The sequence below is a fragment of the Phocoena phocoena genome, chromosome 19 (genome assembly GCF_963924675.1).
Source record: "Phocoena phocoena chromosome 19, mPhoPho1.1, whole genome shotgun sequence".
In the NCBI taxonomy this organism is placed as follows: Eukaryota; Metazoa; Chordata; class Mammalia; order Artiodactyla; family Phocoenidae; genus Phocoena; species Phocoena phocoena.
In genome coordinates, this window is record NC_089237.1 from 17,158,096 (window position 1) to 17,298,882 (window position 140,787).

Sequence of the window (140,787 nt, forward strand, 5' to 3'; positions counted from 1 at the left end):
TAAAAAGCTGATTCTCCATGACCTCTACTTATCAACACCTTGTAAGTTTACTATGGGTTGCTTCATAACCTCAAGGGTACAGTGATGTCTTCTGGGAACTAAGCTTTATAGTAACTCTACTGTGTTAAATAAGCTTCAGGGAGGCTTCCCTGGTGGTGCAGTGGTTGGGAGTCCTCCTGCGAATGCAGGGAACACGGGTTCAAGCCCTGGTCCAGGAAGATCCCACATGCCGCGGAGCAACTCTGTGAGCCACAACTACTGAGCCCATGTGCCACAACTACTGAAGCCCACGTGCCTACAGCCCGTGCTCCACAAGAAGAGAAGCCACCACAATGAGAAGCCTGTGCACTGCGATGAAGAGTAGCCCCCGCTCGACGCAACTAGAGAAAGCCCATGTGCAGCAACGAAGACCCAACGCAGGCAAAAGTAAATAAATTTTTAAAATAAAATAAAAGAAGAAATAAAAATAATAAATAAATAAAAATTTCAGGAAGCAGGGCAAGCTAGAGTCCAGGGAATCTGTGTGGATGAGCAGGGTTTAGGATGGCTGGAAAGCTGGTTCTTAGGGATTGTGGAATTGGCCCTGGCTCTAGGATGATGGCTTTCAAAGGAATGTCATCTCAGAGAGGAGTTACTGAGACCCAAGTTGGGGGAAAGGGGTGACTTGTCTATATTTACATGGTGGCAAAGCTGAGGTTAAGACGTGGGTCTCCAGACACCAGACCCTCTCTCTCCTTTCCCTTCCAACTCCCAGGGCCCAGCCGCTCTGCTCTAATCCCCTTCCTGCTAAGAAAGCAGAAAAGAATCTGACAGCTGGCTGACAGCATGTGTAGGAAAGAAATTCAGCCATTTTCTCTCCTCAATTCATCCTCTGCATTTTAAGCCATTACTTTTTATTGTGCCATGAAAGTCTTTGCGCTGTGACAAATGAACTTCAGGCAGGTGGGAAGAAGGCAGTGTAGAGGTAGGAGGTCACCGAAGTCACACGTGGGGTATGGCAGCAGGTCTCACCCTTGGCTGCGTGGTAGAATCACCTGGGGCCATTGCAAAAGTCCCAGTGTCCAGGCCACGCCCCAGATCAATTACATCAGAATTCCCTGGAGCTGAGCTCAGGCATTAGGATTTTTTTTAAACTCCCCTTTGATTCCAACATATAGCCAAGTTTGGGAACCACAGCAGTAACGCCATTCGAAATCAGATGAAGCCAACGTCGGAGTGGAACAGCTGTGGTGGATGTTCACCATTGATGTAGACAAAGTCAGTGGGTCCTGGGCCCTCACCCTCACCCACCCCTGTTTCCAGAGAGAATCCCCATCATAGCAGCCTGCTCCGCTTGCATTTGTTCAGTGCGTGCTTTGCCCCAACAGGCGTTCTGCTAAGTGCTTTATGGGCGTTGCCTCACTTTCCCCACAGTTGCCCGGTGATCCAAATGCAATTATTACCCACACTTTGAAGATGACAAGCCTGAGGCTGGCTGAGACGGCACATGAACCCAAGTCTGTGTGACTCCTAAGCTTATCTTCCCATAAATAGTTGTTGAAGTCATTATTCTATGGATTAATACTATATGCTTAGACATAATAATGGCGTCAAGAAATATTTCCCGTGTGCCTCTTGAGGGCTAGGCACTGAGCTAGCGCTGGGCGTAGAGTGGCGTGCGGCACCGAACAAGTCCTGGCCCTCGGGGAGCTTACGGGCCAGCGGGGCAGATGCCCTCAATTTAAAGACTCCACGCCAACACTCATGCCCATAAACGGGTCATTCCAGATGCTGAAGGCTGTGAAGAAGGCCACCGGGAGGCTGGAACGGGGAGTAATGATGGGCCTGTGTCAACCGGAGGGACAGGAACTGAGATGTGGAGAAGGGACCAGCTGGTTCCAGCGGGCAGGGGGCATGGTCCTGCTGGGCTGGGGCAGGGTACAAGCCAGAGGGGCCCCTCAGGGTTTCAGGTAGAACAGTGGCAGGATCAGATCTGGGCCATTAAGAGACCACCCCCAGCAAATGGATTCCCCTTCCATTTCAAAACCGATTAGCTGGGTGACCTGTCCTCCCCACCCCTACCCTCTGCCTCCTCTGGCAAAGGAGGGGCAAGACCAGTGGCACCTCAGGCCACCAAGCCACGGAGTCCACGGGTAAAGGGCTGAGGAGCACACTGTCATCCGGCCCCAGCTCAGATTCTTAGGAAATACCAAAATAACGAGAGACCAACGTGGCCTAATTCAGCTAGAAGAGCTGGGAGGCTTTAATTAGAAACATCACAGAAACAAAAACCTTAATCCAAACCAGCCCCACCAGATGGAAATTCAGTCTCTCTTTCAAGGTCTTTAAAAAGAGTTTGCTTTACACTACACAGTGATCAGTTTTTATACTTAAACAATATTTATGAGCTGGGAATTCTTCTTCATCCTGGGGCTAAGACTTCTTTACTGAAATCTAACATGAATACCAGCTTTTCAATATATTTCTATTTGTGAAATTATGTATATTTGAAGATAAGAAATTATTGTCCAGTAAAAAGTTAAAAAATTAAAGATGCTTTGTTATAAAGCAGAAACTAACACACCATTGTAAAGCAATTATACCCCAATAAAGATGTTTAAAAAATAAAAATAAATAAATAAAAATTAAAGATGACTCTGGAGCTCTAACATAAAATAGTGGCCGTTCGGGCTTCCCTGGTGGCACAGTGGTTGAGAGTCCGCCTGCCGATGCAGGCGACGCGGGTTCGTGCCCCGGTTCGGGAAGATCCCACGTGCCGCGGAGCGGCTGGGCCCGTGAACCATGGCCGCTGAGCCTGCACGTCCGGAGACTGTGCTCCGCAACGGGAGAGGCCACAACAGTGAGAGGCCCGCGTACCGCAAAAAAAAAAAGTGGCCGTTCTCTTAAGCCACTTTCTCCCCTGGGTTCTGTATCCAGTAGGCGCCTAACTATGTTGCTACTAAGGACACAGTGCGTGAAGAGCAGCGGGAGCACAGAAAGGAGGGGGAGGGGTGCGTCTGCAGCAGCACAGCAAGAAGCTGACCCTGGCCCAGGCCCTGAGCAGGGCAAAGACAAAAGTCCAGATCCTCAGGGACCCCGTGGGGGACAGCAAGAGACATGGTACATCTATGAACCCCCTGTCAACACATCCCAGCAAGGTCCTGAGCCCTTCCACAGTCACTCCAATCCTTGACACCTCCTTGGTCACAAGAACCAACACACACACATACATACACTGGTTGCTGTGAACACCTTGGGGTGTCAGGTTTAACAGAGTCAACTGAGGTCAGGGTTGACAGATCTAAACTCTTGCCTGCCAGCTGTGTGACCTTAGACAAGGTACCTAACCTCTCTGTTGGTCAGTATCATCTCTGGGGAAATGGGAGGAATAAACACATAAGACATTCTTCGTGGGGTTGTTGTGAGGACTGATGGGGTTATGGGGTAAAGTGGTTTGTGAGCTGGACCCACACGATTCATTAGATTCATTGTTACCTTGGGTCTGACTCTGAAGCAGAGGTCAAAGAGGGACAGACAGGAAAGGAGGGAGAAGTTAAAGAGGTTGGAACTCTGGGACTGTCCGCAAACCCCAAGGCCAGGCACCTTGCAGCTGCTGTGGTCTCCCCCTGGGCTCTGAAATTCACAGACACTGTGAAAACAGCAGGGGGGCCCCCTCCGAGCAGGTCCTGGGCAGACACTTTTCACAAGATCAGATATTCTCATGGCCCCATTCTACAGAAGAGGAAACTGAGGCTCAGCGAGTTTCTATTTCTAGGCTGAGCCAGGCATTCCCCTCTAATGTCTAGTGCTAATCCCTGTGTCACGGGGCCATGTGTGGGGAGCACATCTTCTGCAGAACAGAAAAGCACAAGAAGCTTCCCCCACGGAGCTGCCTTATCTTTTAGGCACAGGGCCCACAGTACTTTCAGGGGCCCATGCAAATGTTTTCATTTTAATTTATTTTAAAATCAAAAGATAAATTGAATAAAGTAATGAATATATAATCATGAATCCAGCTTGGATTCTATTCATCTTTATACCAAGGCAGTTGTATCATATACTGTTTAGTATTTTTAATGAAGGAAGGGGCCCACAAAGGCAAAAGTCATAGTGGCCCTGGTGCCCCATAATTATGTCCCCACCTGGGAGAGGAAGGTCAGGAGCTCCTCCTCCTGACACCCCACCTTCCCGCATGCTCCTGGTCCCTGGGGGCGCGCCGCAAGGCCAGGCCAGAGCAAGCCCAGCCTATTAAGCCCAGCCCCTCAGCGAGGCGGCGGTGTCCAAGCCGCCCTGGCTTGGGCTGCAGAGCGCCAACCCCACACGCTGTCCCGTGTCCTGTCCCCAACACCATCACAGTGTCCTCCAGCCCAGGACTGAGGAAGGGTGTGTTCTGATTCCTGGCAGAGCCCAGCTTCCTGTTTTTCTTCAAGTAGACGAGGTCAGGCTGCTGCTGGAAAGGGACACGGGGACCAGATATGGGCCAGCAGATCCCGGCCGCGCTGATGGGCTCGGCAGCTGAGGGAGGTGGGGCCGGCAGGCAGGCACACTGGGCTCCAGGACCCAGAGGGGGCCCGCTCTTCCTGACACTCCCTCGGATCCCCCACAGACCTCTGCAAGGCCTCCTCGTCCTCTCTGACTTCCTGGGCTTCAATTTGCTCATCTGCGAAACAGACAGGGAGGTTCTGCAGTGCCTGCCCGCCTGCTAAGAGGATCCAAGTCAGGCTGAGATGGGAGCAGAAAGGGCTTTGTCAACCGTAAAGACCCCATTGGCCATCCGCACAGTAGGGCTAGTGACCAGGAGCTGCAGTGTAACAGCATCTATTTATTGCCTCTCTGCCCCTTGTGGGGTCTCTTCCTGTGCAATTTCATCTCCACAAAGACCCTATGAGGACAGACCTACTATTCCTGTTTTCTGATGGAGGAAAGTGAGCCTAAGTGCCTCAACTCTGGCCCCAGGGGCAGGAAATGACCGACGTCAAGCTGTGCCCACACCACAGCCTCCCCACTCCTCACACAGCCGGTGTGGGCTGTGGGAGCTGAGAACTGGTAAATCCAGGTCTCCTTCTGCCTGGTGGATTTCGGGGCCCTGATCAAGGTGGCTGAGGAAATACGGGGTGGGGAAGGTAAGATGCTTCACTAGCCGGTGCCGACAGACACCAGGGATTTATATCGTCAGTTCGTAGCCTTCAGCCTCAACCCGCCTGAATCCCCATCCATTCAACACTATTCATCGAGTGCCAGCTGTATGCCAGGTGCACGCCCTCCTCCTCAGGGTGCCCTGTTGGGACTTCTGCGCCCTCCCGCCTCCAGGGAGTGGAGACAGACTCTGAGTTCAAATTCCAGCACTGCCACTTACAAGCCATGAGGCTTTGGGCAAGTTTCATAACCATCTTTGCCTCCTCCCCTGTAAAATGGGGATATAATCATACTGACCTCACAGGGCTGTTATGTGGATTAAAGCATCAATGTGTTAAATTCATGTCACGTGTTGTCATCAGCATCCTCCCTCCTTCCTTCCGTTTCAACCTCCTTTCCTCGCTTGGCCTCACTTCTTTCTTCCACTTGCTCTGCCCACTGCTCTCTCTGGTTTACCCCTCCGTCATCTCTTCCAGGGCCTTTCCTGACATCAGGAGAGACATCCAGGAAAAGAAAACACAGGCCAAGAGTACACAAGGCCAAGGACAAGGTAGGATGCGGTCACGTGAAACAGCAGGGCTCCATGCTGCAAAGGGCCTTCCCTCCCACTGAGCCCTCTGGGGTCCAAAAGGAAGGATCCATGGGGTCGTTCGTGATGCTCTCAGCCAGCAGCTGAAGGTCTAGACGGGAGGACAAGAGGTAGCTTGGTCACATGGAGACCGGCTTTACATCTGGGTGACCCTGAGCATGTACAAGAAATGGGGGTGGGGGGGACAGGGCCTCCCATCTCCAGCAAAAGCAACCCCAAGGCAGGACTTGTGGGATGCTCAAGGATTTGTGAGATGCTGAAAACTAAAACAAGAGTTTAGTGGCCAGTACCATGGGTAGGCACTCAAGAAATATTTGTTGAATGGATAAATGACTCCATGTGGGAGTGGGGTAGGGTGTGTTGGAAACAGGAACAGAAGGAAGATGGGGACCAATAAGGGTACCAACAGCCACATCTGCCATGCAGAATGTGGACCAAGATGGCAGCTCACAGGGTATAACCAGTAGCTGACCCTGGAGAAGCACTTCCTGTGTGCCCCAAGCACTGTTCTAAAAGTCTTACCCATAGTTCTGTTATCATCACCTCTGTCTTACAGACAAGGTAACAGAGGCACAGAGAAATCAAGAAGCTGGCTTGAGGTTACACGAACCCAGGCACTCTGACCTCAGTGGCCGTGTCGCTAACCACTGTACTCTCCTGCCTCTCAATTTACTCTGGAGAGGGAATAGCCTCAAGTTTCAGGTAATGTGCTGATTTTCCAGATCAAGCATCGTGTTTGTGGCTTTCCTAAAGTTTGTTTAGTTCATATGCTCTACTTGAGGCTCCTTCAGTTGTCTTATTTTTTTTTGTTGTTCACATTGTTACCTGTCTTTTCAGCAGCTCCATACTGTTGGCTATCTTGGCTCAAAATCAGAACAATGTCAGCAGTTAGGAAAGAGGTGGAGATGGAGAGAGGGAATAGTCTGGAGCTCTGTTCTGGAGGTCACAGTCGAAGGACTTCCTGATAGTTTGGATGCAGGGGTGAGAATAAAAATGATACCCTTCTCGCTGCAAGTCAGGTGATACAATGCATGTGAAGTGAACGATATAGTGCATGCAAAAGCCACGAATGATCCCCTAAAGCAAAGGAAACGGATGAAGGAAAGGAGGAGAGCTAGCAATGAAGAGGTTGCAGACTGAACCAGCTCTGCTGCTGTTCCTGTTGCCTGGAGCTTCATGCCATCCTGCACTGATACAGGGTTCCAGCTGAAACATCCAGCAGGTGCTCCTGGGTTACACCTATTGCCTGGACATGGTCATCACCATGCCCCTGTGGCAGATGCTGTGAGGCACCATCCAAATCCCCAGCTGTTGGGCTGGCTACCCAAGCTGCCTTCAGCTGTCAGCCCTCTTTGGGCGTTGCCTCGGCTAACGAAAACAAACAGCCTCCCCCGAGGTCACACCTCCTTCCAGAGGCCACAAGTATCCAGTGACTGCTCGTTGTTATACATGATGTTATACAAGCCAGGCCCCCCGCCCCCGGCCACAGCTGGAGATGATACTGAAGGGCCATCTTAGCTCTGGGCTCCCTGTGGGGTTAGCTGAGACCTTCACTCAGACTGCGTCACATCTCGATTTCTCCCTCTGCCCCGTCTGGCTTCTGTCCCTTCCTTTCCACATGGATTGACCCCAAAAGCACTCCTAATAATCTTTCTGCACGCAAATCCCACTCCCACCTCCCACCGTCGTCTTAAAATCTGCTTCCTGGGGAACTTAACCTGCAACGATCACTTTTACTCTCAATAGTGTCCTAGTTAGAATACTAAACGGCACGGTCGCCCTAGCTCCATGAGACCTACCAGGTCACAGCACTTGTCACAGCTCATTGCAATGACTAATTTAGTGACACCAGACTGGGAGCCCCCTGAGGCAGGCAACGTGGAGGTCTCATTCCCAATCATGCAGAACCCAGTGCTTGTCACAGCAGTGCTGAATAAATATTTGTTGAATGGATGGATTAAGCACCTTATCTGAGAGTTTAGAGCCCAGGCGAGCTGGAGGGCAGGGGGGGAGGAGGAGGACGAGGAAGCTGCTCTGAGCCCCTAAAACACAAAGTAGCAGCAAGACACACGCATCTACCACCATCCTCCCCAGTCTGCCTTTGCTTGTAGCTCCTCCTGGCTTTATTGCCTCCTCCCAACAACATCCCATCCCTGACTATAGTTCTTCTTGTTTATGGCTTCATTCATTTGTTCATTCATTCATTCATTCATGGAGGACCTGCGGAGCCCTCCCTGTGTGCCAGGCCTAGGGCAGGACACTGGGATACAGAGGTGAATACAGCCAGCCCTCTGTCTTCCAGGAGCTCACAGGTCAGAGGAAGAGACAGATGTGGGAAGGGCTCTTGTGATATAGTATGAGAAGGCGATAGTACACCAAGGCTACCCTTGATTTTTTTTTTTTTTAAACATCTTTATTGGGGTATAATTGCTTTACAATGGTGTGTTAGTTTCTGCTTTATAACAAAGTGAATCAGTTATACATATACATATGTTCCCATATGTCTTCCCTCTTGCGTCTCCCTCCCTCCCACTCTCCCTATCCCACCCCTCCAGGCTGTCACAAAGCCCCGAGCTAATATCCCTGTGCCTTGCCGCTGTTTCCCCCTAGCTATCTACCTTACTACTTTTGTTAGTGTGTATATGTCCATGACTCTCTCTCACCCTGTCAAAGTTCACCCTTCCCCCTCCCCATATCCTCAAGTCCGTTCTCCAGTAGGTCTGCGTCTTTATTCCTGTCTTACCCCTAGGTTCTTCTTGACATTTTTTTCCCCTTAAATTCCATATATATGTGTTAGCATACAGTATTTGTCTTTTTCTTTCTGACTTACTTCACTCTGAATGACAGGCTCTAGGTCTATCCATCTCATTACAAATAGCTCAATTTCATTTCTTTTTAAGGCTGAGTAATATTCCATTGTATATATGTGCCACATCTTCTTTATGCATTCATCCGATGATGGGCGCTTAGGTTGTTTTCATCTCCGGGCTATTGTAAATAGAGCTTTTGGGAGGTCTGAGGTCTTCTGCCAGCCTTCAGTAGGTGTTCTGTAGGAGTTGTTCCACGTGTAGATGTATTTCTGGTGTATCCGTGGGGAGGAAGTTGATCTCCGCGTCTTACTCTTCCGCCATCTTCAAGGTCCCTCTACCCTTGATTTTTATTTTAGCAAGATTTCACTTGCACTAATGTTGGGCGGAGGGAGGAAAAAGGATCCTTGGGTTTGTCTGCAACCCCAGGAATGGCTCTGATCCCAGTTGTTACCCATATCCCTAAGAACTGCCCCCGACCCCGACACCACTTCTGTTCCACCCCCTCCCCCTCCCGCCTCCTCCTGAAATCCATCAGTCCTGTGGCCCAAGGCCAGGTTAGGTGCCTTCCAAGATGACAAGTACCGAATCCTAAAAATGGCCCTGGGGTCATATCTCCCTTCCTGGGTAGAGGTCATGTTGTAAAGCTGGTCTTCTAGAGACAGTGGCCTCAGATTGGTGGCCTGCTCCAGACCAGGTGGGCACAGAGCTGGATCCTGGGTGGGAAGAGAACCTGACTTGTAGACTTACCCCACACCTTACACAGCAGGCAGCCACCCACCCTCATGGGTGAGGTTCTTGAGAGACCCAGGTCAGCACCTGGAGGAAACCTGGTCTGCAGAGCGGGCAGTGCCCAGGAGAGCCGCCAGGCCAAGCTACCTCTCCACCCGCCCTCTCGCTTCCCATTCTCATATCTTGTTAGTCAGAGGAGCCTTGGCAGCTGAGGGAAACACACACAAAGCAGAATTCCAGAAACTCCAGGCTGAACAGACTCCTGGCTGTTTTCTCAGTTCCTTTTTGCTTTTCTTAAAGGTCTCTGGTGCCGGAGCTCAGCCCCATGACCTTCCAGGCAGAATCCTGGTTGATGGTCTCCGTGCTGCCTCCCTCCTTCCCCCACAATTACACTTCTCTTCAGAGGCTTCTGAGAATCCTAGAAGGTCACACTGCTGGAAAGGACCGTATATAGATAGCGAAAGAGGAAGTTGAGAGGCTCCAGCCTGATGAGGCGGCCTCCATCTAGCTGGTTCCCACCTGCCAGGCTGCAACTCCCCAGGGTCCCCAGCCTCCAGAAATACAGCCAGTAATTAGGTACCAAGAGGTATGGAGCACTGGAACAATAGCACCTTCACACTTGTATGCCTGGCCCTTTCTACAGGTGATGAAATAAAAAGGTGGAACAGAAAAGGGTACGGGGGTTGCTGATAACATACAAAGCCTGCGATGTGAAAGGAAAAGGCAGAGAGCTCCCCATCCCACCAAGCAGAACAGGGGGAGATGCAGATTTTTTCCAGAAGGATGAAGACTAGCTGGAAGGACTGCTAAATGGAATGTCTGAGAGCCAAGTGATGGGAAGATTGAGTAGAGGTAACTCCAGGCAAAACAGAGGATGATCTGAATTGCTTTGGAGTTTTTAGGAAGAGACGTTTCTAGCCTGTGATTCATCCTGCGATTCTGATGATGCAACAGTTTTGGATAAGTGTATATAAGTGCATTAGAACCCCCTTCCCCTCCCCTATCCTCACTCCTCCCTCTTTGGGGCCACAGAGGGGAATTCTGGGTAGGAGGGACTCATCCTTCCTTCACATGAAATGTCTATGCGTTTATTTATTCATTTCTTTCTTCAGCAAAGATTTTCAAGCACCTGGTCCAGACCCTGATAAAACCATTGTAATCAAGGTAGATGCAATGTCGGCTCTCATGGAGTGTACAGTCCAAAGGGACAATTAAATGATTCCACAATAGTGTGGGTAACATGCTATGTGGGCAGAAAAAAGTGAGAAAGCTAAGGAAGAACAGATGAGGGACCCCTCAGTGAAGCCTGTGTGCGGGAGGAAGTCGTCTCCTCCCTCATGACAACGGGTTAATCAAATGCCAACGCCTCAGACTCAGAGACTAATTGTCTCCAAGATCACACATCTAGTGACAGTCACCAACTGAATCTCATCTCTATAAACTGACTTTGAATCGTAACTCTGCCACTTTCTAGCGAAGTCCTTGGGTAAGTTACTCAACTTCTCTGTGCCTCAGTTTCCCCATCTGTTAAATCGGGATAATAAGAAACCCGCCTCATTGGGCTGTTTGGAAAAAGTAAATGTATTAGTACAGCAATTCTTGTTTTTTGAGGGTTTTTTTTGCGGTATGCGGGCCTCTCACTGTTGTGGCCTCTCCCGCTGCGGAGCACAGGCTCCGGACGCGCAGGCTCAGCGGCCATGGCTCACGGGCCCAGCCGCTCCGCGGCATGTGGGACCCTCCCAGACCGGGGCACGAACCCGTGTCCCCTGCATCGGCAGGCAGACTCTCAACCACTGCGCCACCTGGGAAGCCCATTTCTTGTTTTTTTTAAATTTATTTTTTATTGAAGTATAGTTGAATTACAATGTGGTGTTAATTATTGCTGTACTGCAGGTGACTCGGTTTTATATATATATATATATTATATATAATATATATATATAATATATATATATTATATATAATATATATATATTCTTTTTCATATTCTTTTCCGTTATGGCTTATCACAGGATATTGAATATAGTTCCCTGTGCTATACAGTAGGACCTTGTTGTTGTTTTTTAATTAATTTATTTTATTTTTGGCTGCATTGGGTCTTCGTTGCTGCGTGCGGGCTTTCTCCAGTTGCAGCGAGCAGGGGCTACTCTTCATTGCGGTGCGCGGGCTTCTCAACGCAGTGGCTTCTCTTCTTGCGGAGCACGGGCTCTAGGTGCGCGAGCTTCAGTAGCTGTGGCGCATGGGCTTAGTTGTTCCGTGGCATGTGGGATCTTTTCGGACCAGGGCTTGAACCCGTGTCCCCTGCATTGGCAGGCGGATTCTTAACCACTGCTCCACCAGGGAAGCCTGACCTTGTTGTTTATCCATTCTACATATACCAGTTTGCATCTGCTAACCCCAAACTCCCCCTCCAACACTCTCCCACACCCCTCCCCCTTGGCAACCACCAGTCTAATCACTATGTCCCTGATTCAGTACAGCAGCTTTTAAAGTGTGGTCCAGGGACCCTTGGATGTCCTCAGGATTTTGTCTGGGGGTCCAAAAGGTCAAAACTATTTTCATAGTAATAGTAAAATATTATTTACCTTCATTGCTCTCCAGTGTTTTCCAGAGACCATATGATGTGTGACATCACAACAGATTGAATGCAGAAGATGTGTGAATCAAACTGTCTTTGATTGAACTAGACGTTACAGGGAATTGCAAAAATATTTTTTAAAAAAATGTCACCCTCTTCACTAAATATTTTTTATTTTGGAAAATAAGTTATTTTTGCAAAGAATGTTATTTATACTGACATGCAATGGGCTTGTTATTAGTATTTCTAATGGATGCATAGTTTAACTTGTTCTCAATTTTAATTTCTAATACCTTAGATATTGATAGACATCCCAGCAGGGTGCTGGAGTCAGCTTGCCCTGGCTTGGGAGAGTTGATTGTGCACATCTCTCCCCATTTCACATTTGGTTATGTCAGGGGGAATCTTAAAATGGGTCACAGTATTTACACCATGGGAATTGGCAACTGCTACACATCAGAATTTTTCTCCCAGAGAACCAGTTATTAAGCATCACACCACCAGATATAATCCACAGAAATAAAAGCTCTTTGGGGGTTTTCAAGAATTTTTGAGGCAGCCAAAACAGTTTGAGAACCACTGAGTTAAGTACTCACAAAATACTTAAATCAATGCCTAGTATGAGGTAGTTCCTCAGTAATTAATTATCAATGATTAATCTCCACCAGATTTCAAAGTTCAAGGATTTAGTCATTAATGGAGGGCCTTATTTTTTGTTTTTCATTTTCCAAGTCCCCAGATGCTCCTTGCTCTCACCCGCAACCTCACCCCTCCATTCGACTGCGGCCCCTCTTAGCTCCCACCAGAAAGTTTCTCTGCTCCAGGGCCTTGAGGCACCATCCACCCTCTGACCATAGCCAGCAACCTCTGCCAGAGGCTTTCTACCACCTACTGGGCGTAAACAGCCCATTTGTGAAAGGTACTCTTGTTTACATTGGCAACCACCCCGCTAATTGTGTCTTTAGCTAACAAGCTGTGGGTGATTACGGGCCCACTGGTGGCTGTGGGGATTGTTCAGAAGGTTCTGGCTTTGAGATGTCCTCAAAGGCCTGCTTGGGTTTGGTTGTTTCATCATCTTATATTTTAAGAGAATTATTGAGCAAGCCTCAACCAGATTAAGAAAATCTGACTAAGGGTGCTGCATGAACGCCCCCGGCAGAGGCGTTTCCAAATATCTCCAGGGGCGGCAACAGAGGCTAGGGCGTCTGGGGAACCCAAGTGGAAGAGATTTTGTGAGAGAATGCAAATTGGAACAGTTCAACCAAAAAACAAAACAAAACAAAACCAAAAAACCCTTTCATGACCAGAAGCTCAGTGCAGTTTAAGCATAAGAATTACCAAGCAAACAGTAAATGATAAACAAATAAGCTGCCTAGGAAGAAATACGGATGCAAGTCCATTTCAACACCAGAGATGAGTGAGGATACAAAAATAAACACCAAATACAGTAGAAAGAGCCTCACCTTTTCTCCTTGCTTCGTTTCCGTCAGTGATTTCCCAACCTCAGTCATTTGAATAACACCTTCGCAGGTTTTGCGGTTTTTTTCCACCTCTGAATTCCCACCTATGTTATTATTTACTTAGCATTCTTCTCTAAATTGACTCACCTTTTTTTTTAACTTAAATTTTTTTGGAAGGAACCTTCATATTTTGATTGTAGATGGAAAATCTATGTAAAGCTATATCCAATAAAAACCAAACATTGTTATGAAACTCTAGCTAGGCTCTGGCCAAAGACTCCAATCGGAGACCAACACTCTGTCTTGAAGAGATTAGCAAGTATTAGAGAAAGATAATATTAAAGACATTTTGGCACTAGTGAGACTTTCTTACCCAAGTGAGATTCTTCTTGACATCATTAGAAGGATTGAAAGAAAGTGTGACCCACTTCTAGGAATTTATCCTGTAGCTTTCTCCACTATAGATTGTCAGCTCCATGATGCAAGGACTGGGCCTGTTGTGCTCACTACTCTGCACACACACACACATACGTACGCACACACACACACACCGTGCCTAGAGCTGGCCTGGTGCATAGCAAGTGCTCAATAACATTTGTGGAATGCATGGGTGAATTAATATGCAAAATGAAATAGGTACAAAGATATTTACTGCAACAATTCTTATAGTAGGAAATGGGTTGGAAACAGGTAACTCCATCAATGGGGGACCAGGTAAATTACATACCAGACATACAATGGGGTAGAATGAAGCATGTACGATGTGGAACTCACTGATATGTAAAGGGAAATAAAGTACAGAGCTGTTGTGTATAGCATGCTTCCGTTACTTTTTTATATATATATATATAAATTTATTTATTTTTGGCTGTGTTGGGTCTTTGTTGATGCATACGGGTTTTCTCTAGTTGCAGCGAGCGGGGGCCACTCTTTGTTGCGGCGGGCAGGCTTCTCATTGCGGTGGCTTCTCTTGTTGCGGAGCACGGGCTCTAGCCACGTGGGCTTCAGTAGTTCTGGCACACAGGCTCAGTAGTTGTGGCTCGCGGGCTCTAAAGCACAGGCTCAGTAGTTGTGATGCACAGGCTTAGCTGCATTTTACCTGGATCTTCCCGGACAAGGGCTCAAACCCGTGTCCCCTGCATTGGCAGGTGGATTCTTAACCACTGCACCACCAGGGAAGTCCACTTGCGTTACTTTTTAAAAAAGAGGCTACCTGAATTTATGTGTTTGTAGATGCACGAAACACATCTGGAAAAGTACACAAGAAACTATATTTTTGAATGGTTGCTTCAAAAGAGGGAAACCTGGGGCCAGAGGTGGGAGAAGCACACTCTTTTGAAATTTGTACAAAGCTCACACATCCACTATTCAAGGAACAGACAAACCTGGAGGACTGGAGGTTTGAAAAACTAACTGGAGGACTTCCCCAGTGGCACAGTGGTTAAGAATCTGCCTGCCAATGCAGTGGACACGGGTTCAAGCCCTGGTCCAGGAAAATCCCACATGGCCAGGAGCAACTAAGCCCATGAGCCACAACTACTGAGCCTGCGCTCTAGAGCCCTCTAGCCGCAGCTACTGAGTCCACGTGCCGCAACTACTGAAGGAACTGTCAGGGACTCAAAGCCCATCTAGCTTTCTGCTCTGCCATCAGAGGATGAAGTTTCCATGCTTATCCTCAAACACTGGCTGCTATACCTCCTGGCAGTGGGCCTACATTCTAGACTAAAGAAGGATAATAAGACAAAGGACAAAAGACAAAGGGTATGTGCCAGCTCGGTTGGTCCTCTTTAGCAAGTTTTCCCAGAAGCCCCACCCAGAGACTTCCACGTACATCTCACTGGCCAGAATTTTGTCACATGGCCATCAAGGGAGTCCAGGAAGCATTTAAAAAGGAGCAGGTCACCAATATGAACAAAATTAGAGTTTCAATCTTAAAGAAGGAGAGGCAGGATAACTCATGAGTGAAAGATACTATTTTAAACTGACAGTAGTTATTAGTAGGCATAGTTTATCCACCCTGGTAGATACGGGAAGGGAAGGCAGGGAAGGTGTATTTTATTCATTTTTCTATCTTTCACACTTCTAGCATAGAGTTGAAATTGAACAAGGGACATATTTGGGGGAACAGTGGGGGAATAAGGTTAGATACCTAAGATGGAGCCTGGGAAGCCACTAGGAACAGGTTTGAAGTGGTGGACAATATGAGGAACCACAACAGGTTCTTGATCTGAGGAATGTTTTTTGAGCCAATTCAGTTCAACACACATTTAGTGAATACCAACTCCTCATACGGTGATGAAAAGCTGCCCTTAAGGTGCTGTCTGTTAAGAGAGATGAGGCAGACAATTACCTGGGAAATGTGGTGCGTGGAGAGGAAGCATTTCATCGGGGCCTTGAGGGATGGGTGTGATTTGACAGGCAGGAGAAGATGCATTGCAGTCTGCAGGACAGCCTGTGGTCTGGACGCACAAGACGTGGCGTGGTTTGGGGCGATGGTAAGGGTGTCTGCCAGGAAGTTGTGAAAATTAAGAGCCAAAAAGGTAAGTGGGGGCTGGACTGTGAGGACCTTGAGAGCCAGAGAACAAGCGTGTACTTTATCAGTAGGCAATGGGCAGGCACTGAAAGTTTTGAGCAAGGGAGTGTCAGACAGACAGTAGGAAGGATCGGAATGGAAATGACAGAAGCAAGAGGAAACGGTGGGACATCACAGGGTCACAGGCAGAAAGAGGAGCCAAAGGGAGGCCACAGACTCAAAGGGCGTCATGCAGGCAGAATCCGTGTGGCTCGGGGTGAGTCGGCGAGAGAAGGCGACGACACTCCCGGGGTCGGTGGTGACGTCACTAACAGAAGGAGATGGGCGAGGCACAGGTTTGGGGGACTACGTAGAGGTAGAGATGACAGGCGACTCGCTAGAAGGTGGAAATGCTCTACGGGCCCCTGGAAATTCCGGTTTGGAGCTCAGGATCGAGGTCAGAGCTGAAGGTGTTAATTTGGAAGTGAACAGTCAAGAAGGACAATTGATGGGACCAGATGTACCTCAGCTACAATACGTCCAAAGCCGACACTCCTCTTCTTCCCAGAACCTGTCTCCTCCTATGGGTCCTGACCTCAGCAGTATCAGCCCAGACTCACCGCTCCCACCCTCGGTCCACGCCCTACCAGCTGACTTCTTTTCTCAATTCTGAATCTCTCCGTATTCTGCTAGACTGTCCTGGCTCCCCATCCCCTTGCACTGCCTGAGTCCAGCCCCCACTGTCTCTCACCTGGTTTACTACAAAGCCCCCCGACTAGCCTCCTAGTTTGTAACCTGCTCCACCACCACCCCGACCCTTTCACACTGCAGACAGAGAAGCGACTCTAAAAATGTGCTCTACGGACTTGAGGACACGGAGGTGGGGGGGCGGGGGAGGGAAGGGAAGCTAGGACGAAGTGAGAGAGTAGCAACAACATATTTACACTACCAAGTGTAAAATGGATGGCTAGTGGGAAGCTGCTGCATTGTACAGGGAGATCAGCTCGGTGCTCTGTGACCACCTAGAGGGGTGGGATAGGGAGGGTGGGAGGGAGGCTCAAGAGGAAGGGGATATGGGGATATATGTATACATATAGCTGATTCACTTTGTTGTACAGCAGAAACTAACACACCATTGTAAAGCAATTATACTCCAATAAAGATGAAAAAAGAAAAAAAAATTTTTAATGAAATTGTGTTCTAGAAATGTTGTCTTTTCCCCAGCCCAGCCTACTAAGTATATAAGGCCCTCTGCAATCCAGATCAAAGCCTGCGGGGCCAGCCTGAGGCTCTCTCTCTCCCCGCATCCCTTGCATTCCATACCCAAGTCCACAATGTGCCTTGACAGGCCCCTTGTCTGCCTGTGCACATGTTATTCCTTCCACCTGAATGTTCTTCCCGCCTCACTGCTAGCGTACCTGGCAGCAATCGGCTCAAGGGTCACCTCCTCCAGGAAGCCTTCTTTGATCTCTTCTATGTGTTCTTACCTCACCCAGGACTTCCTACTACCGTCCACATTGTATTGCAACATTGTCCATCTCCTCTTGGAGGGCGGGCCTCATGACTCATTCATCTCTCACTGTCACCAGGGGCCTACTCAAGTGTCTGGCACACACCAGGTGCTCAATTAATGTTTGTGGAATGATTAAGTGAAGTTAGGAATGGATGAGAACTCCAAAGGAGAAAGTGCAGAGAAGTGGGGGGCTTGGGACTGAAACTTGGGGTGTGCCTCAGTCTTTAAGAATGGGAGAAAGAGGGAATGCCAGGGAACTAAGATCCCACAAGCCGCGCAGCACGGCCGAAAAAACAAAAAAAAGAACTGGAGAAAGAAACAGAGACAGAAGGTACAGTATCCGTGAAGCCTCAGGAAGAGAATGGGCAAAAAAATACCACTGATCTTCTTACTGTCTCCATACTTTTGCCTTTTCCAGAATGTCATATGGTTGGAATCATACAGTATGGAATCTTTTCATATTGTCCTCTTTCCCTTAGTAATATGCATAGAAGTCTTTTAAGTAATATGCATTTAAGTCATTCCATGTCGGATAGCTCATTCCGTTTTAGCGCTGAATAGTATTTCATTGGTTGGATGTATCACAATTTATTTATTTATTACTATGGAGATAGTAAAAATATCAGTGGCTGCCAGGGTTTGGGGTGGTGGGGTGGGAGGAGGGAGGAATGAACCTGCAGAGCACAGAGGATTTTTAGGGCAGTGAAAATACTCTGTATGATATTATAATAATGAATACATGTCATCATACACTTGTCCAAACCCATAGACTGTGTTATAGACCGTACAACAGCAAAGGTGAACCCTAATGTAAACTGTGGACTTTGGGTGATTACAACGTGTCAATGTAGGTTCATCGACTGTAACAAAGGTACCACTCTGGTGTGTGATGCTGATAGAGGGGAGGCTGTGCGTGTGCGGGGGCAGGGGGTAGATAGCAAATCTCTGCACCTTCTGCTCAATTTTGCTGGGAACCTCATGCTCTAAAAAAATTAGTCTTTAAAATGTCAGTGATTGCTCGGAATGTTCTCTCCTCCAATTCCCCTTCACCTTGCAGGTCTCAGCTTAGTTCCTCAGGGAAGCCTTCTCTGAGCCCCCTCCACTAAGTCAGTCCCCCCCTCATCCTCTCCCATCCCATCCTGGTGGTGGTCCTGGGCTGTTGCCCTCCCATCTGGTCCTCACCTCTGCTCTGCACTGCAGGTGACTGACCCCTGCAGGCTCCGGACCAGTGAGAGGCTCTGGCAGGAGACCAGAGGGTGGAACGTGGAAGGAGAGGAGAATCTTCGTCCGGCTCAGTCCTGAGTGATATCTATGGAAGTGGATTGTATCTCCTCTGTGGTTCCAACTTCTTCCAAGTGACCCTGGCCCCCCCGCCACTGATTACACTGTTTTCCCCCCAACCCAGGACTAATAGTGGATTCCTGGTTACCTTGCCATCTCCTCCTGGGCTTCTCAGCTCTTCCAACCTCTGTGTAACCAATTCCTTGTGTGAAATTCCATGTTTAAAAACCCGGAATGAGTTCTGTTTCCCTGGTTTGGCCCTGCGTGATACAGTACACTCTGTCCATCCTCTCAACATCCTCATCACCTGGAATGATTTCGGTCCTCATCTGTAGTCACTTTTCAAGGTCTGCCCACCCTTGGGAAGGGTGTTCCCTAAGGGCAGGGCAGGGACTGGTCTGGAGGTCCCGCACTCCCTCCCCAGGGCCTGACACAGTAGGTGCCCGGAGCATCACATCTGTAGCTGGCTGCATATGAGAGCTAAGACAAGGTCATCTGACTCAGAGGCGGTTAGTGGGGTATCCATGGAGAGAAGGGATAGTGGGCAAAAAACAGACCGCCGGGGTTACACACAAGTGGGAGATGAAGCAGACACCAGGAGTACCAAGAAGTTTGGGAGTTGAGAGGGGAAAGTCAAGACAGGGGAAGGGTTTGTTTTTTCTTTACCGGTCTGTTTTTTGGCTGGGGAGACTCGATAACATTTGGAGGTTGAGAAGAAAAAGCTAAAGGTGAGGAATTGAAAGGCAAGAGATGTGGAGACACTGGGGCTAGAACACATGACCTAAGTGGTCTCTTAGGAGGATTAAATCCACCAGAAGGGTTGAGAATGACGTTGAGAGGAGACTGGAGGCAGGGAGGTGAGGTAGGAGGGGATAACCCATCAGGAAGTGAGAAGAATTTGAGTCAAGCCTTAACCCAGGGCTCCCTAAGAAGCCTAAGAAGGCTCCAAGGTCAGGAGGGGTCGCAGATACGCCCAGGAGATGACCTCTTGGTAAGGTCAATTTTGCCCAGTGTTCCAGAGACCCCCACACAGGCAGCTCCGTCCTTTGTGGAGATGAACACCTCTCTCCTCAGCCACGTCACCAGGGCTCCTCCTCTTGTCCCATAGCTCTGTGGCTCGCCATGCCCCCTTCCATCTCCCCTTGTTAAGCAGAATTAGTGAGAGTCAATCAGGATCCAGAATCTGCATGCAGTGGTGTGCTGGTAAATGCTGAACAACCAGCTTGCGGGTAGGTAGGTCTGGCTTATATTGTTTGCTAATTTCTATGGTGTAAATACTCCCATCATGTCTGATTTCAAGCAACACGAGTTCCTGGCGGCAGGATAGGAAGAGAGCCCCAGCACACCACTGCCTGAACCCATTCCCTCTCCTGCCTCCCTAGTCCCACCAATACCTCTGGACTGGGTGGCAGCAATGGGGCAGGACCAAGCCCGGGAGGGCAGCAACAGCACTACAGTTGCAGCCTCGGCCAGGTCCCTGATGGAGAAAGAAAGCTGCTTCTCCTTCAGGAACATCCATTCCCACCCCCCAGTCCTCTCTGATCTCAGTCTCACATCTGAGTTCTTTTCAAGCACAACTTCAGGATCTCCCAGGAAAGTGGGGCCTAAGACCCACGGACACAGAGATGATTCACTAGCTACTTTCCCACTAGACATCGCTGGACACCATGAACTGCGCTGACCAAGGCAATAAAAACCAGAATATAATTGCCTTTCTTCCAAAGCAAACAGAAAAGGAGAAATGATCCAGGAATGGCATTCTCTCACTGCTGCACAGAATTTACTCACGCTTCATCACTCTTCTGCAGAAGTGATTGGGCAATTTGCTCCTTGAAGCCCACAGTTTCTTTGCAGAGTCCTGCATGCAGGAGAGCAGGGGCTCTGGGTCACACCTGGTTTAAATCCCAGATCTTCTATTACAGTGAAGTGACCTTGGGCAAGTTACTTTTCTCTGAGCCTCAGTTTCCTCATCTGTGAAGTGGGGAGGATAATAATAGTTATTATTCTATGAGGTTAGACTGCAAAGGTTCTCAACTGGGGGCACTTTTGCTCCCTTTGGGACACCTGTCAACGTCTGAAGACATTTTTTTTCTTGTCACAACTGGGTGTAGGAGGGTGGTGTTACTGGCATCAAGTGGGCAGAGGGCAGGAATGCTCTTAAACATCGTATAATATATATGATAGCCTCCCCACAACAAAGAATTATCCAATCCAAAATGTCAGTGGTGCCAGGTTGGGAAACCCTAGACAGGAGTGAATATTTAGCGAGGTTATTATGCATACAAAGCACTTAGAAACATCTGGTTTATTTTTTATAAGCTCTCAAAACACAGAAGCTACTATTCCTTGTGGAAAAGCATAGTCTTGCCCTTCCATTGCCGGACTTGAACCATGGGAGTAGGATGCGGAAATCCTTGAGTGCCGAGAACCCAGCTCACTGCTCCAGGTGTGAGTCATCCCATAAATACCAACTTATTTTATTTAAAGCGGAGCTGAGGCTGCACAACTGACTCAGGGCTAGAAGCCTTCCCAGGTTGTCGTGACTCAACTAGCTGGGCTGGAAGGAAGCAATTTTACCCTGAAGCTCTCCTTCCAGAAGATGCCAGCAGTTCAAGGCTCAGAAGTGCTCAGTGCTCACTTGCAGCGGGTGTCATGTTGTTTCTTACCTCACCTCACACACAGTTGGGCTTGGAAAGGCCTGGGGAAAGTAGCTGAAACCAGGAGTCCCAAATCTTGTCCTCACTAGTCTGTAGAGGTTTGTTCCTCTCCTGCAACCTGATGTGAAATTCCTTCTTGGGAGTTGCAACTTTGGGTCAACAGGTTCACTCTCTCCCAGTAATACACATTAGTGTTAGTGGATAGACTTAAAGACAGATAATATTGATAGGGTGGGTGGGTCGTCGCGGGGACCGAGAGAAGTGTCGAGGGAAGCTGGGTAAAGTACATGGGCACTGGGTGTCGTAAAGAAGGAATGGTGAAAGAGGGAGAAGGCAAAGGCAGGCCAGGGAATGTCTGCAGACTCTGGCCCTGTGCCCACATCTTTCCTGAGAAGCGGTGTGCCCAGAGGCAAACAGGTGGTGGAAGAGGCAAGCCCTGCATCCAGGCTTGCTGATACTGACCTGTAACCCACCATCTGGCCAAGCTCTACCTCTCCCTGAGTCACGGAAATGAAAACCCTGTGGTTGGAAGCAGCTTTAAGGGCCCCCAGCTTCTTTCTTACCCATCATTTCCCACGCCAGTCAGTAGCAGAGCCAGTTTATGCAACAGAGACTGTCCAGCTCCAAAGTATGGGCTCTATCTGGACCATGACCGCAAACACTTTAGTGGCCAGGCAAATGACATAGGTTAAGTGGTTGGGTGTAAGACAACAGGGGCTGGGGCTGTGAGGAGCTGCAGGCTCTGCTCGAAGGCGTTCAAATTCAATTGAAAAAAAACATTGGGCCAGCCAAACAAAACTTATCTATAGCCTGAGTGAGTGGGTGAGGCCTCTAGATGGTTAAGTTTGCTGCCTAAATGGTCTTCTGTATCCCCTGACAACCAAGATGTCTGTTGGATGCAGATCTCCAGAAAGACTTCAAGCTATGAACCACTGTCTGCAAAGTGGTCCTGAGCAGGTCTTTGCTCCAACACTTCCAGAGATTGGGTGATCCTTACTTCCCCAGACAGCCTTGAATGGGGCCTGCTTACCCATACCATTAGAGCCACTTACCACACCTGCCTGTTGTAGACCACTTATTGGGGTGGGGTGCCCAGGTAGGGGCATATCTTTTATTTTGCAAACTTTTTTTAAGCGTGGAAATATTTACTTTATTATAAATAAAATACAAGCTCACTGTGGAAACACTGGAAAATATGGAAAAGCAAAAGTTAGAAAAGAAAAACTATCCATACCTCCCTTAAGCACCTCCCCTACCCCTTCCCCAACGCCCACCCCCACCCACCATTCAGAGAAAAGCATTGTTGACACCTTGGTGCATATCCAGACTCCAAGTCCTTTTTTTAAATAAGTAAAGCTCTAATCTTCTTTCTGGCTCCATAACCTGTAAACCCAGCGAGGAGATGCTTCACGCACCGCTCACACCACGTTGCTTCTCTGGCTGTAGAAAGGGATTGCACCACGCCAGCCGCACGCTCTCACCAGACCTGGGTTTCAACACACAGGTCTGACCTGTGTAGGCCTTTAGCCCCCCAACCTCCTCGAGGGCAGGCACTAGAACCTATCTTATCCTCAGAGACTCTACAGCACCAGGCTCACAGCAAGTGCTCAATATAAGTGTTTCTAAATACACACCCCTGCCCCGCCCCGCTCCCTCCACAACCAACACATCTGCCTCAGCCGCTACGGCCCGGAGCAAAGAGGAAACACAACCAAAGCCTGGAGAGAAAACACGCCTCGCCGTCTCCTAGGTAACCAGGTCCTAGGTTGGGGAGGGGGGCCCACGCATGCGCACGCTCACCCTTCCTTCCCTTAACCTCCAGAAGAAAGCAACCCTGAAGACTGCCAGAAGCCGAGCGCGCATGTGTAGTTACACCAACACCCCTACCGCCTCCGCCTTCTGTCGATCCGTCAGCCCAGCAATCTCTTCTCTATAAACACTGTCCGGAAATAGTGCCCATTCCTGGAAACGAGGCCTCGTTAACCAATCGTTGCTTGGGGCAGTAGGACAGAACTGGCTGGGACTCGCTGTCTCATTGGTTAGATTGGAGGAGTGGGCGGGGCCAAGGGTCTAGGTGAGGCCAAAGCAAGGAGGCGCGAAGCGAGGCAAATTTGCTGCCGCCGGCGGAGGCGTGGCCCCGGGGATGGCCGGGAAGGCGGTGAGGGGGCGGGGCCCGAGGCGGGGCGGGGCGACCGTGGGCCCTGAGAGCAGCGGTCGGCGACCGGCGGCGGGAGATCGAGGACGAGGGGAGCGTGACACTCGCTGGTGGGGGAGATCGGCGCTCGGCCGGTAGGTGACTGGAGCGAGTCCCGGGGCGAGGGGCAGAGGGGATGGGTCGCTTCTCAACCCGGGGCCGGGCTGCGGCCCGGCTCGCCGCCCCGGAATGGTGGGGGTCAGCGACGCGGCCGGGGGACCCACTCGCGCGCGGGCCCTCGGCCCTGGCGGCCGGCCGCCGGCGCTCCCTCACGCACGCTGCCGGCGCCACGGTCTCACGCCGTGCTCAACCAGCACACCCGCAGGCCACACGCTCGCCCGAAGCGCGCGCAGGGACGCCTTGCTTCCCCTTCTCCAACATCCTTGTTCCTCCGCGCCAAGCTGCCCCACCACCCGGCCTGCCCCTCCTGCTGTGTTCCCTGGATGCCCCCCAGGATGAGGGCTCACCTCGGCACCGGGCGGAAGGTGCCTTAACGCCGGCACCTTGGTGCGCCGGGTCCGTGAGCCCTCCCACCTGTCCGGGCAGTGAAAACCTCAGGCCTTTCCTGGGAAGTTCTGGGGTCACACCCCGAGCCTGGGAGAAGAGGCAGAACCTGCCCTTGCCACCCAGCGGGGCAGTGCAGGCTACTCGCAGCATATCCTCTTTCTCTCCCTGACCCCTCTGTAATTCTTCTGTCCACTCCACTCAGGACTTTATCTGTCGGCTCAGATAAAATATCCCACCTTGGAAGCCCATCGTGGCCCTGGCATCCTGCAGCCACCGGGCACCAGGCAGAAGGAGGCCACTTGTAAAAGCACAGAGAGTCCCACCTGCCCGGGAACCTCCTCGGTGCTGGGTAACTTCAGAAAAAGCCGATTTTTACTAATTGAAGTTAAAATATTGCTCTCAGTCCTAAGGGTGGACTAGGGGATGAATGGAGAAAAGAGACAGAAATCAGTGGTGTAAATGGTAAAATTATTATTTTTTAACTGGGGGGCAGTGAGTACCTGTCCCTTGATTAAGAACTTGAAAAGCAGATGAAGCTAAATGATGAGAGGTGGGGCCTAATACAAAATAGAAGTCTGAAGTTTATTCCAGGAAAAATGTTGAAAACCCCTTGACTAGAAACATGGTCTTTCTGAAAGATGAGAGGGAGATAGTATCTTAACATTAGTGATGTGTTTTTTACTTAGTATCTTCATACCTGTAACCTCCTTTTTCCTTCAGATGTCTGTGTGATAAAGATAGTATTGTCCTGCTTTAGAGGTGAGGCACCTGAGGCAGGTGTGTGTTTGTCGGGGGCGGGGGTTAAATAGATCTTGCCTAATGCCTCATAGCTAGGACTCAGGGTGAAGACTTGAACCTGGGCCACTGGAGTCTTTCCCAGGCTCCTTGCCCTGGACCAGGACCACATTATGGGACTTAAGATGCAGGACAGAGGGAGAAGTGTTTGCTGGGGTATTTATGCTTTTAACATGAGAGAACAGGTGCTTGTCTTACAAAGTGTTTGGATTTACTCTTGCTGTTTTTTAAGTGATGTCAAAGTCAGTTCCTTTGGTGCAGCAATGCCAGACATGTGAGATTTTGAGACACCTTGAGGACATCCTCGTTTATTTTGAAGGGTGTGGTGAACTTCTCAGAAGGCCTCAAAGTAAAAGTACTAGTCTCTGACTTTAATTTTAGAAATATATACCCAGGTATATGTTCCAGCACTTTTGTGAAATCAGACAGCGGTAAGCCGCCAAGCTTTAGGTCGCCTTCTGACTGTTTTCAGAGTATAAGGAGCAGTTAGCTCTGAAGGGGGTTTTTTGCCCCTGGTATTGTCAGTTAGAGTTTGTGGGAGCGGCACCACAGAGACCCTGCCAAATGAGCCTTCATCTATTAAACAAAAATGTCTGGTTGGCCATTTCGCCTCAACAGACGGAGGTTTGGTTCCTCATTTTGGTTCTCCTGTTGAACACTGACTCCATTGTGATCTGCTTGGAGTGTTTGTATATCACTTAATGTTGAGAAGCAGGCCTGCCCTGATTGATTGTCCAACTCCAGGCAGCTGTTGTGATTTTGTTTGGTGCGTGGTAACAGTTCATCCTGACCATGGTCTGGTGAGAGACCTGTAGATATGTGAAAGAGGTAAAGCCCGATCCAGGGTTGTTTTCCTCATTGTTGGCACCCTCTTAAGAGTGTCCTATCACTTTGGCCTGCAAAGTCACTTTTAATTTCCTATTTTTTTCCTGTCTCTATGGGCAGCACATGAGCTTTCCTAACAGGCCTGGCTGCCTTGATGAAGAGCTGAGAGATTCATGTTGGTTGACCTGACACATGTTTTTTTCTGGGAGAGTAATTAAGAAATCTTAAAACCAAATTCAGTCCTAAATCAAAAGTGTAAGTCAGCTTGATACACACATAGGCAGCATCTTTTGTACCAATGGCTTCCATCATCTCAGAGGTGTTTTTTTTTTTTTCCTGGCAAAAGGTTAAAATGCAACTAAAATTCTGCTTTCATGATTAATAAGTCACTACCGCAGTTGTGTCTGATGCTTCCTGTTTGCCCCATTTTAGTATTTCAGTTAAACTGGAAACATCTGAGCCTTATGGGCACTTTTGATGGCACCAACGTGAAATTGGCGGGAAGGGGGACAGTTCCCTGTCAGTGGATTTAGGGAGCTTTAAGGATAAGCCAGCCTCTCTGGCCGCCGCATGCCTGAGATCCTTCAGCAGGGAAAGGAATGGGGGTTGAGCACCTTCAAGGACTAGGTGAGCGTTTAGAGTGATGCACGTGTGAAGGCTTTGCATTTGCCTGGTGATGCTGACTGAAATGTTGAAAGCAGTAGATTAGAAATGGAAGGCCAAACATAGGGCAGATTGTGTGGTAGAGCATTTCAGTTGAGCTGAGCGAGACACTGAAGTATGTTGGATTTGAGGTCTTCAGTTCTGGCCTTGTCTTACTGCCTGAGTGACAATGCAGAGAAAAGTCACTTTTTCTCAGAAGCCTGTGCACCCTTCTTTGTACTCTATCAGTAGTTTAAAAGATCCCCTTCCTGTGGTTGCCAAGGTGGGGGGGCGGGATTGGATTGGGAGTTTGGGGTGAGCAGATGCAAGCTATTACATATAGAATGGATAAACAACAAGGTCCCATTGTATGGCACAGGGGACTATATTCAATATCCTGTGATAAACCATAATGGAAAAGAATATGAAAAAGAATATATATATGTATAACTGAATCACTTTTCTATACACCAGAAATTAACACATTGTAAATCAACTATACTTGAATTAAAAAAAAAAACAAAGATCCCCTTTCCCTTGCTATTTTATACCCTTTAATCTCTTATCCTCCTGACATAAATCCCTTGAAATTGTATGGCATCCAGAGTAATGGTACTTAGTGGCTATTTTCTGTATTTTCTCACAATACTCCCGTAAAGAAAGGCAGAGACAAAGATCAGGAATGTGAGGCCTAGTAAGGAAATAAAGGGGATGAGGTTACTCAGGAAATCAGTGTCATGCCTAGAAGCTAAACCCACGTTTCTTGATATCTAGTTCACTGCCTCTTCTACTAACTTACTCATGAAAGGGTAAGTTGTTTTCTTTTTTTTTTTCCAAAACAGGTCAGTTTTGAATATAACTAAACCAGGGTAGCTGCTTTATTTATCTATTTATGTTAACAAGTATTAATTAATAAGTGTTAACAATTAATTATTAGTTGATATTGATTGTCCATAATAATTATTATTAACAAAAGTCTAAAAGATGAATAGAGCATCCTCTGGGCGAGTCTGCTTATCCCCATTTTACAGATGCAGAAATTAAAGCAGAGTGGTCAAGTGATTTGCCAGGAGCGGTAGAGCAAGTCCACGGCATCTTCGTATCCAACTTGGGGGTTTAGGCTGTCGGGTCAGGTCCAGGTCTGCCACTGTCTGCCTGTGTGACCTCAGGCAAATCACTTCTCTTCTCCAAGCATTGGGTGCCTCGTCTGTACATACTTCGTGGTGTTGTTTTCAGTAGAAAAGGAGAGAATGTATGTAAAGTGCTGAGCTTGGTGCCTGGCACAGAATAAGTCATAGGACACAATGGCTATAACTGCTGATGGTGGTTGTAGTAGTAATCGCAGTACTAGTAGTTGCCGATTACCACTTTGACTAGACCTGTTTTCTGTAAGATGACGTCAGGAAGGGTCACACTGCCTGATAAGGGCAGTCATTTTCTCAGCAGGACCTCCTGGGGGACATTTCTTCTGTCTAGAGGGTTTAGCTCTCAGGTTTTCCCTGTCTTACACTAAATACTGCCCTTACCACCCTCCAAACGAGTCTAAAAAAGCTCCGGCTCTGCCTGCTCAGAGCTGGCGAACCTAACCCTTGGCCACCCTCGGCCCTCCCAGGACTCTGAGCAAGGGGCAGAACTGAGCCTTTCTAGGGCCGTCCTGTGTCCCCCGTGCAGTGAAGTGGGTCTCAGCCTTAACTCTGGAGGGGAACAAAAGGAAAACACTGTGTAGAATATAAGTCAGCAAGGACCCATTCTTCTCTGTTTGGGAGACCAGGAGGGAAACCTGGGTTCTGTGGGGCAAGGTTCCCACCACCATGTGGCAGCCTCGGCTCACTACGCTTTGTCGACTTATTGCCAGTCTGGGGGCCCTGGATCCGCAGTCAGGGACTTGCAGATTTCCCTTTAAATCACCCAAGAAAAAAAACCAGTTTCACATTATATTTTAAATTCTTTTTTTTCCCCTTCTTAATACAAAACAAAAATACAGGCTCCCACCAGGCTGACCTTGCCTTTAAATAACATTTTGTTTTCTCTTGGGGAAGCTGCCTTCATGGCCAAAGAGTCATTTCTAAAGTGAACTTAGTTTTTAGAAAAAATAGATTACCGGATGTCAAGCCTCGTGTGGAGCTCAGTTCAGATGAAAATGAAACCAGCAGATCTGGAGTGGCAGCTCCACACTTCACTTCAGGCTGGAGGTGAGAGGCAGAGTGTGTCTGGGCCCAGCTCGGTAACTGGTCGGCCCCACAGGGTGGATTTGATAGGCGCCTTAGTCATTTTCCAGGCAGCTTTGCTTAGGTGAGCAGAGCACTTTCTCTGGAAGGTGAGTCACCCTTGCAGGGGTGTAGGTGACAGGCCATTTATTCCCCAACTCAGTCGCAGAGGAAGTCTTGAACAGACCTTGTTGAGAAGCCCTCTGCCAAAGATCATGTTCATTTCGGTCCAAGGGCTTTGGAGGCAGGGGTAAGGAAGCAAACCGAAGGCTCCCGGAGCTTGTGGACTGACAGAGAGATGGATCCCCCGGCAGGGGGTTCCTGTGGACCCGGCACAGAGCCCAGATCAGCAGTGTCACTGCACTCTTGAGTCCAGCCACCTTGAGGGTGGAAAATAGCCCACTTGCAGTGAGAGTCAAAAAAGAAGCAGGAGGGGAGCTTTGGCTCTAGGGAGCTGGGAAACCCCTTGGCAAAAAGCAGAGAGATACATACCATACTTTGGTGTAAAAGACCTTTTGGGGAACCCTTTTCTACCTGCTTTCCTTTTCGCCACCTGAGTTGGAGGCTCTGAAGAGTTCCAGTGATTAGGAAGGCTAGATTCAACCCTGGATTTCAGGAGACTTTGGAATTCTGAGCCTGCCATACTTCTGGAGCCAGTGTTTGGACTCAGAAAGAAGGCGCAGGGCTTCCCTGGTGGCACAGCGGTTTAGAATCCACCTGCCAATGCAGGGAACACGGGTTCGAGCCCTGGTCTGGGAAGATCCCACATGCCACGGAGCAACTAGGCCCATGAGCCACAACTACTGAGCCTGTGCTCTAGGGTCTGCGAGCCACAACTACTGAGCCCACGTGCCACAACTACTGAAGCCCACACGCCTAGAGCCCGTGCTCCGCAACAAGAGAAGCCACTGCAATGAGAAGCCCCGCACACCACAACGAAGAGTAGCCCCCGCACACCACAACGAAGAGTAGCCCCCACTCACCACAACTAGAGAAAAGCCTACGCGCAGCAATGAAGACCCAACACAGCCAAAAATAAAATAAATATATTTATTTAAAAAGAAAAGAAAGAGGGCTTCCCTGGTGGCGCAGTGGTTGAGAGTCCGCCTGTCGATGCAGGGAACACGGGTTCGTGCCCCGGTCCGGGAAGATCCCACATGCCGCGGAGCGGCTGGGCCCGTGATCCATGGCCGCTGAGCCTGCGCGTCCGGAGCCTGTGCTCCGCAATGGGAGAGGCCACAACAGTGAGAGGCCCACGTACCGCAAAAAAAAAAAAAAGAAAGAAAAGAAAAGAAAGAGGCGTCAGAGGGAACTCCTGAGCCATCTCTTCCACCTGGTTTCTGGGTGCTGTGCCTTCTGACCCTCTTACCACTAAAGCCGTGACCAAGTATCCTTCAAGGCAAAGAGTTTGTTCGGACTCTGTGTTCTAGACCAGTGCAGTTGGTGTTGAACTTGACTGCTGAGGGTCAAGGACCTCTCTAAGCAATGTCCAGATCACCCCACCAGGTGGGCTTGACTTCATTGAAGCCACAGGGGAAGAGCTAGTATTACCTTGTTTCCTTTATCTGTTGCAGGCTCCCCTCCAGGCCCCCCTACCCACACCTCATCCATCTGGACTAGCCAGCAGTCACTTTGGGTGGGCGTGGCTAAGTGACCTTAGGCCTGAACCACTCTGTCAAGAAAGAGCTCTTTGAGTTATAGCCTGGAAATGATCATAACCGTTTGTGTGCTCTGTTTTACAAACGAGAAAATGGTGACCCCAAGAAGCTGAGTTGCCCAAGGCCACGCGGCTAGTTAATTGCAGAATCTGAACTAAAGTCCAGGCTCTTTGCACTGTGCTGTGCTGCTCCTTGAACAAAAGAACTCCTGCAGTAGGAATTGTACTTTTAACTAGCTCCTCCTTCATATCCACACCCAATCCCACCACTCCCGGCCTTCCTTCAAGCTTTGCCAGACCTGGGGAGGCTGGAGCCGAAGCGGCAGCTGCTCTGAGTCTAAGAAAAAGTAAACGGAAATCTATTTACTTGACACTCTCTTGTACCATGAGGTTCGTGTAACCAAAAGGAGGTGAAGGTTGTTAAGAAAATACAATTCTGGGCAGGGTTACCCGGAAGTCTCAAAGGTTGCCTACACCGGTAGGTCACTGTCTTACCTCACCAGGCAGTATCGTACCCAAAGTGGGTCTTTAGTAGCTATGAATGATTGATTGTGAGGCTGCAAACCCACTGGGCACCAAGAAGCTCCTCTGCATCTTTCTCCTGTTGTGTTACCTGTGGTGTGCAGGTAGCCAGAAGACCCAGAATAGTTGGGCATCATTCCCTCGGGATCCATCCAGCTCCTCTCAGTGAAGAGGCTCTTTCTTGTGGGCAAAGCTTGATGTCACATCTAGATGGTGGCCCCCATAAGTGCAAAGAGCTGTTGTATCTGAGATCCACCACCCACCTTCTGCTGACTGCGACATTTCCTTTTATCAGAACGGAATTAGTCCTGGTCAATACTAGGGATAGGTGGGAGGCTTGGGAGGAAGGGGGCTTTGCCAGCCTCAAATGAGGATGCTATTGCCAATTAAGATTAGAAATGGAGGTACTTCCCTGGTGGCACAGTGGTTAAGAATCCTCCTGCCAATGCAGGAGACACGGGTTCAAGCCCTAGTCCGGGAAGATCCCACATGCCGCGGAGCAACTAAGCCCATGCACCACAACTACTGAGCCTGCGCTCTAGAGCCCACGAGCCACAACTACTGAGCCTGCGTGCCACAACTACTGAAGCCCGCACACCTAGAGCCCGTGCTCCGCAACGAGAAGCCACCGCAATGAGAAGCCCGCCCACCACAACGAAGAGTAGCCCCCGCTCACCACGACTAGAGAAAGCCCGCACGCAGCAATGAAGACCCAGCGCAGCCAAAAATAAAAATTTTTTTAAATAATAATAAAAATATAAATAAAGAGTCTGCCTTCCAGAGATCCTCTGCAAACATTCCCTGTCATACCACAGGTCCCAAACCCTTTCCTCCCTTCCTGGGAGAGGACAAGAATGTGACCCTGTGTTGAAAGGGACATGTCCTCAAGCTGCTCACTCAGGCCAGTCTGTCAAAGGACGTATAGGGCAGCATCTGAAACGAGGCCATGATCAGGGTGCCACTGCTAAAGGGCGGAGCTGGACTGTGTACTTCCTTCCATTTACCCCTATATGTTGGAAGCCTTCTGTGGAAAGCCAAGTTGTTTGGGTTTCTTGTTTATTCTGAAGTTCCTCAAACTAGTTCCTCAAATTCAGGACCAGTCACCAATAACTACAATGAACTTGAAGCCTCTTCCCTTCCAAAGAGGCCAAGCCCGTCTTTCTCCATCTCCGAAAACAGGTAGACCCTGCTTGAAGCCAGTCCCACCTGTGAAAAGCAGAGTTACCAACCAACAGAGGAGGGAAATGGTTGTGTTGCAGCAGGATTGACCATAGCCCAGGGAACTGCTCCTTGCTCAGAATCCAATCCGAAAAGTTAAATAAGGAAAAGTTTTTCACAAGCAGACCTTGCTTGCAATGATGACCTCAAGGCTTGGCAAGATCCAGAAGTACATTTTGACTCATCAAAGAAAGCTGGTTGTGTTTGGCACGGTTTTAGTGTTGAGGGCAGTTAATTGCACTATAATCTCAGGAAGCTGATGGTTATTGAGTGGTACGTGCTGCAGCCCCCACTTAATCAGAATATTCAGTTACACAAAATACCCCAACCTACAGATTTCAGTGAGCCTATGAAACTTTTGTATATAACAGACATTAAACATTCCTTGCTGTGTATTGTAGAAAATGAAGTGGTTGAGGTTTTCCTCAATACTACCCCGCCCCCCATTCTCCTGCGTAACTGCCTCTGTGGATCAGTGATGCCCCAGTGGCATCTTTTCTATGTACTGTTGGCTCTCCTGATGCAAAGGATTTGAAAGTTGAATTGAAAATGTCGTTGTAATACTTTTCTTTTAAAGTTTATACAATACCCTATATCAGGGCCTGGAGACAAAGTAATAACCATGTTTATGAATTTAGTAACTGATGCTCGAGGCTTTGCTATTAAAACCAAAAACAAAAAAACAGTAAAATAGGCTCAAGAAGCCTGGAGCCAGGCTTTATACAATGAATGGTGAATTTGAACTTCTTCATGCTGTTGGTCCCTGGGATGGGTCCAGCTGTGCTGGGCATGGGTGGGCTAAGGAACTGTACAGGCCTGCCACATGCTTGGAGTCTCTGATCCCCATTGCCATTTTAAAGTTGCTTTTTCCAAAACAGAGGCTGGCTGTGTTTATGCTTCCTAACTGAGATGCTTCCTCCTGGGTCGGTCCCTGGGTTTCTCATTAACAAACCTTTGGCTTGTGGCAGCTTCTGCATTTGGGTCCCAATTTTTAAAGCTTGAATCGTTTGAAAATGGATTCAGTGTCACGGTTAAGAGTATGGACTTTGACATAAAAGAGTCCCACGTGCAAATCCTGCTTCTGCCACTTCCTTGCAGTGTGACCATGGGAAAATTACTTGACCTACTGAGCCTCAATTTATTCCTCCATATAAGGGGAACGATACTAGAGTTATTGTGAGGATTCAAGAAGTAATACACATGTAATACATAGCAAGCATTGCCTAATGTACCTAATACATAGCAAACAATAATAGCTGTCATCATTATTTTTATTATTATTGACAACCAGCATGTAATTCTGTGTATGCATATAGCAGCAGGTTGTTGAAAACACCCAAAGATGTCCACAGGACAACTGATTTCGGCTCTAGGTGCCGAGGAGTTCTGGGTCCTTGTTCATTGTGCACTGGTGGGTCACTCTTGAGTCCATTCAGAGCTGAGGCACTGCCGGGAGGGAGAGGCTGGATGGCGTGTGCAGAATGCTCTTCAAAGAACAACCCCCGGGCTTCCCTGGTGGTGCGGTGGTAAGGAGTCCGCCTGCCAATGCAGGGGACATGGGTTCAAGCCCTGGTCTGGGAAGATCCCACATGCCGCGGATCATCTAAGTCCGTGTGCCACAACTACTGAGCCTGTGCTCTAGAGCCCCCGAGCCACAACTACTGAGCTTGCATGCCACAACTACTGAAGCCCGTGCGCCTAGAGCCCGTGCTCTGCAACAAGAGAAACCACTGCAATGAGAGGCCCCTGCACTGCAACGAAGAGTAGCCCCCGCTCACCACAACTAGAGAGAACCGGCGTGCAGCGGCAAAGACCCAATGCAGTCAAAAATAAATAAATTAAAAAAAAAAAAAAAAAAGAACAACCCCCTCAGGAATTCCCTGGCGGTCCAGTGGTTAGGGCTCTGCGCTTCCACTGCAGGGGACACAGGTTCAAGCCCTGGTCAGGGAACTAAGATCCCACATGCAAGGCGAAGCCAAAAAAAACCCAAACAAACAAACAACACCCCTGTCATGGGTGGTCCTTTTCCTGCTGGCCGCTCCTGCCTCCCTGCTCTTGGGATGCTCCCCTCCTCCTTTGACTGTGCCCGTTCCAGACTTTCCTTCCAACACTAGGGCTGCTGGCTGGTGGTTTCAGCTCTGCCCAGGCGAGGACTGTCAAACAACTGGCACTTCCAGTCCCGGAAAGGACTGCGCATCTTGTAACAGCTTCCCTCTCACTGGAGGTTCTGCTAATGTTTCTAGAGCATCCACTGTGTACCAGGCACCCTGCTGGGCATTTAAACATTGTTTCTTGTGTTTAATTGTCCTGTAAGATCCTGTTATGTACGTTTGAGGATCCTTATTTAACAGATGAGATACCTGAGTCTCAGATTAAGTTATCTGCCCATGGTTACACACCAGATTCAAACTCAGATCTTATTTTTTCTTTTTTTGCAGTACGCGGGCCTCTCACTGTTGTGGCCTCTCCCGTTGCGGAGCACAGGCTCCGGACGCGCAGGCTCAGCGGCCATGGCTCACGGGCCTAGCCGCTCTGCGGCATGTGGGATCCTCCCGGACCGGGGCACGAACCCGCGTCCCCTGCATCAGCAGGCAGACTCTCAACCACTGCGCCACCGGGGAAGCCCCCAAACTCAGATCTTTTGATGGCAAGACCATCCTGTTAAGTAGCTGGATGGCCATCCCTCAGGATCATTGAGTGCTATGTTGGAATAAATGATGTCCAGGGCCCTTCTGATCTCAAGGTCATTTTGAGATTCCTTGATCATCTATTTATCCATCCACCCATTTGCACCGACTAGATAAGCACCTTGAGGGCAAGGATAGTCTTTCTAGCAAATAACTAGTGTAGTGTTTGGTAACCACCTGTGCTTAACTGATGGCTGCTGCCTACTTCCCTGACATATAGAAACAGGAGAGAAGAAAGGGCCACTAACCCACTAAGAAAAGGGTTACCCAGGAATTCTGATCCCAGCAATTTACCACCTAGAGTTACTTGTAAGAGTGCACAAAGAGGGAATTCCCTGGTGGTCCAGTGGTTAGGACTCTGCATTTTCACTGCCGAGGGCATGGGTTCAGTCCCTGGTCAGGGAACTAAGATCCCACAAGCCGCAAGCCGTGCAGCACGGCTGAAAAAAAAAAAGAAAGAAAAGTGCACAAAGAAGTGAATAAAGGTGTTGTTTTGCAATATTACTTACAAGAATAAAAAATGGAGACAATTTGAAAATCCATCCATAGAAGAAAAAGTGCGAAAATGATAGTACATCTGTACCATAAAATCTTATGGAACCATTAAAAAGAATGAGATAGATCTACATACACTGAATTGGAACAGTATTCATAATTCATTGTTAAGTGAAAGAAGCAACATATAGAATATTATGTATGTATAATCCTATGTTTATTTTAAAAATGGTCCCAGGGCTTCCCTGGTGGCACCGTGGTTGAGAGTCTGCCTGCCGATGCAGGGGACGCGGGTTCGTGCCCCGGTCCGGGAAGATCCCACATGCTGCCGAGCGGCTGGGCCCGTGAGCCATAGCCGCTGAGCCTGCGCATCCAGAGCCTGTGCTCCACAACTGGAGAGGCCACAACAGTGAGTGGCCCACGTACCTCAAAAAAAAAAAAAAAAAAAAGTCCCAAACTCTATGTTCGTATATGTACAGTAATGGAACTAGAGGGGTTTACACCAAACCTGTTTCTAACGTTGCAGGGAGAAGGGAATGGTGCAGGGATTTTTTTTTTTTAATATATACACTTTTTGTATTGTTTAATTTTTTTATAATGAACAAGTATTATATTTGTATTTGAAAACAAAATAATGTTTTTTCTTTTTTTTTTAAAAAAAAGAGCAGTGTCAGATATACAAGGAAGCAGTGTCAGATATACTAGCCTGAAACCCTTGCCTCTTTCAGGTTCCCCGGGTTGGGACCAGCCCTCAGATCCTACCCCTTGACATCAGCAGCCACGGAGGGGCCAGTGGTTTTCTCTCAGGTCCAGTTCTGCTGTTTCCCACTCTTTATGGGGCCACTTGTGCCCACGAGCATGTCTTACCCAGCATCTTCACCGCTGCATACACTTGTCATTGGATGGGTATAAAGTAAAAGCAGGGAAGCACTGGCCATCAGAGTTGAGGACGGCTGGCACAGCGATCGCTGAGCACCTTCCTGCTTCTTGAGTCCCAACGGATGAAACTCACAGTCCCCCAGGGAAAACTAGAAAGAGAGTGAAATGAAAACCAAAACCAGGAGGGACAAGCTTACCCATCTGCAGCTTCTGTTTTAGCGGCCCTGCTGCCAGAACTCACTGAACAGCCCCCAAGTTTCTGGCAAGGTTTCCTGTGTGTGTGGTGTGTGTGTGTGTGCGGGGTGAGGAAGCAGTCGTCACGTATTTATGAAGCCCCAGTCACAGATGTGGACCAGACGCCTCCTAAGTTCTCATCCCATACCAAGAGACCTTATTTTAGTTACAGCTTGTTTTCACTGTAAAAGTAATACCTCGCAGAGAACATCTCTAGAGGGATATGTAAGAAACTGGTAATGGGGATCCCCTCAGAAGAATGGGGGAGTGGTGGGAGGGACTTATATTTCTCATTGTTTATCCTTTCTGTATTTTATTTTTACCATTTGGAAACATCTGTTGAAAAATGAAGACTGGGAAAAGTAGTACTTCCTCACTGCAAAAAATGTGAAAAAATTAGAAAAGTATAAAGAATATTACCACCACCAAGGGAGAACCATTGCTGCATGTCTGTGCTAGGTGTCTGCATTTTTATAAATGTTGATAAAATATACAGACACATGCTAGGTGGGATCATACCTTAGATATAATTCTGTATCCTTTTTCTGTTAACGTCGTATCCCATAAGCATTTTCCCATATAGTTAAATATTATTTGTAAGCATTTTTAATGGATGTACTATGACTTATTTAATAATTATCCTCCCCGTGTAATTAGACATTTTTGTTTCAGTGTTTTACTATTATAAAAATACACTGAACATCTTTGTACATCTTTTCCCATATTTCTATCTGCTCCATACTTCCTAGATTGCAATTATGGAGTTGTGCGCACAAGAAATGGCTATCTTCCCTTGGTGTATGATGATTTATCACATTTAGAGTTCTTTCACCTACGTTATTTTATTTAACGAGTAAAGGGAGTGAGGGTGAGGAGAGTAAGGGGACCAGGTGCTATCAGCGGGGACTTCCTGGAGGTGGAAGGCCTGAGCTTCGCCTGGGAAGGACAAGCAGGATGTGCAGCACGGTCCACACAAGGATGAAGCACACACGGAGACGTGTAGATCTGAGTAGCCAGTGGGGTGTGGAGAGATCAGACTGGCCAGAGCCAAACCCTGTGTTTAGAGAAACAGTGGTAAGACAGATTATGGACCACAGAGTTGGGACCAGACCCATAAGCAGTGCACAGCCAACAGATGTCTTTGAGCTTGAGGTTATCTTAAGGACATCATGATTTAAGATTAGCTTGGCCTCATTGTGAGATGGGAGGGGTCAGGGAGAAGCTGGAAGTGGGTAAGGCCTGTGCTAATAGAATAGTGAGGTGACTTCGTGTCTTAAACATTTGAAAGGGCCTGTAGACAGCGGTGTTCCTGCACATGTGGGGCTGGTTAACCTTTTTTTTTTTAACATCTTTATTGGAGTATAATTGCTTTACAATGTTGTGTTAGTTTCTGCTGTATAACAAAGTGAATCAGCTATACATATACATGTATCCCCATATCTCCTCCCTCTTGCGTCTCCCTCCCACCCTCCCTATCCCACCCCTCTAGGTGGTCACAGAGCATCGAGCTGATCTCCCTGTGCTATGCGGCTCTTTCCCACTAGCTATGTATTTTACATTTGGTAGTGTATATATGTCCATGCCACTCTCACTTCGTCCCAGCTTACCCTTCCCCCTCCCCGTGTCCTCAAGTCCATTCTCTACATCTGTGTCTTTATTCCTGTCCTGCCCCTAAGTTCATCAGAACCTTTTTTTTTTTGTGGTACGCGGGCCTCTCACTGTTGTGGCCTCTCCCCTTGAGGAGCATAGGCTCCAGAAGCGCAGGCTCAGCGGCCATGGCTCACGGGCCCAGCCGCTCTGCAGCATGTGGGATCTTCCCGGACCGGGACACAAACCCATGTCCCCTGCATCGGCAGGCGGACTCTCAACCACTGTGTCACCAGGGAAGCCCCATTTTTTTTGATTCCATATATATGTGTTAACATATGGTATTTGTTTTTCTCTTTCTGACTTACTTCACTCTGTATGACAGACAGAGCTGGTTACCCTTGATGTGTGGTGGGAATTAGGGATGGTCAAAAATTTTATTCCATACATTTCTTCTACCTGGCAGTTTGACCTATGGAACTGGCAGTGAGATTGAGTTTTGTGGGTGTGACAGGTTTCTTTTTTATAACTGACCTGTAAGATTTTAATGATTAATGTATTACATTCACATTTCATATCCTCTTTAATGGGAAGTGCTTATGCAGAACTTGCTCTCCTGGGAAGCAGGCCTCAAGCTGGCGAGGAGGCAGGTGTTGAGATTCCTCCAGCTGCGTTTCACTCAGGGTGCTTCTTCTTCCGATGTCTGTTTCTAGGTCCCAGTGCCCACTCCCTTTCTCTGCCGAAGGGGAAATTAGCAAGCCTTCCAGAGGCCTGTAACTTGTGATTTTATCAGCCCAGGCTGGGCAGGTGGTGGAGAGTTCTGTCCCAATGGCAGGATTTTCATTTAATGCCCAGCATCCACCATCTGCCCTTACGCTGTAGGTTCCTCCATCTGGAACTCTGCCCCTGAATTAGACGCCTCTCGCTCTTCTGAGAATTTCACTCCTGGGGGTGTATCAGGACCAAGCACAATTCCATGATCTGGTACCTGAACTCCACAGGCAACCTCATCTCCTGTAGCTCTCGACAAGCTTTGCTCACCAACAACTTCAAGCTGTTTGTGATTCCTACATAGATGCACCCCTGTTCCTTAACTTTTGCCATCCCCTCTACTTGGAATACCCTCTCCTTTTTTCTTGGGAACTTCTCACTCACCCCTTGAGACTCAGCCCAGGTGTCACCTGCTTTAAGAAGCCTTTCCTGATCCCCACCAGGCTGGGCTAGCTGTCCCTCCGTGTGTTCCCACTGCATCTGCTATGTGTCTGTGCTGCCATTGCATCTCTGTGTGGTAAGAGACTACTTGTCTCTTTCCCCAGTAGACTGTAAGCTCCTCATTGGGCTGCTGCATCTTCTTCCTCAGTGTACACCCAGTGCTCAGCAAAGCCCCTCTACCCAGCAGACCAATACATGTTCAAAGAATTCTGTGTTATAAGATCCTGCAGTTCGCTGCAGTGTGACAGGACCCTCCAAAGGCAAGACCTTACTCATCCAGAAAGCCTCAACCTGCCACAAGTCTCTGGATTTAGAGGCTCCTTATTGCATGCATATAAGTGATTGTTATATCTTTTTGTCTTAAGTATTTGGTCTGATATTAATATTAAATGTTTTTGGTTAGTATTGGCCTGGCATATCGCTTTGCATCCTTTGTTCTCAATCTTTCTGTATAATTTTGTTTGGTCTCTTTTAGTTAGCATCTAGAGGGATCTTTTAAAATCCTGATTGTCTGACTTGAAAACTTAATGTTTTAAAGTGCTTTAAACTAATTTTTTTTTTTTTTTTTTTTTTGCGGTACGCGGGCCTCGCACTGTTGTGGCCTCTCCCGTTGCGGAGCACAGGCTCCGGATGCACAGGCTCAGCGGCCATGGCTCACGGGCCCAGCTGCTCCACGGCATGTGGGATCTTCCTGGACCGGGGCACGAACCCGTGTCCCCTGCATCGGCAGGCGGACTCTCAACCACTGCGCCACCAGGGAAGCCCTAAACTAATTTTTTTTTGAGATTTTTAAATTTCTTTATTTTTGCTATTTTCCCAAAGGCTTGTATAATGTAGAAACCATCCTATATATTTGATAGAGAAACATGAAACTACTGGATTGTTTACTATTTCTGACTTATAAAAATGATGACTTCATATTGTTCAATCTAAAAGTTTCCTCATTTAATCACATATAATTTTAGTCTGTTTGAGAAATACTTTCCATTGATTTGTTTGTTTCATCTATCTGTTCTTGGACATTTTCTGTTTGGCGAAATGTTCATGGCTATCAAATGTAGTTTTTGTTTTTAGTGGTAAAATGAGCAAGTTATTTCTGTTTCTCTTTTACATTATAAAATAATTTTTTTAAATGTAGACCATATGTGCTTAGGTAGATTAAATTCTTTTTTTTTAATAGATCTTTATTGGAGTATAATTGCTTCACAATACTGTGTTAGTTTCTGTTTTACACCAAAGTGGATCAGCCACATGCATACATATGTCCCCATATCCCCTCCCTCTTGAGCCTCCCTCCCATCCTCCCTATCCCACCCCTCTAGGTCATTGCAAAGCACCAAACTTATCTCCCTGTGCTGTGCTGCTGCTTCCCACTAGCTAACTATTTTACACTCGGCAGTGTATATATGTTGATGCTATTCTCACTTCGCCCCAGCTTCCCCCTCCCACGCCCTGTCCTCAGGTCCATTCTCTATGTCTACATCTTTATTCCTGTCCTGCAACTAGGTTCATCAGTACCATTTTTCTTTTTTTTTTTAGACTCCATATATATGCGTTAGCATATGGTATTTGTTTTTCTCTTTCTGACTGACTTCACTCTGTGTGACAGACTCTAGGTCCATCCACCTCACTACAAATAACTCAATTTCGTTCCTTTTTATGGCTGAGTAATATTCCATTGTATATATGTGCCACATCTTCTTTATGCATTCCTCTGTCGATGGACATTTAGGTTGGTTCCATGTCTAGGCTATTGTAAATAGTGCTGCAGTGAACATTGTTGTACATGTCTCTTTTTGAATTATGGTTTTCTCAGGGTGAAACTAATTTTTTTTACATTCAATTGTTAATTAAATTGACCAACATATCGTATCGATTCCTATGCCTACCATTGTTTCTTGCATCCCATTTCTTCTCTGGTTTACTTTTCTGCTTGCCAGAGCACAGCCTTCAGTGCTTCTTTCCCTGAAGATAGTACCATCTTTCCTGGAGCTCTTGTTGCTGTGTTTGTGTATTGTGTGGATTTTTTTTTTAATTGTATTAAGAAAATGAAATGACTTGTTAAAACTAATCAAGTGAAAACTGGTAACATCCCAGGAACATGAACTTGAGTAACTCCACTAGAAGTCTGACCAATTTGTTGGTGACCCAGCCCTTACTGATAAGACCCCTCATTTTTAGTTCTTGTCCTTCCTGCCTACTCAGGCTAAGAAATTATTACCAACAGTGGGCAGATCCTGCGGGTAAAATAGGGGTAGTAATATGCACATGGGTAGTAATATTGCTCAGTTCCTGAAGTTCCAGGTACCTTTGCCAACAACTTTTATCCTAGAAAGGAACTAAGGATCCTTGGGTCCCAGGGGAAAGGGCCAGGAGTGTCCTGCCTTTAGCCCTAACCCCATGTTAGATGCTCTAGTTGTATAAATTGGGCCTTATTAGTTTCTGCAGGCAGTTTACCTCTCAGAGCCTTAGTTTCTTCATCTGTAAAAATATTACCAACCTTGCAGCATTGCTGTGAGGTTCATCAATAACATGGATAAAGCCCCTAGCACATGCCCAACACACAGAAGATGTTTAATGAATGGTAGTGACTATGACAGTCCCTGGCACTTATGAGACTGTCATTTAATACCTGTTGAGTGAATGCAGGAGCCTACCGGAAAAGGTTTCATTGAGGAGATAGGTTATAAAGGATAGGTGAGATCTGGACAGATAGTAATAAAGGAAGAAGACACTCTTTACAGGGAACAGGATGAGCAGAGGAAAAGAATCAGGCTCACCCGTTGCTGCCCTGCTCAGGGAAGTGAAAGGAGCAGTGTGGCTGGAACAGAGGCTGAGGGTGGGGGCTTGGGAGGGTAGGCAGGGCAGAAAAGGGAGCTGGGACTGAGAACACATGGGGATCTCTGGGTCCGCCTGGCCAGATAGCCGTTTTGCCTGGCCAGGTCACTCTGCCAGGCACTTGCCCTTGGTTCCCCTTCCTGCACACCCCTTGTTCTTGATAGGCAGAGGCTAGCCCAGTGTGGCCTAGTAGCCAGGCAAGCTGAAGGCTTAAAAGAGGAAGCATCAGAATGAGATTGGTTTTCAACTAGTATCTTATTAAGGAAGTTGAGTTCCTCTACTTCTGTTATTTGTCCCCTCTGGGCATTCAGAGAAGGACAAGTTTTTATTTCCAGATGAAATATCATGAGAGGGATTTGCCCTGTTCTGCCCTGGCCCCTCAGTGGACATTTTCAAGATGGCCCTACATTTCTCTTTGATATACAGAGAATCAAGGCTGAAGGTGTTGAGTGCCTTAGGTAAGGCTTGACACCTTGGCTGTATGATGCTGAAACAAAGAAGTCCCATTGTCTCAATGAGGGCGTTTATGAGCTTCTATTGGCCAGGCAAGGTGATTGGCATTTCATGTACTCTACCTCCTTCAGCCCTCAATACAGCTCTGAAGAAGCTATGAGAAGAAACTCAGTGGCCTGCTCAAGGTTTAGCATGAAGGCTGGGGAGGCAGCAGTGCACGTTCAGCCCCACTTCTGCAACTTGTCCCTGTTTCACTGTTCTGGCAGGCTACTGAACTTCTCTAAAGCCTCAGTTTTCACATCTGAAATTGACATTAATAGTGGCCGTGCTTAGTAAATATTGACAATTATCATTCTGAATTGGAGTCATCCAGCCCTCAAATAATCCTGACAAATCAGTAAATCAGTGGCATTTGGGAAACTAGAAGGAACCTCAAAAGGTTTCCTAGGCCACTAGTTTTAAGACTCTTTTTCTTGGAGACCTAGGATTCTGGGGAGGTCTGTGGTGGATGAAGGGAAGCTGAGTATGTGTGGCCCTTGCCCACCTTCTTCAGCAGAGCAGCTGTTTCTAATGTGAATTACGTAGCAGTTGCACGTTTCTTGCTCTTTTATATTGTGGGGGTTGAGGTGGACTTCATTTAATAAAAATGGTCCTGCTGCTTTTTAAAAAAAGCTTCCAAGGCTTGACCTCATATCTTGTGGTTCCTAATCTAGTGTTTTTACTGACCTTACTAAAACAGGGAACTGAAATATGATACATTTTAGAAAGGTTGTCATCAAAATTTTAAACATTATTCTCGTACCTTCCAGTTAATCAAGCACTCATTTAGTCTAAACCCCATTCCTCTCCCAGAATCCTAGGAACAGAAATTTTGCTGTCAGAGAAAGCATTGCTATCATAGCCTCAGACGAGAACTGTCTAATAGAACTTTCTGCAGTGATGGAAATGTTCTCTGTGTGCACTGTCATATACGGTAGCTAGTGTAACTGAGGAACTGATTTTTAAATTTTATTTTAAATGAATTGATTTAAATGTAAATAGCCATGTGGCTAGTGGCTGCCATATTGGACAGTGCAGCCTTACAGTATACAGCAGGGGTCAGATGGCAGTCCCTGGCCTCTGGGCATGGGAATCATCCAGAGAACTTGTCAAAAGCACAGATCCTGGGCCTAATGCCCAGTGGCTGATTCAGTAGACCTGGGGCGAGTGCATCTGAGGTGGTTATTCTAACTTGCACTCAGGTAGGAAGGCACTACATTAGTGAGCTTTACCTCGGCATAAAAATGTGGCGCCAGAGCAAGCATTTTGCCCTGGCCTTGATCTTCTGGGGAGGCTAGAGCAACTTTCTGAGGAATGTCAGACCCTTGGAGGATGTGATGAAAGCTATGGACCTCTTCCCTGGAAAAAGACAAAAATAGTTTCTAGGGCTCCCAGACCTCCTTGAACCCACATTAAGAACACCTCAACTTGGACTGAAGATCTTTACTAGCTGGTGAGGGAGTTGAGCTTGAGCCCAGGAGCCTTGTGACATGCAGGTGTGTCACACAGATATGCCCAAGGGTTAATCTGGTACCATCCCGCTCATTCCTACCCCTGGATCCCTCCAGGGGGTCACGGAGGCACCACAGAAGAAAGAATAGGCAGTGTATGTGGATCAGGCCCTGAAAGAATACTGAATGAGTTCTGCCCCTTTCCTTTCCCCTTATGTTTTCATAGCCTTGTGGGTGAGCTGAGAGGGTGTGGCTATTGTCACTGCTCATGTCCTCAGCTCCGATACAGAGAGCAGAGGGAAGAATGCATCTGGGGCCTGAGTGGAGCTGTGGAGAGAGTTCAGCTGAGTAATGGATCAGGATTTTGACTTGCCTTCAAAGGCAGAGACACAACGGGCTCCCACTTAGTCCTCACTTCCCACAAGCTGCAGGAGTGAGAGAGAAGGGGCAAAGCTGCGGGGCTCTGGGCTGGGGCAACGAGCCAGGGACCGAAGCCCAGAGCTGGGCAGGCCACCCAATCAGCAGCCCCAGGCTTAGTGCAGAACCCCATTTTTTGTAGATCAGAACCCACGTAGAAGTAGGGAAGAGTGAGGAAGCAAGCGTGTGTATGTGTCGGAGAGCTGCTGTCAGGCCAAAGTGTCCTGAAAATAGCCTCTTGAACTTGGAGACTGTCGGTGAGGGTCTGAGTCATGGTCATGTGGCACAGGAAAGCCAGACACAGGAGAAGCTGTACAGCTCCCGGGCCGAGATTTCGTGCCCCTGGGAGGTGAGGGTCAGCCTGTTTTCCCCGTGCCCTTCACAGATTCAGCTGCCAGCTGCTGGGTTAGCTTCTCAGGCCGCCTTGTTCCTCTCTCTGCCTGCTAGGCTGCCGGATGAGTCATCAGGGAACTACAGAGGAGGAGGCCCCAAGCTCAGCTGCCTCAGCCTCGGCTTCTCTGGGACAAGGGAGCCTGGAGTGCTCCTGGAAGGAGGATCAGGAGCCTACCTAGCCACCAAGGTGAAAGGGCAGCTTCTGGGGGAGGGGGTGCCCCACAGCCTGTCTGGAGGAGCTCCAGCGCAGGATGAGCCGTGTCAGGCAGGACAGGCCACTTGAGCCTGAGTGCAGCTCTATAGACCTCTAAACATCTGGGTTTAAGATGTTGGGTTTAAGATCTTGCCCTCGGAGCAAGATTGACTGCTGGCCTCATTTCTCTCACCGTCAGATGAAACTCTCTCTTCATCCCCGATGCTCAGCATCACCCTTTGATTCCGTCATGCAGCCAGCACCGGCTGTTTCATCTATGCCCCACTCTGCTCTACACCGGCAACACCACCTCTGACCCTCAGAAGCCTTCTGCCCAGGGAGGACCACGACTTTCCTCCTTGTGTTTGCCTGCAGCCCAGGGGACTGGGGAGTGGGCAGCACAGCCCACTAGGTCTGGCCCCTCACTGCCCCACACAGGCTGGGTGATCTGGGGCAAGTCTCTGCCTAATTAAGCCTGCGATTCTTCAAGTAAAAGTGAGGAGAGGGACTTCCCTGGTGGTCCAGCGGTTAAGTCTCCATGCTCTCAATGCAGGGTCAGGGAACTAGATCCCACATGCATGCCACAAATAAGGAGCCCGCGTGCTGCAACTAAGACCCAGTGCAGCCAAATAAACAAAAAAAAATTTTTTTTAATGAGATTAAAGCAATGTCCCTATAGGCACGCTTCTAATACTATTAGGTTTGAAGGTCTTGGGGTCTGTTTTTAAGATCTCATTTCCCTTATAAAGAGGCTGAGAGAGGTGGGCCCTACTCTAGGCCCTGGATCAAGTCCTTTTTGGAGATGGAAGGGGCTGTGGAGGTGTGGGGTGGGATGACAGTATGGTTACAAGTAAAACAGCCTGCCTTGGAGGGCTTTCACCTAATTGAAGTCAGAACACCCCTTAGACTTCTTAAAGTCATCAAGAAACAATGAGGCCACCCATTCAGCCTCCTGAGCATCCGGCCTGCAGGACCACACCCAGGCATCCAGGCTGAAAGCTGGAGCTGCTGAGTTCAAAGCTAGAAGGCCCTTGAAGGCACCCCCCACACCCACACCCCAGTCAAGCTGACTCAGCCTTTCGTAGCCACTGTGGTGAGGCAGATGCAGTAGGAAGGAGGTTTCAGCCTAGTGTTTCCCAGCATCCCACTGTCTCTTGTAAGCTTCCAGCCTGATCCGGCAGAAGGTCAGAGGTGTTGGAGGGTCGGCTTCCCACGGTCTGCCTTTCTCACGTAAGAGCAGATGGAGGAGTGATCCGGGATGAATGGAGCTACTGCAGGGAAGACCGCATCTGTTAGTAACAGCCTTAGGACCAGGCTGCCATCAGAGAGCACTTATTAAAGGCCTGTCTGCAGTTGATGCCTTCTTAGGCTTTGTCTCAAGCAAGTCATGACCCAGAAGGGCCCTGCCCTTGGGAGTCCACAGCTCCAGTCTTTAAAAAGGCTTCCAAATAGTAACAACCTCAGGGCGGTGCCATTCTCTTTCATGACAACTCTAGCCCACGTGCTGCTTGCACAGATTGTCACAACAGTGGGCTCTCTCTCCCTTCTGGCTTTATGGGAACGCAGAGCTGGTAGAGATGGAGCCCAGAGAGAGGTGACGTCTTGCGCTTTGTCCTCATATTTCTAGAGGTGTCGGTTGGTGTCCAGGGCTCTAATATAAATTCCACTACTAATGTTGCCTGAAAGAAAACTGATACTTAGGAGAGGTTTTCAGCAAATGAGTTTGGACATTACAGAAGGAAGCATGTCAGTTCCTTCTGGAGAGCCACAAACAGATGCATCTCGTGAAAGGAGCCAAGTGCTGGTATTGCCATTTGCATGCTGGTTTTTCAATTTACAAGATTTCATTTATGTGTATGTATGTAATGTTTATATAAATATACACACAAATCTATCTATATATATATACACACACACACACACATCTGGATGCCTATGTACACACACATGTGCACACACACATATACATACATGTATCTACCTCTAGCTAGGGAACAAAACAAAACCTTGGTTCTCTCCACTTGGAGAAAAGCCATCATGGATGGTGCAGGCATGTCCTCTACGAAGCAAGGCTTCTGCAGAATCAGTGATGTGACTGATGGTTTTGGAGTATAGGATCCACCACCCTGTTCTGGGGAAGCAAAGTTCACCACAAAACAAACAACAGAAAAAGATTCAGCCATTATTTATAAAGGCAAGAAAGAACCAACCCAGATGCTGGTCCACGCCTCTCCTGGAGGAGGCGGGCTGGAGTTCCCCTTGTGGGGTAGAGAGAGGGGCCATTTATGGTGGAGGGGCCAGTAGGGCTGGGGGGCTCACCCCACGTGGAACAATGGTGAGGTTGCCATTTGGAACATTTGGAGGATAGCTATGTGTGGCATGAGGAAGTAGAGACCCTTTACCCCCTGCTTTTCTCCTCCCACCCAAGCCTGACACCTGGGCGCCTCGGGGTCTGGGGGTGACCTGCTCTGTGTGTGGTCTCTCACAGGGTGAGCGTGAGCCTGGGAGATGGCAGTGATGGAAATGGCCTGCCCAGGTGCCCCCGGCTCCGCGGTCGGGCAGCAGAAGGAGTTCGCCAAAGCCAAGGAGAAGACACAGGCAACGGAGATGAAGCAGAGCTCCGTCCACAAGCTCGAGGCCGTGGAGAAGAGCCCCATGTTCTGCGGGAAGTGGGAGATCCTGAACGACGTGATTACCAAAGGCACAGCCAAGGAAGGCTCCGAGGGCGGGCCGGCTGCCATCTCCATCATCGCCCAGGCCGAATGTAAGGAGGCCCTGGGCTGGGAGTGTTGGCAGAGAGGGCAGGTGGGGAGCCTGCAGGTGGGTGCAGCGCTTGTGCAAGGGTGGTTGGGCACCGATGGGGCTGGACTTAGGGTCCCCCTGTGGAAGAGGGAAGTCAAGGTGACCACCATAGAAGACTTGCAAGACACACCTGGGAATTAAGCCAAGGATCAGTGTGAAGTGGGAGCTCGAACAGTGCAGGGGAGTGAAGCACAAGAAGGGAGAAGTGGCAGACAGAGGCCTTGCTCATGACCAGAGCAGGGGAAGGGAGCTGGGAGACAGGAATGCTTGGGCTCCAAGGTCCTGGGCCCTCTCTGCAGGGCCATCAGGCAGGCCTTCTGCTGGGACCTTGGGCAGCCTGAGCATCTCTGGAGAGGCCCAGGCAGGAAAGGCCAGGTGTCTTGGAAAGCCTCTCTGGGCCCTGGGCCCTTCACCTCCTTCCACGCCGGTGCTTGCCACCCCCCACCCCCCACTGCAAAGAATGAACGCCTGCCCTCGGGCCTGCAAGGCCGATGCAGGGTCTGCGGGGCATCCCGGGCTGATCCTTTCTGCTTCTACTCACAATACCTCAAGATGGCTTGGAGCAGTGGCTGCCACCGGAGCCTGAGAAACTCCCAGGGGCGTGGGGAGGGCCAGGAATCCCCTCTCTACCCGACACCTACCCTCCACCCCAGGAGGTTTCCTGGGGTGGAGCCTGGCGAGACCTACAGCTCATAATGGTATTTTCTCACATACACACATCCTTCCCCTCATCTTCCGCTTCCTTCTGGCTGGCCTTTGACGAGAGATGAGAGAATAAAAATTAAAGTGGGGTGAGTGACATAGTAATGGTGATACTGCACACGCGCTATATGTAATAGTGTATATTTGTTGAGCTGTTACCGTGTGCCAGGCACTGAGTTGAGTGTTTTATATAGATCATCTCACACCTCACAGTGCGTGAAGTGAGGTGGGCACCCTGTGATCCCATATTGTAGGCACGCCCTGTGCCTTGACCCTCAGGCTGGGAGGGAGGGGTGAGGCTGCCAGTGAGAGGAGGTGAGCCGCCAGGCAGAAGGGGTCTGGGAAGGAGGAGTGGCCGGGAGGGTATCTGCAAAGTGCCTCTCCCCTAAGTGCCTCTCCCCTGTTCTTTCTCTCTCCTTTCTGCTCATCCAACCCCTTTGCCTTTACTTAAAAGGTGAGAATAGCCAAGAGTTCAGCCCCACCTTCTCAGAACGGATCTTCATCGCTGGCTCGAAACAGTACAGGTAAGGTCAGCTTGAGTGGGGTGGCAGGGAGCTGCCGCGGGGGCGTCCCCACCCCAGCTGCTTGCTCAGGCCGCTCGCAAGTGACCCCTGGCTCCTTCCTTCAGCACCTGTGGTTCGGCTCTTGAAACCCACCCAGGCTTCCTCACTGAGCTGCTCTTGCAGCCAAATAAGCTTTTCAAAAGCTTTTCCCAGCGTGGGGGTGGCTGCCTCTGGGTCACATCAGGGTCACATCAGCTTGACGTTTTATTTTTATTCTCCTCGGAGTCCTTGCTGCTCCCTTTCGGTTCCCATCAGTAGGGAGGATGCTGGGAACAGGAGGCACTTTGCCGCTGGTGCATGACCACGAGTGCAGGCCCAGAGAAGCCGCTCTAACTCGGGGAGAAACCTGCTGTGTCTTTCCTTCTGTGAGACACACCCAAGGAGGGATGAGGGCTTGGAAACAGGCAGGGACAGACTTGCAGCTCGGTGGCCCTGTAGAAAGGAGGCCAAGTGAGGCTCGGCCTGTTCCCAGCCTCCCCAGCCCCAAAGAAGATTTTTGGCAGCTGGAGGTTGAACCTGGAAACAGTTCTTCCCCTACCACCAGGTGGACTTCTTTATCGTTGGAATTTGGGAACTGCTAGCGGGAAAGTGACCAACCTCAGCTGTCCCTGCTTTGGAGGCAACAGAAGCCAACTCAGAGCCGAGAATGCCTGCCATGGGCTGTGGCCCTCTGAGCCACATGCCCCGCTTCCGGGACCTCTCAAGGGCAAGCGCCCCTTGGAGAGCAAGGAGAGAACCGTGTCTCCCCCTCCACCCGGAAGAGCGGTGCGCACCCTCACTCTAGTAACAACCACTGTTGGTCGGAAGCTTGCCGTGGGGCCCGGCACCGAGGCAGGCTTTTTAAATGAGCTATTTCATTCAAACCCCATCTTCGCCCTGCCCGGCAGGAAACGCCACCTCCATTTTATGAATGAGGAGCCTAAAGGTCTTTGGGGCTTAGGAACTTTCCCACGTTCACACAAGTCCTGACCAAGCCGGGATTTGACCTCGGGTCTGTATGACTCCAGCCGCAGCTACCTGAGCCGTTCTGTCTCCCTGCCCCCTCACACTCAGAATGCGTGTCTGTGTCCCCTTGCTGACAGCCAGTCCGAGAGTCTTGATCAAATCCCCAACAATGTGGCCCACTCAACCGAGGGCAAAATGGCCCGCGTGTGTTGGAAGGGGAAGCGTCGCAGCAAAGCCCGGAGGAAACGCAAGAAGAAGAGCTCCAAGTCCCTGGCTCAGGCAGGAGTGGCCCTGGCCAGACCCCTCCCCAGAACCCCTGAGCAGGAGAGCTGCACGGTCCCGGTGCAGGTGAGACCCACCCCTACGCCCAGACCCCTGTGCCGGGCACCCCCTGGGCTCATGGGCCTTCGGAACAGCACCTGTGCCTTGGCCCCAGCCCCATGTCCTAACAGCTGTGTTTCCCCCGCAGGAGGATGAGTCTCCGCTAGGCACCCCGTATGTTAGAAACACCCCCCAGTTCTCCAAGCCTCTGAAGGAGCCAGGCCTTGGCCACCTCTGGTTTAAGAAACTCGGGGAGGGCCTGCGGCCAGCACTGCCTCGACCGGAACTCCACAAACTGATCAGCCCCCTGCAGTGCCTAAACCATGTGTGGAAACTCCACCACCCCCAGGACGTAGGCCCCCTGCCCCAGCCCGCTCACCCCTTCCCCTACAGCAGACGGCCCCACCCCTTCCCGTTCCACCCTCTCCAGCCCTGGAAACCTCACCCCTTAGAGTCCTTCTTCCTAGGCAAACTGGCAAACTGTGTAGACAGCCAGCAGCCCCTGCCCGGCCCTCCCCTGGGCAGACTGGCCTGTGTAGACGGCCAGCAGCCCCTGCCTGGCCCACACGTGAAGCCCAGCTGCCCGTCTCATGGCTCGAGTGACAAGCTGTCCATGGAGGAGTACCTCGTGCACGCTCTGCAAGGCAGCGTGAGCTCCGGCCAGGCCCGCAGCCTGGCCAGCCTGGCCAAGACCTGGTTGGTGGGGGGCTCCAAGCCTCGGGAGCCCAGCCCTGAAACCGAGGACAGTGAGGGGGTCCTGCTTATTGAGGCGAGTAGTCCCCAAACACACGTACACCTACCACCGCCTCCACCTCCAGGGCCGTCCACCTTCCCTACCCCCCTTCCCTTCCCCTTTTCCTCTAGTTCTCTTCCTGGGTCACCGTGTAATGTTATGTGATTTTCCCAAACTTAGATTTCTGGGTGTTATCCCGTCCATCTCTGACACACTGTCCCTTGTCCCCTGCCCCTCTTCACTGTCCTTCCCTTTCCTCTACCACTTAGCTCCTGAGGCACTTTTTCTTATGGTCAAGGCGGTTGACAATTCCGTTTCTGTCCCACAATCACAAGTCTGGGGAGGAGGTTTCTTCTTCGCAAGGGTCGGCTTGCCTCAGCCCGTGAAGCTCTCCCTTGCCTTCGCCTGACTCCTGCAACGCCCTCTCTGGGTCCGTCCCCACACCCCGACCCCGAGCCCTGCCTCAGACCTGCTGGTGTTCTTCGATGTGAGGGCTCAGCCCAGCAGCCTGGCAAGGGCCACCAGTTGGAGAGCCTTCCTCACTGTAACCCTTCGTCCCTCCACTGCCCTGGCCACTAAAACCGGCCTCTGTCTCCCGCCAACCCCAGAAACTCAAGCCGGTGGATTATGAGTACCGAGAGGACATCCATTGGGCCACGCGCCAGCCCTGCCTGGGCAGAGGCTCCTTCGGAGAGGTCCACAGGATGGAGGACAAGCAAACTGGCTTCCAGTGTGCCGTCAAAAAGGTATGCCGGGCTCCGGGGCTGAGGAGGGAAGGCGGACAGGGGGCCTGTCGCGTTCCCTCTGCTTCCTTTCAGGGTTAGCACAGGGAGGCCATGGGTCTGACTCGTTAACGGCGTCTGGCTATCCTGGCTGCCCTGGGTCCACTGGAGCTGGAAGGGGACAGTCCAGGTCACGTGTCCCCGCCTGGGTGGCACACTTGGTGCGCCTGTATGTGAGGGAGCATGAATGTGCACGCAGCCTGGGCCACTCCTGGTGCCAGGCCCCTAGAGCACATCAAAACCTGGAAGATGGTTGGATTGTCATGAGATTCATGTTGAGCTGGAACCCCTAAACTATATAGTGGACCAGAGGGCAATAGCAAGAGCGTAGCCTCCACCTAACAGGTGCTTCCCGACGGAGGCCGTGCACCTTGGGAGTCACATCTGACTTGAGTTTGGGCTCTGCCTCCTGTCGGCTGGAGGTACTAGGTCCTGCGAGATGGACATGAGGAAACGAGACTTAGCAAGAAGCCCCAGGCTTGTCTGACTGTAGAGTTTGGCTTTGAACCTCTCTTCGGGAAGGGACAGGGGAGGAAGACTCATGCTTCTAGGATTTTGATTAGAGGCAGAGGCCTGAATCACCTCTCCCACTCCCTCGTCTCACTGATGTTAGAACTGGAGACCAGAGAGGGTCTGCACCTTGCCCACAGCTGCACAGCTGGGCCTGGAACTGAGGCCTCCTTCTGTCAGATCACACTGCCCAGGCCTAGCAGTCCTTGAGGGTGTCAGTCGTGCTCTCCTTCAGATACCATTTCTCCTCCTCTCCTCTCACCTTGACTAGAAGCCACCTTGTCCTTGACCCCCAACTCTGCCTGAGGGCTAGCACCAAGGACTTCCTAAGGTGGAAATCAGAAACATTTCCATGGGCCATTTCCTTGGCCCTTGGGCAGCGTGAAATAAGCTAATTCAAAGATGGACCTTGCTTTCAAATGGCTTTTGTCAAGGACACTCTGATCCCCAAAAGGAAAGGGACCAAACAGCCAGCCCAGGCAGGGTCCATCCCACTCAGGCCCCACGCAGAGTAGACACTGCTGCCGCCACTGTCTTGGGTGCCTGTGACTTTAAGGGGCGATGGTACAGATTGTGTTGTGAGTAAACCTGGCTTCCCTGGCTTGTGTGTGACCAGGTGTTAGAGTTCTAAAGTTTGGGCCTCGGGGTGATGGGATGAGAGAGGGGACTATCCGTAGGTATTACCCCAAGCTTCAGACCTACTGTGTCAAATAAGCCAGCTCCACCCCTGCCCACCCCCACCGGCCAAAACACGTGCTTAGTTCTTGCCAGCACGGGTCATCATCTTTCGCTGGGATGCCAAGGCCACGTGCCTGACCTCCTCAGCTGCAGTCCCCTCCCCAGGCCACTGGAGAAGGCTCAGCTGTTCCTCCTGAGAGGTGGGTGGGAGGAGGGCAAGAGAGTGTGAAGTGTCCTGGAGATGAGCGCCCATGCTGGGGAGCTTAGTCACCAGGCTCCTCAGCTGTTCCCCTGCTGAGGTTCTCAGAGTCCCAGGCAACAAGGTAAACAAGCCTAATATAGTAGAAGAGGACAGAGACTCCATTTCTCACCTCCCCAAGGCAGTCGGACAAGCTCCAAGCACAAGGCACGGACTTGCCAGCCCCAGAGCTGCTGCCCCAGCCCACCAGAGCCAGCCCTTCTCAGAACTCCGCCTCCCCGATCCAGGATCTTAGCGGGGCTGGCTTTTGGCAGCTCACACAGCTGCCTTTGGTCGAGCAGACCACCCCTCCTTTCTCTCCAGGGCAGCGGGGTAGGGGAGGCAGTAGTGTCCTTTAGCGATTTCAGCTGGAAGATCTCAGAAACTGTTCCCTGCTAGGGGGTAGGGGTGGAGGGTGGGGACCAAGGATCAGAGGTCAAGCCGCACAGGGGGTCAGAGCAAGTCTGCACACCCTCTGACGCTCCCTAGGGGGGATCCAGGATGTGGAGTATCATGTGGTGACATCAGCACCCCATTGGCCCTCCTTCTAGAACATTCATGGCCCCAGGTCAGATGTTGATTGGTCACAAGTACAGGGCTTAATGTAGGGTTTGGGGGTGGGGGTGGGGTTAGGGTTTTGTTTGAGCTTACTTTTAATTTCAAATTAATTGAGCCTCATTGTAAAAGAATGATACCCAAAAAGCAAAAGTCCCTCTGTTGCCCAGTCCCCTTCTGAGGTAACCAGCCTTTGACATAAATCTTTTTTAGACTTGTTACGCATATATAAACATGTAGTTGTTTCTTTTATTGAAATGAGATTGCACTCATTTGTTGTTCTGTACCATGTTTTTTCGTGTAATAGTGTATCATGGATAGATTTCCTTATTGGTACATATACATCTGTCCAGTGCTTTGTTGTGTGTGTTTTTTTTTTTTTTTTTTTTTTTTTGTGGTACACGGGCCTCTCACCGTTGTGGCCTCTCCCGTTGCGGAGCACAGGCTCCGGACGCGCAGGCTCAGCGACCATGGCTCACGGGCCCAGCCGCTTCGCAGCATGTGGGATCCTCCGGGACCGGGGCACGAACCCATGTCCCCTGCATCGGCAGGCAGACTCTCAACCACTGCGCCACCAGGGAAGCCCTGTCCAGTGCTTTTTAACAGCCAGTGTGTATGTTCTTAACCTAGTCAGTGGATGAAGTCATAAGATCCATGAATTCCTGGAACTTTATTCTAAAGTGTGTATGTGTGTGGCAAGTGTGGACACACACACATTTTTTATTTATTAGATTTTCAAAGGGGTCTATGGCTCAAAGAGGGTTAAGAACTGTGCGTTTGAGAACATCTGGCTCAAGCATGGAGTTCTGGGAGCCTCCTTTTGCCTCTGCCCTGATCTGGGGTAGTGTGGCCTTGGCCAAGTCCAGCCAGCTGTTGTTACCAAGCACCTGTTCTGTGCCAGACGCTGTGCCAGGGAGACAGAGGTGTGGAATCCACACGCCTGACCTGAAGGAGCTCAGATTGTAATGGGGGGTGGACACTTACATGGTGTAAAGGTGGTAGAAGCAGCCATCAGCCGGGGACATGGTGAAGTCAGCCGGGACAAGTGTTGAGAAGGAAATCAGAACAAGGACCGAGGGGAGAATATCTCGATGGTGATGACGAAATAAGGGGGAAAGCTATGTGCCCAATACTGTGTGAGTCACCTTCACATATTTATGTTCCTGGGACCTTTAAAAGAACTTATTAGAGTTGCCGTTACTCCCTTTTTTACCGGTGAAATAAAATGGATACGAATAGTAAAGAAAACAAGAGGGAAAGTTTCAAGAAGGAAAAAGCGATCTGCAGTGTAAAGCATGCAGGCAGTTAAGCAGAGGGAAGGGGCTTGTGGATTTGGCAGTTAGGTGATTGCTGACCATGTTTCCACCCGGGCAGGCGCGTGCCTGAACGTAGGTAAAAACGTCCCAGATGTAAAAGCTAATATAGCTGGAAGGGCCTTCAGCGAGGTGGGGTAGCTGGGAGCTCTGGAGTCAGGCTTCCCCCACCAAAATCCCAGCTTTGCTACTTTATATCCAGTGACCTTGAGCAGATTACTGGTCCAGTCTTCAGCTTCCTTGTCCGTAAAAGGAGAAGATATCACCTCCTAGGCTATCGTAAGATGTGAACGACTAATGCTTATGAAGTGCTGAGCACAGTACCTGGCACGTGTTAAGTGGGCATTAAATATTAGTCCTCATTAATTAACATCCTCATCAGAGTCCAGCCCTCACTTGACAGATGCAGACACTGAAGTCCAGGGAGGAGAGGTGGCCGGACGGGCAGCTGGCCTGGACCAGGAGGCCGTCCTTTCTCCCTTGGGACTGCCCTTTCAGCCTGCTCTCTCTGGGGCTGGCCCAGACTTCTAACGTGCCTTGTGTTTTGAAGTGTCCCTTCCAACCCCCTCTGATCTGGGTGGTTGGGCAGGGTTTTAATATTCCTGCGACACTCCAGAGGACTTATGGATTTCTTCAAAGTTAAAGCCGAGGCTCCCAGACTTTCTTGGTTCACAACCCTTAATGTCTCAGTCATTTTTTCAAGGTGCTCCAGGCCAAAACAAGTACTGACCAGTTCCGTTTATTAAATAATTGGGTCAAATAATAAGTCTTTATCCTAATAACCTAGTAGCCATTTGAATAACAACACACATAAACTGAGAGATAAATTTTGCTCTTAAACAAGCGTTATTTACTAACGGGATGCATGCCTTGTTGGGCAGGCACAACTTCTCCAACTCAGAAATCACTGGACACCGTCACTTTCATTTCCTGCTCCACGTTATCCCCCTGAAGTACCTTTCTGTCACAACAACCTCCAAAAACCTAGCTTCATAAAGGTATATCATCAAAAGAATGCAGTTCGATCATTGAAACTGAACTGTCTCACGCTAGTAGTTTGTGTGGTGTCCCCAGGTGTCAATCGTTGCTGTTTCCCTCAAATGCAAAATACCCTGTAGCCCCCTTCCAAGTTCTCTGCGGTGCCCCAGGGCGCTTCACCCCACAGTTTGGGAACAGTAGGGTTAAAGACGTTTGTTAATACAAGTCCGGTTGGCGAATTAGTTCCAACTCAGGTTCAGAGCTGGAAACACTGACAGGGAGTCAAAGTTCATGAGAGTTGATTAACCAAACCAGATATTCTGCAAGTAACCAGAAGAGGGACATTTTCCACTGATAGGCTAAAGTCCAAAAGCTGCACAAGTCCGCAGGCCTCGGAAGAAAACTGCCAGGCCCTGACTGACGGCTTCCAGGCTGGTTTTGTTACCACTCGTGCCCCCTGGTGGCGCTTCTCAGGGCTAACATGAGAACCAGCTGCAGCCGGAAAGGACAAGTCTCTGTTAGCAAGTGTAAGCATTTAGTAAGCTGCTCTTATTTGAGCTGGAGGGAGGAGGCTGGGAACTGGCATTTCCTGAGCACCCACTAGTTGCCAGGCCTGGTGCTGGTTATCACCCCTCCAGACCCCCACTCGACCCTGGAGCAGATGCCACCGTCCCCACCGTTCACATGTGGAGGCACATAGCTTGGGGGAAGTGATCTACCTTTGGAAATGGCCAAGCCAGGGTCTCAGCCCAGGATGTTTGTATCCAAGGCCTATTTCTTCCCTCCATGTCATGCTGGTCCCTGCAGAAAGGAGTGGGTGGTCCCTGGCCTGCCAGTCCCCTGTAAGAGGGGCCTTGGCCAAACCCCTCCCCATAGGAGAATCCTCTCCTATGCCCAGATCCTGGGGAAACAGCTGCAAACAGAGTAAACAAGCACTGCCCCATCTACATGGACATTTTAGCCCTCAGGGGAAAAGGCAAATAATTGTGAGCAAATAATAAGTGCTCAGAAGGATGCTGAGGATCCAGGGGCACTGACAGAGGCAGAATCTTGGCCGCATCAACTCTGGCTACAGAAGCCCAGCATCTTAAGAGTAGAAGTGGATGTTGATACAGAAAATGTCCCATGACCTAGAAACTGTCCAGACATTTGGGCTGGGGAAAAGAAAGTTCTGTGTTTGGCAGATCTCTGAGGGTGGGCAGCATGCCAGGGGACTGGATAAGGATTGTAGTTTTTGTGACTATATTTCCATAGGCATCAGCACTGAAGACCTTTAATCAAGTGCTAGACATTGACCCCGACCCCCAGGGGGCACAGTTTAGTCTCTAAGGGTCCAGTAGGCCCACTAGGGCCCCTGCCTGGCCTCAGAATCGGCACCGGGAACATCAGCGGCCTCTGTGCAGGGAGCTTCAAGGGTACTGACAGGATGCCAGGGAAACAGCCCTGGTCCGTCACCCTGATTCACACCCACCTCTGGGCCCTTCCAGGTGCGAGTTGAAGTGTTTCGGGCTGAGGAATTGATGGCATGTGCGGGATTGACCTCACCCAGAATCGTCCCTTTGTATGGAGCTGTGAAGGAAGGTCCTTGGGTCAACATCTTCATGGAGCTTCTAGAAGGTAAGGAGCCAGCCGCCGCTCCTTCTCCCTCCACATTCAGAGCCAAGGGTTCCCCCGAGTCTTGCCCACGTTGACCCTCGTCCCCAGTCAATCCGGTTTTTTTTTTTTTGTTTTTTTTTGCGGTACGTGAGCCTCTCACTATTGTGGCCTCTCCCGTTGCGGAGCACAGGCTCCGGATGCGCAGGCTCAGTGGCCATGGCTCATGGGCCCAGCCACACGCGGCATGTGGGATCCTCCCGGACCAGGGCACGAACCCGTGTCCCCTGCATCGGCAGGCAGACTCTCAACAACTGCGCCACCAGGGAAGCCCAGTCAATCCGTTTTTACTCTCTTGACCCTGTGACATGAGCAAGAAAGGCCTGCTTTCTACCACCTGCCCTTCGAAGGCACTTGCCCTTGGCTGTCCTGCAGGCCTGGAAAAGACCCATGTAAAGACTGGCCATTGGTCTCCTAGGTGGCTCGCTGGGCCAGCTCATAAAGCAGAGGGGCTGCCTGCCGGAGGACCGGGCCCTTTATTACCTGGGCCAGGCTCTGGAAGGGCTGGAATACCTCCATACCCGAAGGATTCTACATGGAGATGTGAAAGGTAAGGCTCAGGGCGCCTGTGGCCCTGGTCCCCGTGGGGCTCCTTCCTCACCCCACCCTGCCTGGTTTCCTCCCAGGTCTTCTGGACCTGCTCCAGTAGGAAGGGGAAGTATGTTCTCCCAGCCCTCAGCCTGGCACTGTAGTTTCCAGTGGGCGATGCCCACAGAGAACAGCAGATCAAGCTCCTACCGCACTGGTGACCACTGGGGGAGGGTGGGGACAGCAGAGCTGAGTGGCACTGTCCCCTCACCCTCAGAGATCCTGCCTGCTGCCTGCCTCCAGGCTGAACTGATTCCATCCTCCCTCCCTCCATGACTAATGAAACTAATCAGAAGCAGCAGCTGCCATGCAGGGTCGGCCAGAAAATCGCCTCCCGGAGGCGCAGATCGGGCCAGGGCCCTTGGTGACTCACCTGTTCCTCTTCTTCCCGGGGGCGGCCTGCCAGCCGACAATGTGCTCCTGTCCAGCGATGGGAGCCACGCAGCCCTCTGCGACTTTGGCCATGCAGTGTGCCTTCAACCCGATGGCCTGGGGAAGTCTTTGCTCACAGGTACGCCCCTCCCCGCCACCGCTCCCCACAATCATAATAGCCAGTAGCCTTTACTATGCACTAGCCACGTGCCTTCTGTTCTTTCCTTAATGGCAATCAGAGATGTGAGCACTTTAGGTCCACCAGGATGCTTCAGCCCCACAGCAGCCCTAGGATATGAGGCTTTTGTTGTTAGGCTTAAATGCAGTGATGCACATCAGGTGCTTGTTTCTGCTGTTCTGTCATACAGGGTGGGGAACAGAAAGGCTGGGTGCCTCGCCCGAGGTCCCCAGGTCTCCTACCTCAGAGCCCCCAGAGCTCCACCCCTCTCGTCCAGCCTTTCCTGGGGAGCTGTGCTCCCAGCCTGCGACCTCAGCCCTCCTGTGTCTCTGAGAGCACAGTTTCTGAAAGCAAAATGGGAAGGCTGACCAAGGGGCTGGGGCTCCGTAGCTGAAGAAATCCCTGTTTTTAACTTACATTCTTCTGGTTATCAAAATAATCCATACCCACTGTAAAATATTTGGTGACTACAGTGTTAAGTGGTATGGAAGGGGAGGAAAAAAGAATTCTCACCATTCCTCTTGCCCAGAGAGATAATCGTGAACATTTTAGAGAATTCCCTCCAGGTCTTTTTTTTTTCTGTACATAGTTAAGGCCATTATAACACGATTTTGTGCCCTGCTTTTTTGTTTATAGCATTAGCGTAAAATTATTTCATTTTGACCAAAGGAAAAACAGTCTTTTAGAAGTGATTCTTTGTTGTTAAAGGACTGTTGGTAATTCTGAAGATGTACATTGCACCTGGACACCTGCCCTCACTTTGAAATAACTGTAGTGTCGTCTTCTTATTACAAAAATGTCTTTTCTAATATCTTTTGCAGAAAGTCAAGCTAAGCAAAACTACAAACCGCTGGAAAAAAATACTGTTCACATCTGGCATCAATCTTTCTAGTCTTTTATGCATATAAGTTTTCTTTCTCCTTTTTGTTTTTTTTAACCTACATTTTAGGAACATGGTACCGCTAATCAGTCTTCTACAACCGAATTTCCAGTGTCTAGGCCCCTCCCCGCTTTTGGGAACACACTTGAAGGGTTTGGTCCACAGGGCAGAGCCCGTGTTTTGGGTGATACAGTCTTGGTCCTAGTCCCCAGGACAACCCCCGACTTGGCCCAGCCCCAGCAAGGTTGATTTGGAGGCTCCATCTCTATTTAAAGTCCTCTGAGACAGTCAGGGTGTTTCAGGAATTGACTCGGGTGGTCATTGCCGAGGCTTCTGCCCGTCAGAGTTCACGGTTGCCCCTTCTGTCTCTCCTCACCTTCTCAGGGGACTACATCCCCGGCACAGAGACCCACATGGCGCCAGAGGTGGTGATGGGCAAGCCCTGTGACGCCAAGGTGGACGTCTGGAGCAGCTGCTGCATGATCCTGCACATGCTCAATGGCTGCCACCCTTGGACCCAGTACTTCCGAGGGCCGCTGTGCCTCAAGGTCCGTGACAGCGCCGGGGGCCGCCAGCAGGGCCCGGGGCCCGGGCTGCAGGCTTCATGCGGCCTCCCATTTGGGCCGCTCTTCAGTGGCAGATGGGAGCAAGCAGAGGCCTCATCATAAATGTGGGATCCTGACTAAAATACTTGGCTACTGGAATCTGAGGGTCCAAGGGCAGATCCTAGGTGAGGGGTCTTCTCGGGTCCATGGTTCAGGGCTCTCTTGCGTCCACACCCCGGGCCATCTCTGCCTGCCTCCTGACAGGCTGGGCCTGGGGGTCGTGGGTACCTGACCCCCTGGCTCTGTGCTGTCCTACCTTTTCTTGGAACAGTCCCAGCCCTCACTCTAGACCAGGCCACTCTGGTCCTTGTGACCGACCCCAGCACAGCAGGGCGGGGGAGAGTGGGGAGGAGCAAGAACAGGAAGCCGGGGGCCAGGAAGTGACGGGGAGGCGGGCCTCATATGTTGCCTTTTGACCCCCAGATTGCCAGCGAGCCTCCGCCTGTGAGGGAGATCCCGCCCTCCTGTGCCCCCCTCACAGCCCAGGCCATCCAGGAAGGGCTCAGGAAAGAGCCTGTCCACCGAGCGTCTGCAGCAGAGCTGGGGGGGAAGGTCAGCCTGGCGCTGCAGCATGGTAAGAGCCCCATGCTGGCTGCAGGGGGCGAGAGAGGCGGCGGGGTCGTGTAGTGGCCAAGAACAAGGTACTCAGCCTCTCAGAGCCTTGGTTTCCCCGTCTAGAGCATGGGCATGACACCAGCCTCAGGCTTGTTAGGAAGACTGAGGTCACGTGAGTCCAAGTGCTTAGTACTGTGTCTTGATGCAGAGGCTGTGCTCAGAGATGGGGCAAGGGGTTACAACGTATAAAGGGAGGCTTGAACTCAGTATCAGAGAATGTGAAATAAAGCCAGGTATCACTTTCTAGCCATTTGTGTGGGGAAAATCAGGAAGTTGGTGTCACGCCAAGTGTTGGTGGGGATGAGGGACAGTGGCCTTTGCGCTCTGCTGGAGAGCACCTGGCAGCACTCTGGCAGACGTCTGCAGACCCGGGACCCAGCACCCCACTCCAGGGCACACCGCCAAAGAAACTCTGCCCAGATCCATAATGGGACACGCATGCGGATACACGCTGCAGTGTCGTTTGTGGGAGGGGAGTCGGGTGTCCCTCCCTGGGAGCTTGGAGAGGCCAAAGGTGGGGGTGGGGGGTGGAGGATGCTCCACGCAGCGCTCACAGCAATTAAAGCAACTCTGCTCACGGGGCAACCTGGCTGGATCTTCAAGCCGCAGTGCTGGCTGCAAAGAGGACCAACAGAGCAAGGCCTAGAACACAGTGCCTTTTCTGGAAATTAAAAATTGATAAATAGGGCTTCCCTGGTGGCGCAGTGGTTAAGAATCCGCCTGCCAATGCGGGGGACGTGGGTTTGAGCCCTGGTCCGGGAAGATCCCACATGCCGCGGAGCATCTAAGCCCGTGCGCCACAACTACTGAGCCCGCACTCTAGAGCCCGCGAGCCACAACTACTGAGCCTGCGCTCTAGAGCCTGCGAGCCACAACGGCTGAGCCCACGTGCCACACCTACTGAAGCCCATGCACCTAGAGCCCGTGCTCCACAACAAGAGAAGCCACCGCAATGAGAAGCCCGCACACCGCAACGGAGCGTAGCCCCCGCTCGCCACAACTAGAGAAAAGGCCCACGCGCAGCAACAAAGACCCAATGCAGCCAAAAATAAAATAAATGTATTTTAAAAATTGATAAATAAAAATAACACATGCATTGCAAGAATTCGATCAAACCGAAAATGACATGTTGAACATAAGAGAACATCAGCCGGGGGCGGGGTAGGGGGTGGCAAGGGAGAGACAGTGGTTATGGGAACGAAAGGGAATAAAACAGAAGAGAGACCTTGCAGAGCCCCCTGACGCCAAACCTAGATGGTAGTTGTAATGGCCCCAGGGCTGAATTGCCCCCCACTCCAGAGGAATGGTGTCTTCAGGAAGCACTGACTATCGGGAGGGGAGGGGTAAGAGAGACGGAGGGTCAGCGAGGCCCATTCGCCTGGGAACTGTGAGTTGGCATTACCCCAGAGCTATTTTTAAATCTTCTCTTTACTATTAATATTAACAAAGTCCTTCTCTGGAGCCAATTCTGTAACTTTTAAATTTGCAGTTGTTACCTAGGAGGAAAATGGAATAGAAGAAATACTGTCCTAGTCCCATCATCAGGGCCATCTTATGGAAGAGGCCTCCTCTGGAGACCACACACTGCCCTCCGAAGTCATGTCCTGGCCGGGCGAAAGGCCACCCTCACTGCCCGCTTCTGGCCCTCTTCTGCTCAGGAAAGGCCACCTGGCCTGGCCCATTTCCACCTCACCACGTGTGCTCTCTGTTTTGTAGTGGGAGGTCTGAGGAGCCCTTGGAGGGGAGAGTACAAAGAACCAAGACATCCGCCGCCACTCCAAGCCCACCCACCGCCAAGCCAAGGGCACCCTCACCAGACCCTACGTGCCCCACCAGTGGAGCTGTTGCCAGGGGAGCTCTCACCAGAGGACCCGGGGCCCCAGCCAGCTGAGGACGCAACAGGCGGGGCCCCTAAGCTCCAGCCTCCTCCACCCCCAGAGCCCCCAGAGCAGAACAAGTCTCCCAGCCTGCACTGGGGCAAAGAAGAGTCCGGGACGTGGGAACCACTGGCTCTGTCCTCCCTGGATCCGACCCCAGCCAAGAACTCCAGCTCACCAGAGCGGAAGGCAACCTTCCCCGAGCAAGAGCTGCAACAGCTGGAAATAGGTACGGGCAACCACGGCATCCAGGTCCCTGAGCACAGGCCTGGGCCCTGCACCAAGGCCTGGGCTTCGTCCTCTTCCCAGGGTCAGCAGTCTGTGCAGAAGAATGCCGACGGCACAGCCGGACCCTCCCAGTCTTTCACAAAGTCTTCTGCCTTTCTCTGCAGAATTATTTCTGAACAGCCTGTCGCAGCCATTTTCTTTGGAGGAACAGGAGCAAATCCTGTCATGCCTCAGCGTCGACAGCCTCTCCCTGTCAGATGACAGTGAGAAGGTGAGTCGGCCGTGGGCCAGGAGCCAGGGCACAGGGCAGGTGGCTCTGTGTCCGGCCAGTGAAGGGGCTGTGTGCAAGTAGTGGGTAAAGGGCAGGTGACAGGGGTGCCCGTTCCTTCTGGGAGGGGTCCTCACTGGGGCAGGGGTCCTGGTTTCTCAGAATGAGACGGTCCATCTCCAACACACCCGAGAATTAGGGACTGGTTTGGCTACTAGGATAGTGAGGGGAAAGGCTTGGCTTTGGTCCCCATAGAATTACTGTTCACCCTCCTCCAGCCCAAGGGCCCCTCAGGAGCTCAGCCCTGTGCTGAGCCCCAATGCTCAGGAGAGCCACGCTCCAGCCTAGGACATGGGCACTTCCTTGCCAAATCAGACCAAGGCCAGAGATGGTTCCCTGAGCCCGGGGGCCTGAGTCTGTGCCCACTTCTGTTTCAGAACGCGTCCAAGGCCTCTCAGAGCTCGCGGGACACCCTGAGTTCCGGCGTGCACTCGTGGGGCAGCCAGGCGGAGGCCCGCAGCTCCAGCTGGGACATGATGCTGGCCCGGGGGCGGCCCACCGACACGCCGAGCTACTTCAACGGTACAGTCCCCTGATCCGCCTGGGACTGGGGCACAGTGGGGAAGGGAGAGGAAGGCACCTGGCACCCAGAATTTGAGGTACCTGGCCATTAAGTTGGCTTAGAGTAAAGGCCCTGATCATCAAGAGCCTTTCCTCATGGGGCAGTCAAGGACCATTGCCCCTTGTGAGCAGTTGATAGAGTCCCAGAAGGTCTCTAGCTTGGGACAGAGAGCAGTCTTTCCTAGCCTGGAGTCCAAAAACTGAGCAATTAATGTCTTCTAAAGGGAAAAGGAAGAACGGGACCCCGTGAGCGTTTTAATCAAGAAGTCAGCAATAGGGGCTTCCCTCGTGGTACAGTGGTTAAGAATCCGCCTGCCAGTGCAGGGGACACGGGTTTGAGCCCTGGTCCGGGAAGACCCCACATGCCGTGGAGCAACAAAGCCCGTGTGCCACAACTACTGAGGCTGAGCTCTAGAGCCCACAAGCCACGACTACTGAAGCCCACGCACCTAGAGCCCGTGCTCCGCAACAAGAGAAGCCACCGCAATGAGAAGCCCGTGCATTGCAACGAAGAGTAGCCGCTGCTCTCCGCAACTAGAGAAAGCCCGTGCACAGCTACAAAGACCCAACGCAGCCAAAAATAAATAATTAAAAAAAAAAAAAACTCAGTAGTAGGTTTGCTGAGATCCTCCTCTGACATTTGAAGTCAGAAGATGAGAAGGACAACATATGTAGAACTCTGTTTTCAAGCGTGGTTGCAGAGGTCATGTTGTGATTTTGATGGAATGAGGGTTTCATCAGCTTACGGTTCCCTGGGGACAGTGAGACTCATGGCATCAAGCCCCCATGCCTGGCCACAGGCCGCTCCACGTCAGGGACTTAAAATCTAAGTTGCCCACAATCTAATTTAAGAATCTTTGTTTCCAGTTCCTTTCTGCTTTGTAAGTTGAAATACTACTTCCCCACAGGAGCCAACCCTAGATGTTTGCACTGTGCAGGCCAAATTCCTGGTGTTGACAGGAAATGGCCAGTAAGAGCTAGCAGGGGTATAACATTACAGCCACTCCATCCTCCATGTCATCTCTGCAGCTTCCCCACAGCCACCCTGCTTCCCCCTACACAGGGCGCCTTAGGGAGCTAGAAGCCACTCCCCTGACGGTCACCTTACCTGCCTTCTAGGTGTGAAAGTCCAAATACAGTCTCTCAATGGTGAACACCTGCACATCCGGGAATTCCAGCGGGTCAAGGTGGGAGACATCGCAACCGGCATCAGCAGCCAGGTAAGGGGGCAGGTACACGCTTAGGGGCAGAGCCCCAGAACCCAGTGCACCTAGCCCAGTCCTCCAGGAAGGAGGCTTTTGAATAAGTAGAAATGGCACCAGAGGAAATAGCTGGCCCCAGATGTCCCCTGGGGTCCCAGGGCAAGACTGGCCGTGGTGATTGAAGGGTCCTCAGGACCCACACTTGGGCCAGGAGAGATTCTGCAAGTGTTCCAGAAGGAAAGGCAGATGATACCTCAGGGCTGCCTACTCGGCTGGAGGGAGGTGTCTGCCAGCACGGCAGGAGACCGTCAGCACCGCACTTCTAGGAACCTTCAGTGCCCCTTGCCACTCTCAGGCCCATTCGTTTGCTCTGCCCCCAGATCCCAGCCTCAGCCTTCAGCTTGGTGACCAAGGACGGGCAGCCCGTGCGCTACGACATGGAGGTGCCAGACTCGGGCATCGACCTGCAGTGCACCCTGGCCCCTGATGGCAGCTTCGCCTGGAGCTGGAGGGTCAAGCATGGCCAGCTGGAGAACAGGCCCTAACCAGCCTTCCACCACTGGCTCCATTCGGCCAGAAGCGACCTTCCTTCTCGGTGCTCAGCGCTGCCCCTGAGACACAGGCTCAGCCTGCCTGCTCCCAGGGGTCTGCCAGCTTGTGGCTGAGCAGTGGGACCAGGGGCTGGCAGCAGTAAGGTGGGGCTAGCAGAACACCTCCCAGGATCTCCCACCTGTGTCCTTCCTGAGCCCACATGAGGAGGAGGAGGAGGAAGACAGGAGGCCTCTTCCCATGGGGAACAAAGAGGGTCTTCTCTGCCTTGGTCCTGACAAGCTGGCCTGACCCATTAGGATCAGTGACCACTTGCTGGCAGTCAGGGGAGAGTGGCTTCCGGCCCAGGTCCCAGAGAGGTGGGCGAGCCCCTCCCTCGGGTTCCAGGCAGGTATGAGCATCTAATGACCTACCCCCAGGCCCAGTACAGGACTGGGGCAGTAGGTGTGCCTACCCTTGGGTTAATGGAGGGGGCCCTCTGACGCCCTTGGCCGGCCTTGCCTGGCCATCAGCCCCCCTTCTATCTCTAGGTGTTTTTCAGACCAGGTCAGGGAGGGAGGAATGCCTGACACTGGGGGTCTCCCTGGGAGAAAACACCACACTTCTCAGGGAGCCGCAACCCAGGCCCTGAACTGAGCTCAGCTTCGGCCAAGGACCAGAGAAGGCGTTCAAGTGACATGGTTCTCAGTCCCTAAGCACATGCCCCTTTGCTGCTGGCCACGAGTCTTCCCCAGAGCAACAGGCCCCAAGCCCCAACCGCAGGCCCAGCACCGCCCCTGCCCAGATGGCACTCAGCTCCCTCATCTGTAGTAGTGAAGGGCGACATGAGACCTACCTGACGGGAACCGTCTGAGGACAGAGCACGATAGACTCGAGAGAAGTCAGCAGACGCAGGTGCTACTGTTACCCAGGCCACAGCTCTCAACAGCCTCACATGAGCTTCCCGAGACACTCACTGGTCCTGCTGCCCCTGGTCTCGGGGGCACTGCCAGCTGCACTTTGCACTCTGATGACCTCAAGCACTTTCATGGCTGCCCTCCAGGAGGGCAGGCCAGCGGTTCTGCATGAGCACAAGCAGGCCAGGAGATGGGGTGAAGGGACTCAGCTCTTGACCCTTCTCCATGCGTGTGACCCCTCAAACCTCCTTCAGGTTTCTTTAAGGTGAGCGCCCCCTACCATCACCCCAACCCAGCCTCTTCTTTCCGGGGGAGCTGATTAGCACTCATGTAGCATTAATCAACTGTGAATTGTTGTGGGGTGAGGGGATGTCCCCTGAGATTCCATCTGGGGAGAAGCTCATCCCCCCGTTTTGCCACGGTGGCCTCTGCCCAGCTCTCCACATTGAGCCATGCTGCTCCCCAGGGAGAGACCCCCGGCCCCCCCCCGTGCATGAAGAACTGCAGCCTTGGTCCTGCAGAGTTGAGACGGTAGAGAACTCCTCGTAGGCAATAAAGTTTGAGGTAATAAGTGTGTTTGGGCCACGGTTGTCTCCACTCGCGCCTGCCTGTGTGCTGAACCTCACATCCTGACAGCAGCCTCCTTGTGCCTTCTTGGTGGGACCTTGTCAAGTCTTGCCCCATAGGCAAGGACTGTTCTCAGCCCTTGAATGGGGCTGCTTTTCCCACCACTCCTCCCAGTTGGTGCTTCCAGTTCCGCCTCTGAGCTATCCATTCAGACCAGTTAGGCAAGATCCCCCACCCGGTGACAGCAGGGAAGTCCCTGGCAGAACACTGCCAGGCTGAGGGGAGGCGGAGGAGGATGTCGAGCCTGGGCACTGACCCAGCAGGGATAGGTGGGGGCAGACCACATGCCCAGAACAAAGACATCCCCCCGCACCTCCCCACCACTCCTCTGTCCCTGAGGCCTGGCTTCCTGGGAACTGAACTGGGAGTGAGCCTGCACTCCCAGCCCTTCCAGCCACCCGTGTCTGCAGGTGATCAGAGATGACTTTCCCAAAGTCGGTTCCGTGGTGGTGGGGGAGGACCTGTCTGAGGATGGATGCCACCAGCACACAGGGTGCCTTATCTAATCCAGCTCTGCACCCCAAAGCTGTGTCCCAGTGTGTGTGCACTGGATACACGTGCACAACTTGGGGTAAAGGTGGCAGGTTCAGCAGGTTCTTGAAGGGTCCTGGGCGCACAGAAGGGGCAGCGGCCTTGTGCCAGTGTGCCCAGGGCAGGTGCAAAGTTCAGCCTAGCAGACCCCAGGCTTACAGGTCACCGCCCTCCACCAATCTGGGCCTGCTGCAGAGAGCAGGGCCGCCCCATGTCTCCAGGAGAGGGGCATCCGGCTGGCTGCGGGGCGAGGTGGGGCAGCCCACTCCGGAAGATGCCCCCCAACCGCCAAGCCCACCCACTCGCCGGGATCGTGAGCGCTGTTCCCTGCCCGCAGGGGTCGCGGCAGGGATGTCACAGAGGCGGCGACATCACAGACGCCGGCGCCCCCGGCATCTCCACCGCCCTCCACAGCCCGCCACCAAAGAGCGCACTGGAGGCGGAGGGGTTAGCAGCCACCAGCCCGCTCCCCGTCTCCCAGACAGAGCCTCGGTCAGCATGGGGGTGACAGGTGGGAGCGGGCGGGCGCGCGGCGAGGCGGGGCCGGGCGCGGAGGGACGGCCGGGGCGGGGCCGGGCGGGAAAAGTTAAAGTGAGGGGCGGGGCTCCGGGGGCGGGGATTGGCCGGGGCCCCTGCCTGGCGCCTGAAAGGAAGGTCGACCCAGGCCAAAACCCTCGCGATCCCAGCGAGGATGAGGGGCGGTGCTACCCTGACCACCACACCCACCCAGCGTTGGCCCTGCGCGGTGCACAAGCGTGTGTGTACACACGTGCACACCGAGGGGTGGAGGCTGCAGACCCGGCGGGTTCTTGGAGGGCTTCAGGGTACCCAGAAAGAGCAGTGGCCCTGTGCCCAGAAACGACACATGAATTATCCCAAACTGCCGAGAACCACCCCCAAATCAAATCAAGTTGTTCCTGGTTGATGCTTGGAGTTTGTGCAAGGAAAAGCAATCTGCTTCAACAGATGTTTACTGAGCGCATCCGTTGTGCTTTGCACTCTTCTCCGTACCAGCAAGCAAAGATGTTTGCCCCTCAGGGCCCTGGATCTCCCAGGTTTCTAATAATGGGGGCTCAGATCCCCCCTCCCCCGAAATGGAGGCTTTCTTCTCAAGACCTTCTCTCCCAGGAGGACATAGGCCAGCCTTCAAAACGTGCCAAGAACCAACTACCAGAGAGCAGCTTCCCGCCCCCACCCCCACCCCCGCGCCGTCCCAAATGCCTAAGGCAAACAAATTGATGCAAACAATTTAAATCACTCCTGCAACATTTACTGCAACCCCTTCAGGACTTACTCTTTTTTTCTTTTTTTTTCTTTTTTTTTTTTAATCTCAGCAGAGAACAGTATTTTATTTTATAAATTTATTTATAAATCTACTTATAAATTTATTTATTTATTTATGGCTACGTTGGATCTTCATTGCTGTGCGCGGGCTTTCAGCGAGCAGGAGCTACTCTTCGTTGGGGCGCGCGGGCTTCTCATTGCGGTGGCTTCTCTTTGTTGTGGAGCACGGGCTCTAGATGCGTGGGCTTCAGTAGTTGTGGCACGCGAGCTCAGTAGTTGTGGCTCACGGTCTCAGTTGCTCCGCGGCATGTGGGATCTTCCCAGACCAGGGCTCAAACCCGTGTCCCCTGCACTGGCAGGCAGATTCTTAACCACTGCACCACCAGGGAAGTCCTATTTTAGTTTTTAATTGTATAGTTGATTTACAATGTCATATTAGTTTCAGGTGTACAGCACAGTAATTGTTATATATATATTTCTTTTCAGGTCCTTTTCCCTTATAGGCTATTACAAAATGTTGAGTATACTTCCCTGTGCTATACAGTGAGTCCTTGTTGGTTATCTATTTTAATATATAGTAGTGTGTATATGCTATCCCTACCCCCCCGCCCCCACTTTCCCTTTGGTAACCATAAGTTTGTTTTCCGTGCCTGTGAGTCTCTTTCTAGTTTGTAAATAAGTTTGTTTGTATCTTTTTTTTTAGATTCCACATATAAGCGATATCATATGATATTTGTCTTTCTTTGTCTCTCTTACTTCACTTAGTATGATAATCTCTAGGTCCATCCATGTTGCTGCAAGTGGCATTATTTCAGCATTTTTAATGGCTGAGTAATATTCCATTGTGTGTGTGTGTGTGTGTGTGTGTGTGTGTGTGTGTGTACCACATCTTCTTTATCCATTCATCTGTCCATGGATATTTAGGTTGCTTCCATGCGTTGGCTATTGTAAATAGTGCTGCAGTGAACATTGGGGTGCATGTATCTTTTTGAATTAGAGTTTTCTCCAGATATATGCCCAGGAGTGGGATTGCAGGATCATATGGTAACTCTATTTTTAGTTTTTTAAGGGACCTCCATACTGTTCTCCATAGTGAGAACATTCCCACCAACAGTATAGGAGGGTTTCTTTTTCTCCGCACCCTCTCTAGCATTTATTATTTGTAAGGGCTTAGCATTGTGCTAGGCCCTGAGTCTGATGAGTTAACTAAAAATTAAAATGTAGGTTGGATAGCTAGGATTATCACTGAGATGATGACAATGGAGATTTGGGCTGTCAGGCATGGGTAGGATTTTGTCAGGAGAGAGACTTTCTGAGTATCAGAAATAGCCTGTGCAAAGGCACTGGGGCACAAAAGACCCTGCCATGCTCCAGGGTGTCTTGGGCTTGGGGCAAGGCAAGGAACTAGATACCAGGAGATGAAAAAGGAAGGCAGAGGTCAGACCATGCAGGATCTTTGAGGCCACCCTAGAGTCTAGACATGAGCAGAGGCAAGGGTGAAGCAGCAGGCTCACTCTGCAGTCATTGAGATGCCCAATGGGGATGGGGGTGGGGGGACATGGTTCAGTGGTCCATCTAGAGGCCTAAAGAAATTTCAGACAGCACAATGGTTAGCACCACAGGGTTTGGAACCAGTCCGACTTGTGTTCAGGTCATGGTACTGCTCTTAAGAGCTGTGTGACTTGTGCAAGCTTCCTCATCTGTAAGGGGAGAGTCGCAGCCACCTGTGCATAGAGTGGCTCTGAAGATCGACTGTGTGCAAAGCACTCAGAATTGAGTTTTGAGAGGTAGTGAGTCCTGGGTTTGTGTTGACTTTGGTGTCAGAAGAGAAGGTCAGTAACAGCAGTGGTGGGAAAGCCAGAAGCTGGGGAAGTGAGACGGTCACAAATGACCCAGGTCTCTAATTGGGGTGATAGGATGAAGGATGAATCAGGCAGAGAAGGTTATCGAGAGATGAGAGATTGGAAAGGAAGACAGGTCAGACACGCAGAACCGTGTTGGCCAGGCTAGAGTCTGGACACCAGGGTGTGAAGTTGAGGTCAGAAATGGGGGATAAACCGCAGGGTTCAGCAGGGTGAGAGGGATAAGGAAACCATATTTTTGCACAGACTTTTGCTAAGCATCCACGTTATATCTGACTCTCTGTAGAGGATCAGAGATTCAAAGTGAGAAGCCCACGCACCCGACCCACCTCTAACTGAGGGTCAGAAAGAAGCTGTGTGCTTAGATAGAAGTCCGCAGGGGTGGGGTGGGGTGGGGGCAACTGGACGAGGAGTCCCTAGCTCTGCACCTCGAGGTAGAATCTGGGAGGTCTTCAGGAAGAGGCGAATCCTGAGCAACGTCACAATAGGAAACGGGAATTCCAGGCTTTGACAAAGAATCCGTAGTGTTTTGGACAAGGTGAAGTTGAGGCCCCCTGAAGGAGAAATGTGTAATCAGTGATTGCAGTTTGAGTCTAGAACTCAGGAGAAGTGAGAGTAAGAAATAGAGATTGGAGGGTCTCCTGCAGTCACAGCCACAGGCTTGAACGCTCCAAGGGGGCAGAGACTGTGTATGTTCATCACTATCTCCTCCGCCCCTAGCACAGTGCCTGGCCAGTACCTGGGGCTCAACATTTTCTTTTAACTTTATCATAGAAATATATGCATGTGGTTAAATAGTACTGAAGAGGTTATTCAGTGATGAGAAACAAGAATCCCCTATACCACACACCCCCAGCCTCACTCCTCAGAGCAACCACTCTTGTTTCATGTGAACAGTTTTTCTGCCTAGTTACCTTCTTATCTCTCTACAAGCTCACAGGCTTTTTCTTGGTTTATCAGCTCTAGACATTACCACTTTCTTGCTCTAATGGCACCACCCTCCCCCATCCTCCCAACTTCAATTGTTTTTAGATATGCTGATAGCTTTTGTAAATTTAATATACTTATATCTTTATTTTTTCATCAACTTTAGAGAATATCTTTTGACAACACACATAGTAAGATGAAGTTTGTAGTGACCCTACCTTTCCCTTCAGCTTTCCTCCCTGCCTTACACCTCCCAAAGCCTCTAACCTGTATTTCTGTTTTTTTAATATCAAGGTTGGTAACATTCATATTGTCCCATAACCATAATTATGTTTTCCAAATTTTGTTTATATATTGATTCTAAAAGTTGAAAGTTAATAAGCAGGATTTACCTTATTGTGACTACATAACAACTGTTCACTGCAGGGCCAGAAAAGGTACCACAACTACCTTTTCTTTCTCATACAGCTTTTTGTTTTTCCTGGAGTTTTTAGTGGCCTTTTCCTTGTACTCTTTGTTTTCTTCAACCTCTACATCTAGCCAACTACATTGTCAGGTCTTCTTTATTTCAGAGACCTACTGCCCAGGATCCTCTATTCTCCTGCACAAATGTGTACTGGTTGTAGGCCTCTATACAGTTAACATCTGGGACTTAGCTTCTTTCCGGGGGTGGACACATTATTTCATTCCTGACTCTCTTGTTTTACACCTTTATTTTGCTTTAGCACATCCTCAAATAACTCCCCCCCCTCAAAAAAAAAAGAGGAGGTAAATTTTCTGAGTTTTCCATGGCTGAATTGATAGTTGGGCTGGATATAGAATTCTAGGTTAAAAACCATTTTCCTCAGAAATTTTAAAGACAAGCTTTGTTGCTAACTCTGCTGCCAGTATGATTCTCCTCCCCTTGTAGGTGACTTGTTTTTCCACTTAGAAACATTTAGGAATCCTTTGTTCTTGGTGCAATGAACTTTTACAACAAAGATCTTTTGACATCTGTAGTGCTGGGCATTCAGTAAACACTTTTAAGCCAATGACATCCTTCAGCTCAGGGAAATATTGATTTCTCTTTTCTTCTCCATGTTCTCCATTCTTTCTGAATCCCCTTTCTATAACCCAGAATTAGATTTCCTTTTAACTTTATTTTATTTATTTATTTTTGGCTGCATTGGGTCTTCATTGCTGCACGTGGGCTTTCTCTAGGTGCGATGAGTGGAGGGCTGCTCTTCATTGCGGTGTGCGGGCTTCTCATTGCAGTGGCTTCTGTTGTTGTGGAGCACAGGCTCTAGGTACGTGGGCTTCAGTAGTTGTGCCTCGCAGGCTGTAGAGCGCAGGCTCAGTAGTTGTGGCACACGGGCTTAGTTGCTCTGCAGCATGTGGGATCTTCCCAGACCAGGGCTCAAGCCCGTGTCCCCTGCATTGGCGGGCAGATTCCTAACCACTGCGCCACCAGGGAAGCCCTAGATTTCCTTTTGATCCTTTTCTCTCACATTGTCTTGATATTTTGGTTCTACTTTCTAGGAATATTCTCTGTATTTTATTTTCCAATTCTGTTCTTAATTCTTTTAAAATAGTATCCTGTTCTTGTTTTCTGGATGCAATATATATTGTTGAATATCTTCATTTCTGAATCTCTGAAGATGATCAGAATTTTTAAGTTTCCTTCAGTTTCTCAAATTACCTCTCGTACTCTGGAGTGATTTTTTCTCTTGGTCTGTCACTCCTATGTTAGCAGTTTTCTCAAATGCCTGGTGATGCTTGGTTGTTCATGTGTAATAGTGAAATCATAAAAAGCTGTTTGGGAACCTATGACTTCAGGAGCCTATTGCCTGGCAGATGTCACTTTAGGGTGACCAGACAGGAATCAGACATATCTCTGGCTGGTTCAAGAAGACCAACAGGGCTTCCCTGGTGGCGCAGTGGCTGAAAGCCCGCCTGCCGATGCAGGGGACATGGGTTCGTGCCCTGGTCTGGGAAGATCCCACGTGCCGCGGAGTGCCTGGGCCCGTGAGCCATGGCCGCTGAGCCTGCGCGTCCGGAGCCTGTGCTCCGCAACGGGAGAGGCCACAACAGTGAGAGGCCCTCGTACCACAAAAAAAAAAAAAAAAAAAGAAGACCAACAAAATTGATAAATCTCCAGCCAAAATGAACAAGAAAAAAAGAAAGACAAAAATTACTAGCATGAGGAATGAAAGAGATGACATCACTACAGATTCTTTAGATATGAAAAAGATAACAAGGGAATATTAGGAAGAAATTGTGCCAATAAATTTGACAACTTAGGTGAAATAGATAAATTCCTTTAAAAAAAAATTACAAACTCCAAAAGCTGACTCAAGAAGAATAGATAATCTGGGGATGGATAGTGTTGGTTGCATAACAATGTGAATGTACTTAATGCCACTGAACTGTATACCTAGAAATAGTTTTAAAAGGGCAATTTATGCTATGTATATTTTACCACAATAAAAAAGAAGAAATAGATAGGCTAAATAGCCCTGTATCTATTTTTGAAAGTTGAATTTGTAATTAAAAATCTTCACACAAGGAAACTCCAAGCCCAGGTCCACAAGCTTCATTTGTGATTTCTACCAAAAATAAGAAGAAATAATATCAATTTTACACAATCTGTTTCAGAAAATTGAAGAGGGGATACTTCTCAACTCATTCTATGAGGCCAGCGTATCAAAACCTAACAAAGACATAATAAGAAAAGATAATTACACACCAATATACCTCGTGAACATATATGTGAAAATCCTTTTTGAAAGTTAGCAAATCAAATTCAACGACGTATAAAAAGATAATACATCATGATCAAATGAGATTTGTCCCAGGAATGCAAGATTGAGTTAACATCTAAAAAAATCAATTTAGGGCTTCCCTGGTGGCACAGTGGTTAAGAATCCGCCTGCCAATGCAGGGGACATGGGTTTGAGCCCTGGTCCGGGAAGACCCCACATGCCGCGGAGCAACTAAGCCCATGCGCCACAACTACTGAGCCCACATGCCACAACTACTGAAGCCCACACGCCTAGAGCCTGTGCTCCTCAACAAGAGAAGCCACTGCAATGAGAAGCCCACGCACCACAACGAAGAGTAGCCCCCACTCACCGCAACTAGAGAAAGCCCGCATGCGGCAATGAAGACCCAACACAGCCATAAATAAATAAATAAATAAAAATTTTTAAAAATCTATTTATTTCACCATAAACAAATTATAAAAGAATTATTAACAGAATAATATGTAACATATGTTAACATAATATATGCTATATATAACTTATATAATATAACAGAATATAAAAGAAAAACCATATGATAATCTCAATAAATTCAGAAAAAGCATCAGATAAAATCCAACATCCCTTCCTCTTTAAAAATTAAGTAAACTAGGAAAAGAAGGGAACTTCCTCAACCTGATAAAGGGCATCTATGAGAAAAATTATAACATTATACTTCGTGGTGAAATACTGAATGCTTTCCCCCTAAGCTCAGGAGCAAAGCAAGGATGTCCACTCTCAATTCTCTTCAACATTTTACTGGAGATGATTCTCAGTGCAATAAGTCAAGAAAAGGAAATTAGAGACATCCAGGTTGGGAACGAAGAAGTAAGACTGTTGAGTCACGAACATTATTGTTTACATAGAAAACCCTATGGAATCTAAAAAAAGTTACTAGAACTAATAAGATTTTAGGATGGTTACAGGATATGAGATCAATACATCTCTATATAATAGCAACCCAAAATTGGAAATTGAAATGATTTCACGCACTACAGAATGTCACTTGAATCCCTAATAGAACATCCCCAAGTTGGGTACAGAGGCCCCAAGTTGAATCAACCTCAGACTTTTGCTTCCATCCCCCAGTGCTGCAATGAGGTTTACACCATAATAATTTCACCCCTTCTATCCATATCCAGTTGTTGTTTATGGAAGGGTTAAGGCTGCAGGTGTTGATTAAATTTCCCAGGGAAACTTTGTAAAGCAAGCAAAAGAAGGCTCTGACGTCAGAAGCCTGAGGAACAGCAGCACTTGGGGCAGGTAGAATTGCAGAGGAAGCGAGACGTGGGGAGAAAGCCAAGGGATGGTCGAAGGAAGCATGGTGGTCAAGGAGGTGATGGGTTCCGAAGAGACCACTGAGCCCACCACTGTGAGTACACTGTCCCTGGTGTACTCTTAGCCCAGCACTCTGGATACCAGGCCCAGGCTGAACATGGAGGAAGCCAAATCCCAGGAACAACACCAGCCATTCAAGGACACTCTCCAGCCTCTACATCTCTAGGGAGAGGGCACAGTACATTCTAATCCTTCTGGTCTAATCCCGGGAGCAATCCTTCTCAGCCAGAGCCAAGGCTGTCACTTCCTGCCACACTCCAGGCTCGTAGGGACTCAGTTTGCCCATTGCCATGATGGCCCCACCAACAACTTCTATCCAGTCCGCTGGGGAGCAGAGAATGGGACAGCCTGGTGGCTCCTATCCCCAAAAGATGAAAAAGAAGCTTCGGCAATAAAAGATACAAGCTTCCAGGAAGGGGGCTGGGGCAGGGTGGGGGGGCTCCCCCAAGGAGTCAGTCTCTCCTGCAGAGGATGACTGGAGCTCATCAGTAACCAGACGGGTGTCAGCATCACCTCAAATTAAGCACCCGGGGTGAGAACTCTGGCCCAGAGTTGGAGATGGATGACCCCAGGGTGTGAGGGTGTGAGAAGCCAGGGGAAGAGAGGACAGATTTCAGGGCAGGAGAGGCCAGGGTTAAAGTGAATGGCAAATCTGAAGCCTGGCCAGAGAGAGTGGAGAAAGGGGGCAGAGGGGCAGGAATGGAGAAAGGTGAAGTTCATCTGGGGTGTGATGGGGAACCCCACACAGTTGTAGGCTCCAGGGTAGGACGGCATGCGGGACAGGGGAGCAAAGAGTTTCTTGAGTGAAATCTGCATTCAGGTCCTGACTTCCTGAATGATCAGCTGAAGGACTTTGGGCAAGTGAACCTCTTCTCATTTTCTGTGTTGATTCAATGAGCGGAAGCATGTAAAGTGCTCCTCACAATACCTGGGCTAGAAGCCCTCAGTGAATGGAAGTGACCGCGGTTAGTATTTGCCCTAATGGAGGACGGTGATGGATCACGGAAGGTGGAGGGAGCAGACGTGGAGGATAGGGCTGGTGACCCTGGCGAGGATGGGCGAGGGGACGGCACATGGGCTTAGGTGAGAGACAGGGAGGGAGGGGGTGGCTGGAGCAGCACCTCCAGCCCGGACTCCAGAACCCCTCGGGGACTCTCCCCGCCTGCAGCTCCCCTGCCCTCACCTCCTTCTCCCTGCCAGGTGCCAATGGATTTCCCTGCTGTGACAAGGAGTCGGTGGACATTGTGGATACACAGTGAGAACTAGTCCCCCCCCATCATCGTAGGACCTCTCCCCAACCCTCCAAGATCACCAGCCCTCACCAGCTGCCATGGCTGTGAGGTTTTCATGTGTACCCACCCAGGATCTCCCTCTATCTTGCCCGTTTCCAAAATCTCCCCAAGGGCAGCATCCAGGCCAAAAGGCAGCAGGGGGTGGGGGTCCTATCCTCCTCTGCTTCTGCCCCCAGCCCCTGACGTTCGAGGAGGACTGAGGGGTGGTGGGGTACACCCAAGACATGGATGGGACCTGACCCCTTAGAGCTGCCTTTCTCTGAGGACAGCTGTCCAAGGGAAGGGTGGGCAGTTGCCTAAGGAAGGAGAGGGGTCACAGTGGCTGAGCACTGAAGGCGACGGCCAAGATGATGGCAAAATACCAACAGGAACCAAGGGCACCCTCCATATACACCCCTGCATTTCCAAGCTGAGAGCGGGCAGGTCCCAGAGAGGGCGTTGCTCTGGGCTTTTCTTTCTGGGCTTTTCTTTCAGGGAGCCGCTTTCAAGGGCACTGGCTCACTGGGATGCTGGATTAAAATGAAGATTCCTGGGCCTCACCTCCAACCAACTGTATCCCTCTTTTGCGGGTGGCAGGGGGCAACTTGGCCAGCTCTCTGGGCACTTCCAGAACTCACTGAAGTTTGAGAATGAGTCTGGAATTTTTGGTGGGAGTGGGCACAGACAGGGGAGTGAGCTGAGGGCATTTTGCCAGCTCGTGTACAAGGCAGGGGGCCTTAAGGGCTCCAGACACCGTCCCCTGAAGCCACCCCATGGAGCCCTGTCACCCACTCTGTCTCCTTCTGTCTTAGGGGTGGCATAAACCAAAACCAGTTCCAGCCAGTACAAGAGGAAGATGACATGGAGGTAACAATGGGCAGCATCACATCTTATGGGGAGGTGGGAGTCCATGGGCAGAGCTCTTTGGGGCCTGTCTTCTCTAAAGCCCGACCAGCCCCTACCCTGGACAATTCTGGGACCCTGGCGCCAGGCCAGTGTCAGCACAAGCGCGTACACCCGCCCTCACCAGCTGCCCACACCGCCTCCCTGCCCTAGGCAGGTCACTTGGAAGAGGCAAGTGTGGGAAAGGAAGTGAGAAGAAGCGCGAGGGGGGCAGGGCAGGGAATGGGTGTCGGGGAGGACTTTGTGGGGGCAGGCGCCTCCTCAGCTTTCTGTTGAAACCTTTCAGCTGGAGAAAGAATTGCTAGAGCTGGAGTTCCCAGACAAAGAGGTCCCGCGCCTAGACCCAGAACTGGAGCCAGAACCGAAGCCCAAGCCTTTCCCGCAGCCAGAGATGCGCCCGGTTGTCATGCTCCAGCCCGCGGCCAAGCTGGACACAGAGCCCAAGGTGAAGGTGGTTAACTTGGAACCCTTCAGTGAAGACCCTGAGCCGCAGGGGTATAAGACAGAGTCACTCCACCCCTACATAGAAGGGCTAATGCAGCGGGACATCAGCCAATGGAGTATGAGGTCAAACTCCAGCTACCTGAGTACCACAGAGGAGGACCCGCTATCCACCGACCACCGCTCTATCTGTGTGCAGACCTCCAAACACCTCTTCTGGGCAGACGAGTCCGTCCAGGCCTCAGAACACAGCCTGCAACAGGCGATCAGCACGCAGCCCATCGAGGAGAGCACAAAAGAGACTGCCTGCCACCCAGACCAGCCGTCGGCCCGCAAGGACACTGTGTGCTCCCAGAAGCAGAGCCAGGCCCCCAGTGCCCAGCCCGCTCTTCCAGACAAAGGCTCCCAGCAGCCTCCAAGCCCCCAGCCGTCCCCCTCCCCACAAACCATCGGCCTGGCAGAGCTGATCAACCTCGCATCTTCCCTGGCCATGGCCTCCTCCAGCAGGATGGACTTGCCCAATTCGGGGCATGTGATCAAAGCCCCACTCCAGATGGCCATGACGCTTTCCACAGAGCCCACTGTGGATCACACTGCCCAGCCCACTGTGGACGAGCCAGAGCAGGAAAACCTCACTCGGGAGGCGCTAGAGAAGCCACCAGAGGAACCACTAGAAACCAGGGAGCTGCAGGATGCTTCAAAGCAGGAAGACAAGCACTTCCCTCACCCTTACCTTGATTTCAGCAAGCCAGGGTTCAAGAGGGCCACCATTGAAGGGGAGGTGAAGTTTCTCCAGCCCCCAAACGTGTCCCCTCAGCCGCAAGGAGCTGAGAAAGAGTAAGTGAGGCTGGCCCAAAGCTCCCCCAGGAGGGGGCCGTGCTATGATGTGCAGGTGGCCCCATTCCTCACACAGCCAGGTGGGGGTGGGGACAGTGGAATGAGGGACTGGCTGGGGGATGGGTGGGCTGTGATGTCTCAACCTCAAGACCTCAGCCTGCTCCAGGGCAGGGACAAGGACCTGGGTTCAAAGAGGGAACTAGAATGTCGTCCTAGCGTTAGGAGGCTTCTCACCCAGAGCACAGACAGCCTCACCCTCACTGGAAATGCTCAGGCTAGTATCTTCCCTATTGAGAACCCGATGGCCCCAGCTCTGGGCCCAGGACACCTCCATCAAGCCAGGAATGAGGAAATGGGGTTCCCCAGCACCCCGTGCTTCCTGGTGTTGAATGCACACAACAGAACACCAGCCGCCCACCCGCGTGGCAGGAAGAGGCCCTCTTAGCCCCAGGGCCTTCCTCGGAGAGGCCTCTGGGCTCACCCCTCTCTTTTGACCTTCCCACCAAGGCCCAAGTGACACTCTCTCTCTCTCTCTTGCGTTGCAGTTCGGGAGGGGGTCCATTATTGCTGAAAATCCATTTTAAGCTGTCGTCCCCCACTTCCCCAGAGAAGACTAGACAAAACCAGTAAAGCCTACAGTGCTGGCCCCCGGCTCAGACATTTTGTGCAAATGCTCCTGGACCAGTGAACTCCTCTGGCTGCAGCATCCTGGTCTCGGTTTTTTTAGGGATGCCACCCCCACTGTAGCTACCCCGGCAGCCCCTGCCCCCTGAGGGCTCTGCCAGCCCTGTTTTGTGCCTACTCACTCCCCATGGGTGGTCCCACTTCCCCTGCACCCAGCCGGACCTCCCAGCCAGCAGCAGACTTGTGACTAGGGGAGGCCTCAGTGGTGCCCTTTCTGAGGCTTCTGTTTCTTAGATGTAAAAGGGGGCACGTTGGGATCGCCTGAGGCGAGAGCCTGCTGGGGGTGGGGCTGGGCAGGTGAGAAGGCTTCTGGAAGGAGTTCTTCCTGCTTCTCTCCATGGGGAAGGCCTGGCATGGGAAAGGGGTAGTGTCCAGGGCTTGAAGGAGGGCAAGAATGAAGCTAAAGGATTGGTCCTCCAGGCGCCACCGCCTTGAGTCCGAGGTACCTCCAGCGTAGGGGAGAGCCCACACACACACACACACACCCCAGCAGCTGACCAGCATGTTACACACACAGATATTCACATGACATAGCCACATGCAGACCGAGGAAGCATGGTCCACACGTGCCGTGCACACAGGCACACACAAACACAGTACCTGTGACCCAGACATATGCACACAAACGCACAAGCCTCCCCACGGCGGGGGAGGACAGGCAATGTGGAGAAGCTTCTGGAAGAGGAGGTGGCAGCAAAGGAGGGAAGAGAACTTGGAGTGCAGGGATGGACATGGGCAGGAAGAGGGAAGTTGGGGAGGAAGAGAAGGGGAGGCAGCATCGAGGCTTGGGACCTGGTGAGCCCTGAGACCTACTCTGGGCCAAGGCTCCCGATGCAGTGAAATCTCCACCTTGCAGATCCTCAGAATCCTGCCCCACCTTGAGACGGGGCTGAGGAGGGAGGTGCCCAGGGCCTGGGAGAATGGGACTAGGAAGGGGTGAGCAGTTAAGAATGGGCCAGGGCCAGAGAAGGGGGCAGGAGGCTGGAAGGAAGGATGAAGAGACCCGGAGGTGAGTGTCTGGCTGTTGGGATGCATCTTCCCAAAGTATTTTGTTAATGTGGTTTGTGGGTTTGCATCGTTTGGAGGAAGGGCCCCTGCCCTCCCGGGGGTCCTGGGGTAAGGTGGGCCACAGCCCCAATTTGGCTAGATCCCACCCTCCCACGCCTTGACTTGGGGCCTCTGGGGCCTGCTTCTCCCCTGGGCCTCAGCCATCCTGTTAGCTTCCAAGTGGAGTCACAAATTTACATGCCTTAAGGGAGGCAGAAACACAAAAGACGAAAACTGCAGGTTCCCCAGCAGAGAGGCGCAGGCCAGTGGTGAGGGAGAAGGGCCCCCATGCCAAAAGTTAAGATCCACCCGGAAGCCAGCTTGGGGACTGTGGACCTGGGACACTGGACCGGCCTCCAAGCCCGTGACTGCCCTTCACGCAGCAGGGGACGGAAGACCAAGGTATCACCATCGGCAAAGAGAACGTCCAGGTGACGAGGGCAGGGGGAAGGTCCGCCACTCCTCCAAGCTACTGCCCCTGGAATCCCCCAGGGAGAGGACTGTGGCTGCAGGCTGGCGGGGGCGGCGCGGGTCCTGGGAGGGGAAGCTGTGCACCCACAGGTCTGGTCTCAGGTCCCCTGGAGTCTAGCACTCAAGTGGGCTGGGCCCTTCGGCCCTGTCTTCTCCCCACCTCCAAGGCCTCCACAGAAGCCTCAAAGACTGCTCACGTGAGACCCAGGAGAGGAGCAGGCCGGGAGGACGCAGGGGAGGAGGCTGCAGCAGCGCGTACCCTACTGACCCAGACAGAAGCAGCAGCGGCCACAGCCACGGGCTGAACAGCCCTCCCAGGGGGCAAGGGAGTTCAAGGGCCTTGCGGCCACCCATACAATACAGACAGGCCCAAGTGCTGGGTCTGAGAAGTGAGAGCAGGGACTGAGGCCAGGCCTGGGGTGCTGGGTTTGGGGAAAGGCCTGCCTGGCCCTGGCATCTCTCTGCAGCAGGTACAAAAGCCTTTCCAGTCTCATTCCCACTAGGCGGCTTTGCAGACAAGAACCTGCTGCCCCTGACACCCGGGCAGCTGGCAGGTGAGGGCCTCAGGGCTGGGAGCAGGGAGGAAAACTAGGGGGTGCTCAGAGGAGAATACAATGGAGTTGCCTGCCCAGAGGCTGGGGACACAGTGAGAAACCAGTGATTGTATTGTAACCTCTCCATGCCAGCCTAATTCGCTCATCTCTGCAATCCCAGGGCTTGTTGCTGTGTGTGTGTGTGTGTGTGTGTGTGTGTGTGTGTGTGTGAAGGAGGGAAGGAGGGATGGGATTGGTGGATAGCAAGGTATTTGGATGGTGGATGGATGGATGGTGGATGGACAAACAGGATGAAAGGAAGAAGGGAAACTGGGAGAAAGGATGGAAAACAAGAATCTGAGGTCCCTGCCCTGCTGGGGTTTGGAGCTGTGGGAGTAGGGGTAGAAGGAATCATTTCTACATTTGGGGGAGCCAATGTCCCTGCAAAGATCATGCCCTGATACTGGCAGGGGCCCCTCAAAGCAGAATCGTTCTATTCATCATCAATAATTTGCAGTGCCTCTAGGTCCATCCACCTCATTACAAATAGCTCAATTTCGTTTCTTTTTATGGCTGAGTAATATTCCATTGTAGACCTAGAGTCTGTCATACTGAGTTAAGTAAGTCAGAAAGAGAAAGACAAATACCGTATGCTAACACATATATATGGAATTTAAGGGAAAAAAATGTCATGAAGAACCTAGGGGTAAGACAGGAATAAAGACACAGACCTACTGGAGAACGGACTTGAGGATATGGGGAGGGGGAAGGGTGAGCTGTGACAGGGCGAGAGAGAGGCATGGACATATACACACTAACAAACGTAAGGTAGATAGCTAGTGGGAAGCAGCCGCATGGCACAGGGATATCGGTTCAGTGCTTTGTGACCACCTGGAGGGGTGGGATAGGGAGGGTGGGAGGGAGGGAGACGCAAGAGGGAAGAGATATGGGAACATATGTATATGTATAACTGATTCACTTTGTTATAAAGCGGAAACTAACACACCATTGTAAAGCAATTATACCCCAATAAAGATGTTAAAATAATAATAATTTGCAGTGCCTACTACAGGCCAGGTGCCAGCAGGGCTCCTGGAGCCTCTCGGCATCGTAGCTCCAGAGCCAGACTGCCCGAGTCCAAAGCCCAGCAGTGCCCCTACTGGTGGTGTGGCCTTGGACATGAGTTATTTTGTTGTTTGTTTTTGTTGCTGTTTGGGCTTTTTTTTCATAGGATCACTAGAATGATTTAATATTTATAGGTCCTTAGAATTGCAACAGATATACAGTAACATAGGGGTTAGCAAGCTACAAGTCTTGGACCAGGTCCAGCATTTGACCTCTTTTTGTACTGCCTGTGAACTGAGAATGGTCATTGCATGTTTTTTATGTTACATATATTTTATCTATTTATTTTTTTAACATCTTTATTGGAGTATAATTGCTTTACAATGTTGTGTTAGTTTCTGCTGTACAACAAAGTGAATCAGCTATATGTACATATAAAAAATATGGAACGCTTCATGAATTTGCGTGTCATCCTTGCACAGGGGCCATGCTAATCTTCTCTGTATCATTCCAATTTTAGTATATGTGCTGCCGAAGCGAGCATGTTGTCGTTGTCTTTAAAATATTTATTTATTTAATTGGCTGCACCGGGTCTTAGTGGCGGCACGCGGGATCTTCGTTGCCACGTACGGGAATCTTCATTGCAGCATGCGGGATCTTTAGCTGCAGCATGCAGGATCTAGTTCCCTGACCAGGGATCGAACCTGGGCCCTGAGTTCAATTTCTGGACATGAGAATTGAATGGACATTTAACAAGTGCCAACACACTGCAGCCACTGTTCTCCATTAAGTTACAATGCACAGGGGGTTGGTGAACCCAAGTCCTCAGTCCCATCTGAGCTAGAGTGGGTGAATCTCAGGGTTCCTGTGCCTGTGGTTCACCTTGCCCACCTGCCCGCCTCCCCACCCTCAGCATTCCAGGATGTCTTCAAACTGTTCAGCTCCAGCCCGACAGGCACCATGGACACACGCAGCAGAAAGCTGCCCAGTGCCATGTGGGTGTCCAGCTAAGCCCGCAGGAGATGTGTGAGGTTCTACGGCAGGCAGACTTGGATGGTGGGTGACCCTGTCTCTGCCCTCCTGTCCTCTCCCACCTCTAGCCCTGAAGAACGCCTCCCTTGCCCACAAAATCCTGGGCCTGGTCCTATTCTAAAGTTCCCTCTTCCAGGAAGCCTGCCCTGATCAACACGCCTATCCCGGATCCCCTAAACATTCCTGTTGTGATAATCATCCTGACTTGGGGCTCCCAAGGGCAAGGGCTATTTCTCCCCCACTCAACCTGGGACAACGCTTGGCCAGAGGCAGGACTGGATGCTCTATGCCTCGAACTGCTGGCAAGCCCCTAACACGTATGCAGAGTAGGGCTTTGGCGGGGTGGGAACCTACAGCACCCCCTCCTCTCTCTCTTCCCAGGTGATGGAACCGTAAGCTTCAAAGACTTCCTGGGTGTCCTCACTGACAGCCACCGACTCGCTCAGTGCTTGGGTGAGGGGCAAGGCTGGTAGGGCAGGAGTGGACCTGGCCAGGGGGAGGCTCTTCCTTACCTGTCCCCATGTTCTCTGGCCCTAGGCAAGGTGAGGAACAGCCGGGTCTGTGATCCCCAGGGCTTGCAAACGCTCTTCTTAGAGACGCTGTTCAAGCTGATGAGTCTGGGCTTTGTGCCCTTCAAGCCGGTACAGGAGGTGATGAGGTGGGCACAACTGGACCCAGCTTCAGGGCCCAAGATGGGGGAAGCAGACTCTGCCCCTGCAGGAGTCCCCAGATGTCCCTGGCCCAGAGACGGGAGCCCTGAATTCTGGGTCAGTTTCCTGGGCCCCAACTTGCCCCCAGACCAAAGTGGCTTTCTGTCCTGCTTTGGTTTCCCCACCGGTGAGATGGAGAGGACTGGGGGAGGCGGGGGAGGCGCTGTCTGAGGTGGCTACCCACTTTCCTCCTTCAAGCCCCTACTCCAAGAAGCAGCGGTCTCTGCGGCTGAACTCGAACTGGAAGGGCGGGTCCGGCGGCCACGGCCGCACCTCGCGCTCTCAGGCGGGCCTCGCGATCTTCCGCCAGGCCGCGCACCTTAGCGGCCTTTCCAGGGCCGAGCTGGCGTGCTCGCTGCACGGACTGCACAAAGCGGGTGCGCCCCGGGCTGGGCGGGGACCTGCGGGACTGGGGACTCTCTCTCGGGACCCGCTCTCAGAACTGGCCGCTCCTTTTCCTCCTACCGGCTTCCTCGCCCCAGGTGCGCGCAGCGCCTACTCCCAGATACTTAACCTGAACGGGCGGACGCAGTCAGAATTCCACACGCGGAACCGAACCCCGCGCCCAGACGTCCGACTTCCCAAGTCCTACCAGCCCAGCCAACCCAAACGCCGGCCCAACCGTGGGCGGCTCAGCGAAGGTGAAAGTCGAAAGAGGCAGGGCCAGCGGGCGGGGCCGGTTCCTGCAGATAAGGGGCGGGCCATGTGAGGGGCGGGGCAGACAGACGGGGAGGGGCGGGGCAGGCGAAGAGTGGAAGAACTCCAAGAAATTGGGCCCTGACTGGCGGAGATGCAATAAATCACTCAAGGGCGCGACTAAGGATACGGCGGGGCATAAGAAAACGAGGCCGGGGACCCAGGTAGGAGGCGGGACTGACGGAAATGGGGCGGGGCCGGCAGAAAGGTGGACTGAGGTGGAGCTAACCCTGCGTCTCTAACCCGAGCAGCAGGCTTGACCCTCTGCACGCCCCCTCCGCGCTTCCGCAGGGTTCGTGGGCCAGACGCTAGGGAATACGCGCCCTTCGAAGCTGGCTCCCTCCCCCCCAACTCTAGTGCAGAAGCAGCCCTTCTCCCCCTCTCCAGCCTGTTTGCAGAGACCTGCTATGAAGAACTTGTACAAGTAAAGCGTTTGCTGAGCGAAAACACGTTGCGCTTGGTGGGGGCTGGCACGGAGCGGACGCGGATCTTTTGCAAACGTCTTTATTAATCTTGTATAAAAATATGGTCCACGGGGAGTCCCCGGAGTTGGGGCGGGGTGGGGGGGGGGTGTGGAGGGGGCGCGAGGTTGCACTTTATAAGTTACAGGCCAGGCTCTGGCTGAGGCTAAGTACGGCTATTGGGGGAAGAGGGGTGCTGCAAGCAGCATTTGGGGGGAGGGGCCAGAGATGCTGCCCCCAGTGGCCAGATGAGGGTGCACCCGCCTATCTGAGGTGGGCGCATGGTGTGGACCTCGGCGGAGGAGACTGCCCCGCCCAGCAGAGCTGAGGACCACCTTCCTTGAGTCCTGGCTTGCCACCCTCCCTGCCCCCCCCCCAGCCTCCCGGTCCATCTGCAGAAATAGTGGCTACAGGGAGAGGTCGGAGGTGACCTGAAGGGGGGTTCCGGGGGGGCGCCGACGAGCGCTGCGACGGCCTGTGTCTGTGCGGATGTAGGGCTGGTTCCGCAGATCTGGAGGCAGAGAGGAGAGACATTTACCTTTTCAGGAGTCTGTCCAGGGTTGGGACACCACTCCAGGGCACAGGCCTCACCCCTCTAGGGACACAGGTTGTGTGCACGTGGGAGGGAGCCTGTTTGTTTATCAGACCTCCCTCCAACACAGCCCAGCCATGCATGGTCCAGGGGAGGGCAGCATGACTCAGTCCCCCCAAGGGCCCCCAGGGCTGTGGGCAGCCACTGGGATCAGAGGCCAGGCCTCTGGGTACCTGGGGGCTAGAGGGGGATCTCCTCTCCCAGGCTGGCCTCACAGAGGAGCCTGGACGTCCTCTTGCCGGTGCGGGCAGTGAAGGGCACCGTCTTGAGCACTGAGGGTTGGAAGGGAGGAGGGGAGAGAAAGGGAAAAGGAAAAAAAGAAAAGTAGCAAAGAGGCAGTGAGGCAGCCAGACCCCCAGGGTTGGGCGGCGGATGGAGGACAGCATAGGACAGACCAAGGACGGGACAGGCCCCACCAAGTCCTCACCTGTGATGATATCTTCAATGGCCCCATCACGGTCACTCTCATAGATGAGTGGCTCCTTCTGCTGCTTCCGTTTCAGCTCAGAGATGAGGTCCATCTGTTGCCGCCGGATCTTGGGTGGGGACTGGGGAGGAGGGCGAGGGTATATCGCTCCAACTCCAGGATCCCCTTCCCCCCCTGTGCCACTAAACCCTAGACCATCTGCCTGGTCCCCCATGGTAAGAGGAGCTGGCTTGAGGAAAAGGAACCCATTTCCACCCCAGGCTACTGGGGCATCCTGGCCTTGGGCAGGGTCAGTCCATAAAAATAAGGGTGTGCAGGAGGGCCAGATCTTTGGGGTGAGGATACCAAGCATCATTGGATCCTAGTACCAAGCTCAGGGGCAGCTGCCTACCTTGGGTGCTGGGGGCTCCCCTTTCCCCGGGGTGTCGGTGCCTGCCTCCTGGGCAGCTGCTGCTTTCTTCCACTGTTCCACCTCCTGCTCGGCTTTCTGAGGGGCCAAGGCAGGTCTGCGTAAGGGGAGTCCTCCCTTCCCTATCCCGCCCCCCAGCAGAAACAACCCCTACCACTCCCACTGACCAGGTGGAGAGGCTGCAATGCCCTGCAGGGGTCCCAGCCTACCCACCAAACACACATACCTTATAGGCTTTGATGAAGCGACTGAAGAGGGAAAAGAACATGGATGGGGACGTGGTCTTGGGGTTCTCTCCAAAGTACTCCACCACAGACTCGTAGGCTTCCTGCGGGCACAGCCTGTCAACCCCACCAGCACAGACCCCTCGGAGCCTGACCACTGCTCTGTACCCCCTTAAGACACTGGCCACTTCATCTCTCCTCCTCCAGGCAGATGGCTGCTCCCTCCTGCCCCATCCCCCCAAGGCGTCCCTGCTGTGGTCATAGCGCTCCAGGCCTTGGCTACACAACCCCACCTAGGTAGTCCTTCACCCCCCACCCCAGCTTCCCCACCTCCCGGGCCGGGTCAGCCCCAGCCCACCTGAGCCGTCTTGCTGTCTGCCAGCAGCTTATCCATGATGGGCGAGTTGGCCCTCAGGAACTCCTTGAGCACTGCGCAGTCATCCTGCCGCACAAACTCCCGCTGGGTCAACTCCAGGCCTCGCTGCAGGGAGCGCACGTCGGCCAGCACGCTGTCCAGGGACACTGAGTGGGAGGTGGGGCAGCAGAGAATCAGAGAGGCAGCATTCCCGTCCAGTTACTCCTGTGGTCCCGTCGCTTTCTCCCAACCTGTATCCGTCCCCGGGGCTGAGCCCCTCCCCCCACCCATACCTGAGCCCGCCTTGTCCAGAAAGTGCAGGTCGCCGTGGAAACCCGTGAGCTGTGGGTACTTCTCAGCAATGACCTTCACCAGGTAGTGCAGCAGCGTCTGCTTGCGGTCGGTCGACTTCATCTCCAGCAGCTGCAGTGAGGACCTCCTGTAAGCCCCAGGCCACCAGCCATCCCCCAGCCCCCGGGCCAGGGGACCCCTCCTTGCCCCGCCCCCTCACCGCATCCAGACTCTGGAGCCGGAAGCCATAGGCTGCCCCACGCTTGCTGCTGTTCATGTAGTTGCCGAAAGCCAGGACGATCTGCAAGAGGCGGGGTGGGGGTGGCGGGGGGAGCTCAGCCAGGTGCTGGGGCTGAGGAAACCCCCTGAAGTATGAATTGCACAAGGAGAAAAGGTGGTAAAGAGCAAGCCCTGCACTCAGCGCCCACCGAACTCCTGCGTGGATGCCGCAGGTCCATGACGCATGCATATGCGTGTCTGACACATGTGCACAGCCGACACCGTGGCACACCCAATTTTGTCACCTGCCATCCTTACCCAAAACTGTGCTGCCAACACCTCCTCCAAGGCTGTGGGGTCACCATCTCCCTCACAGCCCGACAACACGATGCTCTGCTAATGAACCCTCAGGCAGGGTGTGAGGTGCGCTGTTGTAACACGGCCCCCATCCCCACCTTAGCTTTGCCCTTCTGAGCCTGGATGTTAGAAGTGGGAACCGTATAGTTGTTGCATCCCAGGGACTCAGGGCAGGGCCTGGGTCTCCCTCTCACACAACCCAGAACAGGCAAGGCATCATGGGTGGGCCCCGCCTCCTAGACCCTTGCCCTAGGCTCTCACCTCCAGGATCTGGCGGAGTTTGTCCGAGGACTTGATGGACATTGAGGCTGCAATGATGGCATTCAGTTGCTGGGGGTGGGATGGGGGAGGCATGGTAAGTTGGGGCGGGAGTAGGGGGAAGCCTGTAGGAGGCTCAAGTACTCCCAGATGCCCTCTTGGAGACCAGGCTGCAAGCTGCCTCCTCCCCAATCCCAGCCCAGGCCGCATCGCCCTGCCAGCCCGTGCACACCGGCATGAGCAGCTGGGCAGTATCTGGGAAGTTGCCCAGGAAGGTGAGCGTGTTCATGCGCTCGGGCAGGCGGGGGATGCGGCTGAAGCGCAGCATGAAACGGTCCTCCTCTGACAGCTCCTCTATGGGTCGCTGCTCCCGCTCGAAACGGGCAATGAGGCTGTGTTCATACTCTGTGGGCAGGAAGCGGGTGAGCAACTCCAGGAAGTCCAGGCCAAGGGTCTGTAGGTCGTACCTGTGAGGGGAGGGGCCGGTATCACTCCACACTCACCAGTTCTTGAGAGCAGGACCACTCCTACCCCATTACTTGATGGAATAAATGAACTTAACTATTTGCTATTGCCAACAGCTTCAGGGAATAAGAGATAACAGTCAAGGGAAGCTGGGAGTTAGGAAGCCCGGAGTCCCAATCATACATCAGTGGCGGTGTCCAAGCAGTAAATGTCTGGGCCTCAGTGTAAGGAGGCAAGAAGGCAAAAGGAACATCTCCATCCGGGCATGGACTCACAGTATGACCTCAGTTTTCTTAACCTGAAAATGGGAACACAGTTCCCTGCCCTACTCTCCGACCAGCATTGGTATGAAACTTGATGGACTCTGTTCCATAGTTGGGGCTCTTTTACTATCTGCCTAACAACCCCGGCCTAGCAGAGGGGCTGCGCTGCCTCTAAGCCTGGGGCAGAGGTACTCACGTCTCGATGGCCTGGCAGATGCGGTCCGCCCCCAGGTTGCCCTTGCGCAGGGTGATGGCCAGGTTCTTGGCCCGGTTGGCCTCGATGAGCGTGGCTTTGCTGGGGGCCTTCTGGGATGCCTTACTCTTGAGGGCGCTAAGGTCTACATTGGGGCCTTGGGACTTCGTCTTGAACTGCTGCTCAAAGTCACTCATGTCCAGCTCCTGAGGGTGCAGAAAGAGGAGGTGGGGCTGGGCGGGGCCGGGGGCTGGTGCGTTCCTGGCTGAGCGCCGTGCTTGGTACTAGAGCCACCTATCCAGCCCTGACCAGGCCATCAGCAGAGAAACAAACCAGTACGCAGCCTGACCATGCACCTTGATGGGGGATACAGGCGAAGCACATGGAGCACCAAGGAGGGGCAGGAACAGCACCCTATCCAGAGGACCCAGACTCCAAGCCGCTTCAGCTGAAGCAAGAGCCAAATTGGCCAGGGTTAAAAAGAGGAAAGGGAAGGGCATTCCAGGCAGAGGAACAGCATGAACAATGGCCTGGAGGCAACAGAACACAACCCTTTTGGAAAACTGAAAGTGTAGTTAGAAGGGCTGAGGCCCTGGTTGTCTGTGGGAAGGCGGTGGGAGAGGGGCCTGAAAGGAGGAGAGAGGCCAGACTTAGGGGAGGGATGAGCCCCTCTGCAGGCATGGAGGGAAAGCCTCCAAGGGAGTCAGGACACACTGCCTACGAGATGCACTAGTCCAGTTCAGCTTGACCCCCATTCTTGGGGCTCCATGTCCTCCTCCATAAAATGGGGTAGAGGAGGTGACCACCCCCAGTGCCCAGCATGATCCAGGCAGGTCCCCCCCCTTCTCTGGTGCCCACACTGGCAGCAAGGCAGGACCACTCACCTGCAGCACCTTCTCGTCATTGAGCTCAGTGAAGACAGTGCCTGTGATCTGATTGGGTTTCAGGGCCACCCAGTTTAAGAGGGGCATTCTGAACTTGGTCTGGATGGGTTTCTTGGCCTTCATTCCTGGGACAGAGAGGGAGTGGTCACTGGGGCAGTAGTAGGTGCCATGGCTGGAAGGAACCTGGGCCCAGGCCCAGTGAGGACACACAGAGCAGACTGGAGGCAGTAGGAGGCCCACAGACAGAGGGTCCTGGAGGATACTGAAGCCAGAGTACCCCCCACCGCACCCCCGCCTCGTCCCCATGCCATGGGCAGTCTACTCACCCGGGCCCATCTCTGAGCCAGGCCCTCCGAGAGCAGCAGAGGGACCTCCCGCAGGCGGTGGGGGCGGTGGAGGCACCGAACCGTCAGCGCCCGGAGGCAGCGGTGGCGGCGGGGGTGGGGGCGGCTGGTCTCCCGGCAGCGGCGGCGGGGGCGGGGGCTCCGGACTGCCTGGGAGGGGCGGGGCCGGTGGGGGCGCCAGGGGCGTGGCATCCTGCTGGGAGGGGAGACCAGGTAGTGGGGGCGGCGGCGGCGGCGGTGGGGTTGCTGCTCCGGGAACCGGCTCTGCTGCAGGTGGGAGTTCTGAGCCCAGCGAGAACCGGGGAGGGGGCGGGGAGAAGGGCGTGTCAATTTCTTAGGTTGAGGGGTCATGTCTCCGCCTCCCCGCCCTACACATGCGCACTGGGCTCATTGCGACCCACCCGCACCTGCCTGAGCCACGCCCACAATCCAAACCTACCCCTCCCACCTCTCCCCGCCTGAGATGTCCCCAGGCTCCTCATGCACTTCCCGGTTCCGCCATTCCTACCCCACCCGGCTTGAAGCCCCTGCACACCTGGGCTGGGGGAGCCGATGGGCACCCTCGGAGTCGGGGCATCGCTGCCGCTCGGAGTTGCCACAGCGACCGGGAGGATCTCGATGGAGACGGCATCCCCGGGCCCCCTCAGGATACGGATCAACCCCTTTTCCTCCAGCTCCTCCACCTTCAGCTCTATCGCTGAGGGCCGCGCCGGGGCAGGGGCAGGCACTTTCTCAGGCTCAGAGGGACGTCTGGAGGTGCCCATGGGGGTCGATTCGCTGAAGCGCTCCTGCGAGCCGCCGGTGGGGGGTTAGTAACCACCGGCAAGCCTGGCACAGAGCCCCCATTTTCTTGCCGGGGTGGAGGGAGGTGTCAAGCCTAGAAGCCCCAAATGGTCTGTTCTTGGAAGTCCGTCCCACCCCTGGCCCGGCCCACCCACCCCCCTACCCCCCGTCCCCCCAACCTCACCCGCAGGGTCTCCAACTCCTTTCGGGTCTGGCTTAGCTGCTTTTCCAGTTCTGCTATCTTGGCCATGGATTCGTTCTCCGCGTCCCGAAGCCGCTCTGTCAGCTGTGGCACGAGCACATGGTGAGCTCCCACCCGCAGCCGGGCATTGGCATGGGCACCGAGGGGGCGGCACCAGGCATGCCTGCCTGGAGGGCTAGGGGAGGCTTCCGGATGTGCTTAGCCCTGGGGTGCCGCGGGGCAGCCGAGCCTGGCACTTGAACCCAAGTAGGTGAGGTACTGAGAGCACTGAAGTGCTCTCAGGAGGGGAAACCAAGGCACCACTGATGAGGGAGGGAGCTGGCAGGGGCCCCGGGCACCCAATTCCACCCAAACCAGGGCCTGGGGTCCAAGCACCTGGAGAGGAGAAGACCTGCCTTCCTCAGAGGTCCAGCCCAGTGGAGGAGCTCAATGAACATTCATGCATTGAGAAAGGCACCCAAAGGATTCTGGTGAAACTCAGGGGCCCCCAGCTCACACCTAGAACCAGTGGCTGATATCCGTGTGGGGCTCTGTGGGCCTACTCTGTGCTGGGCCAAGTTCAGGAGCAGCTCTCACCAGGGCCACCTGCTCCTGCAGCTCCTCCACGTGCTCCAGCACAGCATTCTTGGTCTCAGTGTCCTCCAGCAGCGCGCCCACATCAAAAACATTGTCCAAGTAGGCCTGAATCTGTACCTGCAGCTTGTCGCTCTCCGTGAGCCGAAGCCTCTGTCCCCAGACGGAAGGTTCAGGTTGAGGCCTGGTGTGAGGGATCTTTCCAGTACCCCCCATCACCACCAGAGCCCAGACAAAGGGGCCTGAGCCCTAGCCCACTTTTGTTTCTTTATTTTTTATTGAGATATAATTCATATACCATAAAATTCACTATTTTAAAGCGTACAATTCACTAGTTTTTAGTATATTCACAAGGTTGTGCAAACCATCACCACTATCTAATTTCAGAACATTTTCATCACCCCAAAAAGAAACTCTGTACCTGTTAGCAGTCACTCCCCATCCTCTCCTCTCCCAGCCCCTGGCAACCACCAATCTTTCCGTCTCTATGGACTTACCTATTCCGGACATTTCGTATAAAGGAAGCGTACAATATATGGCCTCTGTGTCTGGCTTCTTTCACTGAGCATAATAGCGTAATGTTTTCAAGGCCCATCCACGTTCTACCATGTATCACTATTTTGCTCCTTTTCGTGGCTGAATATTCCATTGAATGGACATATCACCCTAGCCTGCTTTTCTCCTTTTGTTGATCCTGGCTTTCAAAAATCCAATCCCGAAGGCCCTGCTCCTCTGGGACGCCTCACAAAGAAATCAGAAGAAAGCTACACCTTCTCTGCGCAGGCTGAGCCACGAAGTACCAAGCCCCTCTGCCCATCTTCCCCAGAGCAAGGAACTCCCCCACGACCCAGATCCATACAGCAGGAGCCAGCTCCTGCTCTGGCCCAGTATCTCTGTGCTCCCCATTGTATGCCTATCTGCGTCTGGTGCTCCCAGAGCCAGACCGAGGGCCACCTAGAGCCTGTTCTAGCACCTGCAACAACAGCTCCATGGTCTGAGTGCCTATTTTGCGGCAGGCACCACTCTACACAGTTACAGTCTTTATTATTTCTATGATTCTCCTATCTTACAGATGGAAAAAGTGAGGCTTAGCGAGAAGAGACCTATCTAAGGTCACATGAGCTAGGAAGTGGCAGGGTCGGGATTTGAACCTTGAACCCAGGTCTGCCTGACCCTGGCATCTGTGCTAACCACTGAGCCATACTCTGCAGCCAGCAGGTGGTTAGTCCTGGGGGGAGTGCAGGGCTCACCTCCAAGTACAGGTCCAGGCCCAGGTGGGTGAACTCATACTGCAGGAAGACGCGGAAGTTCATGTTCTCCACCGAATGTACCACAATGTTGATGAATTGCATGCAGGCCACCTGGGAGGCGGGGCAGTGAGCAGGTCTATGATCCTCTTGGTGGGGGGTTCTCAGTGACTTCCACCCCCCCCCAGTTTAACCCCAAGTCCCCCACCCTTGCCACATTTCTCACCCCACTAATCCAGCTTTGTCCCACCCATATCTGTCCCACGTACCCTCCTCCCAGCCTCCCCGTCACTGACATCCGCCCCTCCCCCACCAACCACTCAGTCCTCATATCTGCAGGAGCTGAGCCCAGATCCCAGATACCCAGGCTCCTAACTGCTCCTGGCACCCTAGGGTGACCTGGCCCAGGCTGGGCTCCTGAGCTCACCATGAAGTCAATGTTGCTGTCCTCGTTCCGGAAATATTCCATCAGCTTTTCAAAGCGGTGCTGCTCCCCACATACCTGGGTAGGAGGAATGGCTGTCACTGAGGTCCCAGTGACACACCTCCTAAGCTATCTTGCAGCTGTCCCCTTTATGCCTCTGTGAGTGCCTCTCAAGTTAAATCTAAGTCGGGCCATGTCACTCTTCTGCTCAAAACCTCAATTCCCTCTTGATCTCGCACAGCCCTCCCCAACACTGACCCATTCTGGCCACACTGGCGTCCTGGCACATTCCTACCTCAGGGCCTTTGCACCTGCTGTTCCACCTGCCTGATGTGCTCTTACTCAAGACAGCCACCACATCAATCCCTCACTTCCCTCACAACTTTGCTCAAATCTTACCTTCTCAATGAGGCTTCCTAACCACCCGGCAACCAGTTCCCCCTCCCCTGACAGCTTCCCTGACTTTTTTCCCCAGAGCATGTACGATTTCTTCATAGACTGTGTAATTTGCTTATTTATTATATCGCTGATTATCTGTCTTCTACTGCCTTCGTTGTTTCTTTTGTTCACTAATGTATCCCAAGCGCCCACTCTGTGCCTGACACATAGTAGCCCCTTGACGAATGTTCATTAGAGGAAGGCACTGATCCCGTGCTGCCTTGTGCATCATATTCTCAAGCAGCTCCTTCTCGCGAGCCTGATAACCAGAGCCAGCAGCTCCGAGATGTGTGGATCAAGGCCAGTTTGGGCAGAGGCTCAGCAGATCCCCATAGTTGTCCCTGTCGCCCCAGGCCGTGCCCCTGCGTGACCCTGTACCTTCCCTTCAGATGAGGAAACTCCCCAAATACCCACCCAGCGTCCCTAGCTGTCCCCAGCAGAAGCCACAGTTGGCAGCAACAGGGCTCCAAGCAACACTAGAGGGCAAGTACATGTTTGGGCGGGGGCTCCATTACCTCCTTGAAGTTGTCAAAGGCGGAAAGGATGATATCGTGTCCTCCCCGAACCAGGCACACTGCCGCCAGCAGCTCCAGCACCAGAGCCTTGGTTCTGGGGAGAGAAGGGGCAGGCTGTCCCTTGCGAACAGGCAGGCCCCGCAGCAAAGGTGGATGTGGGCCTGGCTAGGGGGGAGGGCAGGGGAGCTGATGGGGTGGGAATGAGCCTGGGTAGCGGTCCCGAGAACTGAGGGGACAGAGTAGGCAAGGGGTGAAGTAGGAGGAGAAACTAGACATGGAGAAAGGTTAGGGGCCTGGAAATCACCTAGGGTTCTTGTTGTTGAGGCTCAGAGCAATCTCATTGACACAGGCTGGGTGGTTCATGACGAGGCTGAAGCCAGACTGGGGAGAAAGGAGAGGTCAGCTCCTCCAGGCAGACCCCCCAGGGTTCTTTTTTTTTTTTTTTTTGGCTACGTGAACCCAGGGCCCCCGGCAGTGAGAGCGTGGATTCCTAACCACTGGACCACCAGGGAATTCCCAGGAAGGTCTTTATATCCAACCACGACCTCCTGGGTGGCAGCCAAAGCCTGGTCCCTCTTTTTAAATACCTTTGTCTGGGACTTCCCTGGTGGCGCAGTGGTTAAGAATCCGCCTACCAATGCAGGGGACACGGGTGTGATCCTCAGTCCGGGAAGATCCCACATGCCGCAGGGCAACTAAGCCCGTGCGCCACAACTACTGAGCCTGAGCTCTAGAGCCCACGAGCCACAACTACTGAGCCCGCGCGCCACAACCACTGAAGCCCGCGCACCTAGAACCCGTGCTCCGCAGCAAGAGAAACCACCGCAGTGAGAAGCCCACGCACTGCGACGAAGAGTAGCCCCCCTCGCCACAACTAGAGAAAGCCCGCACGCAGCAACAAAGACCCAACACAGCCAATAATTAATTAATTTTAAAATAATAATAAATAAATAAATGCTTTTGCTCAAAAGCCAGTGTCAAGACTCAGTACCTTGGACAAAGTGAGTCCTTTAAGGCCAGCTGAGTGAGGGAGGAACGGCTTCACCAATCACCCCTCCAAATGAAATAACCCAGAGGCTGCTCTCCCTGGTGTGCAGCCTTTCTTAGTGGGGTGCCTAAGTCCCCACGTGAGGCATATCCATGCCCCCAGCCATGTCCAGGGTATTCTAAGGGACCTGACCAGGAAGGTGCAGAAATCTGGGCTTCCCCTCAAGACTCATCAGCCTCAAGACCCTGAACTAACAGCCCAGATCCCCAGGGTTCTCCAGTGGGGACAGGGTGGGGGACAGTCAGTGTCAATGCCCCAGGCCCATTGACCAACCTGGTAGTTCATGATGGCACGCAGACACATGATGCAGATGTGGACGTCATCCTTCTGGCTGATGATACGGGAATTCCTCAGGGCCTTCCTGCTATGGGCCGGGGTCAGCCTGGGCAGGTGGGGAGGAGGCAGCAGGGGTCAGAGTCCCAAACCCAGCTTCCTATTCCCCCCACCACTCAGATGGCCACTGGAGTAAGAGGGGACACATCTGGAAACGTCTGCTTCCCGTCCACCCAACCAAAGAGGCCAGCTGAGGGCCGGAAGTCTTCCTCAGTTCTTAGGCCTGGGGCCTGGCATTTCCGGGGGAGAGGTGAAGAGGTGGGGGTCAGGGAAGCAAAGACCCCCTAACAGCGACTTGGTATTAAAAAGAGTTGCTGGGGCTTCCCTGGTGGCTCAGTGGTTGAGAGTCCGCCTGCCGATGCAGGGGACACGGGTTCGTGCCCGGGTCCGGGAGGATCCCACATGCCGCGGAGCGGCTGGGCCCGTGGGCCATGGCCGCTGAGCCTGCGCGTCCGGAGCCTGTGCTCCGCAACGGGAGAGGCCACAACAGTGAGAGGCCCGAGTACGGCAAAAAAAAAAAAAAAAAAGTTGCTGTGTTGTGGGGATGGAGAGCTTACAGAGGGAAAAGACCGCCAAAGCTTGTGAACGGCCATGAAAATACTCTCCACAAGGTGGCGCTCACAGCCACGTGAGTTTACCTTGCATCTTGACAATTCAGACAGCCATGGGTCAAATCCCAGCTCACTGATTACTAGGCATGCATGTTACTTAATCTCCCCGGGCCTCAGTTTCCTCTTTTGTAAAATAGGAATGGTAATAACAGTACCTTCCTGATAGGGTTGTTGGGACTATGAAATGAGCTTAGAACAGCGCCTGGCACATAGTAAGTGCTCTATGAATGGTTTTGCTGATTTTTCTCTAAAAGAAACATGATTTTTTCCATTGTCGCAGAACCGCCAGTCAATACTGGAAGGCCCCACTCCTCGCTCTTCCTGCCACATCTCCCTTTTCCCGTCATTGCTCAAACGTGCCTGAGTCTTTGCTTGTGCTGTTCCTTCTGCCTGGAATGCCCTTCCCTGTTCCCACCACTGCTTCTAAAGCCTCTATCCATCTGCAAGACACAGTTCCAGCGTCATCTCTTCTGGGAAGCCTTCCTGATGCCCCAGGCAGTGGCCACCTCCCTACTCAGAGTTCCCAGTCATACTTCCATGACAACCTGTCACACACCGTCTCCTACTAGATGGAAGGCTCCCAAGGGCAGGGTAAACTGTCACCTGAGAATCTACCACCATGCCTGGTACATAGTAAATGCTAAAAAAAAATGTTTGTTGAATGAATGAACAAAGAAATATATTGTGAGAGTTTAGAACTTAAGATGAAGTTGGTTTCCTAGACCCAGAGTGGGAAGGAAGGTACCTGGTGTCCACATGAGGCTCCAGGGCCATCTCCTTCCCTCTCCCCACCTCCCAGCAGGATGTCATAAGTTAGGGTGGGCTGACGTATCCGAAGCAGCTGAATCCAGGGGTGTCACCTGAGTTGAACACCTCACCCAACCCCACCACCACCCTGGAAGCTGACCAGGCATGCACCTGCCCCTAGGTGGCTACGTACCGGGGAGAAGGGGGGCATCTGGAGTCCGCATGGGAGAAAACAGGGGGTTAGATGATACAAAAGGGGTCCCACCGACCCTGAAACCCCCCCTTATCTCAGATCCCACTGAGGTTCCAGCCTCTAGGTGCACCCCAGGGGCTTCTTAACACACACATTTCCCGAGCCCTGGGTGAGGCCCTTACTCTGATCCCCAATGCCAGGCTACCCCTCTCACCACCCCCAGGGCCCTGGTAGAGCAGGCTGGGTACAGCTGTCCAGGGGTGAATTCTCCATTCACCCCACCACCTGCCACCCCGCCAGGGGGTCCACATACTTGATGGTCAGATGGCGGCTCTTGGGCTGTGGCAGCAAGGATGAGGGCGGGCCCTTGCTGAGATCTTCCACCGACTGCTCCAGCGGCTTGCTCTTCTCGGAGCCCGGGGCCCCATTGTCTGTGCTCTCCATGTAGTACCTGTGGGGGTTAGACTGGGGATGGAGGCCAACACTGCACGGCACCTCAGAGCGGGTGGGGGGAACCCAGGGAGAGACAGATCTGCAGGAGAAACTGGGGGCAGGCGGAGGAGGTTGTGTTCTTGGCGCTGTGCTGGGCCTAGCAGGTCCCAGCTGGCCACCGCAGGCCACCTCCCTCCCCGTCCACGGCAGACCATCAGGAAGGGGCCTTGCTCAAGCCAACTGCAGGGCTCCAGGGTGGACCCAGGCTAAGTTGCCTGGAAGCGGCCCGAGGAGTGGGCGAGGCGCAGGAAGGCACGGACTCTGGGGGTGGGCACAAGGGCAGGGCCAGGCTTACGTGACAGAGCACTGCACGAAGGCCAGGTACTCGAGCAGCACATCCAGGCCACGGTTCTCCTCGTTGAGGAACTCCTGCACCCACCTGCAGGGCACAGGGCTCCCTGAGTGCCGCCCAGGAAGGAGGTCCTGCCCAGTGTTGGCACAGAATGGGCACAGCAAGGGCCCCTGGGCTGCCCTTTCCCAGGAAGACAACAGCCTCGCAAGACCCAGTGACGCCAGGCGATGATGGTAGAGGCCTCGGGCAGGACCCACGGCCCAGCCATGCCTCAAGGGGCAGGCAGAGGGTGGGCAAGAGAGGACACCCAGCCTGGAGGGGGTCCATAGGCACAGCCTGGGGGGGGGATGGGAGGATAACAAGGGGAACCCAGGGGCTGCCTGCTGCCAGAGCTCTCCCCCTCCCCTGACCTCCCCAGGGAAATCTGAGCCCTTGCTCACCCAATGTGGTTGGTCCTCAGGGAGGTCTCCAACTCCCGTAGCACCTGGGTGGACTCCTGGACTCTCCTCTTAAACTGGGAGCCAAGAACAGGGGAGTCTGGTGGGTGGAGCGCAGGCCTCAGCCCACAGTGCCTGCCCACCCCGACAGCTGGTCTTTCACACTCGGCTGTCTAGACCACCTCCACACACCTGCCCAGCGGAATAAGCATACTCAGGCCACACATACACCCCCCCCATACAGACACACAGGCTGCGCACCATGGCCACGCACAGACACGAAAGAGGCACACACGTCTCTAGACACAGACATACAACACGCGCGCACACACACACACACCCCCATATGTGAGGACAAAGGGTACACACACATTCAAACATGAACACCCTGGGTACACACACACGTGCATATCCATACACAAGTACAGTGGGTACACAGACATAAGACACTCACATACCCACACACAGACACATGGGGTACACACACACACACACACCCCTATACAAAGACTCAAGGATACACATACATCCATATGTGGACACAAAAGGACGTACATAATACACACACGCACATCCATGCCTGGGCACACAGTGTGCACACATGCACACACACTACACAAGTACACACAAGTGTACACATCTGAGTACAAATAGGAGCTGCAGAGGAACCCGTGAAAGTGCACGCCCAGGGCACTCTCAGTCCCCTGTGAAAACACACACACACGCGTCCACGCACCCACAGAAGCCTGCAGAAAAGTCTATACACACAGTTACTCCAGCTGCCCAGAGCTTGGAAAGTGCAGGGGGAAAGGGACAGAGAAAAAGGGGGCGACATATACCCCTAAGTTGGACATCCAATCTGCTGCTACCTTTCGGCTGACCCCACCGACTTCCAGGTAGCTCTTCAGCTTCTGGATATAGGCTTCAGGGGGGTTCTTGACCTGAAACCGCTCCTGCGGACATGGAATAGGATGTACAAGGGGCAAATAGCCAACCCTTGTCCCAGAGTCCCTTTGTCAGCTCTGACCCAAGGTCCCAGGCTGCCTTAAGACCCCCCTGAATACCAAAGGCATAAACCCAAACATTCGGCCTGCCACTTGAAAAGACCCCAGTCCCCGGCCAGGCCGTCCCTGGGTCTATGGCCACAGGCCTAGAACAGCCTGGATGGATTGTGGAGGGGTCAGTCCTACTATACACCCCACCCTGGAGGGGGAGACTCAGGCAGGCCAGTGAGTGGCAACCTCCCAGCCCTGTGCCCTCCCTGGGCCACATCCCAGCCCAGAAGTGGGAGTACCAGGAGGAAGAACACTCTGGAAGGGCCTTATGAAGCGCCCAGCTCCCAGCAGGATGGGGGCCCCTCCCGCAGGGCTCCGCCCCAGTCGTCGTGTTCACCTGTGTGAGTGCGTACGTGCGAGCACGTGACCTGTGCTCAACAAAACAATCCTTAACTCCCCCACCCCATCCAGGGTTCCAGGAGCCCCACCCCATCCAGGGCTCCAGGAGCCACTCACACAAGAGGCAGGGGCCCCACTAGAGGGCCTCCACCCAAAGGAGCTCCCACCCTTCCCAGTCCAGACCCCTCAGATATGCCCAGCCACCCCCCTCAACCTCCCACTTCTCCCAAGCCTCTGTGAGCTCAGCCTGAGATGCCAGGCCCAAGGGGCAGGGATCCCTACCCCAGCCCCAAAGCCTCCGGAGGCAGCTCCCCACCCTCTCCCCATAGCCCTGCCCTCACCCCCCAGACTCTGCCCTGCCAGCTCATCCCATCCTGGTCCACTAGCAGAAGCCGAAGGCCCAGCCCTGGCTACCAGGAGAGGCTCCCTGCTTCCCAAATCCCCACCCCCAGCCTCCAGGGCCACAGGCCTGCCTCCCTCCCTCTCTGAATCACTGTGGCAGCCAGGCCCCTCCCTGCCACAGCAGGCGTCCTCCCTGCTACCTCAGACAGCAGCCCCACAGCTGAAGGGGCTGGGGCAGCCAAGAGAGCCACGAAGGTGGCAAGTCCAGGCGGCGACTGAGAACCAGGAGACGGGGCCTCTAGTCCCTGCTCTGCCACTCGGGAGCTGGCTGACTTGGGGAACTGCTTGGTTGACTACAGCTCCTCTGGATCCAAGGTCAAAGGAGGACAGGAATTCCTGACCCTCCTCCCCACCTCCCATGGGGTGGAATAAAGATGTCCAGCCCTAGGGCTGTCCCTCTCTTCCCCAGTCCAGAGCTGGAGGGTGGACAGAGGCTGCCCCGGGAAGCTCAGCAAGGAGGATGGGAACACGGCCCTAGCTGCCCTGGCCAGTACCCTGGACCAGCCCCTGTCAGCTCTTCAGAGGGCAGACCCAGCCCTGCTCTTGACTCATAAGGTCCCTGGGGAGGCCCAGGCCCAACACAGGGGGATTCCAGAGTCCTGCATATGCCCTCAGCACCCTCCCCAGATGTTACGCTGGCCTCTGGGCAGGGTCTTGGCCCTGCGGCAGCGTGGCAGTGTCCCCTCTCCTGCCAGCCCCAGCCTGGCCAGGACAGAGCACCCCGATGACGGAATGGGCCTGTGCCCACCTGGTCACAGATGAGCTCCCACTTCTTCTCGTTGTCATACTGGCTCAGCAGCTGGACCTTGTCCGGGGGCAAGTTCATGCAGTTCTGGGGAGAAGGACGACAAGATAAAGATGCTGAGTCTGGGGCCCTAACCCGAGGGGGAGAGGACCATGGGCGTTGTCAGGGGACCCACTAGAGGCCAACTCTCTAGTAGGCCTGTCATTCACATGAGTCCCGTCACCACCTCACCCCCGGAAATAAGTAGCATTAGACAACGAGAACACCGAGTCCCAGAGATGGAGCACCTTTCCGAAGGCCCAACAGCTAGAAAGTGACACTGGGATTTGAATCCAAGTCTGCCTGACTCCAGGGCCTGGGCTCCGTCACCCTTAAATCGCCCCCCCCGGCACAACTGGCACGAAGGCAGGAGCGTGGGTTCACAGCCTAACTTCCTGGGACCTCAGGCACCTCTGGGCTCGTTTCCCCACATGTGATAAGGGGGTACCATCTCTTCTCCCATCTTCATGGGAAGCTAACAGGGACCCGTCTCTGGCCAGGCCCAAGTGTGGACAGGCGTGGACTGTGCCCCGTTCCCACATGCCACCAAACAACACGTGTATGTGGTCCCAGCCCAGGGCACCAGTGTCTCACAAACACCACAAAGCCTCTGCAAGGACAGCAGCCAGCAGCCCCCGTCCCTCTCCAGCCCCCTCCCACTTGGTCACTTCGGGACAGACCGAGGGAGATGAGGTCAGATGGGCAGGGAGTTCCAAGCAGGTGCATGGTGGCTGCAGGGCCCAGGTGGATTCCAGGGGAAGGTCACCCAGTTACAGGAACCAGGGACAGCAGCCAGCACGCTGGGTCTGTGGTGCTGGTGACCCAGGCTGGGACTCCCCTCAAGAGCTAAGAAAGGTCAGCACTGCTCTGCCTAGGTCCTCCTCCCCCAGCCACAGATGACAAGGGTACAACGTGCCTGCCGAACTTCTCCCCACAGGACAGGCTTGGTGTCTCCCCCGGTGCTATGGAATCACCAGGTGCCACCAGCGCTAGGAGCTCCCTGGACCCCCAGGACTCGGCGTGTCTCCCTAAGAGAACCAGCAGACGATGCCCGTTCACCCCGATTCAGTAAACCCCAGGTTTATTAAGGGTCTACTGTATGTCAGGCTCCAAAAGACAGTTCTGGCCCTCAAGGAGCTTAGTCTGTACTGGGGAAGCGGGAGCCCCAGGGAGCCCCAACCCAGGGTAGAAGAGGCCCCTGTCACCAGCTCTGATGTCTCAGACTACACATCCTCAGTCACATGGCCCTGAGAGGAGGCCACAGCGGGAGCAGAGAAGGGGCCACACCCACCCAAGGCTTCTCGGCCAGCTTCCTCTCCCGGGCGCTAAGCCTAATTCGGGGTCTCTGGCCAGACCTCACCCCGAAAATCACTGCCTTAGGTCGGCCCCAGACAACAGGAAGCTTGGTACCCTCTGCCCCGGTTGCCCAAGCTTTCCGGCCAGGGCCCCACTTGAGAGGTGAAACCGCCCATCCACCAGGCCCTCCCCTGGGCCGGCTGGGCATGGCGATACGTCATTCCTCTCCCCCATTGCGAAAGTGAGCCCAGATTGAGGAAACCACCTGCAGTCTCATCGGCTGCCCTCCCCCAACCTGCCGACAGCCAGGACAGCTCCTGCCCCATGGGAGGGACTGCCCAGGAAGGGGCCCTGGAGCCCAGAGAAGGATATACCTGGCCAGGGAGGCCTCCCTGGGGCCATTCTCTGCCTCTGTCTCTCTCTTTCTCCCTGGTCCCTCCAGATCCATCCCCACCCCACAGAGACCCAGGGTGGGGCAGCGCCGAGGTGGGGGTGGGGGCCAAGGCTGAGGGGGGAGGAGGAAGCAGAGAGAGAAGGCAGGCGATGCCAGGGAAACTGAACCCGCGGCCAGCACGGAGGAGGAGGTGGTGGCGGGGGAAGGAGGGCGCAGAGGAGTGAGGGGGAGGGCTCGGCAGCTGACCCTTAGAGGAGATCGCCGCTTCCTGACGTGGGTCCTTCTGGGCTCTCGCCCACCCTGGGGACTTGCTGGCTCCAGGAATGGCCCCAGTGCACTTCTAGAGACAGCAACTAATCATCAGAATGACTCCAACAACTGTGGTGCCAGCTTTGCCCGAAGGCTTACCAGCCCTGCTCACAGATGGCAGCCTTCCACCCTCACCACCATTGTTGGCACGGCCATTAGTCCCATCCCACAGGTGCAGCCCACATTAGTTCAGTCACCTGCCCAAGGTCACGAACCCAGTAAGAGGGGAGCCAGGCTGACTTTGAGCCCTGAGCCAACCCAGAACCAGCGCCCAGGTCCACTCCCCCAGTTCAGCCCGCGGTTATTACTGGGGAGGGGGAGGTCTCTGCTGGGCCAGCGCCCCGTCCCGGCAGTGGTGGAGGGCAGGGCACCCCTTTGCCCCTTCCCCACCTGGGCCTCCTCAGGCCCCCGGGCCTACATGCCAGCCTGCTAGACGGGCTAAATTTAGGCTCGGAAATCAGAAATAGCTCTGACAGCGCTGAGCACTAATTAGCAGCTGTTCCTCGGCTGTGCCCACAGAGGAGACGGGTACCGTAGGAAGCAGGAGAGGGACCAGCAATGCCACTCACTCAGAGTGGGGTGAGGCCATCCTGGAAACAGTGACAGACCCCCAGACTCAGGGCCCTTAGCAAGGAGGCAGCGCCATGGGGCTGGGGACTGGGAGACACAAGCAGAAGTTTGGCTGATGGCCCTCAGATGGGACAGGGAAGGACCGGGAAGTCCAGGTGTGCGTGGCGGCGGTGGGGGGGGGGGGGGGGGCGTGGTGTCGGGGGGGAACACCTGCCTCCTGTGAGGGGGGTGGCGGCTGTGATGTGGAGGAACCCAAGCGGGATTCAGGGGACCCAGGCTCTGGGCCCACCTAGCCTGACTGCTTCTTTGTCTCCTTGAGCCTCAACTTCCTCTTCCATAAAATGGGCACACTTCCCTCCTACCTCAGACTCACAGGGCTCCCGGGAACACTTCAGTGAGAAGCTGTGTGGGTTTTTTTATTTGTTCGTTTGTTTTTGTTTTTTTAATATCTTTATTGGAGTATAATTGCTTTACAATGGTGTGTTAGCTTCTGCTATATAAAAAAGTGAATCAGCTATACATATGCATATATCCCCATATCTCCTCCCTCTTGCATCTCCCTCCCACCCTCCCTATCTCATGCCTCTAGGTGGACACAAACCACCGAGCTGATCTCCCTGTGCTATGTGGCTGCTTCCCACTAGCTATCTATTTTACATTTGGTAGTGTATATATGTCCATGCCGCTCTCTCACTTCGTCCCGGCTTACCCTTCCCCCTCCCTGTGTCCTCAAGTCCATTCTCTATGTCTGCGTCTTTATTCCTGTCCTGCCCCTATGTTAGAAGCTGTGTTTTGACGTAATAATACTCTTCAGGGACGTACCACTATGAAGAGGCATGTCACAGGTTGGGGGGGGGTCAGGGGAGTCCACTGAAGACCCCAAGGTGAGGGCTGTGTGGCGGACAGAAATTGGTGAAAACATTCGGAGAAGTGGACCTGTCTCCAAGGCTTGGCCAAAAATGAACTGAGCCTCCAGCTCCCACCCGCTGCTGCCCTTCACACTTTGCGAAGAGGGAGATAGGGTTCACCTCTCAGGGTGTGGCCAAGAGAAGGAGCTGTTTCCCTGCTCCTCCTATTAGAATGGGTGGGGATCATTCCCCTGCTTCCCTGCCCCCTCTCTGTGTGTCAGAAGGGCCTCCAGCCCTGCACACCCAAGGCCAGCCCCTTGCAGGCAGCCCCCCATCCCAACACTGACATGTGGGCAGGTATCCCTGAAGGGGCTCCGGCTACATGTGGACACAGTCACACCCTCCAGTTTCACTTTTAGTTTGAGCTGAGACTACGTCCCAACCCACCCGCCCACCCTCTCCCTAGGAAGCCCAGCCCTTCAAGCCCTGGGATGCCCTTGAACTTAGGCACCAGCCCGTCTCAGACCAGCCCCACAGGCATTCCACAGCCTGATGGATCCAGAAGCCAGCCCTGTCCCCCGGCCCCACTTCCCCATCCATCTCCCCTGCCCACCTCTACATGGCCTCAAGCTTGGTTTTAGAGCTCTCAGGGCATCTCCAAAAACAATCAACGTTATCCTCTTTTAAAAATTCTGGTATATGGATTTTCTAGGGCTCTTATAAGAAATCCCAGGCTTAGAGGAGGGTGTGGGGTAACCCGGCCCTAGGGTGTTAAGAACCCCAAAAAGTTAACAGCTTCTCCCGTCAGGGTTGAAGGGTCCCCATGGCAGGAACAAGGGCAAGCAGGGTAGGAGTCAGAGCAGCAGGCACTGCCCTTATAATCCAGGCTGCTAGGAGAATAACGACAGCAACAATAATTAATATTCCCCCAAACATTCAATCCGTGCTAGGTGCCATGCTAAGGGCTTTACATCTATTAATTCATTTAAATCTCAACAACAAGCCTACACAGTAGACACTATTATAATCCCCTTTCCACAAACGGGAAACTGAGGCACAGAGCCATTAAGCTTCTTGCCCAAGGTGACCTAGCTGGCAAGCTGGTAAGAAGACTCAGTTTCCTCGGAAGAAGGAGCGCTCAGAGCAATGAGAAACATGGGTCCCGGCCTCCCAGGGGTCTTCTGCAGACAACCTGGCCCCCGCGCCTGTCTGAGGAACCAGGAACAGCCGGCCCCATTTCCTGCCACCCAGCACCCTACATTTCCTGTTGTTGCCCACACTGAGCTCTTACTCACTGGGGAACCCCCCCTCACCAGCACACCCTCTCTCTGAGGGAAGTGGAGGCCTCCCCACCCCTCCCCATGTGCACACAGCTACCGTTAGTGCCACCGCTGCCCCACCCTCCAGGAGAGGTGGGCCCTCCCTCTCGTGGTTTCCGGCCACCAGGCAGTTTTCATCTAGGCCCCTCTGTGGCTGACGTGCTTGATGGCAGGGAGGGCAGCCTGACCTGTGACTGCTGAAGACTAAAGATGGCACCCTTGGTTGGTCTTGGAAACGGAGGTGGGGGGAGGGAAGAGGCAGGGTCTGGGCTCCTTCACCTCGAAGGGCCCCAAGATGAAGAGGACCAGATCAGCCTCAACATCATCCTGTCCTCACAGTGGACAGTGTTTACTGAGCACTTGTTCTGTGTCAGGCATTGTGCTAAGCCCTCCTCAACTCTACTTAATCCCTGCAACAATCCCAGCAGGCTGGCATATACCCTTTTCTTTTTGGGGGGCTGCATCGCACGGCCCGCGGGATCTTAATTCCCCAACCAGGGATGGAACCTACGCCCCCTGCGTTGGAAGTGTGGAGTGTTAACCACTGGACCGCCAGAGAAGTCCCTGGCATATACCATTTTTATTATCTTTTTACACGGGAGGAAAACTGAAGCTCGGAGAAGGTGGGTAACTTGTTCAAGGTCACACAGGTAGTAAGTGGCAAAGACAAAACTCAACTCCCAAACTTCATGACCCCAAAGCCCAGGAAGCTACTCAGCCTTTCCTGTGAGTAACCCCTGCCCTCCTCAGAGGCAGGGAGGGCTGAGCCACCTTCCGGGGCTCCATGTTCCCAGGAAAAATTTAGAGGTGGCCCCAAGAGCAGCCCCACCTGTTCCTGCCCATCTCCCCCAGCTCTTTGCCGACTGGTCCCAGATGTCACTGTGAGTCATGCCTACCACATCCCTGTGTTTCCAGGGGCAGCACGCGCCAGTACTGCCTGCTGGGAATGGCACCCCACGGCCTCTGCCCAGCCCAGCCTCTGACACAGGGCCACAGCCCCACTGCGATCCTCCACGTGAGGCCCCAGATGGGAGGCACGGGGCCTAAGCGACCCACAGCGCCATGCGCCAAACTTCATCTGCCCCACCCCAGAGGAGGCAGCGCCTCGGTCACAGCCTACAGAATGGAGACGCCCATTTGCCCTTCACCCCCAGTCCCAGCCCCAGCGGGGAAGGAGCCCAGCGAAGAGCAGGACTCGCAGCACCCACACCCTGCCGGGGACTGCCCTGACCTCTCCACGCAGCCTGGGCACATGCTAAGGGCACCGCACGGTGCCAGGCCCCATCAGGTAAATTCCTCTCCTCTTGAATGGCAGCATCACTTGGCCTCAAGCACATCACAGCACCTTCCCTTGATCCCTTTGCCCCTAAGTTACAGGCGCCTCCCTGCCCAGACACATCAGGGGTGTCCTAGGCCAGGCCGTAAGCCTGGCAGTTCTGACAGGCCTGGAAGGAGTGCTCTGCCACCCCAAACCCTGACCCCTGCAGGGGAATGCCTGAAGAGGCTGGAAGACACGCAGCGTTCAGTGTGGCGTAGGAGAGGCGAGAGCATGGAGCTCGGTGGGCAGGTTTTCCCACCATTGCGGCAGGCAGCCATCACTCCTCCACTGTTGCCAAGGCAGCAGGTGGAAACCCTGGATCAACCTGCTCTTCCTCCGCACCACCAGCTAAGCAAGGGCAACCCTCTCTCTCAGAGCCTCCCCAGAAAAGTAGCTCGCACCACCCATTCTTGCACGGGAAAAAGGCTGCCCAGGGGGAAAGGGAGAACAGCACCCGCATCTCCTGTCTGGCAGTGGGCCTCGGTCGGGATACCCCTAACCCATAAGAGGAGTTCCACAGCCAGAAGCCAAGGAGTGGTTTTAGATTTCAGGATCCTTCCACCCACCAGGGATGAAAGGGCTGAGCTTCAATGAAAGGAAGAGGTTCCCTGGAGCCATGTGACTAGATCCCAAGGAGAGGGCTGTGCTTCCCCCTTCCAGACTGGGGGATCCCTGGGGGTGGGAGGCCCACCACTCAGCAGTCTGAGGCTCTTCTCCTTTTATTAATTTTTTTTCCTAAGGAATTTATATTTATTTGGCTGCGTTGGGTCTTCGTTGCTGCGCACGGGCTTTCTCTAGTTGCGGCGAGTGGGAGCTACCCTTTCTTTCATTTTCTTTCGTTGCAGTGCGCGGGCTTCTCATTGCGGTGGCTTCCCTTGCTGCAGAGCACGGGCTCTAGGCGCTCGGGCTTCAGTAGTTGTGGCTCGCGGGCTCTAGAGCGCAGGCTCAGTAGTTGTGGCGCACGGACTTAGCTCCGTGGCATGTGGGATCTTCCTGGACCAGGGCTCAAACCCGTGTCCCCTGCATTGGCAGGCAGATTCTTAACCACTGCATCACCAGGGAAGCCCTCTTCTCTAGACATTCACTGAGGACAGGGCTCAGCTCTGGCCAAGGAGGCAGTGCTCAGATGGAGGCACTCCCTGTAATCCCCGTCACTGGGACTATAGTTTTAGCCAAATCTGCATCCACCCCCCACCTACCCCACCCCACCCCCCCGCCAGCCTCAGGCAGAGGCCAAGGGTATAGTCCCAGGGCACGGTGGTGAGGAGTGTGGGGAACGAGGTTCTTAGCCAAGTGACCTTGGGTTGGGTGCCTTCTGTGAATACAAGACATGGGACAGGCTGATCCATCCCCAGGAAGAAGGGGGAAGTGTAAACACACCGGGGTTCCTTGGGGAGGGGGCCGGTGAACCCCAGTGGGTGCTGCTGCCCTAGATTTCTACCTAGCCACCACCACTTTCGCCACCAGGACACCTTCGGACCCCTCTGTGGGCCTTCGCCCTCCACGCCCTGGTTCTCAGGGACTCCCAGCGGCACTTAGTGTCAGACTCAGCCAATCGGAGCTAAGGCCAAAAAACACGCAAGCGCGGCAGTCAAGTCCTACACAGGCATCAGAACCTCACCATTTGACTTTTGGATTTTCCAGTGGTCTGAATTACTCACCCAGCTCCTCCCCATTTGGTGTGTGTAACAGAGAACGGACTGGGACCTGGACTTCACCCTGAGAGCCCATCCCACCCCCATCCATAGACACACTTAGGGGGAAAGTCAGGCTGACCAAGGTCCAGGGATCCACCACCAGCTCAGGCTCCCCAGATGGCCCCCAGAAACCGTCTATCTCATTCTTCCCCCTCCCCCTTCTGCTCCACTCAACTCAGCTTTGTGAAGCCATGGATTTGGGGAAAGGGAAGCAGGTGGAGAGGTGGGGTATTTGGGGACTAGTCTGATGTGAGGTGTCCCTCAGCATCCCTCCCGCTCCCCGAATCAAACAAGGTGCCTTCACGTGGACAGCTCGGACCCCGCCCCACCCTACAGCTCCTTCAAATCCCTCCCAGCCCTTCTCCTGGGAGGGGGCAGCAGACAAGACTTCCTGGAACTGGGAGGAGGGGCCACACAGGGGATCTGGCAAGTAGGGCCTCAAGGCAGGCCAGGGGAGGGGAAATGATGTCAAGGAGGTGGAGAAGAAGAAGAATCAACAGGGCCACCAGCCTGCGCGGCTCTGCTGCCTGCGTCTACCTCAGGCCCCCACCCTCAGACCTGCAGCGCTAGCCTGCTCGGACTTGGAAGTGCCTCTGGGGAAAAGCACGGCCTTATTTGCCTGTCACCCAGGGTCTGGTAAGGGAGCTGACAGCAGACAGGCCACCAGGCGATTAGTTAGGGAAGGAGCCTGGGACAGGGTTGAGATAGGGAGAGGGAAGTGAGAATGAGTGGCCATTTCCCCTCCCTTCTTCTACCAGGTCTTAGAGAACCCTGACTTTGCTCTGGAGCCCCTTCCCACCAAATCCATCCCAACTGCCTCCAGGCTCAGTTGATGGCTTCCTCCCCGGTGGCCTTGTCCCCAAGCCCCCCAATCCCCTGGAGCAGGTGACAGTGAGGGAGAGGGGCTTCCAGACTTTTGCTCCACCCCAAGCCAGAGTGACCAACCCCTTCTGACCCCGCCCTTCCTAATCTTCATCCCTCCAGTGGGTGTGAGGGGACGCACAAGATAAGGACCCACAGACAAGCTCTCCCGGACATGCAGTGAGGGAGAAACACAGACACCCCCAACTGCATGATCTGACAACCCGGCTCCCAGCAGCTCAGGACCACGGATCAGGACCAAACACCTCTACTCAGTTTCCAGCTCCTAGGAGGTTAAAATATAACCCCTTATGTCTTTGACCCTGAGACACAAGTAGATGCTATCGCACCCTGTGGCTGGGCCTGCATGCAGTGGGGAATGGGGTGCTCCGGGACCCCCACCCCACCCGCGTGCTGCGCTCCCAACTTCCTCCCAGGACGTTTTTGTTTAGACCTTTAGACCCAGAAGCGCTGTGGGAGGGGGTATCTTGGGGAGGGAGACTGGACGGTTGCAGAAGAAAGTTTTGGGGGGAGAGTGCTAAGTCACTCTTTAAGAAACGACTGTCACTCCCACCCCCTGGAGGGGCCGCCACCAAGCCGCCGGAGATCTCCAAGCGGTACCTGAGCCCCCGGGGGCGGGGACGCGTGGCGAGCCCCTGCCGCCCCCCGCCCGCGCCCCGCGCACAGCGGGCCACACTCACCAGGACCCGGTTAAACCTCTCCTCCAGCTCTCCGGCCGCGGGCATCGGCTGCTTGGGCGCCGCGGGATGCTTGGGGGACAGCGCTGCGGGGCTCGCGGGCTGCTCCGAGCTGCCGGCCGCGTTGCCCATGGTGGTCCCCACCCAGTCGGCCAGGCGCCTCCAGCCTCGGAAATCCAGCTTTCCCGGGGAGGGCGGATGAGGCTCCCGGCCTGGGGGGCGAGGAGGGCAGCGGATCTCGGCGGCGGCGGCGGCTCGGCGACGCGGGCGCTCGGCTCAGCGGCGCGCAAGGGCCGGGGCGCAGCGTCCCATCGGGGCGGCCCCGTCCGAGGAGCCGGGCGGCGAGCTGCGGGGTCGGGGGAGGAAGTCAGGCTGCAGGCCGCCGGGGCCAGAGGGCTGGGCCGGGGGCAGGAAGCTGCGGCACGGGCTCCCCCCTCGGCGATCTTCTAACTTCTGCTGTCGCTCCCTGTGCGCGCAAACCGCATTTCGCCTCCGCCGCCGCTACGCACCCAGCCCCAGGGGGGCGGGCTGGAGGGAGGGGGAGGGCGCCGGGCGCCTGCCGGGGGTCGGCCGCAGCCATGGCGTGACGGAGAGGGGGCTACCGACCCGCTTCACCTGCCGCAGAGGGGGCGGCCGGCGCCGCTTCACCTGCCGCAGCGGGAGCAACCGAGGCGAGGCAGAGGCGGCGGCGCGCTCGGCCGCGCCTCGGGGTCCTAGAACCGCAGGCTCCCGCTCGCTCGGAGCCGGGCGACTGGCGGGGTCTGGGTGAAGGGGGTTACGGCCTGGGGGACTGAGGGGGCAATCATCGGAGTCGAGGACTGCCACCACTTATGAGAGCGGCTTGGAGACCCATGACGGTGCGGCGTTGGGGCGCAAGGGCTGCGTCCCCCTCTCGGGTTCCCGCCGGAGAAGGTGGGAACCCCCTTCCAGGCCCCCCACCCCTTGTTTCTCCCCTCCTCTGTTTAGCCCAGGACCGAGCTGAAGACCACAGAGAACCATCTGCAAATAAGAATCCCAAAGCAGGGCGGGGGGCGCAGATCCAGGCCAGCGGAGACCCCCGCGACCTGTCCACTCTGGACCAACCCTGCGCCTGTGCCGGCATCCCCAGTGCTTTTAGAATGGGGGCGCCCAAGGAAAAAGGCAGGCTGCGAAAATCTGGGGGCCACCAAGGCGGTCTCAAGGAGAAGCGCGGGTATTGGGGAACGGGAGGATTAAAGCCCGCATCCACGCTGGGAAAGGAGCAGGAACCGCAGAGGGGGAAAAAATCTTGAAGCTGTCACCTCCAGAGACCTACGGTGGCCTCTCGCTTGCCTTGACGAATAACAATCTCTGATGTCTGGCAATTACAGAAATACTTCCAGAGGTCTTCTTTCATTCATCCTGACAATGACCAGAGAAGGTAGGTATTGATATCCTCATTTTAGAGGGGGAAATTGAGGCTCAGAGTGGTTAAGTGACTTGCCGAAGGGCACACAGCTAATAAAGGGCAGAAACAGGCCTCCTTTCTCTCCACCTCCAAAATCTACAATGCCTTGGAGCTGCTGCCCCTTCCTCCCATTGGCCCTCTCATTCAGGATGGACCGGAGGAGGAGAGAGTGTTGCGGTGGGGCGGGGTGGGGGTGGGGGTGAGAACCCCAGGTCTGGGCACAATCTCCAGCCTGAATTTGAGGCTTTTCTCTTTCAGTTGCTCTTCCCACTCCCATCTTTTTTTTTTTTGCGGTACGCGGGCCTCTCATTGTTGTGGCCTCTCCGGTTGTGGAACACAGGCTCCAGATGCGCAGGCTCAGCGGCCATGGCTCGCGGGCCCAGCCTCTCGGCAGCATGTGGGATCTTCCCGGACCAGGGCACGAACCCGTGTCCGCTGCATTGGCAGGTGGACTCCCAACCACTGCACCACCAGGGAAGCCCCCATCTATTATAATTTGTGGGGATCCCCAGTTGGTCCTTCCTTGCACCATCAAGGCATTGAGGACCGGGGGCCCATTAATTAGCCCTGGATTTTCTCTAGGCCAGGCAGGGGCCATAAATATCCCCTCCACTATAGCTTCCTCTTCCTTCTGCCCTCCCTCTCAAATTCAGAACCACCGAAGTTTAAGCAGGAGCTGGGAATTTAGCTAATCTTAAGGAAGGCCCTGGAATGAGCCAGCCCCTTCCCCCAGGCTGACCTGATTTAAGCCTTTCTTCTGCCCAAGGTCACCAGCACCTCTGGTGGGTGAGAGATGTCATCACTTATTTCATGTCCCAGGCAGGGACCCACAAAGTAAGACAAAGTAGGATATTCCTTGGGTGTGCTAAGAAGGTGATCCATTCTGTGCCCACTGCCCTCACCTCCAGCCTAGAGCAGACCACAGTCTTGCCCTTGGATTCTTGCCCTTGAGATTAGCTAAGACCTCTCTCTCTCTCTCCCTTTCTTTCTTTCCTTTCTTTCTTTCTTTTTTATTTAAAGAATTTAGTCCCTGTTCTCCTCAATGACTAGCTCTTTCCATTTAACAAGGCTTTCCTTAGCACTAGCTCTGTGCCCGGGACTGTGCTCACTCCTGAAGATTCTGTGGCAGATGAGAAGACTCTCTGTCCTTGGAATACGCTCTAAACACATCTGGGAGAGTGACTGGGAGAGTCAGCCTGTGGTGTCAGGTGTTCACGCTTACTCTTGCTTAGAACTACTTCTTTGAATGGGTAGGACAAGAGTGGGAGTTGTGCCCCACAGCTGAAAATCCCAGGGGGGTGAGGAGCCTCTAATGACTTAATAGCTGCCAGCCTGCACCCTCGGTCCCTGGGGTTGCTCAGGCCATTGCCAACCACTGCCCACCCAAGGCCTGATGGAAATAAGCCTGGGCTAAGTAGGACCCGTTGTGTGGAAAATGATCAGCCCAACAAGACTACATTACCTCTCTCTCATGCTGATCAGAACTGTAAGGTACAAAGAAAGGGGGGGGGAGGAATTTTAATCAATTATTACCTAATAGATTTGGTTGGCTTGTCAGGAAGTGTCTTTCCAATCGTGGTCCACAGAGGAGGAAATCCTAGAAGGGATGCTTGAAGTTTGGGACCAATACTTTGGTGGGTCTGTGCTTCCCCCTGCTGGGCACAGGCGGTATGACAGCCAAGACAGGGCGAGGCCTCCAGAGGTGATAGAGATGGAGTCACAGCATGGGTGACATTTCTGAATTGCTGTCGCCTTGTCACCTCCGATGCAATGATTGTGCAGTCACTGGGCACACTCGGAGCTCAGGTGACTGAGCAGGTTTCCCCAGGAATATCCTCCCTCCCCATCCCTGCTCACCGTTACTCAGTTGGTGCCTCTTTTTTTTTTTTTAAAGGTAATACATGTGTAGAGTTTAAAAGAAAAACAATTTTAATGTATCTTTCCAGAGATATTTTGGATATATACAAACAGTATGTTTGTGTGTGTGTGTGCGTGTTTGACACAAATGATAGCACACATTCCACACTGCATAACACCTTGCTATTTTCACTTAATAATATATCTGCCTCCACAAAATCTAGTCTTCCAGCATATGGAATGTGTCACAATTTATTATTTTTTTCAATAATTTTTAACATATTTATTGGAGTATAGTTGCTTTACAATGTTCTGTTAGCTTCTGCTGTATAACAAAGTGAATCAGCTATATATATACATACATCACCGTATCTCCTCCCTCTTGCATCTCCCTCCCACCCCTCTAGGGGGTCACAAAGCACCGAGCTGATCTCCCTGTGTTATGCGGCTGCTTCCCACTAGCTATCTATTTTACGTTTGGTAGGGTATGTATGTCCATGCCACTCTCTCACTTCGTCCCAGCTTACCCTTCCCCCTCCCCGTGTCCTCAAGTCCATTCTCTACATCTGCGTCTTTATTCCTGTCCTGCCCCTAGGTTCATCAGAACCTTTTTCTTTTAGATTCCATATATATGTGTTAGCATACGGTATTTGTTTTTCTCTTTCTGACCTACTTCACTCCATATGACAGACCCTAGGTCCATCCACCTCACTACAAATAACTCAATTTTGTTTCTTTTTATGGCTGAGTAATATTCCATTGTATATATGTGCCACATCTTCTTTATCCATTCATCTGTCGATGGACACTTAGGTTGCTTGTGTCCCAACTTATTTTGCTATTCTCTACCTAGTGGACATTTAGGGCATGTCAGCCTTTTGTTACTATAAACAATGGCTCCTTCAGGAAATATCTTGGTACATATAATTGTTTTGCACTTATGTGTGTATCTGTAAGACAAATTTATAGATATGACATTGCTGGGTCAAAGGTTATGTGCTTTTAAATTTCAGATAGGTTTTCACTGGAATTTGGATAGATTTGGAATTGACTTCCAAAAAGTTTGCACCAATTTGCAACCTCCAGCAATGGATGAGATCACCTGTTTCAACCATCCTAACTAACAGGATATTTTCAGGCCTTTTGGGTTTTGACGAGGCCGCTTTCAAAGTCTTTGTCACAAGGCAGGTGATGATCTTTCTCTTTCTTCAAGACAGAAACTGTGTCTTTTCTGAACCTGTCTCCCCAGCACAGGACTTAAATATTAAATGAAAGAAAATAGGACTGCATTTTGGTAGGACTGGAGAGGGAAGTAGAGGGTTAGGGTTAAGCATGAAGCCTGTCCTTAAGGGTCACTCTTGTTTCCAGGCCCTGGTCAAGCCTCTGCCTCAAACCCAAAAGCCCTCATCTTGAGAATTCCCTGGCGGTCCAGTGGTTAGGGCTCTGTGCTTCCATTGCAGGGAGCACAGGTTTGATCCCTGGTCAGGGAACTAAGATCCCCTCAGGCCACGCTGTGTGGCCAAAAAAACCCAAAAGTGCTTCTCTTGCAGGAGCCTCCAAGATTTCGAGATCTGAGGTTGAAGGTCTAGCATTCCCTAGGCAGTTCTCACTTAGCTCTCTTGCATCCCAGGGATGGGACTCATCATCCCTCTGCTCTTAAAGACTGGAAGTAAGTCAGATGTTCAGCTATAGGGGATTAGTTCAACCAGCAACTCAATAGAACTTTCTGCGACGATGGAAATGTTCTCTGTGCTGTACAATATGGTAGCTACTAGCTACATGTAGCTACTCAGTGCAACTGAGGAAATGAATTTCAAATTTTACTTAATTGCAATTTTCAGTGTAAATAGCCACATGTGGCTACTATATTAGATGGTGAAGGGTTTAATGAACTGTGGTAAAATGGTATATCCCCCCAGTGGAAGACTATGCTGCTGTAAAAAAAAAAAAAAGAGAGAGAATGACTGATATGGAAAGATCCTCAGGCTATACTTTGAAACAAAAATATGATGCAGAACAGTATGTATAGTATGTTAACTTTTGTATAAGAAAAGGAGGTGGAAATAAGAATAAATGTTTGCCTTTGCTTGAATTTACGTAGGGAAGGTAATAAAAGCGGTAATCTATAAGGTTCTGGGGAAACAGGGTGGACAAGGCAGAGGTGGGAGCAAGACTTCTCAATGCATTTCTTTTTTTTTTCTTTCTTTCTTTATTTTGGCTGCGTTGGGTCTTCATTGCTGCGCGCGGGCTTTCTCTAGGTGCGGCAAGCAGGGGCTACTCTTCATTACGGTGAAAGGCCTTCTCATTGCGGTGGCTTCTCTTGTTGCAGAGCACGGGCTCTAAGTGCGCAGGCTCAGTAGTTGTGGCGCACGGGCTTCAGTAGTTGTAGCTCACCGGCTCTAGAGCGCAGGCTCAGTAGCTGTGGTACACGGGCTTAGTTGCTCTGCAGCATGTGGGATCTTCCCGGACCAAGGCTCGAACCTGTGTCCCCTGCATTGGCAGGCAGATTCTTAACCACTGCACCACCAGGGAAGTCCCTAATTGAATATTTTGAATACTCCAATTGACTACTGGAAAACAGACTGTTGCTTTCAGTCACACATTTACGAAAGTGACCACATATCAGATCATAAGGCAAGTCTCCACTAATTCAAAAAAATCATTCAGACTTCATTATCTGACAGCAATATAATTAAATTAGAAGTCAATTGGAAATTCCCTGGTGGTCCAGTGGTGAGGACTCCCTGCTTCCACTCCAGGGGGCCCAGGTTCAATTCCTGGTGGGGGAACTAAGATGCCACAAGCCACGGCGGCCAAAAAAAAGAAAATCAATTACCAAAGGCGACCCCATGAATTTGAAAATGTCAAAATGCACTTCTAAATAATTTATGCGTTGAAGAACTCATACAAGAAATTAGAAATTATCTAGAATATTTGGGGGGGTTCTGTAAAACAAACTTGGCAGTAGTCAGTCTTTTTTTTTTTTTGGCTGCGTTGGATCTTCATTGCTGTGCGTGGGCTTTCTCTAGCTGCACGAGCAGGGGCTACTCCTCATTGCGGTGCACGGGCTTCTCATTGTGGTGGCTTGTCTTTGTTGGGGAGCATGAGAGCTAGGGCGCACGGGCTTCAGTAGTTGTGGCACATGGGCTCAGTAGTTGTGGCTCGCAGGCTCTAGAGCACAGGCTCAGTAGTTGTGGCTCACGGGCCTAGTTGCTCCACAGCATGTGGGATCTTCCTGGACCAGGGCTCAAACCTGTGTCCCCTGTACTGGCAGGCAGATTCTTAACCACTGTGCCACCAAGGAAGTCCCCATTAGTCAGTCTTGAGGTCAGAGGAGGAGGAGAAAGTGTGAAAGGCTGAGTTTAAAGGTAATCACTGAGTCTGGGAAGGGAAGACCCAAAAGATGAGTTACAAACAACAGCCCTGTGAGTTGGGGATTATTCTGGTCCCATTTTCCTAATGAGGCCACTGAGGCTGCTAATGGTGAGGGAGCCCAAGTCACCCAGTCAGAAAATGGCACAGCCGGGATGCAGACTCAGGTTGGCCCTCTCACTTTCACAGTGCCCCTGAATGGACAGCTGAGGGAGGCGGGGACAGGCTTGTCAGTTAACAATAAACCTTAATCTCAGATCAACTGTCTTCATCTTCGAAATAGTCTGCCAAGGAAGCATTTGCTCGCGTCTCAAGCTCCAAGCTGCCTGGCTGAGCCGAGAGGCCACAAACCACAGCCGTCACAGGTCTGTCTGTCGGTTGGTCTGTCTCAACCAGCTCTGCTAGCCCAGCCAGAAGTGCAAAACGTGGTCTTTCATGCCGGGCCCTGAAGTCCACACAAACTGGGGCAGATGGGGCCCCATTCGACCAGTGGCCAAATGCAGTGGGGCACACAGGTGCCCAGAGCTGCTGAGCTGAGAGGCGAGGGCGGCCTGAGGGAGCCACAGGGAGCACCCAGACCCACCCTCCAGGCTAGAGGTCACCTCACCTATGATGGGGAACAAAGCCTTTTGCCTGGCACACAGTAAATGTTTAATGAATGCTGACTGAGGGACATTTATGGAAGACCTGCTGCATACAGGCACAGTGTCTGTGAAAAGGTCTTATTTAGTTTAGTTTGATTCTCATGGTAACATGCTAAGGTTGGTGTTATTATCCCCATTTTTTTACAGACGAGGGGACTAGGGCTCAGAGAGATTATGTGACTTGTCCAAGGTCAAGAAAGTGGCAGAGCAGAGACAAGAATCCAGGTTTGGGGGCCCTGCTTTCCCTACCGTGTCTCCCAATCCAGGGACAGCTGGTTTTCAAAGGTCTCCCTCTCAGCCAGTCCGCCGACCCAGAGGTCACTGTGATGAAAGCCAAGATCAGGACAAGGCCTTGGGCAAAGCTGCGGAACCGCTTTACTCGATAACAATCTCTGGTGGGCCAACAGCCTGTCTGGTGAGCCCACAGCCTGCTGGGCACCGGGGAAGAGAGAAGATTTAACACTGGGCCTGACTCGGAAGAGCTCACAGCTGAGAGTGGGGGGCGTGAGGGAGGTTCTGTGTGCCCCACGGGCCACAGAAGAGGAAACTAACCCCAGCTCCACTCCTGACGCTTGTGGATCCAGGACAAGAAGTCGACTGGAGCCCACTTACAATTCATCTAAATGTTTAACAGTTAGAAAGCAAGCCAGCCCAGGGACTTCCCTGGTGGTCCAGTGGCTAAGACTCCACGCTCCCAATGCAGGGGGCCCAGGTTCAATCCCTGGTCAGGGAACTAGATCCCACATGCCGCAACTAAGAGTTCACAGGCCGCAACTAAAGATCCCGCATGACGCAACTAAAGATCCCACATGCCACAACAAAGATCCTGCACGGGGCAACGAAGATCCTGCATGCCTCAACTAAGACCCAAACCAGGGACTTCCCTGGTGGCGCAGTGGTTAAGAATCCCCCTGCCAATGCGGGGGACACGGGTTCGAGCCCTGGTCCGGGAGGATCCCACATGCAGCAGAGCAACTAAGCCTGTGCGCCACAACTACTGAGCCTGCGCTCTAGAGCCCACGAGCCACAACTACTGAGCCCGTGTGCCACAAATACTGAAGCCCCCGCGCCCTAGAGCCCGTGCTCCGCAACAAGAGAAGCCACCGCAATGAGAAGCCCGCGCACCGCAACGAAGAGTAGCCCCGGCTCACCGCAACTAGAGAAAGTCCGCGTGCAGCAACAAAGACCCAACGCAGCCAAAAATAAATAAATTTTTTTAAAAAAGATGATTCTTTAAAAAAAAAAAAAGACCCAAACCAGCCAAATAAATAAATATTAAATAAATAAATACAGCAAGCCAACCCAGATAAATACATTCTATCCTCTTACCCGTGTAAATATACCTTCAAGAGGACCTGGAAAGCCAGTTATAAAAATAAATTCTCAGACTAGAGCTCTGCACTGGAACACCCCCGGCTCTGTCCTGCACTAACAGGAGCCACAATCACACACACACACACACACAAACACACACACCCCTCAGGCTGCATAGCCAAGCCCCTTCCACACCCACACCCTTCCAAGCACCCTGACCCACCTGTACAACTAGAGCTGTGCGCACCAGCTGTACAGTCTGCCCTTAGGAGAATAAACCTGGAGGGTGGCCTGTGTTGGCCCTGGAAGCAGGCTTGGGACCCTCTGGGTAGGGAACCAGAGGTAACAGGTCCCTAAGGCATGTGCTAGCCCTGGGTGATCCAATATTGCAACCACTAGCCACAGGTAGCTACTTGCATTTTGATTTAAACTATTTAAAATTAAATAAAATTTCTCAGTCCCACTGAACCACATATCAAGTGCTCAATAACCACATGTGGCTGGTGGCCACAGCACAGATAAAGAATATTTCTATTACCACAGAAAGTTCTACTGAACAGCGCTGGTCTGGACGGTGAGGCAGGCCTCCCAGTGAGCTCCTCACCTGGAAGAGGTCAGAGCTGCACCCCTCTTGCCCAGATGTAAAGGCTGCACAGCCTGAGGATGTCAGGAAGTCTTCACAAAGAGGGTGTCATTTGAGCACTTGACCAAATTAGTGGGTGGGGGTGGAAAAAGGAATGTGAATGGCCATTCAAACAGAGAGAACAGCATGTGCATATGCAAAGGTCCAGTGGTCACTGGAATGAGGGGCATGGGATTAGAGGGGGGAGGGTGGGAGTCTGGAAGGATCCACAGGCCCAATCCTCAAGGTGCTGGAGGACATGCTAAGGATATGAGACTTGAGCTGGTGGCTGATGGGGGCAGGAGGGGCAAGAGAGCCACGGCCAGCTGGGCATATCAGAAAGAGAAGGAAGAACTGAAGACCAGTTAGGGATTTCAAAACAAAACAGAACAACAGACCAGGAGAGAGAAGCAGAGGGGTGGGGAGGGAGGGAAGACATGGCTTTGGTGTAAGGGTGAAAAACAGCTCATGTTTGGGGAGGACATGATGGGGAGATGGTGGGTCACAACAGGGACAAGGACGAAGGAGGAGTCACAGGGGGAGAGAAATAAACAGTTCCATTTGGGATTCCTAGAATCTGAGGGGCATCCACTGGGCCAGACAGGGGGTGGACACCGGACCAGTCCTGCCCTCCTATGTTAGTGAAGAAGAGGGGATGTAGACGCCGTGAGAAGGCTGAGCTCTCGCAGGGAGGCGAATGAGTCCAGAGACCCATCTGAGGACAAGAACTGGGAGGATGTCCCCACTGGGGTGTGGGGAGGCTACAACAAAGACTAGGACCAGCAGATTTCCCCGGATAAACCACACTTGCAAGGCTGACTCCCAGAGAAGCCAGCAGGCCCAGCCAGCACTCCATCATTTGTTGAGGAGGGAGGATGGGCAGAGACTGGGGAAGCAGGGCCTGGGAGGTTTCAGGGAGGAGGATTAGATTCCAGCCCTGGGAGGAGGTCAAGAGGGTAAGGACTATGAAGACGATTGAGTTGGGCAATCAGGGTGTCCCTAGTAGCCTTCAAAAAGAATAATGCTTTCCATGGGAGCTCTGAATTTCAAGGGCAAGTTTGGCAGCAGGAGGGAGATGAGGGGAGAAGAGAGGGTCAAAATCTAAGCCAGGGCTTCCCTGGTGGTGCAGTGGTTGAGAGTCCGCCTGCCGATGCAGGGGACACGGGTTCGTGCCCCGGTCCGGGAGGATCCCACATGCCGCGGAGCGGCTGGGCCCATGAGCCATGGCCGCTGAGCCTGCGCGTCCGGAGCCTGTGCTCCGCAATGGGAGAGGTCACAGCAGTAAGAGGCCCGTGTACCGCAAAAAAAAAAATCTAAGCCAGCCACCAGCAGACAGAAAACACACACACATAACTTATGGTGACATTCTTAACCTGTGTTGAAAATCTGGTTCAAGTTTTTACAGATAACTCATGGGTTAATCCTTAGAGGTTCAGGAGTTCCACGAACTCCTTAAGGTGGAGAATCCCACCTCAAGAACATAAAATATTGCTTACGTAGTATTCCCTCCCAGGGTGTGTAGACTGAATCTACCCCTAAGGAAACAGCAGACGAACCCCAAATGAGGAACACTCAACCAAAAGAAGAAAAGGCAGGGCGGTCTACTCTGAAAAATGGTCACAAAAGATGAAAAAAGATAAGGAATTGTTCCAGATTAAAGAAGCTTAAGAAACATGACAGTTGTATGCAATCTGTAATCCTGGTTTGGATCATACACTAGAGGGAAAAAAATACTCTAAAGGACCCTATTGAATCAATTGGTAAAACTGGAATATGAACAGTAAATTAGATGAAAGTATTGTATCAACTTGAAATTTCCCGAAGTCGAAAAGAGTGCTTATGCAAGAGAATGGCCTTGTTCTTAGGAAATACCCGCTAAAGTATGTACAGGTAAATGGGCACGACGGTTGCCACTTCTCTCGGTTCAGGGAATAAATAAACAAATATTAAATATATATTTCACAGAGAATAAGAGAGGGAGCAATTGGGACAAAATTTTAACAACTGGTGAATCTGGGTAAAGCGTATATGAAGGATCTTTGTATCTTATTGCAGCTCTTCTGTAAGCTTAAAATTTTTCCAAATAAAAACTTTTAAAAAACAAAAATACTCTACCCAAACCAGGAGCCTTCTGAAGTTAGGGCCCATTATCCTGCTCTTTTGCTCCAACGCTAACCTTGGGCTGGCCCAGGGAGGAACCTCGGTCGGTGTCCCGGGTGTACAGGGCAGCATTAGGGCCGGGGACGGCGACCCGAAAGGGACGAGGCCCGCCGCTGGGGGACACGCCTCGGCCGCGACATTTTCTGATCCGACAGCTGGTGCGCTCAGTCGCCAATCCAGCCAGGAGTGACTCACCCGCTGGGCTCCCTGGGCGGAGGGGAAGCCCCGCCCCGCAGGGAGGGGCCCGGCCAGCAGGTGTCGCTGTTGAGCCAGCTCTGGCAGAACCTGGCAGGGGCTCAGGCGGCACCTGGAGAGGGTCAGCCGTGGGGTGTTTTCCAGAACCCAGCCCACTGGGGTCTGTAAACAGCCTCGCACACCCTTGCTCCCCCTACATCCTTGCACTTCCCACTCCGGGGGCCTCAGCTTCCCCGCACCCCCTCCCCCACCTTGGATGTCCTAAAGGCAATTCTCTTGGTTGACGCCCGGTGGAGGAGGGGAGGGGATAAGCAGGAACAGGCTTCAGTCCTTGGCCCTAGAATCCGAGCAGCAAATTAATCCTCCCTTTTTCTCTGCCCCATCTCCCTCTCCTCCTCCTCTTCTCCCCCTTTCACTCCCCTCCCCCTCCTCCTTTTCCCAATTGAGCGGCCCCAGGGCTTTCAAAACTTGTGCACCCCGTCAGTCCACCCCCAGCCTCCCTGGGCCTTTCTCCAGGAGTTGTTTTTCCTAGACTCCAGCTCCTTCTGCTGCGTCCAGGGATCAGGATGGAGATGGAGAGGGGGTGACAGGGTGGTGAGGCGGGTGGAGAGATGCCCTGATGCCCAGTGAGGTTATTTTTTCCTGTGTGGAAGGGAGTTGCTCTCACAGCCCTTCTGCAGTAGAGGGGACTGGGGTGGGCGTTCAGAGGTCTCCCCTGACTGGGAGGTGGAGCTGGCCCTTTACTCCCACTCTTCCCCGGCACTCCCAGACTTGGGGTGAAAGGGGCCTAGAGAGGTCATTTGGTCCATCCCTCTGGCTGCAGGAAGGACCGTGTAACTGTATGAAGTTCTCCGAATCCTGTGTGATCACTAAGGCCTACAACAGCCCTTCACTGAGCACCAGCTCTGTGCGAGGTACAAGGAGTCTTAGCTAATGCCAGCACTTTAAATCCGCCCTCACAACCAAAAAAAAATCCTCACTAGGACCACTGGAGACGGGCACTATTACTCTAAGTTGGCTTGTCCAGGGATCCACTTCAATCCAGTGCTCCACTGTGACTCTTCCTGACTCTCCCAGTGGGGTTGATCTCATTCAGCTTTGGGGTGACCCCTGCACCTCACATGATGTCTCAGTTACTGCAGTTGTCTTCCTGGGTCCCCCCACCCGTGCCAGAGCGGGTTCCAGACCACTTGATGGGAGACAGTGAAACCTGGGAGCCTTGCTCTAGTCCTCACTCTGTGGCCTTAAGGAAGTTCCTTAATTTCTTCAAGTTCAGTTTTCTCATCTATAAAACAGGGCTAATGGCAGTACCCTCCGCATGAGGTTGATGTGACAGTAAAATAAGAAAATGCATAGAAAGTGCTTGGCACAGTAAATTTAACTTAAAAAAGGAAGCCCTTCCCCACCAGAATGGCTAAAATGAAAAGAGCAGACACCAAGTGTTGGCCAAGGATGTGGAACAAAGGAACTCTCATACTCAGCTGGTAGAAGTGGAAAACCATTTAGCAGTTGCTGTCAAAGCTAATTATATGCATACAGTACGACCCAGCACTTTCACTCCTAGCTATATGCCCCAGAGGAATGTGTGCACATGGGCTCTAAAAGATATGTAAAATAATTTCCATAGCAGCACTCATCATAATCCACGCAAAACTGGAAACAACCCAAATGCACAGCAGCAGCACAATGAATTCATGCATTTTAGGATATTCGTGCAATGGAATACTATACAGCAATGAAAAATGATCACCTGCTCCTCATAGCAACATAGATAAATCTCATGGACATAATGTTGGTGGGAAGAAACCGAGCACAGAGGAGGAACATATAGCATGCTTATTTTCACAGAAGGTCCCAAAACAGCCAACTTGTCTCTGTTAGAGGTCAGGATAGAGGTTGCCCTTCGTGATTAAAAGCGAGGCTTGGGAAAAAAAAAAAAAAAAAAGCGAGGCTTGGGGAGATCTGGGGTGCTGGTAGTGTCCTGTTTCCTTATTGGGTGTGGTTACACAGGTGTATTGACCTTATGAAAATTCATTAAGCTGTACAAATGATTTATGCACCTGTTTGTATAAATGTTATACTTCAATAAAAAGAATACACTAAGATAGAAAAGACAAATGAATTGAGCTACTTGTATCACATCAATAAATCTGAAAACATTTTTGTGCAAAGACCACATTATGAAAAGACTTGGGTCGTATGATTCATAGAAAATTTTAAAGTACCTAACACTACATTTTGTTTAAGCATACATACCCAGGTTGTACAAATAACAGACATGCAGGGGGATGATAAACCCCAAATGTAGAACAGAGGCTCCATTTTAGGGGGAGACAGGGGACTCAGTTATGCACAAGGGACTTCAAATGTTTTTCTAGCTTTCTTTCAGAAGCTAGGTTGTTCTTATCGTGGGTGTTCATTTTATTATTCTGTATCCTTTATACTTTTCTGATTGCCTGACATATTTAAAAGTACTCCTCAGCGTTAAAAAACGAAAACAAAAGTGTGTGTGGGGGGGAATTGTGTCTTATTTATCTTTGTCTTTCTGGTGACAATCTAGTGCCTGGCACTCAACAAATGTCGGTGAATGAAAGATCACTTGGCCAGTAAAATCGTCGGAGCCAAAGTTCAATGTCAGGTCTCCCCACGCCAAATCCCAAGTCCAGGGCACACCCCACATACTGTTCCCCAGCCCTCAAGTCCGGGGAGGCTGGGAGGGAACAGCCATAATGCAGGCCCCAGCCTCACTCAGCACTCTCTGTATCTGAGATGAATTACAGAATTACTGAATTACAGGATACAGAGAAGGAACAAAACGGCTTCATTAATCGGAACTCTGCAAATTCAGAATCTGGTGGCCTAAATTTCTGCGAATCATACTGCCAAAATCTTTTAATAACTTGCTGTTTATCCGAAACCTTTTAAGATTTATCTATACGGTTGCTCAATTCTTTTTTTTTTTTTTTTTTTTTTGTATTAGTGCATTTAATCTCTCCATGGAACAGAAAAAGGGGACTTTCTAAGCCAAGGTTTGACCAAAACAGGATTGTAGGTCATATTTGACGCATGCAAGAGAATAAACAAACAGCCTTCAGCACATTAATTCTTTGTGTGTGAAGAGATGCCACTAATTGCAGATGCGTTTATCTGTTTGTTAGGCCCCTTGTGGAATGCAGACTCTTGAGAAAAGCACTTCTCACCACTCAAAACCCACCGAAGCATGCCCAGCCCTGAGAGGGGCTTCTAGGAATGCAAACAAGCGGCTGCCTCTACAGCAATCAGCAGAGTTTAACTGCCTGATGAACACAGGGGAGGGGGTTATTTTTAAGTAAGAGAAATAGGTCCTACCTACTCCTGTGGGAGACTGATTATTCACTTACCTCCAGAGCTAACAGTTTTTGAAGGGTTGTGAGTGACACTGGTGGTGGCCAGAGCTGGGAGAAGCCCGTCTCGTCATCCATCACATCATCACACACCTGTCTGCACAGCAGATGTCTCCCCATCACTGATGTGCCTTCCAGCAAGGTCTCTGCTTGGTAACATAGATGAAGGCAGTGCCACGCTGTACTCGATGGGGAAAAAGATGACGATTCTCTTCCAAAACTCTCATTCAGACTTTCCATTCAGACTGTCTTCTTGCCACCAGCACCCCCGACCAAGGCAGGCTGCGATCAGTTAAAGAGTTACTCATTCACTCAGTTACCAATTTAAATTTAATAGGGGGACTTCCTCGGTGGTCCAGTGGTTCAGACTCCGTGCTTCCACTGCAGGGAGCACGGGTTCCATCCCTGGTTTGGGAATTAAGATCCCATGTGCCAGGTGGTGGGCTAAAAAAAAAAAAAAGAGAGAGAGAGAGAGAGAGAGAGAAAACAAATTAATAAGGAATTTCCTGGTTGCCTAGTGGTTAGAATTTTGGGCTTTCACTTCTGTGGCCTGGGTTCAATCCCTGGTTGGGGAAATGAGATCTCGCGAGATGTGCGGTGCCACCAAATAAATAAATTAATAAATTTAATAAAATCCCCATTTGTGCCACCCACCGTGTTAGATGCAGGGGTGACAAAGATGACTAAGAGGGTCACTACCCTTAGGATCTCAGAGTGAAGCTAACAGCTCACTGTGAGTCCATGTAATTAGGGCAATGACAGAGGGAATTACGGAAGTGAGGTCCCTGAGGAGGGCGGGACTGCCTGCTACCTCCCAAACTCCCTCCTCCCCCACCCGTACCCAGCTTGCCATCGTGCCCAACACCCGCTTGCCAAACTCCTTCCTCTGAGCCTTTGCCCTGCCGTTCTCTCTGATAGTGATGCCCTTTCCCACCCCCACCTGACTGCAAGCCCCTGCTCCTCCCCCAGGATTCAGCTCAAAATAAGCCCTAAATTCAGGTGGGTGGTTCATCTGGGAGGATGCGATCAGGGAGGAAAACCCTGGGGATTCTTTTTAATGTTTTATTTCCTAAGGAGGAGGTTCAGTCTATCATCCTATATGCCTTTCTGTGTCTAAAATATTTCATCGGAATGTATTTTCTTTTTTTTAAATACATTTATTTATTTTATTTATTTTTGACTGTGTTGGGTCTTCGTTGTTGCGCGCCAGCTTTGTCTAGTTGTGGCGAATGGGGGCTACTCTTCATTGTGGTGCGCAGGCTTCTCATTGTGGTGGCTTCTCTTGCTACGGAGCACAGGCTTTAGGCACATGGGCTTCAGTAGTTGCAGCACGCGAGCTCAGTAGTTGTGGCTCACGGGCTTAGTTGCTCCGCGACATGTGGGATCTTCCCGGACCAAGCTCCAACCCGTGTCCCCTGCATTGGCAGGCGGATTCTCAACCACTGCACCACGAGGGAAGCCCCGGAATGTATTTTCAAAAGAGAGTCAGTTCAGGGACTTCCCTGGTGGCACAGCGGTTAAGAATCCACCTAACAGGAATAAAGACGCAGAACAGGAACAAAGACGCAGAGGTAGAGAGTGGACTTGAGGACACGGGGAGAGGGAAGGGTAAGCTGGGACGAAGTGAGAGAGTGGCATGGACTTATAAATACTACCAAATGTAAAATAGATAGCAGGTGGGAAGTAGCCGCATAGCCTAGGGAGATCAGCTCAGTGCTTTGTGACAACCTAGAGGGGTGTGATAGGGAGGGTGGGAGGGAGACCCAAGAGGGAGGAGATATGGGGATATATGTTTATGTATAGCTGATTCACTTTATTATACAGCAGAAACTAACACACCACTGTAAAGCAGTTATACTCCAATAAAGGTGTTAAAAATAAATAAATAAAAGAATCCGCTTGCCAGTGAAGGGGACACGGGTTCGAGCCCTGGTCCAGGAAGATCCCATATACCGCGGAGCAACTAAGCCCGTGCACCACAACTACTGAGCCTGCGCTCTGGAGCCCGCGAGCCACAGCTACTGAAGCCCACGTGCCTAGAGCCCGAGCTCCGCAACAAGAGAAGCCACCGCAATGAGAAGCCCACGCACCGCGACGAAGAGTAGCCCCCACTTGCCACAACTAGAGAAAGCCCGCGTGCAGCAACGAAGACCCAACACAGCCAAAAATAAATAAATAAATAAATAAATTTTTTAAAAAAAGAGTCAGTTCAAGCTACACCTCCACCTTGATCCCCACCTCCTGCTATGTTTCCTTGTCAAGAATCAAACTCAAAAATCCCTTACTGGGCTTCCCTGGTGGCGCAGTGGTTGAGAGTCCGCCTGCCGATACAGGGGACACGGGTTCGTGCCCCGGTCCGGGAAGATCCCATGTGCCGCGGAGCGGCTGGGCCCGTGAGCCATGGCCGCTGAGCCTGTGCGTCCGGAGCCTGTGCTCCGCAACAGGAGAGGCCACAACAGTGAGAGGCCCGCGAACCGCAAAAAAAAAAAAAAAAAAAAAAAAAATCCCTTACTGTCAGTCAAAAGCAACGTTGTGTTTCTAAAGATGTGTGGAAATGACTGTCATCAATCTAAGATCCTGGTTCCCTTTAGGGTATTGAATGCAGTTGAGGAGTGATTGCTGCTGGGGCTTCAACAATAATAGCAATACTGCTATTTCCTTAACTGGGTGGTGAGGTGTTTGTTTTATGTCTAAAATATTATGTAATAAATTAAACATTTAAAAAAGCAACTCTGTCCAGAGTGAGATGGACAAGAAGGCAGAAGGAAGGGAGAAAGAGCTTTAGACAAGTTCAATAAGAAAGAGCAGAGGTGACTTGCTCTCTGCTAGGCATGGAGGGCACATTGAGAAATCAGGTTTGACTGCTGGTGTGGAGAGGGCAGAGAAAAAGGCACAAGGCTGCATCTCGCTGTAGTGAGCCGTGTGGTGGTGGCTAAGAGCATGGACGCTGGAACTGGACCATCTGGGTTTAAGTCCCAGTGCAACCTCTTATCAGCCCATGACATTGGGTAACTGACTTCAATTTCCTCATCTTGAAAAATGCTTGAGGGGATCAAGTGTGTGATGTAGTGTGTGACACTTGCACTGGTTGGAATCTAGCAGTTGCTGAATATTGTCATTACTTGCATTACTACTGCTTGGTCACGTGACCCTGAACAAGTCACTCCAAAACTCAGTCTCCCCATCTGTGAAGTGGGGACCTCTTCATATCGCCCAAAGAAACTCATGTGAATGAAAGCGCTTTGAACACTCAAGTGTGATTCATCAACAAGAGTTAGTAATAAATAAGAAGCTGTAGGGGAAAAAAGACAAGAGAAGGTAAGCTCCATAAGGGCAGGAGCTGTGTCCATCACTGTGCTACCCCCCAGTGCCTGGCACAGTGCCTGGCACAGCACAGACACCTACTGTTATGAACTGACTTGTGTCCCCCGCCTACAAAAAATATATGCTGAAGTCCAAACCCCAATACCTCAAAATGTAACCTTATTTGGAAATAAGGCCTTTACATAGGTAAATCAAGTTAAAATGAGGTTATCAGGGTGAGCTCTAATCCAACAAGACTAGTGTCCTTATAAAAGGGGGAAATTTGGGGCTTCCCTGGTGGCGCAGTGGTTGAGAGTCCGCCTGCCGATACAGGGGACACGGGTTCGTGCCCCAGTCCGGGAGGATCTCACATGCCGCGGAGCGGCTGGGCCCGTGGGCCATGGCTGCTGAGCCTGCGCGTCCGCAGCCTGTGCTCCGCAACGGGAGAGGCCGCAATGGTGAGAGGCCCGCGTACCGCAAAAAAAAAAAAAAAAAGGTGGGGGGGGAAATTTGGACACAGAGAGGGAAGACAAAGAATCAGAGAGATGCATCTACAAGCCAAGGAATGCCAAAGATTGCCAGCAAACCTCCAGAACCTAAGAAGAGACAAGGAAAACTTCTTCCCCTGCTGGGGTCCCCAACTACACCCCCACCCCCCGCCCCATACCGGTCTGAGGCCTATTAGGAACCAGGCTGCACAGCAGGAAGTAAGGGGTGGGCAAGTGAGCGAAGTTTCATCTGCCGCTCCTCATTGCTTGCATCACCACCTGAACCATGCCCCCTGACCATGCAAAAATTGTCTTCCACGAAACCAGTCCCTGGTGCCAAAAAGGTTGGGGACTGCTACCCTACAGGTCTCAGAGGGAACACGGCCTGCCTACACCTTGGTTTCAGACTGCTAACCTCCAGAACTGTGAGACGATACAGTCTCAAGCCACTCAGTTCATGGTACTTTGTTATGGCAGCCCTAGAAGACTAATGCAGCCAGTAAATATCTGTTGGATGAAAAAATGGTGCTTCTGGTGAGACACGGCATCTCTTCACCAGCAGAGGAGGACGTATGTGTCCAGAGAGGTGACGGGGAAGGTGCCTCTCCTACTCTGCAGTGGGTGGGGAGCAGCAGTGGACAGAATAAGGCAGAATTGAACCTGAGTAGTCCAATGCCAGAGTCTGTGCTCTTCACCTCTGCACTGGAGAAGCCCAGCTGGCCCTAGAGAACCCTCCTTGCCCAGCCTCCTAGTGGCCTCCTCCCTCCCTACCTCTGCTCTGGGTAAGCAAGGAAAAATGGGACAGGAGATTATCAAGAAGGCACTAAAAAGGGAAGCAAGGATAGCATATGATCCTGAAACTTCAGGCAGACTCATACACAACACTTGCTCACAGATGGATGCCAGTAGCAGGAGGCCGGGTAATCCCCAGTCCAGAGCTCCCACCCCACCCCCGCCCAGATGGGGCAGAATCGTCATCGCACACAAACCACAAGTGGTTGTGCTGCTGTGGCCATGAGGCAATGATTCTTTGCCAGGCAGAATTTCAGAATCTGATTGCTGGAGGGGCCCTCAGTGTTTTCTGGTCTCACTTCCTGCCTTTCCTCATGAGCCCTGGCACATCCAGTGATGGAGGCTGCGAGTCTCCAGGGACAGTTTGGACCCTCCACTGATTGGTGGAAATTCCTCCTTGCTCTTTAACCTGAGCTCTGCCCATCCCCTGGTCTGCCCTTCAAGGCTCCCCAAACACCCTGACACCCTGACTCACTGCTGGCGTCTGCCCACTGGAGGTCATGCCATCTTGGAGTCTCCTAGGGATGTGGACAGATGCCAGGCACCTACACACCTGGCCAAGGCAAGCTGGGCAGAGAGAACATTCGGAACTCTTAGAACTCTAGTTCTCAGCCCTGGCTGAACCTGCACATCACGCCCACCCCCCACCCCAGCACTGAGCCTTAAAAATTCAATGACTGGGAGTTCCCTGGGGGGTCCAGTGGTTAAGGCACAGAGCTTCCACTGCAGGGGGAGAAGTTTGATGGGATCCTGGGATCTAAGATCCTGCAAACCACGTGGTGCGGCCAAAAAAAAAATAATAATGGTTAAAGAACATAAGAGAGGGACTTCCCTGGTGGCACAGTGGTTAAGAATCCACCTGCCAATGCAGGGGACACAGATTCCAGCCCTGATCCGGGAAGATCCCATGTGCCATGGAGCAACTAAGCCCATGTGCCACAACTACTGAGCCCGCACTCTAGAGCCCACGACCCACAACTACTGAGCCCATGAGCCACAACTACTGAAGCTCATGCACCTAGAGCCCGGGCTCTGCAACAAGAGAAGCCACCGCAATGAGAAGCCTGCGCACCACAATGAAGAGTAGCCCCCACGCGCAGCAACAAAGACCCAAAGCAGCCAAAAATAAATAAATAAATGAATTTATTAAAAAAAAAAAAAAAGAATGTAAGAAAGAGTCACAGATTTAGAAAGATACTTAATTCAGCCTAAAGACAGAATATTGAACTAGGTAACATCTAGAACTCTCTCACATGCTTCCTTCCACGATACCTATATCTGTGTCTATATCTGCATATCTATCTATATCTTTATATATAGATAAAGATATGCTTTGGGTAGGGTATCTGGACATACTGCTTTTAAATGTACTCTAGAAAAATTTTAAATCTAAGAATATCCAGGAATCTTTAGTAAAAGAAGGGTAAGGAGAGACAATAGAGCTATCAGATATTAAAGCGTATTAAGTAGCGATAAGAATTTTTTAATGTGATTAGTTTATCAATAAATGAGATAGATTTAAAATTAGTGGAATAGAAAACTCACAAATGTATTTGTGAAGGTAGTTTTTGACAAGCATGGAATTTCAAATCGTGATGAAAAGACTTTTTCAATAGTGTTAAGATTTGGGGAATTCATGCGGAAGGTTAAAAAAAGGCGTCTAGCATCTGAAGCCCAGGGGAGGAGCGGGGAGAGGCAGCTGAGGAAGGGGAGCTGAGAAGGATCCTGGAAGTGGGATGAATCCAGGGAGGGGTGTTGCCTGTGGCTACAAACGCAGCTGATGTGGATTACAAGTGAGGACAGTTGGACGAGGGGCCCAGAGGAAAAGATCCTGTTTATCAAAGGCCCAAGAGGGAAATGGCTGAGGCTGGGACGGAGAAGCCAAGGAAGGGAGGTCTAGCCAGAGAAGACAGTGGGGCCTGAGGGCCCAACAGTAAGAGAGGATGCTGGCCAGTTGGGTAGACACAGGGCTTGGTTCCGGGCACGGCTGTGAGAAAGCCTGCAGCTTCCCTGTGTCCAAGTCCTCACACTATGGTAAAGGAGTCTGAATGGCTGACTGGGTGTGTGTGGGCCTAAGGAGAACCCCAAGGAGGGTGCTGGAAGGATCAGGAGCCAGGACAGACTATAGGCCCCCAAAGACCCCTTTCCCTTCCTTCTCCGTGGAACCTTGGGCTGTGGCCGTGGTAGGCTCTGGACACGCTCATCACATCTCCTCACAACTTAGTCTCCTTGGGAACTTCCTCTCAGAGCCACTGGAGTGGGGTTGGGATGGGGCAGGGGAGAGGGCCCATCCTGGTTGTCCTGAGGCAGGAGACAGCAGGTGCCCAGGGGGGCTGATCTGGGCATTTCCATCTTGGATGGGGTCCCGGGAGGATCTCTGGGGCAGGTGGTCTCTGGAATGTCCATGCCCACAGGCAGCCTGGACACAGTGGCCAACTGGGGAGCCAGCTGTTCAGTCTGTCTGCTGCCAGGCCAGGCCTGTGCAGTCCCCTCCCTCCCCTGGGTCCACAAAGTCCTTTTTGTTTACGGGGCAGGGGTGGACGTTCAGCCATGGAGAAATGGGTGAACTGAGCTCTGCTGAAAGCAGCAATAACATCTCCTTCTCTAGGGGAGAGGGGAGCCACACTTTCTCACTCCCACCTGCCTTAAAGGCTCAGGGTGCAGGCAGCCCCTCAGTCCCCACAGAAGCTGTCCTCCTAAGGAGGCCAGTGGAGGGCAAAGATAAGGTAAGGAGGGGTGAGGGGAGCTCCCAAGAACCACCTTGGAATGGAGCTATTCACTTCAGGGCTATGCAAGGCTCCGCAAAGTAGTAAAATGTATGGCTGCTTCCAGTTGGGAGCACTTCCCACACGGCTGGCGCTTTGCTAAGCCCTTAACTTCCTTCATCCCTTTGAAGACAGGAGAACACAGTGGTCAAGAGCTCCAATACAATCAGACAGCACCGGCTGCTACTCCAGTGAAGCAGGAGTTGTGGGACCTTGGGCAAGTTTCTCAACCTCTCTGAGCCGAAGTTTCCTCATCTCATGCCTCTGACCCCAAACCCCACGGTACTAATCACACAGTCTCCTGGGGCCACCTTCAGTGCCTGGACCCGGCGGCAAGGAGCCAAGAGTATTAAAGAGGAAGATTTTTTTGTGTGTGTGGTACGTGGGCCTCTCACCGTTGTGGCCTCTCCCGCCGCAGAGCTACAGGCTCCGGATGCACAGGCTCAGCGGCCGTGGCCCACGGGCCCAGCCGCTCCGCAGCATGTGGGATCTTCCCGGACCAGGGCACGAACCCGCGTCCCCTGCATCGGCAGGCGGACTCTCAACCACTGCGCCACCAGGGAAGCCCAAAGAGGAAGATTTTTCAGGCCCGGCATCACAATCCCAGACAGAAGCTCCCAGCCAGGGGTAAGCCCCCGGAGGGCCCAGGATCCTGGCCTGAAGCACCCCCAGCCCCTTGAACAGGGGAGAGGAGGCTCCTGAGTTAGAAGCAGAACTGGGATGGATCACAGGGCTTGGGACTCCTGGTCCAGCTCTCCCTTCACGGAAGGCCCTCAGGGAATCTGTGCTTTTCCGCATACAGGCCCCAGAAGACTAGTCTTTCCCTCTTGTCTCTACCACCGGAATACCCAGAAGAAGTAAAACCATAGAGACAGACGCTGGTTGATGGCTGCCTGGGCAGAAATGGGTACGGCGCTTCCTTTTGGGTTGATAATGTTTGGAACTAGACGGAGGTGGCAGTTGTACACATTGTGAAGGTACTAAACGCCGCTGAATTGTTCACTTTAAAATGGTTGATTTTATGTTACGTGAATTTCACCTCAATTGAAAATAAGGGTACCTGGGGAATTCCCTGGCCGTCCAGTGGTCAGGACTCTGCCCTTTCACGGCCAGGGGCGTGGGTTCGATCCCTGGTCAGGGGAACTAAGATCCCGCAAGCCGCTGGGGCACGGCAAAAAAATCAAGAAAGAAAAAAAAGAAAAAAGGGTACCTGTAGATAAGAGATTACAGGAAGATGAGTGGGCAAGTGCCAAAGGCGGAAGGGAAGGAGAGCCTGATGTGAGGGAGGAAGGAGGACGTCGTTGCAGAAACAGGGGAGTTGGAGGTGGGGGAAAGGCGTGAGGGGGGCCGTTTCCTAGGCTGCAGGGGAGGGTGGCCTGGAGGATGCAGCTGGTTGAGGAAGCAGAGTTTGATCCCGTGAACTTGGGAGCCCCTGCCCTTTAGAGGAAAGAGGGAGAACCAGGAGGGGGAGCGGGGCAGGCGCTTTTAGCCTCCGAGCTGTTTGCTTCCTCTCAGACTTTAGACTGGAAGCTCCCGGGGGTGGGGGCAGGGACCTCATCTTCTTAAATGCTTTTAATTTTCAGAGCAGAGCATCATCAAGGTAGGCAGTTCCTTTAGAAACCCTGGCACCAATGGAATGAAATCGAACACATTAAGCAGCAGGAAGATCACCCACCACCCTCCCACAGCGGGGAAGTGAGGACGGCACTGAGCTGCGTGTGGGTGCCATCTCCGGGCAGCAGGGGGGCTGCCGAGACCTCCCAGGGCTGAGGGGCCACCTGTCACCCCCTTGCAGGCCCCAGAGCCCCCAGAGGACAGCACCCACCGGGGGTCTGGGATGGTGGGGGAAGGGATTGGCTGAGCACCGTGGGCTCCTTTGTCAGACCCAGGAAGGAGCGAGGGGGCAGCTACAGGAAGTAAGGGGGGGAGAGGTGCTCCCTCCGGAATCTCTCCAGCCACTTCCCTCCCCTCCGGCTCCCACAGCTCCTGCACATGCTCAGTGTGCCCTCGAATTGGGTTGGCTGGGGGAGGGCCTTGACTGGCATCCCCACTTAAAGGGCCAGTGCCATCCTTGCCCGCGCCCAACGGGGCGCAATGGGAACTGGCCACCCTCTTCACTCATACTGAACTACTTCACCTCAGACCCCCTTCCCCACGTCCTGGCAGCTCCTCCCACCGCCTCAGCTGCTCTGTGCACCCCATCACCTCTCATTCCCTGACCCCACTGCAGGCAGGGACTGTCCACTGGACACAGGGGTGTCCACCTGGGGTGGGGAAGAAAGGAGGATCCCAGACCAGGGTACGAAATCCCTCCTGGGAACTACCTAGCTCTCTGGGCCTCCCTCCCCCGGCCCAGCTGACCGAGATGGTCCTGGAAAGCAAATGGCCATGAGGGAATGAGGCACTGAGCATCTGCTCTGGAAAGGCCTGGGGAGAAAAGGGGAGTGTGTCTAAGCCCGGCTTCCCCAGCAGATAGGGTGGTGAAGGCTGTAAACTGGAGCTTCCTCACTGAGGTGGGGTCCCAGGACCAGGCAGCTCGAGAGGGAAAAGCAAAAAGAACCCGCATCTGGCCACCGGGGCTGAGCTGGCCCTCCCCAGTGCCGAGCCCCGAGTCACACCAGCTCTACCCTGGGTTCTGGGCACTGAGGTCAGGGACCCAGGTTGGGGGAAGGAGATGACACTGACTCTTCACTGATCCTTCTCAGCCCCTCCCGACACTCTCCCATCCCACACCCTTCTCCTCTGGTTTTGTTTTTGTTTTTGTTTTGCTCCTCTGTTTTCTTGCCCCATCCTGGGCCCCACCAGCCTTGGGAAAATTAACCCACCTCAGTGTGACCCTGACCCAGAGCCCTTCAGCCGTTGTGTGTGTGTGTGTGTGTGTGTGTGTGTCTGTTGGGGTTGCAGCAGCTTTCCTCTTTCCAGGCTCCTCAGCTCCTTGACCAAGAAAGGCCAAGCTCCTCACCTTTCCCCTCCCCCGTGTGCAGCTCCTGCCTGCTCAGGGATACACCTCCAGCACCCTCTCCCTCGACACTGCGCCCACACCCCTCCCCCACACTCCAGCAGCCCTCTGGAATCTTCTCTCCCCTCCTAGTTACTTTTACACACACACACACACACACACACACACACACACACACACACACACACACACGCCTCCGGGTAAACAACCTTGTCCTGGCCCTGGCCCTCCCCTCTCCCTCCAGCTCCACGCTGAGGAATGCAGCAGCTGGGAGGCTGCCTGCACCCTGCCCAGGGGCCTTCAGGTCCCTGGCTAGCACCCCACAGGGGAAGGCCGGCCTAAGGCCAGCTTTCCTGGAATCCAAACGCCGCTTCCTCTCTGAGCCTTAGGTTTTCCACCTGCAAAGTGGGGACAATCATTCCTCTAGCCCTTCCTGACAGAGGTGTGTGGGATCAAAGGGGAGGGGGCTAGGACTCCCAGCCAGGGTTGGGTGGGGGGTGACCCCAAAGATGGGAGATTTTGCTCTCTTAAAACCCATCCTTTCCTAGGATCCGTTCTGGCCTTACTTCGCTGTAGAAGACACTGGAGAGGTCTGGGTGTGACAGGGCAGAAAGTTGTCCTGGCAACACACAGGATTTTTCAACATTTCCATCCCAGCAGCTCCCAGGCCTGAGCCCTTCTCTCGCCCAATGTGGCCTGTCAAGATGAGCTCTCCTGGAACGGAGGTTAGGCTGGGCCCGCCAGGCCTCTGCCCCTCCCTGTGCTCGGTGGCAGAGCCAATACAGGCTCACTGGTGAGTTGACTAACTTCCCCTCCACCACCGCAGCCTGACACTCTGCAGCACAAGAACAAGAGACAAGGTGTCTGGGGAGAGGTGGGTCTGCGTGTGAGGGGCGTGTGAGCTCGCTTCAGAGCCCAAGACTGCTGGTGGGTTGGTGGCATATCCGGGCTGACTCAGCTCTCTATCAGACAGACACCTCAGAGGGAATTAACCACACAGGTGATTAGGCTAAAAGCAGCAGGATGGCACCTCGAAAGCCAAGCCTCCGGCTCTGCTAAGGATCGATCCCCTGTCCAACCAGCCTTGGGCTTATTTTCCATCAGGAGAAAAGTCCCCTTGAGCGCTTACTTGTAAGTGCTCTTCTAGGAGGTCAGGGGGCAAACCTAACCTCCTGCCCAACCCCCAGCTGGGTGATGGGGGGCGGGGGAGGGGGGAGGCTGTCAAGCACAGAGAGACACAAGGCACCCAGACCTTGTCCAGCCCAGCCCTCTACACTGTGGGGAGGACAGGGAAAATACAGGGAGCCTGGGAACAAACCCTGAAGAAACCCCTGGACTTGGGCCTAGCCCTCTCCCCTCCCGGGGAAGTTCCCAGGTCCTCACAGCAAGCTTGCATCTTAAGTCAGGCTCTGGCTGAACCTGGTGACTCCTGACTGAGACCCCTCCTGCCTCTGCCTTCCCCTGTCTAAAACCTTCAGAGCAGTCTGATGGCCCCCAGATACATGGAGCAGATTTCAGGCATTCTGGAGACGCTGAGAAGCCCCCGATGCAGGGGTCTGCTGTCCTCCCAGGCTGGGGGCAGCCCCAGGCCTCTCTGTGATGGAAGTGCTTTGATTCTCAGAGCAGCCCTAGTGAAATCAATGCTAGCCACTCCCATGTGATCTCACCAAAATCATTTAATTCCTTTGTGAAAAATAAGATGACATCAAAGAACAAACTGTGGAAATGACAAGATGGAAGCCGGAACCTAAATTAGCTGTTCTCAGGGGGCGCAGAGGTGCTGAGACCTGCCTCCTTGAGACTCGGCTGGCCTGAGTGTGTACAAAATGGGACCTTCTCCTTGGGTCAGCCTGGATGAGGGGGGCACCCCTAGGTGCCCCGCTCCCCACCACGGCGGCCACCTTCTCGGTTCCACATCTCATTCTCCTGCCGAAGCCGCTGGTTCTCCGTCCGGAGCCTCTCTACCTCGGCGGCCAGCTCCTCCACCTGGCGACAGGGCCGCTGGCTGGTGCACCCCTGCAGCTGCCGCAGCCTCCGCGTCTCCTCCTCGGCCTGTGACAGACGCCTCTCCAGATCCAGGTAGTCGCGTACCAGCTCCTGCTTGCTGCGGCCCTGCAGGCTCTCAGTGTGATAGCGCTCATAGGCCTCGGAGAAATCCCTCTGCTGGAACTCCCCATGAGCTCGGCCCCTCGAGTCGCTGTCCCCGGCCTCACTCTCCCCACTGGAGCCTGGGTGGGAGGCCCCTTGGGGCACATCCAGGTTGGGCTCCTCGGGGTCTCTGTCGTTCATCAGGAACTGGGTGGTATTGTAGGGTGCCACGGGCTGGCCTTTGGCGAACATCTCCTCTCGGACCCGGGAGGCCCGCTGGCTCTGCCTCTCATCCCGCTGTTGCTTCTCGGCCCAGCTCAGCTCCAGGTAGGGCCGCCAGTGCCGCTTGCGCTTTGAAGGCCGCCGGCGGTGCTTCTTCCGTGCCAGTACGGCCTCCACTGAGCAGCGCCCTGGGCTCTGGGCCCGGGGACCCCTACCGTTCCAGCCTAGGCCACTGCCGGGAGGATCTTCCTCCTCCGAGTGGCTCTCCATCCGGGGTGTCAGGGGCAGGGAACCTCCAGGGTCATGAGGCTCGGGGGATGTTTTGGGGCTCCCAGGAACACGAGAGGTCTAAAGAGAGAGGAAAAAGGAGGACAGATCTCAGATGGCCCGTCCCATGGTACGATCCTCTGTTCATCCAGCCTGAAGCCAACCTGCCCACACCCAGCTCACTTGGTCCCTCTCTAGCCTCGCACCTTCTACAACCATTTGTCTGTTTCTGGGCTTACCTGTCTGCTGTCTGTCCCTCAACCCTCCCCAAGCAAACTCATGGTGAGAGCCAGAATCTTGCCTGTGTATTTCACTCTGTAATTTCAATGCCTGGAACAGCACCTGGCACAGAGCAGACATTCAATAAATACTCTTTGAAATGGGATGGGAAGTGGCTCCTGATGTATTATTGGTTGATCAGAAGCCCAAACGGCACTTGCTCTTCCCTCTTCCTAGAAAGCTTATCTTTCAGACAGAGCTGGTTTCCTTGCAAGTGACCTGTACAGTCCCCCAGAGCCCCCCATTCAGAAAAGCCCCATGCCTTGCTTAATGCTCTGCTGTCATTGTCTTGAACTTCTTAGTAATTTTTGAATTAAGAGCCCTTTGCACTGACCCCACAAATCATGTTGCCAATCCTGCTTCCAGCTACTTGCATAACTGATTCTTTTTCATCCTTCAGGGTTAAGTTCCAATGTCAGCTCTTCAGAGAGGCCCTCCCTGACCACCCTATCTAAGTAGCCCCCATCCCCCTTCCCGGTGACTCCCTGTCATGTGACAGTTAATGTCCCACTAAGCATTTAGCACATTACCATATACCACTTGTCTTTCTCCTAGAAGAACGTGCCCTGTCTGTTCAGCTCACCACTGTGTCGCTAAGCATGGCCCAAGGTGACTGTTCGATAACTATATGTTAAATGACATAAGCCCAGAAGTGGGGGGGGGGATCCGAAAGATATTGGAACATGACACGCTCGCTTCTGTCATTCTAGGGTGAATGTAGTGTATTTATTCCAGGCACAAGTTGGTATCACTCTTCTACATGAGGGGCAGGAAAGCACTAGGGAGAGGAAGGGCCAATCTCCAGTCTGTAGCCCAGAGAATTCTACACCTTATCTAAGGGGCGGAAAGGATTCTGTCAAGCGTGCGTGTGTTCGGGGCATCTGTTTATCTCTGCCGTGGTGAGGGTGGAAGTACTGAGTCTGGGGGAGGAGAATGAATTGCTGGAAGTTTGTGGTTTGGGGAATTCTAATAATAACCACCACCACTGGCACAGTGTTTTATAATGTTCAACACAGTTCAGAGACATCTGAGCATAGGTCTACACAAGTGTAGAGAGTGTACTGGGGGGTGCATGCAGCCCTGTTTAAGAGTCTACTCGAGTGTGGGGAGTGTACTGGGGGGTGCAAGCCCTGTTTAAGGGTCTACACGAGTGTAGGGAGTGTACTGGGGGGTGCATGCAGCCCTGTTTAAGAGTCTACTCGAGTGTGGGGAGTGTACTGGGGGGTGCATGCAGCCCTGTTTAAGAGTCTACACGAGTGTACGGAGTGTACTGGGGGGTGCATGCAGCCCTGTTTAAGAGTCTA

The 140,787-nt window shown here is 52.5% G+C and overlaps 4 protein-coding genes, 1 non-coding gene and 1 pseudogene across 6 annotated transcripts in view; 3 read left to right on the top strand and 3 right to left on the bottom strand.

The window, feature by feature from the left end:
* Positions 1-47,177: 47,177 nt before the first annotated feature.
* MAP3K14 (mitogen-activated protein kinase kinase kinase 14) lies at positions 47,178-66,224 on the top strand. The gene is made up of 15 exons (XM_065897498.1): positions 47,178-47,453; positions 48,648-48,717; positions 49,839-50,049; positions 50,171-50,791; positions 51,364-51,501; positions 57,297-57,426; positions 57,881-58,012; positions 58,457-58,561; positions 59,865-60,028; positions 60,509-60,659; positions 62,417-62,806; positions 62,970-63,076; positions 63,511-63,655; positions 64,814-64,914; positions 65,277-66,224. The coding sequence occupies exons 1-15, from the start codon at positions 47,198-47,200 to the stop codon at positions 65,439-65,441; spliced, it is 2,886 nt and encodes a 961-aa protein (XP_065753570.1). The 5' UTR covers positions 47,178-47,197; the 3' UTR covers positions 65,442-66,224.
* A 1,549-nt stretch (positions 66,225-67,773) lies between these two features.
* Positions 67,774-79,772, top strand: SPATA32 (spermatogenesis associated 32). The gene is made up of 6 exons (XM_065897965.1): positions 67,774-67,812; positions 67,914-68,010; positions 76,891-76,945; positions 77,774-77,828; positions 78,151-79,142; positions 79,688-79,772. Exons 1-6 carry the CDS (start codon positions 67,774-67,776, stop codon positions 79,770-79,772), a joined length of 1,323 nt encoding a protein of 440 aa, XP_065754037.1.
* A 1,389-nt stretch (positions 79,773-81,161) lies between these two features.
* Positions 81,162-85,808, top strand: LOC136139042 (uncharacterized; annotated as a pseudogene).
* Positions 83,380-83,486, bottom strand: LOC136139546 (U6 spliceosomal RNA). The gene has a single exon (XR_010657070.1). It is a non-coding gene; the product is annotated as a U6 spliceosomal RNA (small nuclear RNA).
* Positions 85,809-86,248: 440 nt separating the features above from the next.
* FMNL1 (formin like 1) lies at positions 86,249-111,479 on the bottom strand. 2 transcript variants are annotated; one of them, XM_065897708.1, is made up of 26 exons: positions 111,351-111,479; positions 102,002-102,085; positions 100,297-100,410; positions 99,461-99,534; positions 99,024-99,107; positions 98,550-98,687; positions 96,626-96,734; positions 95,609-95,685; positions 95,305-95,398; positions 94,355-94,429; positions 93,931-94,041; positions 92,684-92,833; positions 92,090-92,191; positions 91,658-91,910; positions 91,105-91,404; positions 90,779-90,903; positions 89,898-90,100; positions 89,206-89,440; positions 88,977-89,045; positions 88,360-88,440; positions 88,142-88,271; positions 87,852-88,015; positions 87,496-87,597; positions 87,252-87,347; positions 86,861-86,981; positions 86,249-86,352 (listed from the first exon to the last, which is right to left on the bottom strand). In XM_065897708.1, the coding sequence occupies exons 1-26, from the start codon at positions 111,477-111,479 to the stop codon at positions 86,249-86,251; spliced, it is 3,324 nt and encodes a 1,107-aa protein (XP_065753780.1). The 2 variants fall into 2 exon arrangements, with proteins under 2 accessions (XP_065753780.1, XP_065753781.1); XM_065897709.1 differs by lacking the exon at positions 86,249-86,352 and adding an exon at positions 86,614-86,705.
* A 27,017-nt stretch (positions 111,480-138,496) lies between these two features.
* The window catches only part of HEXIM2 (HEXIM P-TEFb complex subunit 2), a 3,691-nt gene continuing 1,400 nt past the window's right edge, over positions 138,497-140,787 (bottom strand). The window contains 1 exon segment of the mRNA XM_065897966.1: positions 138,497-139,285. Coding sequence (XP_065754038.1) covers positions 138,497-139,285 — 789 coding nt within the window.

Coding starts and splice junctions, on each gene's coding strand:
- MAP3K14 (XM_065897498.1), top strand. CDS start 47,198: ATGGCAGTGATGGAAATGGCCTGCCCAGGTGCCCCCGGCTCCGCGGTC. Junction 60,029..60,508: donor GAGGGCCGCTGTGCCTCAAG/GTCCGTGACAGC, acceptor TTTGACCCCCAG/ATTGCCAGCGAGCCTCCGCC. Junction 64,915..65,276: donor CAACCGGCATCAGCAGCCAG/GTAAGGGGGCAG, acceptor CTCTGCCCCCAG/ATCCCAGCCTCAGCCTTCAG.
- SPATA32 (XM_065897965.1), top strand. CDS start 67,774: ATGCCCCCCAACCGCCAAGCCCACCCACTCGCCGGGATC. Junction 67,813..67,913: donor CCCACCCACTCGCCGGGATC/GTGAGCGCTGTT, acceptor CGCCCTCCACAG/CCCGCCACCAAAGAGCGCAC. Junction 77,829..78,150: donor AAGAGGAAGATGACATGGAG/GTAACAATGGGC, acceptor GAAACCTTTCAG/CTGGAGAAAGAATTGCTAGA.
- FMNL1 (XM_065897708.1), bottom strand. CDS start 111,479: ATGGGCAACGCGGCCGGCAGCTCGGAGCAGCCCGCGAGCCCCGCAGCG. Junction 98,688..99,023: donor TTCGTGCAGTGCTCTGTCAC/GTAAGCCTGGCC, acceptor TAACCCCCACAG/GTACTACATGGAGAGCACAG. Junction 91,405..91,657: donor CATCGGCTCCCCCAGCCCAG/GTGTGCAGGGGC, acceptor CGCTGGGCTCAG/AACTCCCACCTGCAGCAGAG.